The 144,179-nt window shown below is 40.0% G+C and overlaps 2 protein-coding genes and 1 pseudogene across 8 annotated transcripts; 2 read left to right on the top strand and 1 right to left on the bottom strand.

The window, feature by feature from the left end:
* Positions 1–82,101: 82,101 nt before the first annotated feature.
* On the top strand, positions 82,102–122,929 carry NAP1L1 (nucleosome assembly protein 1 like 1). Of its 7 annotated transcripts, none has more exons than XM_021922625.2 (16): positions 82,102–82,722; positions 93,254–93,290; positions 98,482–98,567; positions 100,004–100,106; positions 107,190–107,331; positions 107,588–107,668; positions 111,623–111,751; positions 112,709–112,780; positions 113,917–114,056; positions 114,479–114,624; positions 114,719–114,738; positions 117,211–117,333; positions 118,065–118,094; positions 118,600–118,650; positions 119,383–119,426; positions 120,132–122,929. In XM_021922625.2, the coding sequence occupies exons 1-15, from the start codon at positions 82,656–82,658 to the stop codon at positions 119,416–119,418; spliced, it is 1,263 nt and encodes a 420-aa protein (XP_021778317.1). In that variant the 5' UTR covers positions 82,102–82,655; the 3' UTR covers positions 119,419–119,426; positions 120,132–122,929. The 7 variants fall into 7 exon arrangements, with proteins under 7 accessions (XP_021778317.1, XP_021778316.1, XP_021778318.1 ...); XM_021922624.2 differs by having other exon boundaries at positions 119,383–119,454; XM_021922628.2 differs by having other exon boundaries at positions 82,673–83,094.
* On the bottom strand, positions 109,579–110,241 carry LOC103875860 (annotated as a pseudogene).
* A 1,839-nt stretch (positions 122,930–124,768) lies between the features above and the next one.
* Positions 124,769–140,087, top strand: PHLDA1 (pleckstrin homology like domain family A member 1). The gene is made up of 3 exons (XM_021922623.2): positions 124,769–126,641; positions 131,265–135,000; positions 135,410–140,087. The coding sequence occupies exon 2, from the start codon at positions 133,730–133,732 to the stop codon at positions 134,972–134,974; it is 1,245 nt and encodes a 414-aa protein (XP_021778315.2). The 5' UTR covers positions 124,769–126,641; positions 131,265–133,729; the 3' UTR covers positions 134,975–135,000; positions 135,410–140,087.
* The last annotated feature ends 4,092 nt before the right edge of the window (positions 140,088–144,179 follow it).

The following is a 144,179-nucleotide window of genomic DNA, read 5'->3' as shown; positions in this document are numbered from 1 at the left end:
CAGCCTCCCAAAGTGCTGGGATTACAGGCGTGAGCCATCACACCAGGCTAAAAATTGTGTGCACTTTGACCCAGCAATTCCACATTTAAGAGTTTGTCTTTAAGAAATAAGTGAATAAGCACATAACGATGTTTGTCAAAGTGCTTTTTAAAATAGAGGATTGGGCTGGGTGAAGTGGCTTATTCCTGTAATCCTAGCGCTTTGGGAGGCCAAGACAGAAGGATAACTTGAGGTCAGGAGTTCAAGACCAGCCTGGGCAATATGGTAAAACCCCGAGTCTACTAAAAATACAAAAATTAGCTGTGTATGGTGGTGCAGGCCTGTGGTCCCAGCTACCAGGGAGGCAGAGGTTGCAGTGAGTCAAGATTGCACCACTGCACTCCAGCCTGGGCTACAGAGACTCTATTTCTAAATAAATAAATAGATAAATAGATAAATAAATAAATAAATAGATGATTATTGGAGATTTTCCATAATTTCCCAAAGTGCATTGTTTAGAAAAGTAATTTATAAAAAAGTATTTTCTTTTTTTGTTTGGTCTTTGATTTATTAGTTTTATTCAGGAAATACATAGAATGTGAAGTTATTTTGGGGGAAGTTGAGCAAACTACAGAGGGCAGGCTTCATTTTAGAAACTGTTAAAAGCCAGAGTGGATGTTGGGAAAGCTCTTTTCTTTTCAAATAACATGTAACATTTTTGAGGGAGCTTTGTTGTTGTGTTAACTGGTTTGGGGTTTTTTGTTTTCTTTTGTTTTGTGTTCCAGACAGGGTCTTACTCTGTCACCCAGGCTAGAGGCCTAATCATGGCTCATTGCAGCCTCAACCTCATGGCCTCAAGTTATCCTTTTGCCTCAGCCTTTCAAGTTGCTGGGACTACAGGCACACACCATGACACCTGGCTAATTTTAAAAATTTTTTTAGAGACAGGGTCCCACTATGTTGCCCAGACTGGTCTTGAACTCCTGGCCTCAAGTGATCCTCCTGCCTCGGCCTCCAAAAGTGCTGGGGTTACAGGTGTGAGCCACCACACCTGGCTGTGCTTTAACAGTTGATAGTCTTCAGGGGGTAGTGGTGTACCAAGGGCCTCACAGTAGGGCAGTCTTCCTGAGGCAGTAAAAGAGTACATTTTCTGTACAGAGGATTTAATGGGAATAATAATTTGAATAATAAATTCAAAAAGTTGGTCTGTTTTTTATGATCACATGTCAACAATTCTGAACAACGTCAGTGATAAAAAAGCAAGGTTATGTAATAATCAGGAATGTCACTTTTTTCTTGAGTTTTTTTAAATTTTGAAATAAATAACAATGTTAAAAGAAGAATAAATTTCAGTTTTGGAAACATTTTAAATTAAATAAACTGTGTCATGCATTGAACTAAAATTTTTTTATACGGCATGAAGGTGTTAAAAACTGATCTGCTCCGGGTGTGAAATCCACTAGGTGTGCCACTGCCTGGGGGAAAACTTAATAAGACTCAAAGTGTTACTAAGATTTCTCTGTGACTTGTTGAAAATTGTTGGTGGGAAAGCAATTCATCACCGCATGTGTTAGTTCTTCAGGAACAGAATGTCAGGGCACATGAAAAGACAACAATCAACGCCTTCCTCTACTTGCACAATCTGTCACCAATAACCAGCAATGACGGCCGTCTACTATCATGAAAGGTAGTCATTGATTGTTAGTAATTCTCAAAACTTGTAAAAGTAACCAATGCTTCAGAGGCTAACCTGTAATTTTTTTTTTTTTTTTGGCACGCAGTTTCGCTCTTGTTGCCCAGGCTGGAGTGTAATGGTGCGATCTCAGCTCACCGCAACCTCCGCCTCCCGGGTTCAAGCGATTCTCCTGCCTCAGCCTCCCAAGTAGCTGGAATTACAGGCATGTACCACCATGCTTGGATAATTTTTTTTGTATTTTTAGTAGAGACGGGGTTTCTCCATGTTCTGCAGGCTGGTCTCAAACTCCCGACCTCAGGTGATCTGCCTGCCTCTGCCTCCCAAAGTGCTGCCATTACAGGCATGAGCCACCGCGTCCAGCCACCTGCAATGTTAAGAATAGCAAAAGTATTGAGAAAGACATCCAACATCTACCATTCTTGTAAGAGGACAGACTCATAGCAAACTGTTAAGGTAGTAATAAGCATCCTGAAAGAAGTATAGGTTTTGGAGGAGACTTGGATTTTGGTCATGGCCCTTCCAAAATTACTTGCTATTAATTTATTCAAAATATTTACCGATTCTCCACTGTGTAGGTGCTGGGAATACAATGATGCTCAAGACAGATACGGTCTCTGCCCCGAAGGAAGGGGACTCCCCACCCACTCCCCCAAAAAAGTAAACAGACAAATAAATGAAACACTTTTTAGTTGTTTTAGCACCATCAAGGAAACAAACAAATGGTTTCCCATTATCCTAGGATAAAGACCAAATTCTTAATATGGCCCTTACCATCCATTTCAACCACATCTTACACTTCTTCCTTGCTAGGTCTGTCTGTTCCAGCCATAGTCTTTTTTTTTTTTTTTTTTTTGAGACGGAGTCTCTCTCTGTCGCCAGGCTGGAGTGGTGCAGTGGCGTGATCTCGGCTCACTATAACCTCTGCTTCCCGGGTTCAAGCAATTCTGCCTCAGGCTCCCGAGTGGCTAGGATTACAGACACGTGCCACCATGCCCAGCTAATTTTTGTATTTTTAGTAGAGACAGGGTTTCACCATGTTGGCCAGGATGGTCTCGATCTCCTGACCTTGTGATCCGTCCGCCTTGGCCTCTCAAAGTGCTGGGCTTACAGGCATGAGCCACTGCACCCAGCCCGCAGCCTTCTTTTAGTTCCTCAAATGCACCAAAGCCTTTCTGTTTCAGTCCCTTGACATATGTTGGCCAGCTCCACCCCTACTTTGCCTCAGTTAATTCCTCATGTATCTTTCAGATCTCAGGACAAATATGTTTGCAGAGAGACTTCCTTGGTGTCTGCCTACCTACACACTCCCTGAGCATCCCCAACTTACATACAATCAATAGCCAGGCCAGTTACTCCCTAGAGCACCCTGGGTTGTTTCTTCATAACTCTCACTATAGGTTGTAATTAATAATTTGCCTGTATAATCATTTGTGTAATTTCTGTCTTCTCTCCCATCACGATATGTTGCTACTGGACCGTAGGTTTCATGGGGGGCAAAGTTTACTGCTTTACTTACACCATTGAATTCCCAGGTCTTGGCACAATAAATATTTATGGAATGAATGAATGGAGGTATGCATAAATGAAGACATAACCAGCCAAAAAAAAAAAAAAATCTACCACCAGGAATATGCCTCAGGAAAACTTTTTATGAGGAAAGTCTGGCTGTCCAAAGAATTTCCTCTTTCCTAGCTTCTCTTGTCTGACCTCACTGGGCAGATTGTTGTTGTTTCGAGTTTTTGTTTTTATAAGTTTCCTTTTTTTTTTTTTTAACTTTCTTTCACTTCTAAAATTAAATTTAGCTGAATTTTTTCTTTTTTTTTTAAATTTGGGTTTCAGCTTAATGGTATAGCTTTCCATTTCAAAGTTTTCATCTCGTTTCTCTAGCACTCAGCCTTTTAACAAAGTATAAATATTTATTTTGCTTTCATCAATTCAAATCTTAATTTGGAATATTTAGGTCTAGTCTTTACTCTTTTTTGAATTGCTGCTTTCAGTTTTTCAATATCCCTTTTCAAATCTAATTTTAAAATAAGCATCATTTATCTCATAATTTCTTTTTAATTTGTTAATGGCTTATTTTTAACTTAACTGACAGATTTAAGCATTGTTTAACCATGAAATTTCTCTTTTATTTGGAATTTTACCCTGTTTGCTCTCATCTCCTGCTCCCTCTCCCTCCCTCTGTTCGTCCCATTGTTTCCCTCTCACCCATCCTCCACTCCCACTTCCCCACCTGTATTTGCCACGTTCAGAAAGAGGGGAGTCAGGAATGTAAACACTGGAAGAGTTTGCTTTATGAACATAGAAGAATGAAAGCCATCCTTCCCTACCAGTTTTCCTAGCATCAGCCTATTGGGTCACTTAATCAGTATTCCTGATTTATTAAGGATGGTTCTCCACAGAACCTTATTATAGAAGATTGGGTGAACTCAATTCATTGTCTCCAGAGAAACAAGCCCCATTTTGCAGTTGGAATATTTGATTTGCTGGAACAATGCTGCTTGTTAATATCCCTTACCATCTGGCTCTTATATGAGAAATTTGGGGGAAAACTATGCCAGCTGCCTGCCCAGGAGAAGTTGAACCTTGGAAGGGATTCTCCAGGTAGAGGCTCTCCAAGCCTGATCTGGTGAGATGCTAACAAATCTCTCAATAAATATTTACAGGAAGTTTCAAAGCACAGAATCTGCAGCCAGTATCTTGGCTCCACGTTAAGCCAGCTTGGATTCATCATTCTCCCAAAGATGTGTTCCTTCCCCTCTTGGCAGGTGGACACCATGGGTTTCCTGTGCAGTGGCTGCTCTCTACTCTCTTTCTTGACTGTCTGTCTGTCTGCTTATAGGACATGGGGCTCTCCAGAGTGCTAAGGAAAGTCTTTATGCCAGGGACATTGGCTAAGTTACTGAGATATTTTGTTTATCCCTCCAGAGGACAGTTGGATGCCACTCTGGGGGATGAGAATCCCTACAAGATCACAACACCATTTCCATCCTCAAATCTAGCATTGGGCTCCTTTATAGGTTTCTACCAACATGGACTCTTTTCCTTGAGGAGATCTGCTCCACTCCGCATTACTTGGTTGGGTTAAATCCATTCCCACCCAGTTTCAGAGAAATAATCACTCTTATGGAGTAGACCTCAGATTCTCTGATCTCACTGTCTTGTTATTCTTAAGAACCCTCCTTTGAGAATCCTTCTTTGACCAACTCATCAACTAGTTCTGTTCCTGTATGGGTGATCTGGATCTGTGGATTCACCTTAGTTTCCTCAACTGTAATAATGGGGACAATAAGATCTACCTTTTAGGGTATGCCTGAGGACTGCATGATACATTTATATAAGGCAGTTGATGTATACACACCAGTGTCTGGCATACATGAGAGGTGGGTAATAAAAGTTAGATATTTTAACTGAATTTGTCTTCATCTTTCCTTTTAGAAATAGATCTTCATGAAATCCATGGGCCTATAGTTTCTGGCACAGGAAAATGTATTCAACACACCAAAATCTTCAATTTTTCCAGGAGGCTGAGCCCTCTCTCGTACTTAAAATAATTTGGTTGGATCTGGGCTGGCAAGATGGGGGAATAGGAAGAGCTCCAGTCTATAGCTCCCAGCAAGATCAACCCAAAAGGCAGGTGATTTCTGCATTTCCAACTGAAGTACACGGCTCATCTCATTGGGACTGGTCAGACAGTGGGTACAGCCCACTGAGGTAAGCCAAAGTAGAGTGGGGCATCGCCTCACCCAGGAAGCACAAGGGGTCAGGTAACTCCCTGCCCTAGCCAAGGGAAGCTGTGAGGGACTGCGCTGTGAGGAACGGTGCATTCCAATCCAGATACTATGCTTTTCCCATGTCTTTGCAACTAGCAGACCAGGAGATTCCCTTGGGTGCCTACACCATCAGGTCCCTGGGTTTCATGCACAAAACTGGGCAGCTATTTTGGCAGACACTGAGCTAGCTGCAGGGATTTTTTTTTTTCATACCCCAGTGGCACCTGTAATATCAGTGCGACAGAACCGATCACTCCCCTGGAAAGGGGGCTGAGGCCAGGGAGCCAAGTGGTCTAGCTCAGTGGCTCTCACCTGCATGGAGCCCAGCAAGCTAAGATTCACTGGCTTGAAATTCTCACTGCCAGTACAGCAGTAGGAAGTTGACCTGGGATGCTTGAGCTTGGTTGGGGGAGGGGCGTCTGCCATTATCAAGGCTTGACTAGGCGGTTTTCCCCTCACAGTGTAAACAAAGTTCGAACTGGGTGGAGCCCACCACAGCTCAGCAAAGCCGCTGTGGCCAGACTGCTTCTCTAGATTCCTACTCTCAGGGCAGGCCATCTCTGAAAGAAAGGCAGCAGCCCCAGTCAGGGGCTTATAGATAAAACTCCCATCTCCCTAGGACAGAGCACCTGGGGAAAGGGACAGCTGAAGGCACAGCTTCAGCAGACTTAAACCTTCCTGCCTGCTTGCTCTAAAAAGGGCAGCAGATCTCCCAGCACAGTGCTCGAGCTCTGCTAAGGGAAAGACTGTCTCCTTAAGTGGGTCCCTGACCTTTGTGCCTCCTGACCGGGAGACACCTCCCAGCAGGTGTTGACAGACACCTCATACAGGAGAGCTCTGGCTGGCATCTGGCAGGTGCCCCTCTGGAACAAAGCTTCCAGAGGAAGGAACAGGCTGCAGTCTTTGCTGTTCTGCAGCCTCCACTGGTGATACCCAGGCAGACAGTGTCTAGAATGGACCTCCAGCAAACGCCAGCACACCTGCAGCAGAAGGGCCTGACCAATAGAAGGAAAACTAACAAACAGAAAGGAACAGCATCAATATCAACAAAAAGGATGTCCACACAGAAACCCCATCCAAAGGTCACCAACATCAAAGACCAAAGTTAGATAAATCCAGGAAGATAAGGAAAAACCAGTGCAAAAAGGCTGAAATTTCCAAAAACCAGAATGTCTCTTCTCCTCCAAAGGATTACAACTCCTCTCCAGCAAGGGAACAAAAGTGGATGGAGAGTGAGTTTGATGAATTGACAGAAGTAGGCTTCAGAAGCCTCCTCCGAGCTAAAGGAGCATGTTCTAACCCAATGCAAGGAAGCTAAGAACCTTGACAAAAGGTTAGAGGCACTGCTAACTAGAATAACCAGTTTAGAGAGGAGCATAAATGACCTGATGAAGCTGAAAAACACAGCATGAGAACTTTGTGAAGCATACACAAGAATCAATAGCCAAATCCATCAAGTGGAAGAAAGGTTATCAGAGACTGAAGATCAACTTAATGAAATAAACTGTGAAGACAAGATTAGAGAAAAAGGAAAGAACAAAGCCTCCAAAATATATGGGACTATGTGAAAAGACCAAACCTACATTTGATTGGTGTACCTAAAAGTGACAGGGAGAATGGAACCAAGTTGGAAAACACTCTTCAGGATATTATCCAGGAGTACTTCCACAACCTAGCAAGACACACCAACATTCAAATTCAGGAAATACAGAGAACACCACAGAGGTACTCCTTGAGAAGAGCAACCCCAAGACACATAATCATCAGATTCACCAAGGTTGAAATGAAGGAAAAAATGTTAAGGACAGCCAGAGATAAAGGTTGGGTTACCCACCTTACCCAAGCTCATCAGACTAACAGTGGATCTCTCTGCAGAAACCCTACAAACCAAAAGAGAGTGGGCGCCAATATTCAACATTCTTAAAGAAAAGAATTTTCAACCCAGAATTTCCGATCCAGCCAAACTAAGCTTCATAAGCGAAGGAGAAATAAATCCTTTACAGACAAGCAAATGCTGAGAGATTTTGTCACCACCAGGCCTGTCTTACAGGAGCTCCTGAAGGAAGCACTAAATATGGAAAGGAAAAACCGGTACCAGTCACTGCAAAAACATACCAAATTGTAAAGAACATCAACACTGTGAAGAAACTGCATCAACTAATGGGCAAAATAACCAGCTAACATCATAATGACAGGATCGAATTCATACATAACAATATTAACCTTAAATGTAAAGGGGCTAAATGTCCCAATTAAAAGACACAGACTGGCAAATTGGATAAAAAGTCAAGACCAATCAGTGTGCTGTATTCAGGAGACCCATCTCATGTGTAAAGACACACATAGGCTAAAATAAAGGGATGGAGGCATATTTACCAAGCAAATGGAAAGAAAAAAAAAAAATCAGGGGTGGCAATCCTAGTGTCTGATAAAATAGACTTTAAGCCAACACAGGTCAAAAAACACAAAGAAGGGCATTACCTGATGGTAAAAGGATCAACACAACAGGAAGAGCTAACTATCCTAAATATACGTGCACCCAATACAGGAGCACCCAGATTCATAAAGCAAGTTCTTAGAGACCTACAAAGAGACTTAGACTCCCACAAAATAATAGTGGGAGAATTTAACACCCCACTGTCAATATTACACAGATCAATGATACAGAAAATTAACAAGAATATTCAGGACTTGAACTCAGCTCTGGACCAAACAGACCTAATAGACATCTACAGAACTCTCTACCCCAAATCAACAGAATATACATTCTTCTCACCACCACACCACACTTATTCTAAAATTGACCACATAATTGGAAGTAAAACACTCCTCAACAAATGCAAAAGAATGGAAATCATAATAAACAGTCTCTCAGACCAGAATGCAATCAAATTAGAACTCAGGATTAAGAAACTCACTCGAAACCACACAACTACACGGAAACTGAACAACCTGCTCCTGAATGACTACTGGGTAAATAACGAAATTAAGGCAGAAATAAAGAAGTTCTTTGACACCAATGAGAACAAAGACACTATGTACAAGAATCTCTGGGACACAGCTAAAGCAGTGTTTAGAGGGAAATTTATAGCATTAAGTGCCCACAGAAGAAAACGGGAAAGATCTAAAATTGACACCCTAATATCACAATTAAAAGAACTAGAGAAGCAAGAGCAAACAAATTCAAAAGGTAGCAGAAGACAAGAAATAACTAAGATCAGAGCAGAACTGAAGGAGATAGAGACATGAAAAGTCCTTCAAAAAAATCAATTAATCCAGGAGCTGGTTTTTTGAAAAGATAAACAAGATAGAGAGACCATTAACCAGACTAATAAAGAAGAAAAGAGACAAGAATCAAATAGACACAATAAAAAATGATAAAGGGGAGATAACCACTGATCCTGCAGAAATACAAACTACCATCAGAGAACACTATAAACACCTCTATGCAAATAAACTAGAAATTTTAGAAGAAATGGATAAATTCCTGGACACATTCACCCTCCCAAGACTAAACCAGGAAGAAGTTGAATCCCTGAACAGACCAATAACAAGTTCTGAAATTGAAGCAGTAATTAACAGCCTACCAACCAAAAGAAAGCCCAGGACCAGATGGATTCACAGCCAAATTCTACCAGAGGTACAAAGAGGAGTTGGTATCATTCCTTCTGAAACTATTCCAAACAACAGAAAAAGAGGGACTCCTCCCTAATTCATTTTATGAGGCCAGCATCATCCTGATACCAAAACCTGGCAGAGACACAACAACAAAAAAATAATTTCAGGCCAATATCTCTGATGAACATCGATGTGAAAATCCTCAATAAAATACTGGCAAACTGAATGCAGTAGCACATCAAAAAGCTTATCCACCATGATCAAGTCAGCTTCATCCCTGGAATGCAACTCTGGTTCAACATACACAAATCAATAAACATAATCCACCATATAAACAGAACCAATGACGGAAACCACATGATTATCTCAATATATGCAGAAAAGGCCTTCAATAAAATTTAACACCCCTTCATGCTGAAAACTCTCAATAAAGTTAGGTATTGATGGAACATATCTCAAAATAATAAGAGCTATTTATGACAAACCCACAGCCGATATCATACTGAATGGGCAAAAACCGGAAGCATTCCCTTTGAAAACTGGCACAAGACAAGGATGCCCTCTTCTACCACTCCTATTCAACATAGTATTGGAATTTCTGGCCAGGGCAATCAGGCAAGAGAAAGGAATAAACGATATTCAAATAGGAAGAGAGGAAGTCACATTGTCTCTTTTTGCAGATGACATGATTGTATAGTTAGAAAACCCCATTGTCTCAGCCCCAAATCTCCTTAAGCTGATAAGCAACTTCAGCAAAGTCTCAGGATACAATGTGCAAAAATCACAAACATTCCTATACACCAATAATAGACAGACAGAGAGCCAAATCATGAATGAAGTCCCATTCACATTAGCTACAAAGAGAATAAAATACCTAGGAATACAACTTACAAGGAATGTGAAGGACCTCTTTAACAAGAACTACAAATTACTGCTCAAGGAAATAAGAGAGGGCACAAACAAATGGAAAAACATTCCATGCTCATGGATAGGGAGAATCAATATTGTGAAAATGGCCATACTGCCCAAAGTAATTTATACATTCAATGCTATCCCTATCAAGCTACCATTGACTTTCTTCATAGAATTAGAAAAAACTACTTTAAATTTCAAATGGGGCCGTAAAAGAGCCCGTACAGCGAAGATGATCCTAAGCAAAAAGATCAAAGCTGGAGGCATCACGCTATCTGACTTCAAACTATACTACAAGGCTACAGTAACCAAAACAGCATGGTACTGGTACCAAAACAGATATATAGAAAAATGGAACAGAACAGAGGCCTCAGAAATAAAACCACACATCTACAATCATCTGATCTTTGACAAATCTGACAAAAACAAGCAATGAGGAAAGAATTCCATATTTAATAAATAGTGTTGGGAAAACTGGGTAGCCACATGCAGAAAACTGAAACTGGACCCCTTCCTTACACCTTATGCAAAAATTAACTCAAGATGGATTAAAGACTTAAATATAAGACCTAAAACCATAAAAACCCTAGAAGAAAACCTAGGAAATACTATTCAGGACATAGGCATGGGCAAAGACTTCATGACTAAAACACCAAAAGCAATGGCAACAAAAGCTAAAATTGACAAAGGGATCTAATTAAACTGAGGAGGTTCTGCACAGCAAAAGATTCTATCATTAGAGTAAACAGGCAACCTACAGAATGGGAGAAAATTTTTGCAATCTATCCATCTGACAGAGTTAATATTCAGAATCTACAAGGAACTTAAACAAATTTACAAGAGAAAAACAAACAACCCCACCAAAAAGTGGGCAAAGGATATGAACAGACACTTCTCAAAAGAAGACATTTATGCAGCCAACAAACATAAAAAAAAAAAAAACCTCATCATCACTGGTCATTAGAGAAATGCAAATCAAAACCACAATGAGATATCATCTCATGCCAGTTAGAATGGCAATTATTAAAAAGTCAGGAAACAACAGATGCTGGAGAGGATGTGGAGAAATAGGAATGCTTTTACACTGTTGGTGGGAGTGTAAATTATTTCAACCATTTTAGAAGACAGTGTGGCAATTCCTCAAGGATCTAGAACCAGAAATACCATTTGACCCAGCAATCCCATTACTGGGTATATACTCAAAGGATTATAAATCATTCTACTGTAAAGACACATGCACACGTATGTTTATTGCAGCACTGTTCACAATAGCAAAGACTTGGAACCAACCCAAATGTCCATCAGTGATAGACTGGATAAAGAAAATGTGGCACATATACACCATAAAATACTATGCAGCCATAAAAAGGATGAGTTCATGTCCTTCGCAGGGACATGGATGAAGCTGGAAACCATCATTCTCAGCAAATTAACACAGGAACAGAAAGTCAAACACTGCATGTTCTCACTCATAAATGAGAGCTGAACAATGAGAACACATGGACACAGGGAGGGGAACATCACACACCAGCCTGTCATGGGGTGGGAGGCTACGGGGGGGATAGCATGAGGAGAAATACCTAATGTAGATGACGGGTTGATGGATGCAGCAAACCACCATGGCATGTGTATACCTATGTAAGAAACCTGCACGTTCTGCACATGTATCCCCAAAACTTAAAGTATAATAAAATAATAATAATAATAATTTGATTAGATTAGTCTTGTATTTTATTTTTAAAATAATTGTGTTTTAATCTTAGTTTCAGTCAAAGAGAATTGTCCATTATTTCTCACTGCTTGATCCTGTGGGAAGCCACTGTCCCTGAGGCAATCCCAAATGTTATGGTGTGACTTACATTGTGATCACAGAGGCCCTAGCACACTTTCCATGAGAGAAATGAGTGATCTCCTATACCTTAGGCATATTTAGGTGTGAACAATAACTCACCATCTGCCTTACCCCGATAGATACCTGTAGTTCCTTCCTCAATCTAAAATCAGATTGGTCAGGACAAACATCCTTAATCTGACAGTTCTATTTTATCAGGGAATGTGAAATTTTAGAGTTTTATGGATATGAATTAGATGTACAGTTTTAGGGAACAAATCATAGGGAAGTGAATAGTTACTTATGTAGTATTAATTAAAAATCAGTCTCGGTGAATTTGAGTAGAGAGTAGGCCTGGGACAAAGAACCATTTGTAGAAGACTGAGATGGTTTGGGGATTATGGAGAAACCAAGGTGGTTATTACAGTGGTAATAATAGCTACATATGTCAAGACTTTACTAAGTGCCACTTCAATTTCTTCCTGGTTGGCTAAGCTAACAGTTTTCACATCTTGAGTTCAGGATATTACAAAATGATTCGATACTATCAACTATTACCTGAGCACAGGGAAGGAAACAGATTTAGGGACCCAATTCCTTGCTCTGAGCTGACCGAATATTTGAGAAGTCTCAGGCAGATGCATATTTGCAAAGGGGTCGCTTAAAATACAATGTCTTGGTCTGCACATATAGAATCACTGATTTATAATAAGTATGACATTGAGTGTAGTGGGGAAAGGAAAAATATTTTAGTAAATGGTCTGGTCAACTAAATATTCATGTGGAAGTAATAAATATTGACTCCTACATCATACCATATATAAAAATCATTTGAATTGGATTGCAGATGTAAATGTGAAAGGGCTGGGTGTGGGCCCACGCCTGTAACCCCAGCATTTCGGGAGGCTGAGACAGGTGTGTCCCTTGAGGTCAGGAGTTCAAGGCCAGCCTGGGCAACATGGTGAAACCCCATCTCTACTAAAAATACAAAAATTAGCCAGGTGTGGTGGTATACGCCTATAATCCCAGCTACTTGGGAGGCTGAGGCAGAGGTTGCAGTGAGCAGAGATTGTGCCACTGCACTGCAGCCTGGGTGACAGAGTGACAGAGTGGGACTCCATCTTTAAAAAAAAAAAAAAAGATTAAAAAAAAAGTAGTGAAAAATAAAACACCAAAGATTTTAGGGGGAAAAAAAACCAAAATATGATCATATCCTTGAGAAGAGCTGAGATTTTAAAAATATGACACAAAACTATTAATCATAAAGCAAAAAATTCATAAATTTGGTTTATTAAAATTATTAAATTCATTTCATTAAAAGATACCAATAAGAGAGTGAAGAGGCTGGTCATAGTGTGAGAGAAGATATTTGATACACATTTTTTTTTTTTTTTTTGAGACAGAGTTTCACTCTTTTTGCCCAGGCTGGAGTGCAATGGCATGATCTCAGCTCACTGCAACCTCCTCCCAGGTTCAATCAATTCTCCTGCCTCAGCCTCCCGAGTAGCTGGAATTACAGGCATGCGCCACCATACCTGGCTAATTTTTGTATTTTTAGTAAAGATGGGGTTTCTCCATGTTGGTCAGGCTGGTCTCCAACTCCTGACATCAGGTGATCTCCCCACCTCAGCCTCCCAAAATGCTGGAATTACAGCCGTGAGCCACCGTGCCCGGCCTTGATATTTGATATACTTATATCCAGCAAATTACTAGTAAAAAATGATGAAAAGATAGATAATCCAATAGAAAAATTGGCCACAAATTTGGATAGTAACTTCACAAAAGAAAATAATCGAGTGTTCAATAGACATAAGAAAAGACATCAGAGAAATGCATTTACACTGGGATGAAATACATCTCACCTGAATTGTTAACATCAAAAAGATAAGCAAAATGAAATGTTGGAGAGAATGTGGAGCAATTGATTTTCTAATAGGAGCATAAATGGATACAGTGGAAAACTATTTGGCAGAATCTACTAAAAGGTGAACATAAACATATTCTATGACCCTGCAGTTCTACTCCTAGGTATTAATAGAAATGCATGTGTGTGTGTGTATATATATGCATTAATGTGTGTATATATATATGCATTAAAAAACATGTTCAAGAATTTTTAGAGCAATACTAACTGTCATGTTACCACCACCCTGGATTCTTTCATTCTCCCAGAATAGAAATCAAGAGAAATCACCAAACATTACAGCAAAGGAAAGTTTATTTCAGCTTGTGCACAAGAGAGTCAGCACTGATAAGGGAAAAGGAATGGGCTGCTCCCCAGGGTGGTGTGTAGGTTAGTTCTATAGCGTCTTTCTATAAGTAGGGCTTCCATCAGGACATGTATAGAAGAGGTTTCTCTAGCATGTGTGCAGTGGCTCAGCATGCTTCTCCATACATTGTATGTAGCATTAACATTTTAAATTTCCACCTCTAGGCATGAATTTTAGCATTAAAATGAGGAAGGGGTAACTTTAGGTTGAAGTTTGAAGCCTAACTGCGCATGCAGGGCTCTGAGGAAGTCCCTAGCCCCCTGAAACAGGAGCTTGACATTAATAGCTTCTTGGGTCTTTTGTTACTGACTGGCTGAGAGTTAGATAAGCTAGAGCTTGAGTGAGGGGCTTCTGTCCTTTTCCTCCAGGTCATCTTAAAATAGGGAATCAACTAGCCTGCTCTCTCAATAGCAGCCAAAAGTTGAAAACAACCCAAATGTCAACCAACAGTAGAATGAATTGACAAATTGTAGTATATTCATACAGTATAATACTACCTGAGGATACACTGTCTACTGCTTCCTGCAGCAACATAGATGAATTGCATAAACTTACCATTGAGCAAAAGAAGCCCAGCAAACACAAAAACATATACTGGATGATTACACTTGTGCAAAGTTCCAAAATAGGCAAAAATATAATCTAGTGTGAGAAGTATGCATAATGCTTACCTTTGGAGGGAAGGTAATAACTGAAAGTATGCTCAAGGAAGACTTCTGGGCCATCGGTAAAATACTGTTTTTTCATCCAGGTGCTTGTTGCATAGGTATGTTTTTTTTGTAGAAAGTAATCAATCTGTACACTGGATTTCTGTGTGAATTTTGTGTATGTATGCTACACTTCAGTAAAAACTTTACTTAAAAAAAGACAAGGACCAATGAGCTTGATTGAAGCGGGTATTTGTCCTGTGGCCTCAGGAATGGAGAGAACGAAAATGTCTACAGACACATATTTTGAAAACAAAACAAAACACAAAGAAATTTACTAAACATCAACAAAGGTTATTACTGGATAATTGGATCAAGGGTAATTATTTTTTTCTGTTATCCAGCACTTTCCAAATCCTCTTCCAACAGTCTGGTATTAGTCCTGCCATCTGGGTATTGGGGGAAAGCAGAATCCTGAAGGATATTGTTTTATCCTCAAGGCTTTGAATAGAACTGTCTATGCTCATCACATCCTTCCTTCTTGCAAGCACAGATTTCATTCAAGGTCTCTCTACATGTCTTCTAAGGTTTCTTGGTAGACAGTTTAGGGATAACTTTATTTGAATTTATTTACCTTTGGAAAATTATAGGAAATAGATATTAAGCTCCAAGGAAGTAGTGTAGGAAATCATAAAAGCTTCCTGCAGGAGGTGACATTTAATCTGAGTGTCAAAGGGTGAGCAGCAATTTGTGATGTGTACTAAGAGGAGGGGGGATGAAGGATGGAAGGATTGTTGTAGACCAAGGAGACAGCACATGCAAGACATGAAAGAGAATGACATGTTTGTGGACCAGAAAAGAATTTGGTATCATTTAGGAAGAATGGAGGGACAGGAGATGGGAAAGGAGCCCCAGTGTTTGTAACTTTGTCCCATGCTATACACTGTGTTTGTAGATACAATATAAAAGATGCCAAACATTGTTCATTGCATCAGACCATAAAAATGTATAATACAAGTCTTAAAGTTTTAAATAGACTTTTAAAAATATGTTTTACAGCAACAGCTTAATTAAAAAGATCATGGTGCCTATGTCACCATACTGGAAGCCCAGAAATAATCAACTTGAAATAAACCAGTCTTTGTAGAATTATCTCAAATTTTAAATTATTTTAGTATATCAAAATCCAAGCATGGATATAACATGTGTTGTGCCAACTGCAGAGGACTCTCAAAACCTCTTCTCCTAAAAGTACAGAATACCTTGGTGCCAACATTACATCCCCACATGCAATGAATTTACAAGGAGATGAAGTTACATTCGAGGATATTGATATTATAAGGACAACTATCAATTTGATGTATAGCTGCAGACAATGTCTGTAGCCTGTCACAGAACAGCTCTGTGATTTGGCAAAGAACCACTTAAAATGCATAAATGCATTCTTTGTGCTAATGGAACAGATCTCTTTCACGGTTTCAAAGGAGAAGAGAGAAGGCACAGAGAGAGGCTGGTTCTTGTGCCACTTCTTATGGCTTCCACACCGAGACAACCCAATGAGAAAGACAGCTTGCTCTTTGAGCAGCACCAAACCAGAAATGAAGGTTCAGACCACTGCCCATTCTTCCTTCTCACTTCTAAGTTACACCATGAAAGTGGAGGCAATGAGGTGTGCATTCCAACACACGGGCCTGTGGTTGGCTCTGGGGATGAATTCAGCAGTATAGACTATGGCTGTGTTCAGTGGGTCACCACGCTCCCATAACTGACCACTAGTAGGCGTGAAAACTGAGGCAACCCAAGTTGCTGTGGTAGAACAGGTAGTTGCTGCTTTCAGATTCAGTTTCTAGCTAGAATGTCACAGCATGAATCACCTTGGAACAGATTCCTGATGGCACGAGAGCTATAGATTGAATGGTACAACACGTTGTGGCTTTCACTGGCTCTGACATTAGCAGAAACAGCTGAGTAATCAGACAAAAGGCAGTGCAAGAGGAAAATGGAAGATAATTAATACTGAGCAACTTCCCTGTTCTGGGCACAAACTAAGAGTCTTCACATGTGTTATGGAGACAGCGTAGTTCTTACGATTCTGCTTCTACCTCTTGCTAGCTGTGTACACTTGGACAAGCTCCTTAACCTCTGTGAACCACAGTTTCCTCATATCTACCTCCTAAGGCTGTGTTGGGAGAAAAAGAGAATCCAGGTTTACATGGCACATATATATAAGGTATATAGTACATAGAGTAGGTATACACAACTTAGTATATATAATATATACACATTACATACATACACACACTATATATGATATATATAGTACACAACCTAAAACCTATATATAAATATATACACACACATCATGTTGGTTTCTCCATAATTGTGTGAGCCAATTCATTAAAATAAATCTCTCTCTAGTATATAATACATGTATTTAATGAACAAGCTCCTTAACTATATATATAATATATATTTATTAGACAGGTTCCTCATATTATATTATATATTGTATATTATATTATTAAATATATATGTGTATATAGAGAGAGAGAGAGAAAGAGAGAGAGATGGAGAGAGATCTATTTTAAGAAACTGGCTCACACAATTGTGGAGGCTGGAAAATCCAAAATCTGCAGGGTAGGCTGACAGGCTGGAGACCTAGGGAAGAGTTGTTGCAGTTGTGAGTCCAAATGCAGTCTAGAAGCAGATGCCCTTCTTCCTCAAGCGACCACAGTCCTTTTCTACTAAGGCCTTTCCACTGATTAGATGAGGCCCACTGACATAATGGAGGGAATGGAGGGGGAATCTGTTTTACTCACAGTTTACTGATTGTGTGTGTGTGTGTGTGTGTGTGTGTGTGTGTGTGTGTGTGTGTGTGATGGAGTCTCACTCTGTCACCCAGGCTGGAGTGCAGTGATGTGATCTTGGCTCACTGCAGCCTCCGCCTCTCAGGTTCAAGCGATCCTCCCACCTCAGCCTCCCTAGTAGCTGAGGCTAAGGGAGCCCACCAGGCTGGCTAACTTTTTAATTTTTTGTAGAGATGGGATCTCACTTTGTTGCTCAGGCTTGTCTAGAACTCCTGGCCTCAACCAATCCTCTCACTTTGGCCTCCCTAAGTGCTGGGATTACAAACATGAGCCACTGTGCCTGGCCTAGATTCAGTATAATTTAAAAACCCACTGGGATTTGACACATAGAGCACTGTAAGTAATCCAAAGAGTGAAAGTTGTTGGTTCTTACTAGCTTTAGCTATAAAATAAGAAGCTGTTGGAACTGGAAACGTACTTTAGAAATCCTTAATTTATCTTTGTCTCCCATCATTTATTTCACAGACAAGGAAAGAGGAGCCCAAGGTTTAATCCAGAAAAGAGAATCAATCACTAGGCCAGAACCTGAACACAAATCTCCCGACACTAGTTCTTTGCCCCATGGTTGTTTTTTCTTCTTGATCTACAAATAGAAACATAATCCAGATGTTGTACATCATCACAAAATAAACTAGAAACCATTGCACACATGAGAGTACTGTTCATCTGGATAACATTCGGGCTACCTTGTAACATAGAATTGCCCAACATGCGGTTGCTGAGTTTACGGACAGAATAATCTGGGCTCACACTACAGTGCTCATTCCACACTTGAGCATCATAGAACAGTCCTTACCCAGTGTCCAAAGGCCTTCATTATCCGACTTTTGTTGTTTAATGCCAATTCTTGTTAGCTGCAGGCAAATTACCTACAGACCCAGCAAAGAAAGAAGCCCATTTGGCAACTATTCACCCTTGTCAGGTTTGAAACTGTTCTGGGAAGGCATTTTAATTAGGCAAGTGGGAGAGCTGCCACATTTAGAAGCAGCTCCTAAATGGAAGCAGAGAATTTCAGGACCAACTGAAGTTCTTGGTGCTTGTGTTGCTTTACCACTTAAAAGACAACCAGTGAATTCTTCTCTAGTACTCCTTTAGTACTGCAGGCTTTGTAAGATTCGGAACGGCTGAATGACTTCTTAAGGCTCATTCCTTAATTCTCATTGCACCTCTGAGTGCATGGTTTGCAGACAGAACACGAATCCTTTGATCATTGTCTGATTAACTCAAGCTATGTACCATATAAATGCTGACTGTTTTGATGATTGTATTCAGTTTTTCCAGAAGTGCTCATTTCAGTGAAGGCCTTTACAATTCATGAATATTAAGTGGGGTTTTTGTGTACAATTAAAGCAATAAATCAATCATCACTGCAATGTTCTATATTTATTATCTTCTTGCTTACAAAAAGACTGAGCAGTAACTCCCTCGAACTTCAGTGTCTCTATTTTATAGGGAGGAAAGAGCAACAGAGAAATATTATGTCACCCAGCTTGGGAAAGGCAAAGTAAGAACTCTAAGCCAGAACATAGATCATATTGTAGCAATCAATCAAAAAAAGAAATGACAGTTTTCATCTTCTGATTTGTGCTATACATTTTGGCAATATCCTTAGTATCTTGTGAGTGAGAATCTACTTAAAAGAAGTTGCCCAGCTGAGATATGAAGAAGTGGAACATGGCATGCTATAGAACGAAGTACATTGGACTAGAGATTGAGATTTGAGTGCCGCCCTCAGCTCCACAAATGACAACTGCTGTGACCTTGAGCAAGTCACCACATTTTGCTGGGCCTCCAGTTCCTCACCTACAAAATGATGTCTTAGCATCAGGAAACTTTCATCACAAGAAACATTTTGCAAAACCCCAATGTGTAAAACAGATAACAGATAAGAGAGCTCTGGCTGAAGAGGGGCCAAGGGGCCCAGGACCTAACTTTTTTTTTTTTTTTAGACAGAGTCTTGCTTGTTGCCCAGGCTGGAGTACAGTGGTGTGATCTTGGCTCACTGAAACCTCCACATCCTGTGTTCAGGTGATTCTCCTGCCTCGGCCTCCCGGGTAGCTGGGATTACAAGCACATGCCACCATGCCCAGCTAGTTTTTGTATTTTTAGTAGAGATCGGGTTTCGCCATGTTGGCCAAGCTGGTCTCGAACTCTCAACCTCAGGTGATCTACCCACCTTGGCCTCCCAAAGCGCTGGGATTACAGGAGTGAGCCACCGTGCCTGGCCTGGGTCTAACTTTTTGGTCTTGCTTTTACACCTGGAATCAATAGTTGCGAAGGCCCCTTTGTAAGCTTAGGGCACTGATCCACATTACTGTAAGTTCTCTCTCAATGTTTATGTTTTAACAGTTATTTCCTCTCTCCTCGGCTTTTCCAAAATGTGAGGCATATGGAAAATTCAGGCAACACCCTGTTACTTATTCATCACTTAAGCCATGTTTTGGCTCAGAAGATACCAAGCAAAGCTGAATATTACTGTATTTCAGAAAGAGGAGTATTTCTTCAGTGCTCATCTGGCGGGTCTTCATAAAAAAGGGTTAACAGCTGACAGCGAACGTCTATTTTCACTTCATTGCCTTATGGGAAGAGATAATCATGAGCAGGCCATTTGGGAAAGTGAGGAATATTATTTAAGAATCACGATCCACAGAACCTGTTCATGAGTGAGGAGAAGGGGACGAGGTAGGGAGAAAACATCCCTAGCACAACCTGATTCTCCCCTATTATAAACGAGGAAAGTAAAAAACAGGGTCACGCTGCATTCATGTCTAGGCTTGTTAGACTTACTACTTTTCTGGGCACAGTGGTAGACTTACTACCTTTCTGTAGTCCCAGTGACTCAGGAGGCTGAGGCAGGAGGATCCCTTGAGGCCAGGAGTTTGAGACTAGCCTGGGCAACATAGACGCCATCTCAGAAAAATAAAAAAGAATTACTACCTTCCTCACACTGAGGGATTCTCAGACATTATTACATGGAGAATGAGCTCACTTTGTGATGGTTCTCTAGAAATTTTGACTCACTACTCTCTGTCTCTCACCTAGAGATTGGGTCTCAGCTAAATCCCTTTTCCACCAGTCACCAAGGATGCCCATTCACTAAATCATGCATACATATTTTTTGCTCAGCGAGGCCAGATCTATTTGCTCTCATAGAAAAATAAAGCATTTTTGCTGCTTTCCTTCTGTTTCTGCCACCTTTTAGTCCATGGTGGCATCATGGAAGCTTAAAGTTTGAGAAGCCTACTCTGACAGCCCACGGACTTTCCTCACCCCAACTCCATCTATAATTACCACACTTCGGTCCAACTGCAGCTGCTCTGTGTGGCATCATGTTCTACAGGTAATCCGAAAACTAAAATCATGAAAGAAAAGTAGGGTTTGTGTTGTCAAATGGGATTTTTTTTCGACTTGCCTGATTTGCAACTCAATCAGCAGGTAAGGCTAAAATAAAATACACAACCCAGGCCAGGCATGGTGGTGCACGCCTGCAATCCTAGCACTTTGGGAGGCTGATCACTTGAGGTCAGGAGTTTGAGACCAGCCTGGTCAATATGGTGAAGTCCCATCTCTACTAAAAATACAAAAATTAACTGGGCACAGTGGTGAGCGCCTGTAATCCCAGCTACTCAGAAGGCTGAGGCAGGAGAATCGCTGGAACCTGGGAAGTGGAGGTTGCAGTGAGCCAAAATTGCACCACTGCACTCCAGCCTTGGTGACAGAGTGAGACTCAGTCTCTCTTTAAAAAAAAAAAAAAAAAAAAGTATATATATACACACACACACACACACACACACACACACACTCAATCCAGCAATCCAGCCACTAAACAATGGCAGATGCTTTGTCTATATTTCTAAAATGTTAAGCTTCATACAAACTATGTACTGGTGGTAGATTGCAAAAATGACCACAATTTTTTCCCATCTCTGTAAGCATACCTCTTTACAATGTGAATTTTAAGCTCCTCCCACCAAGAGGTAGATTCTATTTCACCATACCTTGCATCTGGGCTTGACTGTGTGACTTGATTTAGAAAGTGAGACTAGCAAATACAAAACAAGCAGAGACTTGCACATTATGCCTTGTTCTGTTTTGCTGTGGTTAGAACCTTGAGATCTCCGCGTGGAGGAGCCCAAACTGGCATGCTGAAAGATAAAAGGAGAAAGTATGAAGTATCCTTGCCAGCCAGCTCCTCACCAACAACCTGCCAATGGCCGAACGTGTGAGCAAGGCCATCCTAGACCATTCTGCTTCTAGTCAAATCTCCAGCTGACCACAGACAATGTAACCAAGCCCAGCAAAGAACAGGAAAGCAAACCTAGAGAAAAACTACACCACCAGCCTGCAGAATTATGAGTGAAATAAGTACTTGCTGTCTTAACCAGCTAAATTTGTTATGTTGCAATAGCTAACTGATATAGCACTCAATAAATAATATCAATTCAGATTTCTCAGAAGAGTATGAAAATGAAAAAGGAATTATGTATATTTAGAACAAAGCAAAGAAAAGTCTGCTAAATAGAGTAGAAACTGGCAGACATACGGCTGATTTTTCTTCTTCAATTAAAAAAAAATTTAAATAAAAAAGCAATAGAGGCCGGGCACAGTGGCTCACACCTGTAATCCCAGCACTTTGGGAGGCCGATGTGGGCAGATTACCTGAGGTCAGGAGTTCGAGACCAGCCTGACCAACATGGAGAATCCCCATCTCTACTGAAAATATACAATTAGCTGGGCATGGTGGTGCATGCCTGTAATCCCAGCTACTTGGGATTCTGAGGCAGGAGAATCGCTTGAAACCGGGAGGCGGATGTTGAGGCAAGCCAAGACTGCGCCATTGCACTCCAGCCTGGGCAACAAGAGGGAAACTCCGTGTCAAAAAATAAAATATAAAAAGCAATATAAACAAATTTGTAACTCAACTTTTTTTTTTTTGAGACAGGATCTCACTCTGCAGTGGTGTGAGCATGGCTCACTGCAGCCTCAACCTCCTGGGCTCAAGAAATCCTCCCACCTTAGCCTCCTGAGTAGCTAAGACTATAGGCAAGTTCCACCATGCTCAGCTAATTTTTTGATTTTTTTTTTTTTTTGCGGGGGGGTGGTGGTTGTTGTTGTAGACACAAGTTTTCACTATGTTGCCCAGGCTGGTCTCAAACTCCTGGACTCAAGCAATCCTCCCACCTCAGCCTCCCAAAGTACTGGGATTACAGGCATGAGCCACCACACCCAGCCTGTAACTCAACTTTTGATTCACCTGCCACTCTGACCTGTTCTATGAATCTGCTGAGTTCATACTGGGCCTCATTCAAAATAGTACTGACTCCTTCCCCCATCCAAGTGTGGGGAGGACTAACAAACCCCAAAAAGAATCCTGGGGTCCTTGAATGAGACAGGAAAGACAGAGCATTATTGCTGACACAGAAACAGCGTCAATGGTTTCTGCATCAATATGTAGCAACAGAGAAGCCTCTTTAGGAAACGGATGGGCTGGTTCCACAGCCAGGGATGGAAACTAGAGAAAGCAGTAGGTGGGTACAGGAAGTGCACGGAAGCATATGAGTATGTGAATTTCAGACATGTTCCTATTTTTAATGTTGGCTAGGCAATATCTGTATTTTTGTCTGTTCAAACGGTATACCTTCTCAGGAAGGAGGATAAAAACATCGGTGTATACATAAGGAAGATAAAAACGTAGGTATAGCATTTGCAGCACAAATTGCAAACTTTTTAAAGATTTAACTTTTCCAGCAACTTGTCTGCTAATACTTAATAGCCAAAGTATAGAATATAATAGTTTTGCTGAGATTAAAATATTTTACTCATTTGAAAAGACTTTCAAAGTCAAAAAAGCTTATAAAATAAATAAAATCTTTTTGTACATTTTAATAACTCAGGACTATGGTTTTTAGGGAAAAAAATTACTTTTTTTCACCCAAAATCAAATTTCAGTGTTAAATGTCCCTCTACGCAGTCTGCACTGATGAGTCCCAAACTCTGATTATCAGCGTTCCTAAGGCTCTTTTCAAAAATTCCTCTAGCGACCTCAGCCTCACTTATGGATGTTCTGATCCAGTGGAACATAGGAGTCTGTATTTTCTTTCTTTTCTTTTCTTCTTTTTTTAGACAGAGTTTCGCTCTTGTTGCCCAAACTGGAGTGCACTGGCGCAATCTCAGCTCACTGCAACCTCCAACTTCCCTCTGCCTCCCAGGTTCAAGTGATTCTTCTGCCTCAGCTTACTGAGTAGCTGGGATTACAGGTGCCTGCCACCATGCCCGGCTAATTTTTGTTGTTGTTGTTGTTAGTAGAGATGGGGTTTCACATGTTGGTTAGGCTGGTTTCGAACACCCGCCTAGGCCTCCCAAGGTGCTAGGATTACAGGTGTGTGCCACTACACCTGGCCAGGACTCTGTATTTTCAAAAAGGTGACTCTGTTGATGAACCAGTTTTGGAAATCACTGTCAGTAAAATGCCATCCATGAACATAGTTATCTGATTGTCTTTTCTGCAGTCATAATAGAGATTCATTTCAAAACATTTTTTTCCAACCTTACACAAATGCCTGCTCACTGTTAGCAACTAGACTATTTCTGAAACAAATATAGTGGTCTTTGATGAAAAATTAAAATCAGTACCTGTCACAGAAGGAGTTATTTGGAGCAAGTGTCTTTCTGGTGAATACTCGTACCGGTCACATTCATTTGAGTGCACCCATGTAGGTCAATTCCTAAGTGTAAATCTAACTACTAGGGGTGTCCAATCACCATTAACATTGAGCTCCCAGCCTCTGCCCCCCATCCAGCTCCTCTCGTTAGGAAAGGGGAGTGACTCTAACAGATTGATGAGCTTCAAAGAGGACACTGGCCATGTGCAGCCCCACTCCTTCCTTGCTGCTTCTTCTAGAAAGAAAGTTTCTGGCTGAAGCACATGCTCATTGTTCCTCTGTGCTCCCAGTTATTGTCTGGCCAGTGTGTCTCATCGTGCCAATATGTTTCATGTTGGAATTCGGTATTATAAAACCACTTCCCTGCAGATAGCCACATTTTTCTTGATCAGATTTAGGAATCCTCATGGAGCTACTTCAGCCTTTACAGGAGGTTGGCAAGGGAAGAGTGTGGGTATGGGACTCTCCTCAAATATACCAACATATCCCTGTGAAATCATTATTACTATCATTATTATTATTATTTGAGGTGGAGTCTCTCTCTGTCACCCAGGCTGGAGTGCAGCAGCACGATCTTGGCTCACTGCAACCTCTGCCTCCTGGGTTTAAGCGCTTCTCCTCCCCAGTTGCTGGGATTACAGGTGCGTGCCACCACATCCAGCTAATTTTTTGTATTTTTAGTAGAGACGGGGTTTACCATGTTGGACAGGCAGGTCTCAAACTCCTGACCTCAGATGATCTGTCCGCCTTGGCCTCCCAAAGTGCTGGGATTACAGGTGTGAGCCACTACACCTGGACAAAAGCTTTATTATTATTACTTCTATTTTAGAGATGAGTAAATTAAGATTCAACAGCTTGTGTTTCTTTTCCAAGACCACTCAAGCCATAAGAAGTGACCCTGAGTCTTGCACACAGTTCTGCTGACTGTAAATAATATTGATTCATTAATGGCAACAAATATACTAATATTAGATGTTAACAATGGGGGTTGGGTGCAGTATGTATGGGACCTAGCTATCTGTACAATTTTTTGAAAATCTAAAACTGCTCTAAAAATAAAGTTTATTTCTAAAAAGGCTACATGTGCAATAAATGGCATCATAAAAAAGAATACATGTTTCTGGGTACTAAATAATAATATTTATTATTTTAAAAATAACACAACTACAAGTTTGAGTATGTCTCCATTGTCTCATTTCCAGTTCTGGCAGAGTGCAAGGGTTACAAAGGTGCTAGAAGTAGACTTCGATTGGAGTCACAGCTCTGTGACTCGATGCGAGTTACTTAACCTCTCTGAGCCTCAGCTTCCTCACCTGTAAAAAGGGGCCAATACCTGACAAATGCAATGGTTGAATTAATAAAAAAAATAGGGGCTATGATAATAATAGTGTCCAGAATAATAAAAGTGCCTAGAACAGTGCTTGGCACAGACTCATTGCCTCATCCTCATTTGAATTCAGTGCATCTGGGATAGAACCAGGAGGCCACCTTTTACATGCTCTTCCAGGTGATTTTGATGGCTTAGGTATTATTAGTGAAGCCCCACCTCACCTGTAGGCATTGTAGTTGACCTGGCCGCCTGGACTATCAGAAGTTGGCTCACTGACTCTGCATTTCAAATCTCACCCTCTGCTGGAGATTTTCTTTCAAATTCCTCTGTAGGATTGTCATCTGGCACTGTTCTTTGTTCCAAGTAAAGATGCTGGTCAGTCTTGAGCTGAAGGAAATATCATATCGGCTCGGTTTGCTTCCTTATTCACCTTTCTCTGTTCTTCTTGAATTCTGATTCCTGAAAACTTCAAAAGAAAGAGGAATTCTTTCCACAGTACTGGAATTGCATTCTTGCAGCATATATTACAATTTTCAACTTTATGACCATATAACAAGAAACTCTTCTTGCCACTGAGCTTAAAAAAAGAAATTGTTAACAAATGCACAGAGAGCTATGCCATCACAGAATAAAATAATATACATTCCAAACACACCAATATGCTCCTGTCTTGAATTCCACCAACATTCTGTGGCCTTCCTCAACTCTAATGTGCTTAACAGTCTATAATTTCATAGACCCGTCAGCCATAATAACTAGACGCAGTTTATCTTTTCTTAGTGGTATCTTTCTTACCACACGTTGAATATATGAGTCTTGAGAGAATACATGGAGATATGAAAAGTGAAGTCAAAAAGAGGTTAAAAAGGAAAGAAATCTGTGCTTCAAGGGGAGAAAATTATTTTAGCTGCTTCTAAAAATATTTATCCTTCATATGGAGAGACACACAAAAAAATCTTCCTACTAGAATAGCATAAGTAAAAATAAATACAAAGGTAAGACACTGCTAGCTTTGAATGTGTCCCCCAAAGTTCATATATCAGAAACTTAATCCCCAATACATCAGTGTTGAGAGATGGAACATTTAAGAGATGATTAGGTCATGAGGATGCTGCCTTCATGAATAAATTAATGCCATTATCGCAGGAATGGGTTTGTTACTTTAAGAGAGGATCTGTTACAAACGTGGGTTATAAAAAGGGGGTTGTTATAAAAGTTTGGCCCTCTCTTGCTTGCTCTCACATGCTCCGTCACCATGTGGTACCTGTTACTGTGTTATGACGCAGCAAGAAGGTCCTCACCAGATGTACCCTCTCGTTCTTGGACTTCCAAGCCTCCAGAACTAGGAGCCAAATAAACTTCCATTGTTTATAAATTACCCAGTCTGTGGTATTCTGTTATAGCACCATAAAATGGACTAAGGCAAAAAGCAAAACAAAACAATAACACCAACAAAAAAAACGGGAAATACTAAGAAACCTAGAAAAAATATTTATTATACAGTGGATATGATAGGCTATGTACTGAGGGTATGTTGATGCATCTTCTCTTTAAAAGATTAATTGCAATAAAATAGATGGCTAAAAACGCCATTATTAAGTGCCTTCTACAACACAGATTTGGTCCATTGTCAAGTCCTATTTATTATGTGCTTGTGGTACATAATGTTGTTGTCCTTCTCCTCTAAGACCAGTGCCGTTCAAGGTTTTTGTGAATGTCTGTGTTTTTGTCTGCACAGCATCCATTTCTCATTTTTCTTGCGATAATACTCAAATTTTTTTAGGGTAAAAAAATTTTACCTTCATTCCCACTCCCTTCCCATTCTCCATCCATGTGTTATGAGTAAGTCACCTCCCCTTAGCTCCAAGGGTGGGCATGTGTCCCAGGCCTACTCAGTCAGGGTATCCCACTATTCTAGCCTATGGGTTGGTTCAGTGATGGGTTCATGACTCATTCAATGTCAATGAGACTCAATTATGAAACTCTTGTGAGAACCAATGGGAGAAGGTCTCTTTCTCCTAAATATCAAGTTTGGGCAATCCAGGTCTGACAATGACAGTGACCACGACATGGGGAGGGTCAGTCTGATGCCAAACTCCAACAGAAAATGGTAGAACTGAGAGAGAAAGAGGGAGAAAGAGAAACAAAGAGAAAGAGAGAAGGAGGGAGGGATTCTTGACATTTTCAAACTCATTTATCCAATGAGATTGAAGGCCCTTGGTGTTTTCAGTTTGTTAAAATCAATAAATTCCCTTTTCCCTTAAGCTTAAGTTGAGGTGTCTGTTACTTGCAATCAGAAAAGCCCTGACAATAGTTATCTGTTTTTAATATAAAACAATATTTTTAAGAAAAAATAATTATCTTTCTGACGGTATAAACATCTTGACAAAGGAATTCTTCCAACGTCTCAGAATTACATCAAAGGAAATTTCTCCTGAACCCATTTAAGGTTATAATAATGATTCGCATTATTGAGTGCTTACCATGAGCCAGCCGTGCTCAGTGCTGAAATTTAGAACCTCTCATTCTATCCTCACAACAGTGAATGGATGAGAAAATGAAGGCCAAGAGCCAGAATTTCAACCCAAGTCTGCTTCAGTTTAGAGTCCATGGCCTCAATTACGTCTCCTCCTGGACATATTATGCTGTATTCTAGAATCTGATATTATAAAAATTCATATTAGAAACATGCATAGTTAGGTGTCAGTTTAATGGCAACCTTTTAAAAAATTCAGGTCATTCACTCTAAAACATAAGCAGAAATATTTAAAAGGATTCACAGTCCTAGTGAATATTAATATTAACATCAAATAAGTTCAAATCTTAGCCCTTCCTCTCCTGTTCCTGACCCAGCTGCTGTCTTCTCAACATTGCTGACACAGTCCACCTTCCATCGGGTACTAAGCACCACTCACACAGGCCTGTTGTAGAGCAGGATGTCACAGCACACGGATTTTAGCTACCACAGTTTTTGAATTTCTTCAGCCATTCCTGCTCCTGAAATTCTCTTTAGTTATTTTGCTTCAGGGCCATACATACCAGCACCCTGGAACCTTCTTCTCAACTCTTCTTTAAATCACATGATTCCTAAGCCTCCCATCCTGTAGGCGATCCTGAGAAAATCAAAACTTCCCAATATTTGAATATGCAGTGTAGTTAAGACCTCCTGTTGCAGTCTTTTCCATTAAGAGTAACTCATGGGTTTATCAAAAATTCCATGATATTTTCCTTTTCTTTTTTCCTTTTTTTTTTTTTTTTGAGACAAAGTCCCACTCTGTCACCCAGGCTCGAGTGCAGTGGCACTATCTTGGCTCACTGCAACCTTTCTGCCTCCCAGGTTCAAGCGATTCTCCTGCCTCAGTCTCCTGAGCAGCTGTGACTGCAGGCGCTTACCACCACACCCAGCTAATTTTTTTATATTTAGTAGAGACAGGGTTTCACCATGTTGGTCAGGCTGGTCTCAAAATCCTGACCTCAAGTGATCCATCTGCCTTGCCCTTCCAAAGTGCTGGGATTTATAGGCATAAGCCACTGTGCCTGGCCTCCACGCTGTTTTCTTAACAAAGTAATCCTTCTGGTGGGTTTCTACCCTTAGCAATACAGAACTCAAGAAGAAACTTGAGATGATTTTTTAATATCTTACTTTCTAATTGTACTTGTTTAAGTAATGGTCTGAGAGTTTTCTTCCATTTTTCCCAGTTCCTATTACAATCTAGAACATAGAGTAAGAAGTTTATAATGGTTGTTAATGGAGTGTTCACCACATGACCAACTTTCTTCTTTCTCTGATGTTGTTATATAGACTTAATACCTTCATAAATTTCCCTCTGGGGTATGTAACTTGGAGGACAGCTACACTGAGTTCAACCTTATAATCTCTCCAAACTTCCAAGGGATTTTTAGGTTAGTGCCCCAAAGAGTGCTGAAAACTTGAGCAAATCTAGACATGATACATCCACAAAGAGTGAAGAATAAGCCTAACTCCATCTTCATAGGCTGTGGGTTTTCATTCCCACCACGTCTGAACACATAGCTGGGAGATGGGTGATACCTGGGCATCCATATTTTGTAAGGTTTCCCTTGAAAAGATTCTGATCATCACTAAATTTTCAAACAGCATTTTAGGGGTTCAAATGGTGACAAAAAAGGTGATACATACAAGTGTCTTTATTTCCCCGTGTGGGAAATGGACACTCGATAGTGTCTCCTATCTATTAAAACAGGGAAGCCTGAGGAGAAACCGGAATTCAACTGCCCAGTGCTTTGGGCACAGGAGAGAAAAGCATTTTTAGGTATCATCAATCATTCAAGAGTGAGAGGCCTTTACCCGACCAAAGGAATTCATTTTTTTTTTTTTTTTGTATCTTATCTTCAATTTTTTTCAGCATCTTTATTTTTATTTGTTAATTTTTTTTTTTTGGCCAGAGTCTTGCTCTGTCTCCCAGGCTGGAGTGCAGTGGCACAATCTTAGCTCGCTGCAACCTCTGCCTCCTGGGTTCAAGCAATTCTCCTGCCTCAGCTTCCGGAGTAGCTGGGATTACAGGCGCCCGCCACCACGCCCAGCTAACTTTTCTATTTTTTGTTAGTAGAGACAGGGTTTCACTATGTTGCCTCAGAATCTGAAGGAATGACAGATGAAAGTCTTCTCTCCCTTCCTGCAAGCTTTGCAAATCAGAAATGACATTCCTTTCCCGGAGTGTGATGCTTCTGTAAATGTGATTTTACTCTTTTTGAAAGCTATGGCTTCTTGATCCTATAGTGTATTGCGGGGGAGGTCAGGATCATCTGGGGAAACTTCTTCAAATGCATGTACACACACACACACACACACACACACACACACACCGCTCACTCCCTGGGCAGAATGCCAAGTCACACTGCCTAGACATCCTTCAGAAAAATACGTCCATCTGAACTCTCAGAGAATGCCGGGGGGAATCTCTGCTCTGTGCTATCACAGGCGGTGCTATGCGTGTGGGGAGGGGATTGATCCCACCACATCTGTAGAAAGATGCTGTATAATGAGGTTTCACTGTGCTTTCCTCACTTCTCCATTCTTCTGAGACCATGGCAGAAAGAACTTTATTACTTTCAGGCCAGTTTATTTGACTAGTATCCAAAATCTGTGCTTTATCATTGGTCATGGGAAAGCTGAAGAAAGGAAGAAGAATGTAAAGAGATAGTATGCATGGAGAGGATAATGATAATCTCGGAGCCAAGGATTTCCATCGTGGCTTTGTTGTTGTTTGTTTGTTTCTTTCTTTTTTTGCCAGCACGCCAGAGAGAACCTTCATTTACTTTTATAATCACCTCTTATGCTTTTTTGCCACGTGACTTTGGAGCAGGCGCTTTCTGGGTTGCAGCTTTTTGACCTTTCTTGAGCTTTGGGAGGAGGTGCTGCCTTCTGGCCTGTAGCTTTCTGCAGGAAGCTTCTGGACTGGAGCCTTATTGTCTGCTTTTGAACCCCAAGAAAGCAAATGCTTTGGGCAAGTAGGTTAACCTCTTTGTGTCCTACTTTTCTTTTCTCTCAATGGGGATAATAATATACAGGTGGTATTACAATGATGGTATTGCACACACACAAAAAAATAGTGCATTAAAAACAAGGTAAAAACTGCCAGCTGAAATTTTCTAAGTGCTTACTATGGACCAGGCACAGTTTCTAGCATTTGATACTTTCGAGTTCATTAACTCTGATAACAAAAAATGATTGAATATACATAAGGTTCTCACATCAGGGCAGGGCACATGGCAAGCCCTTTTTAATTGTGTGATTCTGAAAAACTACTAAATAATAATCTATATGATTAACCTTTTTTCCATTCTGATGGGCAGTTATCTCCTCATTTTCACTATTACAAATAGTGCTTTAGTGAACATCATTGTACGTATCTCCTCTGTGCATGTTTAAGAATTTCTGGGAGAAGAGAGCAGGGACATGGGAGAGTCTAGAAATAGAATCCTGTCATGCATTTAGCCTGTTTCCTTCATTCTGAAAAAAAAAAAAAAAAAAGTCAGTAGTATATGTTTCCTCACTTCTCAAGAGAGCTTTAAAACGTAACCAAATATTAGCCAGGTGTGGCAGCGTGCACTTTAATCCCTGCTACCTGGGAGGCTGAAGCAGGAGAATTGCTTGAACCTGGGAGGCGGAGGTTGCAGTGAGCTGAGATCACACCACTGCACTCCAGCCTGGGTGACAGAGCGAAACTCTGTCTCAAGAAAAAATAAAAATTAAAATAAATAAATAAAAGGTCACTTTTTTTTTTTCTTTAAACATTGGTTTGTAGATAGTATTTGAATTACAATGTGCTACACTAAACAGAGTGTACCAGCAGAATGGCTAATGGTGATTTACCTTTTAATTGTCAATTTGAATTAGAGGATAAATTTGGTTGAAAAAATTGAGCACGTAGACAACATTAATTTGGGAAGGTGTGATTATCAGTTTCTCTGCCTCTGTTTTTTGTTGGTTTTTGTTTGTTGTTACGTTGTTGTTTTTTTGTCTGTTTCTGCAGATTGACATTAATTGCTGGCCTTGTGACCAGATAACGTTTTCCAGTTTAAGATAAAGGGCAATACTTCAGGTGTTGTAACACATCCTAATGAGCTTCGCCAACTACTCTCCTACCACTCTTGTTCTGTGTTTGAAGAACAAAGAGTGCAGAGTTGAACAGGGCAGGTCCCAGCTCACCTGAATACCAGTGAGAATTAAATCTCAGCCCATGTCTCTGATTGCCGAGTGCCTCTGAATTTGCTGTGATTGTGTGGAACAGATTGTCCAAAGAGCTGGCCCTGGTCACAACATGCCTCACAAACTGAAACAGTGACAGCAGGGGTGATTGATAGAAATCCTTCTATGAGTAGCAGGTGCTACCCAGGTGAACCAAACCGTGGCCATTATTGTTTTGGGTCAGAATGCAATTAGTGTCAGAAACAAGAGCAGCCTTCTTAATTGTTCTGTGCTTCTTCTAAAGTAAGCATGCAATAGTTTGTAATATTTTAGTTTGCATTTCCCTGCCACTGGTGAAGTGGAGAATCTCTTCATACTGTTCTTTTGTATTTCTTCTTTATTGTGTGTTCATGCTCTTTGCCCATATATATGTTTTTATAAATTAATGGTTTATTTTTTTCAAATGTCATTTTCTTACTTCCCTATTTTAATTGCTTACTTTATTTCATTTTTTTCATGGACACCTCTAATATCATATGACTTTATTTCTTTAATTGCACTTACTATTATTTTACTTTTAATTTTTTTAATACAAAGTTGAGACGGGGAGGGGGGTTCTCATTATATTGCCCAGGCTGGTCAAGAACTCCTGGGCTCAAGTGACCCTCCCACCATTGTCTCCCAAAGTGCTGGCATTACAGGCATGCTCCACTGCACCCAGCCTATGATTTGAAATTACCTTATTATTTCTTACCGTATTTGCTGCTACTAATTTGTTTTTTCATTTATTTATTAGCAGGGATCTTGCCAGTTATGTTTTCCATTGTATTTGTAACAGCCTGGTTTATACAAGACACAAAGTATTTGATAAATTAATAAATTGCATTGTTGCTTTGATACCTATAAAATACGGTAGATACTTGTGATACATGGTACACAATCAAGTATCTAGGGGATTGTGTAGGCACCAACCCCCTACACAATCAAAAGTTCAAATATAACTTTTAAGCCAGGTGCGGTGGCTCACACCTGTAATCCCAGCACTTTGGGAGGCCGTGAGGGGCTGATCACTTGAGGCTAGGAGCTCCAGACCAGCTTGCCCAACATGGTGAAACCCCATCTCTACTAAAAAAAAAAAAATACAAAAATTAGGCAGGCATGGTGGCACACACCTGTAACCCCAGCTACTTGAGAGGCTGAGGTGGGAGAATCGCTTGCACCTAGGAGGCAAAAGTTGCAGTGAGCCAAGATCAAGCCACTGCACTACAGCCTGGGCAACACAATGAGACTCCATCTCAAAAAAAAAAAAAAAAAAGGAAAAAAAGCAAACATAACTTTTAAACTCCCCCAAAACTTAACTACTGATAGCCTACTGTTGACCAGAAGCCTTACTGATAACACATACAGTTAACACATATTTTGTATGTTATATGGATTATGTACTGTTATCTTACAATAAAGTAAGCTAGAGAAAATGTTATTAAGAAAATCATAAGGAAGAGAAAATACATTTACTATTCATTAAATGGAAGTGAATCATCGTAAAGGTCTTCTTCATCTTTGTTGTCTTCACCTTGAGTAGGCTGAGGAGGAAGAAAAAGGGTTGGTCTAGCTGTCTCAGGGATGGCAGTGGGGAAGAAAATCTGCATCTAAGTGGAACTGGGCAACTCAAACCCATGTTGTTCAAGGGTCAACTGTATACCAATACCTTGACATTAACAGATGGTGGATTATTGTGTGTTCTCCTCTAAATTAAACTTGAATGAAAATCTGTTACAAGTCCAGGTGTCAGTAGTTGAAAGAACCAAGGGAATTCTCTGGTGGGGGTTAGCAAAAACGTTTAGCTGAGTTGTAGGAGTTTCAAGACAGTAAGGTAGGAAGGTTTCCTGCTTCAACCAGATCAGCTCCTCCCTCATCAGCATTCCTTTTTTTCTTTTTTTGAGATGGAGTCTCTCTGTCGCCCAGGCTGGAGTACAATGGTGTGATCTTGGCTCACTACAAACTCCACCTCGTGGGTTCAAGCAATTCTCCTGCCTCAGCCTCCCCAGTAACTAGGATTACAGGTGCATGCCACCACACCCAGCTAATTTTTGCATTTGTAGTAGAGATGGGGTTTCCCCATGTTGGCCAGGCTGGTCTCAAACTCCTGACCTCAGGTGATTCACCTGCCTCGGCCTCCCAAAGGGCTAGGATTACAGGTGTGAGCCACTGAGCCCGGCCACTCATCAGCATTTCACAGAGACATCCTGCACAAACTTTTGTTTGAAGAAAGGTTCCATTGCTCAAAACAGGAAGTTGGTCATGTGGGAGAAATCACTGTTTTAGGGAATTTGGAGAAAAAGGTAATGGAAATGACTTTACCTTTTAAGTTATATTTTTCCCTTTAAACATCAGTGTGTTGTTATTATTAATGTTTTTATAATATAAAAATATAGGCCAGGCACAGTGGATCACACCTGTAATCCCAGCACTTTGGGAGGCTGAGGCGGGTGGATCACTTGAGGTCGGGAGTTCAAGACCAACCTGATCAACATGGTGAAACACTATCTCTACTAAAAATATAAAAATTAGCCGGGTATGATTGCAAGTGCCTGTAATCCCAGCTATTCAGTAGGCTGAGGCAGGAGAATCGCTTGAACCAGGGAGGTGAAGGTTGCAATGAGCCAAGTTTGTGCCATTGCACTGTAGCCAGGGCAACAGAGTGATATTCCATCTCTATTCCTAAGTGTTTTATACTTTTCTGCTGTTGTAAATTAGACTTTTTGTACGTTATTTCCAAATTTATTATTTCTTTAATTTTGGTACATTGACCTTTTATTGAGACACCATATTAAACTCCCTTAACCTCTCTCTCATTTGCTTTTATTGATTAATTTTACCTATAGACTTAGTTCTGTAGTTTCAACTCTATACTCTCAAAGTCAGTTTTGTTTCTTTCATCTTAATATTTCCCTTTTTCTGAGTTAATTAAATTGGCTAAAATTTCAAGTACAATTTTTCAATAATAGTATTGTTAGAGGAAATATTTGATTTTCTTCTAATTTAAATGGGAATTCTTGGAATGATTTACATTATGCGTTGGACTTATTGAAAGTTTCTGCTTTTACCCTTTTCCAGGTTTATTTCTAATCTTAGTTTACTAAGATGTGGTCAATGTAATTGCTGCTGAATTTTATCAAGTGATTTTTTTACCGTCTATTGAGATTATTATAAACTTTATTGATAGGCTAATGTAGTGAATTACAATGATACATTTTTTGAGTGATGAACTAATTCAATCAAACTCTAATTATAATGTTTTGTTATCTTAATACACTGCTGGATCAACTTTACAAATATTTTAATTAAGATAACTGTACATTATGGTCATAGCTGAGATAGCTTAAATGTTTGATTGCTTGTCTCTCTGGGTTTCTGGCTATCTCTCTATTTGGTTATTTGTCTGGATACTATGCCTGGTCTGGTTTTGATGTCAGAGTTACGTTTATTTCACAGAATGCATTAGAAATTTTTTTTTTTTTTTTTTGCCCTAAAAGAGTTTAAGTTGCATAAATATGGTCAATTTCTTGAAGGCCCAAAAGAAGTTTATTAAAGCTATATTGGTTTAGTGCCTTTTTTAGAGGTAGAGTTCTCTATTATTTATCTATTGCTGTGTTAGAAATTATCCCAAAATTCAATGGCCTAAAACAACAATAACCATTCATTATCTCATTGATTCTGTGAGTCAGGAAGTTGGGAGCAGCTCAGTTATGTGGTTCTGGCTTAAAGTTTCTCATGAGGTTGCAGTTAGATATTGGCTGGGGCCACAGCGATCAGAAAGCTTTATTGGGGCTGGTGGATCAAAATATCTCACTAACATGACTGCCAAGTCAGTGCTGGCTATTGGCCAGGAACCTCTGTTCCTTTTCTCATGGATCTCTCCACAGGACTGCTTAAGTGTCCTCACAGCATGGTGCCTGGCTTCCTCTAGACTGCAGGGAAGCCATCTTTTGGCTTCCCTGGGCCACACTGGAAGAAGAAGAATTGTCTTAGGCAACACATAAAATACACTAACACTAATGATAGCTGATGACTAAAAACAAACAAACAAACAAACAAAAAACAACAAAAAAAAACTCATGAAGTTTTAAGAAAGTTTATGAATTTGTGTTGGCCATATGCAAATCCTTTCTGGGCCACATGCGCCCATAGGCTGCAGATTGAACAAGCTTGCCCTAGAGTAAGCAGTTAAAAAGAGCATGATAAAAGACACAATGTCTTTGAATGACCCAGTCTTGGAAATCACACACTGTCACTCTTTTTCTTATTCTATTGCTTACTGGGCCAGCTCAGATTTAGCCCTGATTCAGAGAGGGGACTACAGGAGGCAAAAGTTTATTTGACAGCATCTTGTAGGCTGGCCCCCATAAGTGCTCAGTGCCTTTTCAATTATTTAATGATTATTGCTCTAGTCAGATTCTAGTTCTTCTTGAATCAATTTGGTATTTTATAGTCTTCAGGAAATTTACCCTATCATATAGTTAAATGTTCTATAAGTTTTTAGTGGAAAGTTTTTGTTTCTCCAAAGTTACAAACAAATTCTGCCCTCAGATCTTCTAGAATTTTTGTGGTTTTACAGTAATCAAATTTTTTGTCAAATACTTTAGATATTTGTCTGGGCAGGGTAGCTCACACCAATAATCCCAACACTTTGGGAGGCCAAAGTGGGAGGACAGCTTGAGGCCAGGAGTTTGAGACCAGCCTGGACAACGGAGCAACACTCCATCTCTACAAAAAATTTTAAAAATTAGCTGGGTGTGGTGGCACATGCATGTAGTCCCAGCTACTCCAGAGGCTGAGGCCAGAAGATCACTAGAGCCTGGGAGTTCAAGGCTGAAGTGAGCCACGATCACCACTGCACTCCAGCCTGGGTGACAGAATGAGACCGTGTCTCAAAACAACAACAACAAACTAAACTAAATTTCAGGCTATGAAGGGGAAGGGAGGTTGGACATGCCTCATCATACCCCCTTTTCTTTTGGAATTCGGGTTAACTGACCAGCATTACTGTTAAAATACAGAGCATAAGACTGATAAAACAGATGCTTTGGCAATAAAATAGCAAATTCCAACCAACTCTGATATAGCATCACATAACAGATAGCAGATCCTGAAGGCAATAACAATATTTTACCCCAAAATATATTTTCTTAACATACTTTGAAACGGCCCTGCAAACCTGTCTTTTGTGGGGAAGTTTGTGTCTGTGAAGAATCTCCTTCTGTTTCTAGGTCTTTCCCAGATCTAGGAGAGATTAAATGAGAATCTGACACCGTTATGTTCTGAAAAGAGATATGTACCGTCTATTCTCTCTAAGGCTGCTACCTGGAAGCTCCGTCGACAAAACAAGAACCTTGGCTTCCACAATACACCTTGTCTTTACTCAAGCATTCCCCACGCCCCAGTGTATAAAACCAAACTGTAACCTGAGCCATGGTCATTCATATTGGCTTCTTTAAATATTTTATGAAGTTTGGCTTTATGGTCAACACTTCTTTTATTGAAAGTTTCTTTGTTTTATTATCTAGGATTGTTGTTGAATTTTGTCACATTCCTTTTCATCATCCATGGAGATGATCATTTGATAGACAACAAATATTATTAGATTTTTCTAGAGTTGAGCCATCCATATATGCATAGGAGAAAAAAAACCTTCACAGTCATAACTTGCCATTGGATTCTGCTTATTAATAGTTTATTTAGTATTGATATTAATTGAAAGACTAGTCTATGGCTTTGTATCTTTTTTGTTTTTTTGAGACAGAGTCTCACACTGTTGTCCAGATGGAGTAGAGTAGTGTGATCATAGCTCATGGCAACCTCCAGCTCCTGGGCTCATGTAAGCATCCTGCCTCAGTCTTCCAAGTAGCTGGGATTACAGGCACACAAAACTGTGCCCAGCTAATCAAAAAAATTTTTTTGTAAAACAAGGTATGCCTAGATTGCCCAGGCTGGTCTTGAACTCCTGGGCTCAAGTGATCCTCCCACCTCGGCCTCTCAAAGTGCTAACAGGCATGAACCACCACACCTGGCCTTAGCGTTTGTAAATTTTGTAGTCTTTGTTGGTTATGTATTTTATATTCCCTTCATAAAAATAATTAGGAAACTGGCTCCAGAATAATTTAAATGAAACTGGAATTATCTGCATTTTAAAGATTTAGTAGAATTTCCCTGTGCAATAATGTGGTTTTGATACTTTCCTTGGGAAGAGAGAGGAGAAACTGTTAACTATTTTCATATTGGACTTTCTCATGTAATCTAATGAGTATGGGATGGTGTAAAATAAAAAGAAATAGGACAGACGTGGTGGTTCATGCCTGTAATTTTAGCACTTTGGGAGGCCAAAGCAGGTTGATTGTTTGAGCCCAGAAGTTCGAGACCAGCCTGGGTAACATAATGAGACCCCATCTCTACTTTTAAAAAAAATAATAATAAGAAAAAATATATATTTGGTCACTTTCCTTTCATTCCCTTGGCACACAGCTTGATATGCTCTGGATCTGTGTTCCCACCAAACATCATGTCGAATTGTAATTCTCAATGTTGGAGGTGAGCCTGGTGGGAGGTGATTGGATCATGGGACTAATTTCTCATCAATGAATGGTTTAGTTCCATTTGCTTGGTGCTGTTCTCAAGATAGTGAGTGAGTTCTCACAAGATCTGGTTGTTTAAAAGTGTATGGTACCTCCCCCTTCTCTTTTGCTCCTGCCCCTGTCATGTAAGACATGCCTGCTCCTGCTTTCCTTCCACCATGGTTGTAAGTTTTCTGAGGTCTCCCTGGAAGCTGAGCAGATGCCAGTATCATGCTTCCTATGCAGCCTATGGAATCATGAGCCAATTAAAAGTCTTGTCTTTTCCTCTTTTCTTTTTTTTTTTTTTTTTTTTTTTTTGAGACAGGGTCTCACTCTGTCACCCAGGTGGGAATGCAGGAGTGTGATCACAGCTCACAGCAGCCTCAACCTCCCAGGCTTAAGCAATCCTCACACCTCAGCCCCCTGAGTAGCTGGGACTACAGATGTGAGCCACCAAGCTTATCTAATTTTTGTATTTTTGGTAAAGATGGGGTTTCACCATGCTGCGCAGGCTGATCTCAAACTCCTGAGCTCCAGCAATCCACCCACCTCGGCCTCCTAAAGTGCTCAGATTATAGGCATGAGCCACCAAGCCCAGCCTAAATCTCTTTTCTTTATAAATTGCCAAGACTCAGGTATTTCTTTATAGCAATGCAAGAATGAGCTAATACAGAAATCCATAATCCTAAAACCACTGGGATCACTGAAGTGATAAATGTCTTTGTGCATGCTAATGAATGACTGGTAGCTGGGGGCTCCTGGATAGCCTCAGGATGGGGGCTGGTTGCCAGGGGGACTAACCATGTGGTTAGAGGGTTTGAACTTTTAGCCCCCCAAACCCCTACATCCAGTAGAAGAGAGGGATCGAGGATTGACTTAACCACCAATGGCCAATGACTTCATGAATCACGCCTACAGAATGAGGCCTCAGTAAAACCCCGAAATGACAGGGTTCAGAGAGAGCTTGCAGGTTGTGGAACCCAGGGAGGTGTTGGGAGGGTGGTGTGCTTGAAGAGGGAATGGAAACTGCATACCCTATCCACCCTATGTGGCCCTATGTGTCTCTCCCATCTGGCTGTTTCTGAGTTGTATCCTTTTATGGTAAACTGGTAATCCAGTAAGTAAACTTTTTCCTGAGTTCTTTGAGCTGTTGTAGCAATTTTTTTTTTTTTTTTTAGACAGCGTCTCACTCTGTTACCTAGTCTGGAGTTCAGTGGCGTGATCTTGGCTCACTGCAACCTCTGCTTCCTGGGTTCAAGCAATTCTCATGCCTCATCCTCCCAAGTAGCTGGAATTACAGGTAAGCACCACCATGCCTGGCTAATTTTTATATTTTTAGTTCAGACTGGGTTTCCCCATGTTGGCCAGGCTGCTCTCGAACTCCTGACCTCAGGTGATCCTCCACCTTGGCTTTTCAAAGTGCTGGGATTACAGGCGTGAGCCACTGTGCCTGACCAGTTCTAGCAAATTATTAAAACTGAAGTTGGCGGGGGGGTGGGGGTTGTGGGAACTTCCAATTAATAGCTGGTCAGTCAGAAGCAGAGCTGACTTGGAATTGGCATATGAAGTAGGGGCAGTCTTGCAGGACTGAGCCCTTCTTCTGAGGAGTTTGGGCTAAGCTCAGCGAGTAGTGTAAGATTTATTTGAATTGTGGGACACCTAGTTGGTGTCCAGACAGTTGGAGAATCAGTTGGTGTGGGAAAACAATGAAAACAACAATAGTAGCAATGTACATTTGATGTCAGCAGTGAAGTGGGTTGAGTGTTGAGAGTAAAGTATAGAGGAAACAGGAGTTTTCCTTTCAGGTGGGAAGCAATACAGCTAAGCATCAAAAACAAGTAATGTGGCTAGGAGCGGTGGCTCAGGCCCGTAATTCTAGCACTTTGGGAAGCCAAGGTGGGTGGATCACCTGTGGTCAGGAGTTCAAGACCAGCCTGGCTAACATGGTGAAACCCTGTCTCTACTAAAAATACAAAAATTAGCTGGGTATGGTGGCAGGCGCCTATAGTCCCAGCTACTTGGGAGGCTGAAGCAGTAGAATTGCTTGAACCTGGGAGGCAGAGATTGCAGTGAGCCGAGATTGCGTCACTGCACTCCAGCCTGGGTGACAGAGGGAGACTCCCTCTCAAAAACAAACAAAACAAACAAACACACAACAACACAAAAAACAAGTAATAACTTCATATCATGTTCCAGGTCTTGCGGGCCGCCCACACTTTCATTGATATCTGCATAGTCATTGCAACACCAACCAACCTGGAAAGGCAGAATCAATCAGAAGCATCTAAAATGCATTTTTCAACTGAGAAGAAACAATAGTATGAAAGATATCCAATGAAAGTTCCCCATGTTTCAAAGAAAACAATGAACATTGCTAGTTTTTTTAAATTGAAAACTATTTTTGATGGCTACTATTAAAATGTCAAAAAATAACAGATGTTGGCAAGGTTACAGGGAGAAAAGAGAATGCTTATATGCTGCTGGTGGGAATGTAAATTAGTTCAGCCACTGTGGAAAGCAGTCTGGAGATTTCTCAAAGAACTTAAAAGAGTACTACTATTCAACCCAGCAATTCCACTACTGGGTATATACCCAAAGGAATATAAATCGTTCTACCATAAAGACGCATGCACGTGTATGTTCATTGCCACGCTATTCACAATGGCACAGACATGAAGTCAACCTAGGTGCTCATCAGTGGTGGACTGGTTACAGAAAATGTGGTGTACATATACACCATGGAATACTACACAGCTATAAAAAATGAGCTCATGATCTTTGCAGAAACATAGATGGAGCTGGAGGCCATTATCTTAAGTGAATTAAAGCGGAAACAGAAAACCAAATACCACATGTTCTCATACCATAACTGGGAACTAACCATTGAATCCACATGGACACAAAGAAGGGAAGAATAGACCCTGGGGCCTGTTTGAGGGTGGAGGGTGAGAGGAGGGTGAAGACTGAAAAACTACCTATTGGGTATCATGCTGATTACTTGGGTGACCAAATCATCTGTATTCCAAACCCCTGCAACACACAATTTGCTCATAGGACAAATCTGCACACGTACCCCTTGAACCTAAAAGTTGGAAAGAAAAACTGTTTAAAAATAAAAATTAAACTATTCTTGGAAACAGATGGCAACCTGCCTTCATGACCCAAATTTACTGTATTATAAAAATTTTAACCAACCACAGAAATTAACATGAATCAGACAAAGCAAAAAAGGAATCAGGTTAGACTTGCTGTAGGTGAGAATTTGGCTAAAAAAGAAGAATATCAATTTTTGAATTATTTTTAATTTCAGCCTGCTACTATTGTATAAGTACCTTCCTTAACTTTTTAATCTCTAGGGCAAGCATATTTTCAATAATGGTTTTAAAAAAGATTGCCTTATTTATGACTTAATGAAATTATATATATATAAAATTAAAAAATAAATTTTATAAATATATTTTTTGTAGAGATGGGGTCGTGCTATGTTGCCCAAGCTAGTCTTGAACTCCTGGGCTCAAGCAATCCTCCTGCCTCAGCCTCCCAAAGCACTGGGATTACAGACATGAGCCACTGCACCCGGCCTCAAAAACTTAACTTTTAATTTCAGAACACTGACCCCATTTCTCTTGAGTCTGTGTTTTCCAGATGGCAATTACCAGCTTTTAGCTTAAATAAACTCTTTAAAACTAAATTTTAATGCTTTGAATTATTTCAGGTTGGCACAGGAACCAAATAAAGTTGGTTCACAAATATAATTGCATCACATTCTACTTGAAAACCTTCCAGGAAAGTCTTTGGTGATCTGGTCTCAGCCCATCCTCTATTTTCACTCCTGATAACTCTCCTTTGTACATCTTATTCAACCTCTTTTATGCCAACATAAGATGTTTGGTTGTGTGTCCACTGGTTTTTCTTTTGCCCTAAATCCTTTTCTATTTCTCAAAGTGATAAGCTATTTCTCATCCTTCAAGACCTAGCTCAAATCTTAATATCTATAAAAAGTCTTCTTGGCCAGGCACGGTGGCTCATGCCTGTAATCCCAGCACTTTGGGAGACTGAGGTAGGTGGATCACCTGAGGTCGGGAGTTCGAAGCAGCCTAACCAACATGGTGAAACACTATCTTTACTAAAAATACAAAAATTAGCTAGGTATGGTGGTGAGTGCCTGTAATCCCAGCTATTTGGGAAGCTGAGGCAGGAGAATCACTTGAACCCGGGATGCAGAGGTTGCGGTGAGCCAGGATCATGCCATTGCACTCCAGCCTGGGCAACAAGAGTAAAACTCCATCCAAAAAAAAAAAAAAAAAAAGTCTTCTTGAGCCCTAGTTGATCAGCTTCTATCTTTTTCCTTCCACAGTACAGTATTTAACTATATGTCTCTCCCTAGACTGAGACTTTCCCAGAGACTGTGAAAGCAATGGCATCATCATAGTCACCTTCTTGAAAACAATGTCAGTGCCTTATTCATCTTTATATTCTCATCTCTATTACTATTCCCTCATACTACTGCCCAGCAAAATGTCTGGCATAATACATCTTTAATGGATGAGTGAATGCTGAAGCAATATGATCCTTCATTGCTCCAAAGTGCAATCTAAAAAAAGGACATTAGTCTAAAGGCAAGAAACAAACCTGTATAATTTAAACAAAAAACTACATATAATATATGCAATTTAAAGCAAAACTTTTATTCAGAAAATAAAAATTAGAATCTAAAGTTACAATTCCAATGTAAATCATTGGAAATTTACATAGAAGCCAGTGCTGAATGTGGATGGGTCATCCAAATCTTCCTTCCATTATATGCTGAATCTTTGAAGACAGTGGACTGTTTTGGTCACATAGCTCGTTTTGACATCCATTACTGCTTTGTTTCACCCATAGTTTTCCTATGTATTTGAGTTGTTTCAATGGTCTCTTTTTTTGTAATTTATAGTCACAATACTTTGTTTAAACAAACACAACAAAACAACAACATTCATCCCAACATTGATAACAAATTACAATTTTTTTCTTTTGACATGGGGTCTCACTATGTTGCCCTGGTTGGAGTACAGTGGCTATACACAGGCACAATCGTAGTACACTGATGTCTTGAATTCCTGGGCTGAAGTCATCTTCCCACCTTAGCCTTCTGAATAGCTGGGACTACAGGCACACCGCCACTGCATCTAACACAAATTACAATTTTTAAAGGTGGTTGGGTGTCGTGGTTCATGCTTGTAATCCTAACACTTTGGGAGGCCTAGGCAGGTGGGTCACCTGAGGTCAGGAGTTCAAGACCAGCCTGGCCAACATGGTGAAACCTCATCTCTACTGAAAATACAAAAATTAGCCAGGCATGTAAACCCAGCTACTTGGGAGGCTGAGACAGGAGAAGTGCTTGAGCCCAGGAGGCAAAGGTTGTAGTGAGCTGAGATTGCACCACTGCACTCCAGCCTGGGCGACAGAGCAAGACTCTGTTTCAAATAAATAAATAAATAAAGCAGGTAGGTAGACATGAGAAAGGGCAGAAACTGAAGAGTAGAGGTAAGAAGATGGTTTGGGAATACCAGGTTTAGGTATTATTACCTGTGTGACATGTAAATACTGAACCCTCTCTAAACCTCAATATGTAAAATGAGAATATCAGAATCTATAATCATTATTGGCAGCATCAAATGAGATACACATGTAAATTTGTAGCTTCCCTGATCCAGAGTAAGCTTTCTGTTTTCTTATTAATTCCGAGTTAAAAGAATCATTACATTGTATTTTTAAAAATAGAGATATAGTTCGTAAGCATAATGCATTTGAAAAACAGTTAAAAATCATGGCCTCAGGTGGTGACTCACAACTGTAATCCCAGTACTTTGGGAGGCCAAGGCAGGAGTATCACTTGAGGCCAAGATTTCAAGACCAACATGAGCAACATAACAAGACCCCCCTTCTCTACCAAAAAAAAAAAAAGGAGGGGGTGCAGGTGCAGTGGCTCTCACCTGTAATCCTAGCACCTGGCACTTTGGGAGGCCAAGGCAGGTGGATCACTTGAGGTCAGGAGTTCGAAACCAGCCTGGCCAACATGGTAAAACCCTATCTCTACTAAAAATAACAAAAAAAATAGCTGGGCGTGGTGGCGGGTGCCTGTAATCCCAGCTACTCAGGAGGCTGAGGCAGGAGAATCACTTGAACCCTGGAGGCGGAGGTTGCAGGGTTGCAGTGAGCCAAGATCTCCATTGTACTCCAGCCTGGGTGACAGAGCAAGACTCCATCTCAAAAAAAAAAAAAAAAGAAAAAGAAAAAGAAAAAGAAAGAAGAAAAATCTTGATTTTTAGAGGTTGGAATAATAAACTAAATAAAAAATAATATAATATTTAAAAATTGACTATTTGATTAACATCTGGCTTTTGATTAACAAGGACAGAAACTTGATTTTGATTGCTCACATTGACATATAGGAGATGCTCAATAAGTCTTTTTCCAGTGCATGACTGCAGGCATGCATGATGAACAAAGGTTATTATCTTCAAGAAGATATTATTTAGGCCCTGCAGATGTCATAGTCTGGCTATGAATTTGTCTAGCGATCATAAGGTCTTGCCTTTGAATAACACTTGAAACCTATAAAGGTGTTTCCAATGATGACAAATATGTGAGGTAGATTTGAACAGTACTATTTTCTCATTTTGATGGACAGGGTAAAGAGGAACAGAGTGAAACAATGTCACACCTCTAAAAGATGACAGATCCAAAACTAGACAGAATAGTTTTCTGACTATTCCTTGTTTTTGTTTTTGTATTTTTACAAACTTGTCTGTATGTTATCTGAATGTCTACATGAATTCCTTACAAATTATCTTGTATAAATACAGCTATGGCCATAAAAGATGTTCAGAATATATTGTCTTGTAAATAGTTATTAGCAAAGACTATACAGCATGGCCTTATTTTTATTTAAATATATATAGAGATATACATTTAAATATATATATTGATCTCTGTATCTAAGACTTTGGAAGACTATACGCCAAAATACTAAAAATACAGCTATTTCTTTTTTATTTTTTTCTTTTTCAGACGGAGTCTCACTCTGCTGCTCATGCAGGAGTTCAGTGGGGCAATCTCAGCTCACTGCAAGCTCCGCCTCCCAGGTTCACGCTATTCTCCCGCCTCAACCTCCCGAGTAGCTGGGACTACAGGCACCCACCACCACGCCTGGCTAATTTTGGTTTTGTAGTTTTAGTAGAGGCGGGGTTTCACCATGTTAGCCAGGATGGTCTCGATCTCCTAACCTCGTGATCCGCCCGCCTCAGCCTCCCAAAGTGCTGGGATTACAGACGTGAGCCAGCACGCCTGGTCAATACTGGCTATTTCTGAATGGTGAAATTTCATGATTTAAAATTTTAATTTATGTGTATTTTCTTTCTTTCTTTCTTTCTTTTTTTTTTGAGATGGAGATTTTTGCTCTTGTAACCCAGGCTGGGGTGCAATGCACAATCTCTGCCCACTGCAATCTCTGCCTCCTGTGTTCAAGCGATTCTCCTGCGTTCAAGCAATTCTCCTGCCTCAGACTCCAGAGTAGCCAGGATTACAGGCGCATGCCACCATGCCCAGCTAATTTTTGTGTTTTAAGTAGAGATGGGGTTTCCCCATGTTGGCCAGGCTGCTCTTGAATTCCTGACCTTAGGTGATCCTCCCTCCTTGGCCTCCCAAAGTGCTGGGATTACAGGCATAAGCCACTGCGCCCAGCCTTAATTTATGTGTATTTCCTAATTTTTCTAAAGTGCTCATGCATTATGTAATTTTCATGAGAACAAGAAATGTTTAAAAGGTGATTTTTTTTTAATTAAAAAGATGACTCTTTAAAAATAGGCAAAAACTGGATGTAGTAGTGCATGCCTGTAATCCCAGCTACTCAACAGACTAAAGTGGGAGGATCACTTGATCCCAGGAGTTCAAGGCTGTAGTTGACTACCCTTGTGAATAGCCACTGCACTTCATTCTTGGCATAGTGAGACCCCATCTCTAAAAAACAAAATTATAGAGTCCAAATTGGACAGTACACAACACTGGGGGTATTGGAAAAATGTATAGGAGTAAAAAGTTTTCTTACTCTTAGAGAAAAGACCTCAGGTTGAAAAAAATTTGATAAAGATGAAAGATTGGCCAGGCACAGTGACTCAAACCTGTAATCTCAGCACTTTGGGAGGCTGAGGTGGGTAGATCACTTGAGCTCGGGAGTTTGAGACCAGCCCAGGCAACACGGCAAAACCCCAACTCTACAAAAAACACAAAAATTAGCTGAATGTGGTGCATGTGTATGTAGTCCCAACTACTTGGGAGGCTGAGGTGGGGTGATCACTTGAGCCCAGGAGGTGGAGGTTGCAGTGAGTCAAGATTGTGCCAATGCACTCCAGCCTCAGCAACAGAGCCAGTGCTTGTCTCAATAACTAAGAGAAGAAAGAAGGAAAGAAGGAAAGAAAGGAAGGAAAGGAAGTAAGTAAGGAGGGAGGGAGGGAGGTTGTAAAGAAAAGGACAAGTAAATACAGTTTGATAATATCAAGTGAAGAAGTGTTTGGATAGTCTGTTTATGATAATGATTACTATAATATTTTCAAAATATTTATACTTGTAACTATTTCTCCTTAAAATGTTATCACTTATAAGGAAATAGCCACAGATAGTAAATAAATAATAAACACACAAATTCACAAATTAAAAATAAAAAGTTACTGTAGACTTCAGATTTAAATATTTTGTAAAAATATTTATCCTGACTTTCCAGCATCAGCATATTTTCCAGTCATTGTAGTTTTGTTAAACAGAGGAAAAAGGAATTCTCAGAGATGACTGATTGTTCAGGGAAATGAATCCTGCCAGAAAAATGTTAAGAAGGAAATTGCTTGGCATCAAACTTTTAAGTAGCTTAAAATGCCACTATCTAGTCAAGCATTTTTATTATTATTATTGATCAGTTTCATCATATTCATAGGCATTATTTCATCCCTCCATGCAGTCACCTTAAATCTATCCTATGGAGAATCTTAAAACCTTTTATAATAAGGTGTGCAGCAGTAACACACAGAAATTAGTAAAACTGAGATTATTTTGTCTTCAAACAGTGTTTGAGCATCTGCTATACTGTGTTCCTCACTGAGGATGCAAAGAAATGGGAGGTGCAGTCCAGGTCCAAGAGAAGCGCTCAGATCCAGGGGAAGATACGGCAGGCAGGTAAAAAGATGGTTAACAATGGATGTGGTATCATCTAAGTGACATGTGAGCCAGTGGCTGAGGCACAGAGGAGAGAGGGTCTGGAAGCTGGATTTATGGATGAGAGAGACTTGGTTTGAGTTTCAAAGAAACAGTTGTAACAAAGTCACAGATTAAAAGGGAAACAGGTTGATGCTGTTCCCAGCGTGAGTAAAACGTTCCCACAGTGTGATTTCCAGCACTGTGAAGGGTGAGTTGTAAATTCAGGAACACTTTGTAATAGCAAATCTAATCACACAAGTTAAGTAACCTTATATGGTAACTTAAAAGACTTAAACCTCCCCTAGCTGGGAGTTTTGGATAGATATCTTTTTCTTTTCTATATTTCTAAAAACATTTTTGCAATATTTTTAGTTACACAAGCAATACCTACTCAACATAGGAAAAAAGTAAGCAAAAATAAGAAAATAAAAATCAGTGAAACTTTCAACTCTGAAGTTACCGCTCTTTTTATTTGCATAGATAATATTGCTAAATTGTTCTCCAAAATAGTTACATCAATGTATATTCTCACCATGGATATTATTTTTATGCAAAAATATGTAATTATTGTATTTTTTTTTTATTTTGAAAGGACAAATGTTTGTTAAGGCCATTTGGTTAATCCCAGAGTAGGTGTGATTAAAATCATGGTCTTTTGAATATATTAAAGTAGAAGTAATGATTCTGGGAACTGAATGGAGGAGAAAGTATAACTTTTGGTTATAAATTCTTATTTTCTTCCTAGACTCATGATTGGGAGAGATACCTTTGTAAGCAAATTGTTGATGGCTACAATAAGAATAAAATTTGCCAAAATTTTGGCTTTAAAATTATGCAAGGGCTGGCCAGGCATGGTGGCTCATGCCTGTAATCCCAGCACTTTCGGAGGCAAGGGTGAGTGGAGTTCCAGAGTTCAAGACCAGCCTGGGCAACATACCAAGACCTTGTCTCAAAAAAAAAAAAAAGTATGTGTGTGTGTGTGTGTGTATGTGTATATATATATATAAAAAATATTGAAGGTGAGTGGGAAGATTTGGAGATGAGAAGGAAGAAAAGGATGACAGTTGCATCTGAATAGGTTAGATTTCTTTTGGAGAGTTTGGGGCATTTATTTGTTTATTTATTTTTAGCTCAGAGACCAGAAGGACAATGAACAGAGATGGCTTAATGTCAGTTCTCAACTGTGCTTGAGTCATTGGGATAAAAGAAGAGAAAACTACAAGCTGATAAAAGTGATTTCATTATATTTGGTAAGATTCTCAGCAAGATCTGAGGGCCTACACTGATAGAACTAACATTTCTTGAAACTTTGGGATTTTGGCCTAAACAGAGCTGCTTGGTTCTTAGTGGCAAAGTAAAGCATAGAGTTAGTAGGCCACTGCCCCAGTACCAGGAGGACCAGTGAGGACCACACTGGGCCTAGCCCTTTGCTTTCTCCTTGGATGCCAAGACAATATGTTAGGGGTGGCAAATATGTGAGTCTCAGGGCACCAAACATGTTACTGCTGGAAAATATCCACGTTACTGGCGGCAAATCTGTTATCAGTCTGCAGCCACCTCAATTCTTGCCTGCTCAGAAGACAGAATTTGACTAAGGGACATAAGGCAGAAAAAAGAGACATGGGCAAGTTTCCAAGCAGGAGTGGAAGTTTATTTAAAAGGGCTTTAGAACAGGAAAGAAAGGAGAGTACTCTTGGAAGAGACCCAAGTGGGCGACTTGAAGAACAAGTGGGGTGTTTAACCTAACTAGTACTTTATAAGCGGGCCCCTTTCCCATGATTCTCCCCTTAGGGCGGGCTGCCCACATGAGCAGTGCCCTCCTTACCCTTGGGAGGTAAGCACGCTGTGTGTGTTTAGGAAGTTGTGCACATGCCCATCTGAGGCGTTCTTCCCTTTTCCAGTCGTGTGCGTCTGGAAGCTCATGCTCTGCCATTTTGTCTCAATGCACAGGCACAGGAAGTTGCTTCTCCCTGGTGCCTACATTCAATTAACACTTTATTTATTTATTTATTTATGTATTTATTTTTGAGATGGCATCTCACTCTGTCACCCAGGTTGGAGTGCAGTGGCACGATCTTGGCTCACTGCAACCTCCGCCTCCCAGGTTCAAGTGATTCTCCTGCCTTGGCTTCTCGAGTAGCTGGGATTACAGACACCCACACACCATGCCCAGCTAATTTTTGTATTTTTGGTAGAGATGGAATTTCTTCATGTTGGCCTTGAACTCCTGACTTCAGGTGATCCACCTGCGTTGGCCTCCCAAAGTGTTGGGATTACAGGTGTGAACCACTGCACCAGCCTCAATGAACACTTAATGCAACTGGTGTGGACCATCAGAAAATGGCCTCTCCCTGGCACTGGCTGCTAATTTATCACTTTTAGTGAGGCAATGTGATAATTACCAAACCATCACCTGACATTCCTCTTGAGTCAGGGAGAGCCCTCTCCTGCCCCACTCATGCCTAACTGCCTGTAACAAATTGGTGGAGGCCACACCAGACACTGACCTTGCCTTTCTCACTACACACACTGTCAGGAGGACCAGTGGTGAGGCTTCTGCACATGGCATCAAGTGGGAGACAGAGGAGGAGGGGCCGAATGGGCAGGCACTGTGCTGTGACCACAGTCAACAGCCCCCACTTGCCTTTGGGACCCCCAGAAATATCTCGGGGACAGTCTGAGTGGGACTGCTTTCTTGTTGGGTCAGGTGGGCAGGGATGTGGTGTAATCACCTAACAAGTTCTTCCCACTGCACAGAGAAAATCAATTCACTGAGACCAAGGCACTGCAGTAGAGAAGAAGAGGCTGGCCCATCCAAGAGAACTGGAGTTATCACTCAAGTCAGTCTCCCCCACCTCCAAGTCTCAAAGGTTAGGGTTTTTATGGACAATTTGGTGGGCAGGGGGCTAGGGAATGGATGATGCTGATGGGTTGGGGATGAAATCACAGTGATGTGGAAAACACTCCCTGTGTACTGAGTCCACCTCTGGGTGGGGCCACCGGACCAGTTGAATCGAGAGTCTGGGTGGGATCAGTCTGAAAAATATCTCAAAAACCAATCTTAGGTTTTACACTAATGATGTTACCAATAAAAGCAACAGAGAAAGTCACAAATCTTGCGATATCTGGCCGCATGATTCCTGAGCAGTAACAGATTATGGAAACTATACCTACTTTTTAGCAGAGTTCAGGCCCCTCCCATAATCCTATTCTTGTGATCTTTCATTAGTATAACTAAGGTGAGTGTTGGTCCCTGAGCAAGAAGAGTTAATTTTAGGGAGAGACTATTATCCTTGCTTTCAAACTAAACTATAAATTCCTACTAAAGTTAGCTTGGCCTATGCCCAGGAATAAGGAAAGCTTGAAGGTCAGGAGCAAGACGGAGTCAACTATGTCAGACTTCTCTTACTGTCATAATTTTGCAAAGGCAGTTTCAATGAGAAGGGAGAACAGATGGTTGGAGAAGGGCTCAGGCCACCGTATAGTGGCAAAATCCAGAATGACTTCGTTTTGTGGGGAGGCTGGTAAGGACTGCTCTTATGAGCTATGTGTGAATGTGACTGAAATCCATTGTGACTATGCTCAATTATTTTTGGGAAAATCCATTCTATAAATATTTATTTCTTCTCTTCCATTTGAAACCACTTTATTTTTCTCTCTTTCAACACAATCATTTTAAACAGTGGGGCACTTTTTATCACATGGTTCTATCATATTTGATTTTAGGATCTTGCTATTTTTGGACTTTTAGGCTATTTTGTGCTATCATTAATTATGATACAGTAAACATCCTCCTTAATACAGTTTTGAGCACAACTATTATTTTCTTAAAATAAAGACTCCAAGGGAGGTTCCAAGATGGCCAAATAAGAACAGCTCCAGTGTACAGCTCCCAGCGTGAGCAATGCAGAAGATGGGTGATTTCTGCATTTCCAATTGAGACACTGGGTTCATCTCACTGGGGCTTGTTGGATAGTGGGTGCAGCCCACAGAGCATGGTGGGGCATCGCCTCACCTGGGAAGCACCAGGGGCCAGCACCCTCCCAGTAGGGGCCAACTGACACCTCACACAGCCAGGTGCCCCTCTGAGATGAAGCTTCCAGAGGAAGGATCAGGCAGCAACATTTGCCGTTCTGCAATATTTGCTGTTCTGCAGCCTCCACTGATGATACCCAGGCAAACAGGGTTTGGAGTGGACCTCCAGCAAACTCCAACAGACTTGTAGCTGAGGGTCCTGACTGTTAGAAGGAAAACTAACAAAAAGAAAGGACATCCAAACCAAAACACCATCTGTTCGTCACCATCATCAAAGACTGAAGGTAGATAAAACCACAAAGATGGGGAGAAACCAGAGCAGAAAAGCTGAAAATTCTAAAGATCAGAGCACCTCTTCTCCTCCAAAGGAATGCAGCTCCTCACCAGCAATGGAACAAAGCTGGATGGAGAATGACTTTGACGAGTTAAGAGAAGAAGGCTTCAGACGGTAATAACAAACTTCTTCTAGCTAAAGGAGGATGTTTGAACCCATTGCAAAGAAGCTAAAAACCTTGAAAAAAGATTAGACGAATGGCTAACTAGAATAAACAGCATAAAGAAGACCTTAAATGACCTGATGAAGCTGAAAACCATGGCACAAGAACTACGTGATGCATGCACAAGCTTCAGTGGCCGATTTGATCAAGTGGAAGAAAGGGTATCAGTTATTGAAGATCAGATGAATGAAATGAAGCAAGAAGAGAAGTTTAGAGAAAAAAGAGTAAAAAGAAATGAACAAAGACTCCAAGAAATATGGGACTATGTGAAAAGACCAAATCTACATCTGATTGGTGTACCTGAAAGTGACGGGGAGAAGGGAACCAAGTTGGAAAACACTCTTCAGGATATTATCCAGGAGAACTTCCCCAACCTAGTGAGGCAGGCCAACATTCAAATTCAGGAAATACAGAAAATGCCACAAAGATACTCCTCGAGAAGAGCAACTCCAAGACACATAATTGTCAGATTCACCAAAGTTGAAATGAAGGAAAAAATGTAAGGGCAGCCAGAGAGAAAGGTCGGGTTACCCACAAACGGAAACCCATCAGACTAACAGTGGATCTCTTGGCAGAAACTCTACAAGCCAGAAGAGAGTGGGGGCCAATATTCAACATTCTTAAAAGAAGTTTCAACCCAGAATTTAATATCCAGACAAACTAAGCTTCATAAGCGAAGGAGAAATAAGATCCTTTACAGACAAACAAAGGCTGAGAGATTTTGTCGTCACCAGGCCTGCCTTACAAGAGCTCCTGAAGGAAGCACTAAACATGGAAAGGAACAACCGGTACCAGCCATTGCAAAAACATACCAAATTGTAAAGACCATCGATGCTAGGAAGAAACTGCAACTAACAAGCAAAATAACCAGCTAACATCATAATGACAGGATCAAATTCATACATAACAATATTAACCTTAAATGTAAATGGGCTAAATGCTCCAATTAAAAGACACAGACTGGCAAATTGGATAAAGAGTCAAGACCCATCAGTGTGCTGTATTCAATAGACCCATCTTATAGGCAAAAACACACATAGGCTCAAAATAAAGGGATGGAGGAAGATTTACCAAGCAAATGGAAAACAAAAAAGAGCAGGGGTTGCAATCCTAGTCTCTGATAAAGCAGACTTTAAACCAACAAAAATCAAGAGACAAAGAAGGCCATTACATAGTGGTAAAGGGATCAATTCAATAAGAGTGAAATATCCTAAATGTATGTGCACCCAATACAGGAGTTTCCAGATTCAAAAAGCAAGCCCTTAGAGACCTACAAAGAGACTTAGACTCCCACACAATAATAATGGGAGACTTTAACACCCCGCTGTCAACATTAGCCAGATCAATGAGACAGAAAGTTAACAAGGATATCCAGGACTTGAACTCAGCTCTGCACCAAGCAAACTTAATAGACATCTACAGAACTCTCCACCCCAAATCAACAGAATATACATTCTTCTCAGCACCACATTGCACTTATTCCAAAATTGACCACATAGTTGGAAGTAAAGCATTCCTCAGCAAATTTAAAAGAACAGAAATTATAACAAACTATCTCTCAGACCACAGTGCAATCAGCCTAGAACTCAGGATTAAGAAACTTACCCAAAACCGCTCAACTACATGGAAACTGAACAATCTGCTCCTGAATGACTACTGGGTACGTAATGAAATGAAGGCAGAAATAAAGATGTTCTTGAAACTAATGAGAACAAAGACACAACATACCAGAATCTCTGGGACACATTTAAAGAAGTGTGTAGAGGGAAATTTACAGCACTAAATGCCCACAAGAGAAAGCAGGAACGATCTAAAATTGACACTCTAACATCACATCACAATTAAAAGAACTAGAGAAGCAAGAACAAACACATTCAAAAGGTAGCAGAAGGCAAGAAATAACTAAGATCAGAGCAGAACTGAAGGAGATAGAGACACAAAAAACCCTTCAAGAAATCAATAAATCCAGGAGCTGGTTTTTTGAAAAGATCAACAAAATTGATAGACCGCTAGCAAGACTAATAAAGAAGAAAAGAGACAAGAATCAAATAGACACAATAAAAAATGATAAAGGGGATATCACCACCAATCCCACAGAAATACAAACTACCATCAGAGAATATTATAAATATTCTAGAAAATATAGAAGAAATGGGTAAATTCCTGGACACGTACACCCTCCCAAGACTAAACCAGGAAGAAGTAGAATCCCTGAATAGACAAATAACAGGCTCTGAGATTGAGGCAATAATTAATAGCCTACCAACCAAAAAAAGTCCAGGATCAGACGGATTCACAGCTGAATTCTACCAGAGATACAAAGAGGAGCTGGTACCATTCCTTCTGAAATTATTCCAATCAATGGAAAAAGAGGGACTCCTCCCTAACTCATTTTTGGAGGCCAGCATCATCCTGATACCAAAGCCTGGCAGAGACACACACACACAAAGAGAGAATTTTAGACAGATATCCCTGATGAACATCGATGCAAAAATCCTCAATAAAATACTGGCAAACTGAATCCAGCAGCACATCAAAAAGCTTATCCAACACGATCAAGTTGGCTTCATTCCTGGGATGCAAGGCTGGTTCAACCTATGCAAATCAATAAAAGTAATCCATCATATAAACAGAACCAAAGACAAAAACCACATGATTATCTCAATAGATGCAGAAAAGACGTTCAACAAAATTCAACAGCCCTTCATGCTAAAAACTCTCAATAACCTAGGTATTGATGGGACGTATCTTAAAATAGTAAGAGCTATTTATGACAAACCCACAGCCAATATCATACTGAATGGGCAAAAACTGGAAGCATTCCCTTTGAAAACTGGCACAAGACAGGGATGCCCTCTCTCACCACTCCTATTCAACATAGTGTTGGAAGTTCTTAAACTTTCAACTTAACTAAGAACTTAAACTAAAGAGCTTCTGCACAGCAAAAGAAACTACCATCAGAGTGAACAGGCAACCTATAGAATGGGAGAAAATTTTTACAATCTAGCCATCTGACAAAGGGTTAATATCCAGAATCTACAAAGAACTTAAACAAATTTACAAGAAAAAATCAAGAACCCCATCAAAAAGTGGGCAAAGGATATGAACAAACACTTTGCAAAACACGACATTTGTGCAGGCAACAGACACATGAAAAAATGCTCATCATCACTGGCCATCAGAGAAATGCAAATCAAAACCACAATGAGATACCATCTCACACCAGTTAGAATGGCGATCGTGAAAAAGTCAGGAAACAGCAGGTGCTGGAGAGGATGTGGAGAAATAGGAACACTTTTACACTGTTGGTGGAACTGTAAACTAGTTCAACCATTGTGGAAGACAGTGTGGCGATTCCTCAAGGATCTAGAACTAGAAATACCATTTGACCCAGCCATCCCATTACTGTGTATATATTCAAAGGATTATAAATCATGCTGCTATGAAGACACATGCACACGTATGTTTATTGCAGCACTGTTCACAATATCAAAGACTTGGAACCAACTCAAATGTCCATCAGTGATAGACTGGATTAAGAAAATGTGGCACATATACACCATGGAATACTATGCAGCCATAAAAAAGGATGAGTTTTTGTCCTTCGTAGGGACATGGATGCAGCTGGAAACCATCATTCTCAGCAAACTATCGCAAGAACAGAAAACCAAACACCGCATGTTCTCACTCATAGGTGGGAATTGAACAATGAGAACACTTGGACACAGGGTGGGGAACATCACACACCAGGGCCTGTTGTGAGGTGGCGGGAGTGGGGAGGGATAGCATTAGGAGATATACCTAATGTAAATGACGAGTTAATGGGTGCAGCACACCAACATGGCACATGTATACATATGTAACAAACCTGCACGTTGTGCACATGTACCCTAGAACTTAAAGTATAATAAAAATAAAATAAAATAAAGACTCCAGAGGGGGTCAAAGGATACAGTTTTCAAGTTTTTAATAGCACTACACCTTATCCTCCACAAGGTTGTGCCCATTTACACTCCCGCTAGGAGGGTAGAAGTGTTTGCCCACATCCATTTTAACAGTGGGCGTTGTTATATGAAACACTTTTGTGTGTGCGTGTGTGTATGTGAAATGGCTTGCTCTGTTACCCAGACTGGAGTGCAATGGTGCAATCATAGTGCACTGTAACCTGGAACTCCTGTGCATCTGAAATCCTCCCACCTCAGCTTTCCCAGGTAGCTGGGACTATAGGCATGCACCACCATGCTCAGCTAATAAAACATTTTTTTTAGGTGAATATTGGTGTCTTGATTTTTCACCTATGTTTGACAGTCATTAGTGAGGTTAGATATGCTTTCCTTTATTTGTTGGCCACTTGTATTTATTTTTTTAAGTCACTTTTTAAAACATTTACTGACATTTAATGTGTGGAGCACAAAAAGAGATAATAAACCTTAAATTAGAATATTAAGGCCAGGCACATTGGCTCACACCTGTAATCCCAGCACTTTGGGAGGCCAAGGCAGGTGGATCACTTGAGGTCAGGGCTCAAGTGATCTTCTCACCTCTGCCTCCCAAACTGCTGGGACTACAGGTATGAGCCACTGTGCCCAGCCCCCATGTGATATTTAAATGGCTTTTCTTTGTGTCTCTGGTGGTTAACTCCCATTTCCCCCTCTGCCCAGATCCTTTTAAGAACTGAAGTCTGCTTATCAAGTAAGTTTGAAGGACAGACTCTGCAAGTTTAGCCTGAGGCCCTCCCTGTCCTACTTCCAGGAATGTAATACTCATCCTCTTGCATACAGCTGATAAGCATGCATGCTTTGGGAAACTCCGAAACAGGATGCTTCCTGTCCCTCCCTTCTTTTATTTTATTTTATTGTTTTAAAGACAGTATCTTATTCTGTCCCTATCATAGCTCATTGTAACCTTGAACTCCCAGGCTCAAGGGATTCCCCACAACCTTAGTCTCCTGAGTAGCCAGGATTACAGGTATGCACCACACCTGGCTATGTTGAAAATTTTTTTGCTGGGACAGTCTCCTTATATTGCTCAGGCTGGTATTGAACTCCTGCACTCAAGTGATCCTCCGGTCTCAGCCTCCCAAAGTGTTGGGATTACAAAAGTGAGCCACCACCTCATACCCTTATCCCTCCCTTCTAAGAAAAAATACTAAAGCAAAATATTGCTGAGGTCTCAAAATACAAATAGTTCAGTTTTGAGATACATGAATTGCCCTAGTCACTCAGTAATGACTTTGGAAAAACACACAGGCTAATGTATCCTTTTCAGCAGATAACATTTCTAAGGCTGTCCACAGGGACACATTTATTTTTAGAGTCCTGTGGCTAGCACACTAGCCTAGGGCATGATTGATCTCTTCATTTCTGCTCTCTTTAGGGTTGAAGGAAATTGCTGCAGTTGAATCAACTGTGTCATGAACCAAACTCGTAACCACCAACACAAATGGTTTAGTGGTGCCTTGGGCTTTTATTTTGTGGGCAAAGTCATCATTTCTCTTTGGTTCCATTCAGAATCTGAAGGAAAAAACTCTTGTAGCCATGATGAATTTTGGGGGGAACATAAATTGCGAAGTGTTGATTCTCTGACTGAAAACCTTTTTAGGTGGTGATGTTTTCACTGCTGGATATAGCTGCTCCCATTTAGATATGCAAGTCTCTCATTCTTGGTCTAAGTGCTGGTGCCCTTATTAAAGAGTTGTCTGGGCCAGACACCGTGGCTCATGCCTGTAATCCCAGTACTTTGGGAGATTGAGGCGGGTGGATCACCTGAGGTCAGAAGTTCGAGACCAGCCTGGCCAATGTGGTGAAACCCCGTCTCTACTAAAAATACAAAAATTAGCCTGGCGTGGCGACAGGCGCCCGTAGTCCCAGCTACTCAGGAGGCCGAGGCAGGAGAACCCCTTGAACCCAGGAGGTGGAGGTTGCAGTGAGCCACGATTGTGCCACTACATTCCAGCCTGGGTGACAGGGCAAGACTCCATCTCAAAAAAAAAAAACCAAAAAAAAAGAGTTGTTCAATTGTGTTTCGTGGGAACCTGCAATTCATGGCAGCCAAGTTTCCAAATTGTTCGTTCTTTGCATTGCATCATTTCTTTTTTCTTTCTTATGTGGAATCTTGTTAGCATTAAATAAAATGATGTTTTAGCCAGGAAGACAGGAGAACAAAACCCTAATTCTGGCAGGAGCAGGACTTGAATTATTGGGCTAAGCATAAGGAAGGAATTATTCCAGAGACAGAGAAACATTAAACACCAGTTGTAAGCAGTAAATTTTATCATTGAGGTGATGCCAATGTATAATCACTGTTAACAGTCTATCATCCAAGTCTAAGGCTCCTTGGATGTTTTTTGCCATAGTTGGTTACTCTTTGCAGAATTTACACATTTTGAGGGCGTTTTCTTTTAACCAGCTTGGGAGGTAGGGGCTGGGAGAGTTGCTGATGAGAAAAACAAAGACATGAGGCAAAACCAAATGTGCAAATAAGTGCAATGGGAATGATTGGATAGACTCACCTCTCAAGAAGACAGAAGAGAAACTATTGAGAAGTGGTTCTGGTAGACAATGCTCAAATGGCACAGGAAGTACTTGACTTTTTTTTTTTTTTTTTTTTTTTTGAAACAAAGTCTTGCTCTATCACCCAGGCTGAAGTGCAGTGGTGCGATCTCAGTTCATTGTAACCTCCACTTCTCAGGTTTGAGTGATCCTCCTATCTCAACCTCCCAAGTAGCTGGGGCTACAGGTGCATATCACCATTTCCAGATGGTTCTTGTAGAGATGGGATCTCCCTATATTGCCCAGGCTGGTCTCGAACTCCTGGGCTCAAGTGATCTGCCCACCTCAGCTTCCCAAAGTGCTGTGATTACAGGCATGAGCCACTGTGCCCAGCCAGGAGTTACTTTAATGTGAACACTCCATAGGTATGCTGTGAGAAGTTATTAATTGACCTTGTGAGAAAAGCAGTGACTAATTCAGACTGTGCTTTGAAAATAATGGCTGGAAATCTTTTTGCTTCAAAGCAAGCAAAGCAAGAACACAGATTAATGAAAGAGTTTTGGCTATCTTGAAAACAGGAAAGAATAAATAATAAATAAATAAATAAATAAATAAATAAATAAATAAAAATAAATAAAAGAAAGAATAATAAATAAATAAAATGTTTTTAACAGTTGGTACCATACTTTTGTTTCTAGTATTCTTGAAAACACATTTCTCTGACTTAATTTTAGATTATAGAAGCATTTGGCCAGGCGTGGTGGCTCACACCTGTAATCCCAGCACTTTGGGAGGCCGAGGCGGGTGGATCATCCGAAGTCAGGAGTTTGAGACCAGCCTGGCCAACATGGCGAAACCTTGTCATGGTGAAAAATTACCCAGGTGTGGTGCTGCGTGCCTGTAATCTCAGCTACCTGGGAGGCTGAGGCGGGAGAATCACTGGAACCTGGGAGGTGGAGGCTGCAGTGAACCAAGATCCTGCCACGGCACTCCAGGTTGGGTGACAGAGTGAGACTCCGTCTCAAAAAAAAAAGCACTCACTAGTTAACCTTCCCAGGCATCTAACTCTCCTCCAGTTTAATCAATTAGTGATTATTAGATTATTAGAATTCCTGAATTTTTCTTAGATGAGATTGATTTTACCTTTGTTTCTGATGTTCAACTTTCACCACATTCTGATGATCTTGGCTCAGTGACCAATTACAAAGCCAAGAACATGTTCCGTCTATGAGATTTCTCTTTCTCTCTCTCTTTTCTTTTCTCCTTTCCTTTTCTCTTTCTCTCTCTCTCTTTTCTTTCTTTCTCTTTCTTTTTCTTTCTGTCTCTTTCTGTCTTTCTGTCTCCTCTCTCTCTTTCTTCCCTCCCTCCCTCCCTCCCTCCCTCCCTCCCTCCCTCCCTTCCTTCCTTCCTTCCTTCCTTCCTTCCTTCCTTCCTTCCTTCCTTCCTTCCCCTTCCTTTCCCTTCTTTCCCTTCCTTCCTTTCTTTTCTTTTAAGACAGGGTCTCACTGTGTTGCCCAGGCTGAGTGTAGCAGCACAAACACAGCTCACTGCACACTCAACCTCCCAGTCTTGAGTGATCCTCCCACCTCAGCTTCCCAAGTAGCTGGGACTACAGGGACTATATGTACATGCCACCACACCTGATTAACTCTTTTGTGGGTTTTTTTTTGTTTTTTTTTTTTTTTAGAGATGGGGTTTTGCCATGTTGCCTAGGCTGATCTTAACCTCCTGGCCTCAAGTCCTCAAGTGAACTGCCAGCTTTGGCCTCCCAAAGTGCTGGGATTATAGGCACAAGCCACCATGCCCAGTGAGATCTTTTTTTTTTTTTTTGTGATGGAGTCTCCCTCTGTCACCCAGACTGGAGTGCAGTGTGGTGCAATCTCAGCTAACTGCAACCTCTGCCTCCCAGATTCAAGTGATTCTCCTGCCTCAGACTCCTGAGTGGCTAGGATTATAGGCGTGGGCCACCAGGCCTGGCTAATTTTTGTATTTTTAGTAGAGACAGGGTTTTACCATGTTGGTTAGGCTGGTCTCGAACTCCTGACCTCATGATCTGCCCACCTTGGCCCCCCAAAGTTCTGGGATTGCAGGTATGAGCCACCATGCCTGGCATGCCCAGTGAGATTTTTAATTGTCCCTGGCTCTCTAGGTATTGGTCATTTGTACCTCACGTACCATGCTCAACCTGTTCATTACTGTAAGTCTTCATGACACCACCTGTTTTCTGCCTAGGTGGATCATAAAAAGGTGTTAGGGCCTTTTTATAGTTTAAAGTCAAGTCTTATTGCTCAGCTCATACTTTCCTACTTACCCCCTCTCTTCTCTGCTTGCTCAAAAGTAGTAACAACAAAACCCATAGGTACTTTTCATTTTCCTCTACTGAAACATTGAGCTTGTTCAAGTCTCCAAGTCTGCTCCCAGATTCAGCTCCAGGACCCCAGTGAGGCCTCTAAACGTCCGTCTAATTCAGTTTTTATACAAGGGGTATTTTTCTCCAGCCTGTCCGAGGTGAGGGTGTCCAATTCTTTAACTTTCAATAGAACGTATTAAGTCAGATAAAATCACAAACTTTTAACACAATTATCACTTGCAAGGGCTCACAAACCTTCCTTGTTCAATTCTGAAGAGCTAAATAAAAATGCCTTCAATATATAAGGAGCACTCAAACTATAAATAGGATCCATTCCCAAGTATACATTGGTTGTTTAAAATGCTAAACACGTTTTTCTTTAAACAAAGATTTATTGAGAGCCTAATGTGTGCTAGTCACTTTTTCCATCAAAACAATAGAATGAGTATTATTTGGGTTCCAGGGCCAGCTCATTAAAGCCGTTTTACCTAACATGGAATTAAACTATACCACAAATTGTGCAAGTTTTTATTTTATTTTATTTTATTTATTTTATTTTATTTTATTTTATTTTATTTTATTTTATTTTATTTTATTTTATTATTTTACTGAAGCAAGGTCTTGCTCTGTCACCCAGTCTGGAATGCAGTGGTGCTATCACAGTTAACTGCAGCATCAACCTCCAGGGCTCAAGTAGTCCTCCTACCTCAGCCTCCAGAGTAGCTGGGAATACAAGTGTGAGCTCCTACCACACTACCACCAACCCCCATGACAACTCTGCCTCCCACCCCTGGTGGCAAGTAATATCTTCGAGTCTTGGAAATAGCAGACCATGTGATAGGAAAGGAGGGAGAAGAAGGAGAAAGAATAGAACTTTCTCTCCCTGTTGTGGCAACTTACTAGCCCTAGGACCAATGATTAGTAAATACTTATTTGGGTCTAGGTGCTATTCTAAATGCTTTATATAAGCAGCTGTTTAAACATATTAAGCATATGTTTTGGTTTGTGTTGTCATTCATCTTCCTTCTGTACCCCTTCTCTACTCTTTGAGAGCCTCTCTGTAAGGTACAGGGCACACCTGTGGACCTGGGCACTCCCTCTGCCTCTTGCCCTGGCCAGTTCTACCCACCAAAGTGTTCCATGCTCTCAATGTCCTATTCTCCAACCTCTGCTCATCAAAATCCCCATTTCCTCAGTGTAGCTAATCTCAGGTGCTAGGAAGAAACTTTCCAGAGATGTATGTATGTATGTATGTATGTATGTATGTATGTATTTGGAGATGCAGTCTCACTCTGTCGCCCAGGCTGGAGTGCAATGGCACGTTTTCGGCTCACTGCAACCTCCGCCTCCTGGGTTCAAGTGATTCTCTTGCCTCAACCTCCGGAGTAGCTGGGATTCCAGGCACCCGCCACCATGCCTGGCTAATTTTTTTGTATTTATTTTTTAGTAGAGATGGGTTTCACCATGCTGGTCAGGCTGGTCTTGAGCTCCTGACCTCAGGTGATCTACCTGCCTCGGCCTTCCAAAGTGCTGGGATTATAAGCATCAGGCACTGTGCCCAGCTGAGATGCTTTTATTTTTAAAGAGGATACCTCAGAAATCAAATGCATTTCTTTTTTTTTCCTTTTTGAGACAGGGTCTCACTCTGTAGCACAGTGCAGTGACACAATCACAGCTCACTATAGCCTTGAACTCCTAAGCTCAAGCAATATTCTCGCCTCAGCCTCCCGAGTAGCTGGAGCTACAAGCATGTGCCACTATGCCCAGCTAAATTTTATTTTTAAAATTTTTTGTAGAGACGGGATCTCGCTATGTTGCCCAGGTTGATATTGAAATCCTGACCTCAGGCAATCCTCCCACGTCAGCCTCCCAGAGTATTGGGATTATAGGCAAGAGCCACTGCACCCAGCATCAAATGCATTTCTGGTGGCATTCAGGCAGATGGATCTGGCAGTGAAGGACTGGCAAGGGAGTCCTGGTTACTGGGTGGAAGGGTTGATCCTTCTTAAGAGTCAGTCCTGGCCAGGTGTGATGACATGGACCTGTAATTCCAGCTACTCAGAAGGCTGAGGCGGGAGGATCGCTTCAGCCTGGAAGGTCCAGGCTGCAGTGAGCTATGATTGCACTACTGCATGCCAGGCTGGGTGACAGAGCAAGACCTCATCTGTATAAAAAACCAGTCAGTCCTTGGAGGCCACACCTCAGAGCCATTTCTATTTTTATAGCCTCTTCCCTTCTCCACTTTGAACATAAAGGAAGCACAGGGGGAAAGTACCAGCAAAGGTAAATTAGCACCCTCAGCTTCTCAAATTCTGTAGAACACAGCAAGGCAGGCAGGGGCAGCGAAGACAGTGTTGTGAAGGAGATGGAGTCATCTTTGTGACCAGTTTCCTATTCTTGTTGTTAATGTGCTGACACCTGTATCTGCTGATTACTGACTGACCCATATGAAAATTAATTCACATTTACCCCATTTCAGGGGACCTATGGGAAAATAGAGTCTTTTTTTTTTTTTTTTTTTTTTGAGATAGGGTCTCACTCTGTCGCCCAGGCTGGAGTACAATGGTTACAATGGTGTAATGTCGGCTCACAGCAACCTCTGCCTCCTGGGTTCAAGCGATTCTCCTGCCTCAACCTCCTGAGTAGCTGGGACGACAGGCGTGCGCCACCATGCCCAGCTAATTTTTTATTTTTAGTTTCACCATGTTGGCTAGGCTGGTCTCAAACTCCTGGCCTCAAGTGATGCACCGGCCTCAGCCTCCCAAAGTGCTGGGATTACAGGTGCGAGCCGCCATGCCTGGCCAGAAAAGAAAGTCTTAAAATTAATTTCAACAAATTCTTAGTCCCTGATGGTATTTTTTTATATCAGCTTTTAATGATGACAATGGACTAAAGCTTTCAAAGGCAGGAACTGCTGGTTTATCTTCATCATCTTTTGAGTATAACTTTCTGATGTAAGAATTAATTATTTCACAAATCTTTGCTTGTCAATCTTAACTTCTACACAGGTTAAGACTCTATTAGTCTTTATCTTTTCCAAATTAATAACGTAGATGCCAAAAGAAAAGACATCTTTTTAACTCAATTTTCATTTTTATTATAGCAAAACTACTTTATATATTTAAGAGATGAATTTTTAAAATTATGGTCATACTGAAAGAAAAAAATGAGAGCAAGAATACTTATTAGGTGCTCCCTTATAAGTAAAAGGGATATTTATGCCTCTTATTTATTTTTTTTCTAATATACTTACTATGAAATTATATACAATGAGATATAAACGTATAATAGGATTGCCGACTGAATCACAAAGTTTGCTTCCAGAGGTTCTTTTTATTAACCAGTTCATTAAACCAAGCCTGTTTCCTGCACAGATCATGCTAACATTTATTTACCATTTGTGGCTCTTGTCACATTATGATCATTTCTGTTATGTATGTACTTTTTCTCTCCCCTGTTAGACTGTGGGCTACCTGAGGAGATTTCTGTTATGTTTCACCATATTCTATATCCCCAGAGAGTTCATACTCCTGGCATAAAATAGACCTCATAAATATAATAATCGTATGTTGAGTAAACAAATGATACCACTAAGCACCTGAGATAAGTTCACTGCGATAGCTGAACAATGAATTTGGCAAGGTTTCTAGGCAGTTAAGGATTAAGGAAAAACATATTGGTTTATGTAACTTTTCTTCTAACTAAAAACAGCATATGCGTAGAGACGGTTTTTCTTGAACTAAACTCAAAGACATTGAGTAACAGAAATGACCACATTTGTGGTTTCGCAGGACAACCAAATGGCTATTCAAATGAATTATTTTATAGACCCTCTGTAAAAGTTTGTTACATTTAACTAATAAGAATGTTGTCGCAGATAACAAATTATGTGGCCCAGGTGCGTTGATAGCAGTTAACCAAGACCATTTAGTGTTTAATTGCTTAAGCTTTGAGTAAGAAAGATCTGGGTTTGCATCCTGGCTGTACCATTTAGAAGCTGTGTGATATGGGCAATTGACTCACTCCCTCTGAGCCTGTTTCCATGTCTGTCAACTGTGACACTAATCCCTAATCATAAATGTATGGATTAACGAGATAATTTGTGTTATCCTCCTAACAATAAGTAAATGCTCAAGTATTATTCGCCAGCAATATGGAAACAAAACTAGAGGAATTTGAAAGGATCAATAATAACCATAATGATAAATCAGTTTTTTCCAATCTCAAGTCCTTAAATAAGCATTATGTGAGTGGTATCTCTCAGTCAATTCTTAACTAAATTTTTCTGGTCAGTATGGGAAATGAAGAAATTTTATGTTGATAGCTAAGGAGAGAGTATGCTTTAGATACCACGTAGTAGGGAGCAAATTTGTTCTACTAGGAAAGAAAAATATCCAGACTTATCTTTTGATCCAAACAGGATTTTCATTCAATCAGAAGTACAGGCAGCAAGAGTGCTTGGGGATATAATCAAACCCTTTTATCAAAACTTAAACAAGGCTGGGAGCAGTTGCTTACGCCTGTAATCCCAGCACTTTGGGAGGCCGAGGTAGTTGGATCACGAGGTGAGGAGCCAGCCAGTTCAAGACCAGCCAGTTTGAGATGAGCCTGGCCAACACGGTGAAACCCCATCTCTACTAAAATTACAAAAATTAGCAGGGCGTGGTGGTGCGCACCTGTAATCCCAGCTACTTGGGATGCTGAGGCAGAACTGCTTGAACCTGGGAGGCAGAGATTGCAATAGCTGAGATCTCGCCATTGCACTCTAGCATGGGCAACAGAGCAAGACTATCTCAGAAAAAAAAGAAAAAAAAAAACCTTAAATAACTACTTGATTGACGTTCCAAGTGTCACCTAACAAGAAAGAGCAGCAGAAAACTATGAAAACTATGTCATCCTGATGGACTGCCAGATGAGTCAAGTAAAAAAAATGCATCTCCCAAGGTGGTGAATAAATTGAAGTGCCTTTTAGATCTGCTTAAGGGCTCTGTTAAAATGTTGCAAACTTGGCTAGATACGGTGGCTCATGCCTGTAATCCCAGCACTTTGGGAGGCCAAGGTGGGTGAATCACCTGAAGTCAGGAGTTCGAGACCAGCCTGACCAACATGGTGAAACCCTGTCTCTACTAAAACACAACATTGGGCATGATGGTGCGTGTCTGTAATCCCAGCTATTTGGGAGGCTGAGGCAGGAGAATCACTTGAACCCTGGAGATGGAGGTTGCAGTGAGTCAAGATCACTCCATTGCACTCTAGCCTGGGCAACAAGAGCAAAACTCCATCTCAAAAAAAAAAAAAAAAAAAAAAAAAATGGCCAGGCGTGCAAGGGAATCCCCGGAACTTGGGAGGCTGAGGTGGGCGAATCACCTGAGGTCAGGAGTTCGAGACCAACCTGGCCAACATGGTGAAACCCCATCTCTACTAAAAATACAAAATTAGCCAGGCATGGTGGTACGCACCTGTAGTCTCAGCTACTCAAGAGGCTGAGGCAGGAGAATCGCCTGAACCTAGCAGGCGGAGGTTACAGTGAGCTGAGATTGTGCCACTGCACTCCAGCCTAGGCAACAGGAGTGAAACCCTGTCTCAGGAAAAAAAAAAAAATGCTGCAAACTACCTACAGAGTACAACTCTTCAAGTTTGGGAGTAATGACCAGCAAGACATTTGTCAGCAACTCTTCAATGGGTCTGATTGTTTCTTAGGACAACATTTATTATAAGAAACCACAGAGGCTTGGACAGTGGTTTCGAATTTGAATGGTGGTGGGGTGAGGGGCAGGTCTCAGACCCATCAGAAATGGAATAGCCTATCACAGTAGACCATTAGTGGAGGGGAGAATTTCAGAAAGTTGGAATCTTTTGGCAAATCTAAAGTAACATTTCATTTTCATGGAGGACTAGTCTTCATTATTCTATTCCTTCTGCAGATCGAGATGTCACAGACAGGAGTACAGGAAGACAGGATCAAAAACATCAGCCAATAGCAAAGGAACCATTTATTATTACACAACCTGATTGAATATATATATTTTTTTCTTTTTTAAAAATTCTTTTTCCTTTTCTTGTTTTTAAAAATACATGGGGTCTCATCATGTTGCCCAGGCTGGTCTTGGACTCCTGAGCTCAGGTAATCCTCCCTCCTCAATCTCCTAAAGTGCTGGGATTACATCACTCCCTGGGGCATGTCCTCATCCGCACTTTTGAAGACTGTTAGCCACAAAGCCAGGCTATATAGTGGGAAAAGCAGTGAGGACATGGAGAAGGCATTATCAACTGTTAAAACCCAAGCTTAGGAGCATACACATCATTTCTACTCATGCTCTGTTGGCAAGAGCTTAGTAATACAGCCACAGCTCAATGTTCAGAAGACTGGGGACCGTATTGCAGGAAGGCAGCCACATGCCCAGGAAGGAGAAGAGAATGAATTTTGGTGGGTAAATAATAGTCTCTGCCAAGGGGTATTCTCCTTCCTGGACTGACTGGGCTTTATCCCTAGGGCAGAAGGAATGATATATCTGCTTGGGGAGTTTGGGGGAAAAAATGGGCAAGAAAGCCCAGTCCCTTCTTGGATTTCCTTTTCTTCAAACTTGCCTGTCCAGGTCTGCATTCTGATTTGCTGTAGGGGAGGGAGAGGCATGTGCCTGCCCAGGAGGGCTTTGTTAGTCAGAGGTGAAGTTCACTGCAGATACAAAGACAAGTTCTCCAACCTTTCTTATCTGTAAGAAAGGTGATATTTTGATTTCCATGTCTGTCCCCTGAATCTCTTCTCCAATTGGTTTCAAACTCAGGCAGGAAAAATAGGTTTTATTTACCAGTTCCCTGGAACCCAACAAGTAAATAGAATCCTTCACCTTCTTTGCTCATGAAAGTATCCTACACTCATTGTAAAACTGTGTCTGAACCAGGTGAGGTGGCTCATGCCAACAATCCCATCATTTTGGGAAGCTGACATGTAAGGGTCGCTTGAGGCTGGGAGTTTGAGACTAGCCTGGGCAACATGGCAAAATCCATCTCTACAAAAAATTTAAAATATTAGCCAGGCTTGGTGGCTCAAGTCTGTAGTCCCAGCTACTTGGGAGGCTGAGGTGGAAGGATCACTTGATCCTGGGGGTCCAGGATGCAGTGAGCCCTGATCATGCCATTGCACTGAAGCCTAGGTTACAGAGTGAGACTCTGCTCAAAAAAAGAAAAACAAGGCTGAGGCAGTGGCTCACACCTGTAATCCCAGCACTTTGGGAGGCCGAGGCAGGTGGATCACCTGAGGTCCAAGACCAGCCTGGCCAACATGGTGAAACCCCATCTCTAGCAAAAATACAAAAATTAGCTGGGCATGGTGGCAGGTGCCTATAATCCCAGCTACTTGGGAAGCTGAGGCAGGAGAAATGCTTGAACCCAGGAGGCGGATGTTGCAGTGAGCCGAGATTGTGCCACTGCACTCCAGCCTGGGTGACAGTGAGGCTTGGTATCAAAAAAAAAAAAAAAGAAAAGAAAAGAAAAAAGAAAAACAAATTGTGTCTGAGCTAAGCTATAAATTATTATTATTATTTGAGATGAGGTCTGACTATGTTGCCGTGGCTGCTTTTTTAACTCTTGGGCTTAAGGGATCCTCATGCCTCAACCTCCTGAGAAGCTGGGACTATAGGCACATGCCACCTAAATCATTTTTGATATGTGAACCAAGTTTTACCTTGTAGATATGAAGAATTCTGCTTTGTATATAATTATGAACCTAGTTATTGCTTTTCCATAAAAATTATAGTTTTTGTTATTGGTGATTCTGATGAAATTTGTTAACTATCCCAGAAGTTTCAAAACATCCTAAGAGCAAACAATACCAAAAAAGAACACCTGAAGAGATAACATAATAATTATAATGGTAATAAAATACCACTGAAGTTGGAAAAATGGAATTAAAACACTTCTTTTTGCTTGTTTGCTTCTGAGACAAAGTCTTGCTCTGTAGCCCAGGCTGGAGTGCAGTGGTGTGATCTCGGCTCACTGCAACCTCCACAAGTGATGCTCCTGCCTCAGTCTCCGAGTAGCTGGGACTACAGGCACCTGCCACACACTTGGCTAATTTTTCTGTATTTTTAGTAGAGACGGGGTTTCACCATGTTGGCCAGGCTGGTCTTGAACTCCCAACCTCAGGTGATCCGTCTGCCTCAGCCTCCCAAAGTGCTAGGATTATAGGCGTGAACCACCGCACCCAGCCCTCTTATTTTCTTCTTAATTTACACCTTTTCCATGAATAGCTCTCCTTTCTGCATGCACACTAAAGATTTCTGAATCTGTGCTTGCCCCACAAGTAATTTTCTTGAACCATACAGTCAAATTCTAACTGCTGGACATTCTACAGCTAGCGAAAATGTAGCATGTCCAGAACAGAGCTCATTTTATACACTCTTTCTCCCAAATTGGAAGATTTCATATAAAAATATATTTTTCCAGTATCTCTTGAAAAATTGGAAAATGTGAGAATACTGTCCCCATGTAACAACAACTGAGGTTGGTAGCTGCCCCCTTTATTTATTTATTTATTTATTCGTGTATTATTTTTTTAGAGCCAGGGTCTTGCTCTCTCAGGCTAGAGTATAGTGGTGAGATCATAGCCGGGATTACAGGCGTCCACCACTCTGCCCTGCCCAGCTTCCCTCTTTAAACAAAGCCTGTGGTCTCCTGTTATTCATAATTCTTATTGCTCCCCACTGTCTTACACTTGGCTGACTTCACACAATACGTTTCTGGAATGGCCCCTATAGGTATTTGCGTCTGTAATCACCGATCTAGGCCATACTAGACCATCTGTTGAATTAATAAATTAATTAAAGTACAAATAGCATCTTTTCTGTGAAAGCTGGAATTTGGCCAGGCGCGGTGGCTCACGCCTGTAATCCCAACACTTTGGGAGGCCAAGGCGGGTAGATCACCTGAGGTCAGGAGTTTGAGGACCAGACTGGCCAATATGGTGAAACCCCATCTCTACTAAAAATACAAAATTAGGCAGGCATAGTGGTGGGTGCCTGTTTTCCAGCTACTGGGTAGGCTGAGGCAGGAGAATCGCATGAACTCAGGAGGCAGAGGTTGCAGTGAGCTGAGATTGCACCACTGCCCTCCACCCTAGGTGACCACCCTGGGTGACACCCTGTATCAAAGAACACAGAAAAGAAAACTGGAGTTCCCTGATGTCATTGAACCCTGGATCCGGCAGTTGCTAAACTGATTGCAACTTTGTGTAAGTTACTCAACCTCTCTGTACCTCAATTGCCTCATCTATAAAATAGAACAATACAGTAGTCTCCCTTTATCTGTGATTTCAGTTACTTGTGGTCAACTGCAGTCGGAAAATACTAAATAGAAAATTCCTGGCTGGGTGCGGTGGCTCAGGCCTATAATCCTAGCACTTTGGGAGTCCAAGGTGGGCAGATCACGAGGTCAGGAGCTCAAGACCAGCCTGACCAATGTGGTGAAACCCTGTCTCTACTAAAAATACAAAATTAGCCAGCATAGTTGGCACGCGCCTGTAATCCCAGCTACTAAGGAGGCTGAGGCAGGAGAATAGCTTGAACCCAGGAGGCTGAAGTTGCAGTGAGCCACGACTGCACCTAGGCAACAGAGTGAGACTCAGTCTCAAAAAAAAAGAAAAAAAAGAAAAGAAAATTCCAGAAAGAAACAACTCATAAATTTTAAATTGTGCATCATTCTGAATAGGATGACGAAATCTCATGCTTCCCCACCCTGTCCCACCCAAGATATAAATCATCCCTTTGTCCAGCATATCCCCACTGTGGAGTCTGCCCTCCCCACTAGGCTGTAGCTTAATTGTAGTAGATTGTTGCGGTATTGCAGTGCTTTTGTTCTAGTATCCCTATTTGACTTAAATATGGCCCCAAAGTGCAAGAATAGTGATGCAATTCAGATATGCCAAAGATAAGTTGTAAAATGAAAAGGTGAAAGTTTTCAAATTAACGAGTAAAAGAATCGTATGTTAAAAAAACGTTTGTTATAGTAAGAATGAATCTAAACGTGAAATTCTGAAGAAGGAAAAAAGAATTTGTGCTTGTTTTGCTGTCGCACCTCAAACTACAAAAGTTTATCACAATGCATAACTGCTTAGTTAAGATGGAGAAGGCATTAAATGTATGGGGTTGAAAACATGAATAGAAAACATGTTGTGCCAGAAAGTTTTGAGGCTGTATAAAGACTTCAGCATGGGATCCCCTGAAGCAAGTGACATTTAGCCATTTACTATAAGTAATGCATAGTGTTTTTGTTTGTTTGTTTGTTTGTTTTTTAGACAGTCTCGCTCTGTCGCCCAGGCTGGAGTGCAGTGGCGCTGTCTCGGCTCATTGCAACCTCTGCCTCCTGGGTTCAAGCCATTCTCCTGCTGCAGACTCCTGAGTAGCTGGGATTATAGGTGCGCACCAACACGACTGGCTGATTTTTGTATTTTTAGTTGAGACAGGGTTTCATCATGTTGGTCAGGCTGATCTCGAACTCCTGACCTTGTGATCCTCCCACCTTGGTCTCCCAAAGTGCTGGGATTACAGGTGTGAGCCTCCGTGCCCAGCTGTTATTATTGTTAATCCCTTACTCTAATGTATAAATTAATTTATCAGAGGTATGTACACATAGGAAAAAACAGTATATATAGGGTTCGGTACTATTCATTGGTTTTAGGCATTCACTGAAGGTCTTGGAAGATTTCCCCCGCAGACAAGGGGGGATTACTGTAGTAGTTACTTCACAGAGTTGTTATGAGAGTTAAATGAGATAAAGCATACAGGCAATTTAGAACAGTGCTCAACAGATAGTTAATGGTAGCTGTTCTTGTATTGCTATAAAGAAAAACCTGGCCAGGTGCCGTGTCTCATGCCTGTAATACCAGCACTTTGGGAGGCCGAAGCAGGCAGATCATGAGATCAAGAGATCAAGATCATCCTGGCCAACATGGTGAAACCCTATCTCTACTAAAAATCCAAACATACAAAAATTAGCCAGGCACGGTGGTGTGCACTGTAGTCCCAGCTACTCGGGAGGCTGAGGCAGGAGAATCGCTTGCACCCCAGAGGCGGAGGTTGCAGTGAGCTGAGATCGTGTCACTGCACTCCAGCTTGGCGACAGAGTGAGACTCCATCTCAAAAAAAAAAAAAAAAAAAAAAAAAAAACCACCTGAGGCTGGGTAATTTATAAAGAAAAGAGGTTTAATTGTCACATGGTTCTGCAGGCTGTACAGGAAGCATAATGTTGGCAGAGTGGAGTGGGGGAGGTACCACAGTTTATAACAACCAGACCTCATGAGAAATCATTCCTCACTCACTATGGTGAGGACGGCCTCAAGCCACGAAGGATTCTATCCCATGACCCAAACATTTTCCACCAGGCCCCGCCTCCAACACTGGGAATTATATTTCAACATGAGATTTGAGCAGGGACAAATATCCAAACTATATCACACTGCCTCTAGGCTTCCTCAGTGGGCAAAGCTAGGAAATATATTAGCCTATGTATATGTACATCTTTATTGTCCATCTATTTATCATCCATCTATCATCTATCTATCTATAAACATGACTTCATTCATACTTCTATCTCTGACCCTAATCTAGCACCACATGGTTCATTCTAGCCTTCTCTCCTTGCTTATTTGTGACTTGTTCCCTGGTAGCAAGAGACCTGGCTCCCATTATCTACAATTATTTAGTCATTTGCCAGACCCTGGTGTTAGGAGTTGAATTGTTATCCTAAAATTCATACATTGAGATTCTAACCCCCAGTACCTCATAATGTGACCTTATTTGGAGACAGCATCTTTACAGAGATAATCAAGTTAAAATGAGGTAATTAGGATGGGCCCTAATCTGATTGATGTCCTTATACAAAAGGAAAATTCAAAAAGACACACACATAGAGGGAGGCACAGGGAGAGGACAGCTATTTACAAGCCAGTGAAAGAGATCTGGAACAGATCCTTCCTCCACAGCCCTCAGAAGGGACCAACTCTGCCAACAACTTGATTTTGGATTTCCATCCTCCAGGACTATGAGAAAATACATCGTATTGCTTAAGCCACCCAGTTTGTTATGGTAGCCCTAGCAAACGAATAGAGGTATCTTAGGATACAGGGAAATTAGTTTCCAAATTGCTAATGCTTATTATCCCTTTGATAAATAAATTTATCAACTATAGTGCAATGCTTATGTGTAACTCTTTTTGCCTTTAGCTTTATAGTGTCCAGTCAAAATACTGTTTTCAAAAGTCAACTCCTTTTTCACTCACCCCCTTGTGAGATTATATGTTTATAACTCAGTTAGATTAATTTGTCACAGTCTGCGTTTTATCCTAGTATTTCCCCAACATCTGGTTGACTCTCTGAGAAACTGAATATAGCAAATGGATTTTGCTCAATGTATGTAGTCATATATGCACTACCTATAGAATATAGAACAATTCCATTATCTTTTAAAAATCCCCCTACAACCCCTTTGGAGTCAACTCTGCACCTCTTACCCAACCCTTGGCAATCACTGATGTTTTCTCTCTTCATAGTTTTGCCTTTTACATATGCTGTAGAAATGGAATTGTAATATATAGAGTTTTGAGTCTGACTTCTTTCACTTAGCAAAAATGCATTTGAGTTTCATCCATGTTGTTGAGTGAATTAATGCAGGACAGGTGAGCTCCAGAATTGAGGCTTAGCCCTGGAGGGTTCTTGGCTTTGCCCAGGAAAGAATTCAAGGGTGAGTGGCAGTGTTAAATAGCAACTTTTATTGAAGTGGCAGTGCACAGCAGCAGCAAATGTACTCCTCCTGCCAGAGCAGAGTTACCCCATAGGCAGTGTGCCCAGAGTAGCAGCACAGAGGCACTTCTACAGTCCTATTTATACCCACTTTTAATTATATGTAAATTAAGAGGTGGTTATGCAGAAGTTTCTAGAATGAGGGTGGTAACTTCCAGGTCATTGCCATGGAAAGGGGTGGTAACTTTCAGGTGTTGCCATGGCAATGGTAAACTGACAAGCACACTGGTGGGCATGTCTTATGGAGAGGCGCTTCCATCTTAGACTTGTTTTAGCTAGTCCTCAATTTGATCCCAATGTCCAGGCCCTACCTCTGGAGCCAAGTCCTGCCTCCTACCTCAGAATCAGTAGCTTTTTTCTTTTCATTTCCATCATATGAATGCGCCAGTTTGCTTATTCACTCACCTGCAGAGGGAGATCTTGGCTGTTTCCTGGTTTTGCCAATTAGAAATAAAGTTGTATATGTGTGTGTGTTTGTGTGTGTACATAAATTTTCAATTCATTTGGATAACTACTCAGTAGAAAGATTACTGTGTCATATAGTAAATGTATATTCAACTTTATTTCATTTATTATTTATTAAAATTTTTTGTTCATTTTTGTTGTTGTTGTTGTTTTGTTTTGTTTTGAGACGGAGTCTTGCTCTGTCACCCAGGCTGGAGTGCAATTGCATCATCTCAGCTCAGTGTGACTTCCACCTCCCAAGTTCAAGTGATTCTCTTGCCTCACAGCCTCCTGAGTAGCTGGGATTACAGGTGCGGGTCACCACGCCAGGCTAATTTTCTATTTTTAGTAGAGATGGGGTTTTGCCATGTTGGCCAAGCTGATCTGGAACTCCTGACCTCAGGTGATCTACCTGCCTTAGCCTCCCAAAGTGCTGGGATTACAGGCGTGAGCCACTGTGCCTGCCAGCCTATTTTTAAATTTTTTTGAGACAGGGTCATGCTCTGTCACCCAGGCTATAGAACAGTGGCACAACTGCTCACTGCAGCCTCGACCCCCCCCGCATACACAACCCCCACCCCGGCTCAAGTGAACATCCCATCTCAGTCTCCTGAGTAGCTGGGACTACCGGCATGCACCACCATGCCTGGCTAATTTTTAAATTTTTTGTAGAGACAAGATGTTGCTGTGTTGCCCAGGCTGGTCTGAAACTCCTAAGCTCAAGCGAAACTCCCACCTCAGCCTCCCACTTCAGCCTCCCACAGTGCTAGGATTACAGGCGTAAGCCACTAAAGAAACTGCCAAACAGTCTTCTGAAACGATTGAACTATTTTGCATTCCCACCAGCAGAGTTAAGAGTTCCTGTTGTTTTATGTCTTTGTCAGCATTTTGTACTGTTATATTTTTTAAAATTTAAGCAATTGTAATAGGTGTGTAAGAGTATCTCATTGTGGCTTTATTTTGCAACCGCTACATTTTAAAGATTCAATATTGCCATATTACATTCAATGTTCTGCTACATAATACTCCATGTTGTGCGTATACGACATTTCACTCTCAATTGTCCCAGTAATGGACTCTGATCATCTCCAAATTATACCATGTAATTTGTTTTATTTATTCATTATGATCTAAAATATATCAACATTTCTTTACTTTCTTTTTACCAGCAAATGGATGAGGGAAAATAATATCCTAACAAATACCCAAATAATATTCAAATGAAAACCCAGACAATGTCCAAACCATATCCAAAATCTTCTTGTGCAGATTAGATTGTCAAATTTGTCTACTATAGACTCTATGATAAATGTAGAATTGATGTAATTGACTTCAAAAAAGGATTATTTACATAAAATATTGTGACTTCCTGATTGTTTTCAATAGGTTCTTTATTTCCTTTCTCCATCCTTCCCTTCCTTTCTTCCTTGAATCTTTCCTTTCATTTCATTTTTTCAAGCAAATAAATATTTACTGAAAGCCCTTCACAGCCAGTCACTGTTTAAACCAAGGGTATGTAAAAAACAATAACACTGCCCTGCAGCAGTTAACAGTCTAGAGTAGTGCGTGTTGTGGGAGAAGGAAACATGGGCTCAGGAATGAATGAATACATATCTACATAAATACCCACATACAAGTGTTGTCCACAAACAGAAGGGTTTGCAGCCAGCTTTGTCTTGACGAGTCAGAGAACCTTCTCTGACTTGATTAGACTTACATTTTAGAGCAATAACTTTGGTAGATTGAAGTGGAATAACAGATTGGTATTAGGGAGACCAACTGTGAGGCTATTGCAAATGGTTTAGGGCAGAAATATTGAAGGCCCGCACAAAACAATGGCATATTTTCTTTTTTTTTTTTGAGATGGAGTTTTGCTGTTGTTGCCCAGGCTGGTGTGCAATGGCGCGATCTTGACTCACTGCAATCTCCGCCTCCCAGGTTCAATCAATTCTCCTGCCTCAGCTTCTCAAGTAGCTGGGATTACAGGCATGTGCCACCACGCCCAGCTACTTTTGTATTTTTGGTAGAGACAGGGTTTCTCCATGTTGGTCAGGCTGATCTCGAACTCCCGACCACAGGTGATCCCCGCCCCCTGCCTCGGACTCCCAAAGTGCTGGGATTACAGGCATGAGCCACTGCGCCCAGCCTAACAATGGCATATTTTCTACCTAAGTGGTCTATGTGTGAGAAACAAAATAAAATCTAGGAATGCAGAACATTATGTGACATATAAAAAAACAAAAAAACAAAAAACCCTGACCGTAACAAAAGGTCAACGTACACTGCAATAATCCTGTCCAGGAAAAAAAAGAACTAAAATTAAAAATAAATGAATGAATAAAAGGGCAACATAAAGGATCCTTGGGGTGATATAGCTGATCTGTATCTTCTTGGTGATAGATACACAAACCCACAAATGGTAATATTGTATAGAACTAAATCCATAAACACACAAATGGATACAAGTGAAACTGGGAAAATCTGAATAAGATGGTGGATTGTTACCATTATGGTAAACTGGGGAAAGTTTTCATGGATCTCTCTGTAGTTATTTCTCAAAACTTCATGTGAATCTATAATCATTTCAATAAAAAGTTCAGTTAAGTAATGACAGCAAAATAAAAATATTCTTAAACAAGGCAGGCACAGTGGCTCATGCCTGTAATCCCAACATTTTGGGAGGCTAAGGTGGGAGGACTGCTTGAGCACAGGAGTTGGAGACCAGCCTGGGCAACATAGTGAGAGCCCCAAAATAAAAATAAATAGTCAGGCATGGTAGTGTACATCTGTAGTCCCAGCTACGTGGGAGGCTGAAGTGGGAGGATTACTTGAGCCAGGGAGGTCAAGCTGTAGTTGCACCACTGCATGCCAGCCTGCGTGACAGAGTGAGACCTTGTCTCCAAAAAAAAAAAAAAAAGAAAACCAAAAAACAAAATACAGGTGCCGTGGCTCACTCCTGTAATCCCAGCACTTTGGGAGGCAAAGGAGGGAGGATCACCTGAGGTCAGGAGTTTGAGACTAGCCTGACCAACGTGGAGAAATCCCGTCTCTACTAAAAATACAAAATTAGCCAGGCGTGGTGGCGCATGCCTGTAATCCCAGCTATTTGGGAGGCTGAGGCAGGAGAATTGCTTGAACCCCGGAAGTGGAGGTTGCAGTGAGCCGAGATCGTGCCATTGCACTCCAGCCTGGGCAGCAAGAGCAAAACTATGTCTCAAAGAAAAAAAAAGATTTTTTTAAACAAAAAAACTATTAATCCTTTATTTTATTTTATTTTTTTGGATGTAGAGAGAAAAATTTAAGGCATCTTGTTCCTAATTTTCCACTTGGAATTTGATTACATTGCAGCTATAAATTAATTTGGGGAAAAGTAGGAAAAAATTAAAAAATCCAGATCTAACCAAGGTAACTGTTATTTAAATGTATCTTGTGCAGTTTTTAGATGATAATTATTATTAGTTCCTTTGGATGTTTTACCTACAGATTAATTCAGAGGGAAGAAAATAAATATTGAGTACTTAAAGGGCAAGTCATTGCTCTGGGAACTTACAGACATTTCTTTATTTTATGCTAATAAAGAGACAGGTTTTATTATAATTATTAATGCATTTTTCAGATAGGGAAACTTGAAGATCAGAGTGGGTAAGTACTTTCACAAGGTCACAAAGTGTTGGAGGGAGCCTATACCTGTCTGATGTTAAGGCCTATGCTTTTTTTCTACTACATAGGGGCTGAAATACAGACACAAGCACAGGTGAAATACCATCTTTGTCATCAGCTTTCTTGTTGATCTCTGTAGTTCTTATCCAATATTGAGAAACGTTGACTATAATATTTTTATGGTAATTGGTGTGGATTATTGCAGCTCAGGAAAATGTCTTTTAAAAGTTGTGACTAGATAGCTTTTAATAAAATATTTCACAAAAAGTGTCAGATACTATCAGAAGACTTTGGGGTACTTCCTTAAACCTTTAAATAAAACAAAAATAAAAACAAAACTTTGGTAAGAGGTTAAAAATGGTTACCTTTTATTGAGCATTCACTATATATGTCAGGCATTATGTTAAGCAACTTAAAGGTGTTATTTACAGTTTCACAGCTAAGCCAGGCACAGCGGCTCACACCTGTAATCCTAGCACTTTGGGAGGCCGAGGCAGGTGGATTGTCTAAGCTCAGGAGTTTGAGACCAGCCTGGGCATTGTGAAACCCTGTCTCTACTAATATACAAAAAATTAGCAGAATGTGGTGGCACACACCTGCAGTCTCAGCTACTTGGGAGGCTGAGGCACAAGAATTGCTTGAATATGGGAGGCAGAGGTTGCAGTAAACCAAGATTGTGCCACTGCACCTCAGCCTGGGTGACACAGTGAGACTCTGTCTCCAAAAGTTTCACAACTGGGCAAGGTGGCTCAGGCCTGTAATCCCAGCACTTTGGGAGGCTGAAGTGGGAGGATCTCTTGAGTTCAGGAGTTCAAGACCAGCCTGGGTAATACACCAAGACCACTCTTGATTAAAAAAAAAAAAATTTTTTTTCTTTTTTTTTAAGTTTCACAACAACCTTGTGAGAAATACAAGCTTATTTTCCTCATTTTACAGATGTGGAAAGTGAAACCTGGGATGGCTAAGTGACTTAGCCAATGTTACACAGCTATTAAGTGGTAGAAAAATAGGGACAAAACAGGCTGTTTGACTCCAGAGCCACACCTCTAAGCCTCTAGGCTACAATGCTATAAAAATCTACCAAATGAAAATCATGGGAGATAGAGAAAAAAGAAACTTTATTTTAGTATATACGCTGCCAAAGAGAGCATGAGAAAAGGAACCATAACAGAAAATTTGGCATTGCCCCAGATCAGTGACCAGGGTCACCATTTATTGCAATTAAATTAGATGAGTTAACTACATTGTGTGATTTGGGGGTATAAGAGGGGCCAATGTAAAAAGCTCAAAGGTGGCCGGGTGCAGTGGCTCACACCTGTAATCTCAGCACTTTGGGAGGCTGAGGCAGGCGGATCATTTGAGGTCAGGAGCTCGAAACTAGCCTGACCAACATGGTGAAACCCCATTTCTACTAAAAATACAAAAAAAATAGCTGGGCGTGGTTGTGCATGCCTGTAGTCACAGCTAATCAGGAGGCTGAGGCAGGACAATCGCTTGAAACCCGGAGGCAGAGGTTGCAGTGAGCCGAGATTGGTGCCACTGCACTCCAGCCTGGGCAACAGAAAGAGACTCCGTCTAAAAAAAAATAAAAAAGCTCAAAGGTATCTTCAAGTCAGTCACTTTCTATCCCTTTTCTCATTATATTTTCTTTATAGCTTTCACTTATCAATTATTTATTATTGATAAGTGAAATTGTTTTATTACTAATATTTTATTAGTAAAATTATTTTATTGCTAATCATTTGCCTCACCTCACTAGACCATAACTTCAATAAAATCAAGAACCTTGTCTTTCTTACTAAATGCTGTATTTCTACAGTCCAAAGTTGTGCCTGATATAAATATTTGTTGAATGAATGCATAAATGTCTGCCCTTCCCTGGACTTTAATTCAAAAGACTATATAAAAAAGGCATGCATTATTAGAAATTTTTTATTGTTTTAGTTTCTTAGATTGGCTAGGATACACTGAAAAAAGAAGAGGAAGCTGGAGAAAAGGGGGAAAGAGCATATCCACTGGTAATGATAACACCTAAGTTATAGGGGTTGGCAGGGAGTGGTGGTGAAACCTAAAAAATCAAGAGCCTTCATGGGTGAAGTGCCAAAAATTGGTGAGGCTTTCTGGTGTAGGATAAAAACCATCACAAAAGCTAACTTCTCAATTTTGTCTCAGAAATTCTGCTACCATAAAGATTTATGGAAAGAAAGTGAAAGTTATTTAGTTCATTTTAATATGCTAATTACCTTGCATTGTGCAAAGCTTTGATTAAAATGCAACACTCCTGAAATTCTCATTGAAATTAACGTGTCAAATTTATGTTCAAACTGAGCACTGATCTACATTGTTTATGTATAGTGGGTTCTTCCTGAAGATCCATTATTGATGCTATTACGCTCCTTGTTAGCATTACATCAGTGTTGAGAAGGGTGTATAGGAACAGGCTATGAGAACAACAAAGGAATTGTATATGAAAAACTAAAATGAATGAATAAACAGAGGCATCTGCAGTGTAGAGTGGGAAAGGCAATTAATTTCAATGAGGTTCTGGAGCGCCAAGGAAAACATCGTATCCCCTCAAATGGAAGATACAGTTGTTAAATGTGTGGATTACAACAGGGGATTCTAGGCAGTTTGAAGTTTCAAGAAATGTAAGATTTAGAGAACAGGTTCTCAAACTTTGTAGTCTTAGGATTCCTTTACACTCCTTTAAAAGTTGAGGACCCCAAAGAACTTTTATGTGCATTATTGATACTGATACTTATGTCAGAAATTAAAAGTGAGAAATTTTTAGAGTATTTCATTTAAAAACAATAAAGCAATCAAATATTAACAAAAATAATTTTTTATATGAAAAATAGGCCCGGTGAGGTGGCTCACACCTGTAATCTCAGCACTTTGGGAGGCTGAGCTGGGCGGATCACGAGGTCAGGAGATCGAGACCATCCTGCCTAACACGGTGAAACCCTGTTTCTACTAAAAATACGAAAAATTGGCCGGGCGCGGTGGCTCAAGCCTGTAATCCCAGCACTTTGGGAGGCCGAGACGGGTGGATCACGAGGTCAGGAGATCGAGACCATCCTGGCTAACACGGTGAAACCCCGTCTCTACTAAGAAATACAAAAAAACTAGCCGGGCGAGGTGGCGGGCACCTGTAGTCCCAGCTACTCGGGAGACTGAGGCCGGAGAATGGCGTGAACCCGGGAGGCGGAGCTTGCAGTGAGCTGAGATCCGGCCACTGCACTCTAGCCTGGGCTACAGAGTGAGACTCCGTCTCAAAAAAAAAGAAAAAAAAACAAAAAAACGAAAAATTAGCCAGGCATAGTGGCGGGTGCCTGTAGTCCCAGCTACTTGGGAGGCTGAGGCAGGAGAATGGCTTGAACCCAGGAGGCGGAGCTTGCAGCGAGCCGTGATCGTGCTACTGCACTCCAGCCTGGGCGACAGAGCGAGACTCCCTCTCAAAAAAAAAAAGAAAAGAAAAGAAAAAAGAAAAATAACTACTCCCTCTTGCCCCCAAATCGAGTTTTTGCAAATCTCTTTAACGTCTGGTTTAACCGCAGATGAGTGGATTCTCCTATCTGCTTCTATTTTCAGTCTGTTTCCTTATCACATGTCACATAGCCTCCGGAAAACCCCACTGTACACTTGTGAGAGAATGAGAATGCAAAAGACAGTCTTGACATTAATATGGAAATAGTTTTGACCTTCCTCTTGAAAGGGTCTGGGGACCCTCAGACCATATTCTGAGAACAACTTTTTGAGTTAATGTTAGTCAATTCATCATCACTTGAAAATTAGTTACGAGGTTTTACAAGCCTGAGGATTTAATGCGATTTACTTTTTCAGAAAGATGAAACAACAGACATACTGAATGTCCTCATTATAACGCATCCAGAGAATGCACAAATATGCCATTTTCATCCGTCAAAAGAACTGAAGGGACTGTACATCAGGTACAAGTATGTGGCGGGGGGATGGGGAGCTCAGGATGACGAGCACCCCCTAAAGGCACGGAGACCCGCTGGCATAGTTCGAAGCAAAACAGGCAGAAGAGGCCGCCGAAGTGGTCTAGAGGAAAAAACTGTTTTTCTTAGGCGGGGAGGGAAAATAGTTACCGGGGGCCGGCGAGTTGCAGGAATTAGGCCCTGACAGGGAGCGCCCGCCGTCTAGGCTGCGGCGACAGAGGGACGAGGCGACTAGCGCCCGCCCTCAGCATTCCCAGCACAACGCCGAAGGGGGCGGAGCGGGCCGGGCGCCGGGCACGCGGGCCAGGCCTTCCCCACAACTGATGGGGTTGAGATTTCCTTTCCGGCTCAGCGGGGAGAAAAGAGATGGTGGGGTGCTTAACAGAGAAGGTTAGACACCGGCGGGAACCAGAGGAGCCCAAGCGCGGCGCTGGGCCTCGGGGCTGCAGGAGTCCCAGGGTCTGCAGGAGTCCTCGGCTGCGGTATGGAGGTCGCCGGGGAAGAAGGACGGTTCAGTTGCTAGGCAACCCGGCCTGGACCCGCCTCTCGCTCGCGTTGCTGGGAGACTACAAGGCCGGGGGGAGGGCGGCGAGAGGGCCCTACGTGCTGACGCTAATTGTATATGAGCGCGAGCGGCGGGCTCTTGGGTCTTTTTTAGCGCCATCTGCTCGCGGCGCCGCCTCCTGCTCCTCCAGCCGCCGCTGCCGCCCTGAGTCACTGCCTGCGCAGCTCCGGCCGCCTGGCTCCCCATACTAGCCGCCGGTAACGGATGGGGGCCTGGAAGGGAAGGGGGAACGTAGTTTTCGCTGGGCGGCCTGCGCAGATGGGAGGGCCGGAGGGATAGAGGGACTGGGAGCGGGGAGTCGGGGCCGCCGGCCGCCCAGGGCCTCCGGGGTCGTCCTGTGAGGTCGGACAGGACCGCGGAGTCTGGACCCCGGAGCCTGAGAGGGGCCCTAGGGCCGACCAGCGCTTTTATCTGGGACGGCTGAGGCGACGTAGGGGTTGGCGCGGCCTGGCGGCGTGAGGTTCTCTGAGCTCCACCGTCTTCTCCGCGTGGACCGGAGCGAGGCCGCGGTGACGCCCGGGTGCCCTGAGAGTCGACTGCGCCGCGGGGACCGGGAGGCCCCCGGCGTACGGGCCGAGTGCAGAGCCGGCCGCCTTTTCGACACCCCCCTGCTTTTCCCTCAAAAATAATACCAGGAGGGAGGCCGCTGGGAGATGAAAGAACGGCGGAGGCTGCAAATTCCGACGGGAGGGAGGGGCTGTGGAGGGACGAGGCCCCGAGGCGGGGAGGGGGCGGGGGAGACTGCGGCGCTCCCGGGCTCTCCGCCCATTGGGGGCGGCCGCGCGGGGAGGGGAAACCCCCCGGCGGCTTCCCTCCACACGTGGTAATGGGCTTCGTGGCCACCGGCTGGGCCTGGTTGGAGACCCTTGCCCTCGGGCTATCCTTACTTTGAAAGTTGTAGAGACGGTGGAACGTGAAAAGGGAGAGTAAGCTAGTAAGCCCTGTCCCTGGGTTTCAAACTGCTTCTCTTTGGTCTTAATCTTTTTATTGGTACCAGAGATTGTGGATGTTAGCTGATGATGAGGAAGGGCCTCCACTGCTAGTATTTTAAAAAGTTAACGCGTATATAGCGCTTATGTTAACTGTTATTAGCAAAAGGTTGTTGTGTTTCCCAGGTACAGTTAGATGGGTGTCTTGATCAGGATTTTTTATTTGGGGAGTATTGACCCTAATCGATCTAAACCCCTAAACCAAGCTTGTCCAACCCGCGGCCCAGGACGGCTTTAAATGTGGCCCAACACAAATTCATAAGCTTTATTATTATTATTATTTTGAAAAAGCTCATCAACTAGTTAATGTATTTTACGTGTGGCCCAAGACAGTTCTAATGTGGCACAGGGAAGCCAAAAGATCGGACCACCCCTGCAAACGGTTCTTAGATGAAAATAAGAAGTTTGGCCCTTTGTGACTTTAATTGTTCTTGGCTTTCTTATAAATTAGTTCGTTTATTGAAATCACTAGAATAAGATACTTAAACTGTTTCCTTTTTAAGATGGGAGGTAGGATGGAATGAGGTGTTAGTATAAACTTAGCCAAGTTTGTAGCCTGCAACCTTGTCAATGAACCCCACTCCCCTAAAGATCTCGGGGATGGCAGTGTAGGGAGGCTGGGACTGAGGTCCTATCTTGGAAGGCTAGACTTTGAGAGTACAAAAAGGATGAACCAGGCACAGGATGTCCTCAAGGAGCCCCTGTTTTAGACGGTCACTGATCAGTTCTGAAACAACTACATTTTAAAAATATCACTGCTAACATTTTAAGGTATCTCACTGCTGCAATTAAAAATTTACACTGCTTCCCTGGTTTCAGAAGAGCTGTAAAATGAAATTTGGCCTTTTGAAAATAGGTGGATTCAAAACATCTTTGGAAACGGGTATCTGGGTCCTCTTTTTTTGGTCAGCTTAAATTAATACTCACTTTGGAGTTAATGGAATTAACTCACTTAAATTAATATTTACTTTGGAAGCAATACACATGACCTGTGATTGAATAAGGGAAAAACCTTTTACGTATGGGTTACCATTTAAAAATCAAAGGGAAATAAATGACATTTACAGTTATTTTCAAGGCACTCTGGTGTTTCAAGCTTGTTCGAATTGCCCAAGTTTAAATAAATGGCCTAAATCTATAGTTTAGTTCTAAGAATACTATCCTTTGGAGAATATGTGGAACTAAACCCTAGTAGGTGGACTTGGACATCTTCTATCATAAAACCTGACTTTCATAGATTCTCCTTCCAAGTCAACATTATGTTAATTAATAGAAATTTAAAAGTTTTCAGTATACCGATTTGAATATTTTTCTAAATTTTATCTGCTAGAAAGTACCTATTTTCATATTAGGCCCATTGATTTGCAGAATTATAAAGCTAATACCGAATATGGTAAATTACTGCACTTGGCCTTTAATGAGATTTTTGTAAAGAATACCTGTACCATGACGAATGTAATCCAAAGTGCCATCTCTTTTTATTCAGCTTGCTCCTGTTGGCTCCCGGTAACTGAGTTGATTCTAAGTTGCTGAAAATATGTTAAAAACTAAGGGTCTTTTTGTAGAAGGGGCTACAGAAGCAGTATCTGTTGGACTTAAAAGGTCTGAAGATGTCAAAATACAGTATTTTATTTGTTTACTTCTTGGTTGTAAATTTGAAACGAAGGATTAGAATGAAACCTCATCAATATCAAAATATTAATGATCAATGTATTCAGATCTTCAAGTTTAATCAAACCTGTAATTACTTGTGTTCTCAGTTTATTCTTTGGGTAACTATCTGGCACCTGTATGGACATGTATCTCATGAGCAAAAGAGGCAAATTTGTTGCTTAGATGTGAAATGTCAAATTGTGATGAGAGCTGTGAAGGAAGAAAAAGGTAAAGGGGGCATAGGGTAATACAACGTTTGCACGAAGGAACCTGTTATAATTGATGATTTTAAATTCCGTTTCAAACTGATTTCATCTAAATAAGTTTTTGGGCAGTATAGGGGTTAGAAGGAGACTTGTTACTTTACACCTATCCATATGTAAGTTGTTTAGCTCAATGACTGCAGAACATTAGAGTACATTACTGGGCTTGCCATAGAAATTGACTTCTATACCTTTGGTTACCAACTCTGCCTTTTACTTCCTGCATATTTGTATACATTTTTACTTATTCAGAAGTTTTGTACATTTTGATTTTTATTGGGAAACAGGGTTATATGTATTTTTTCCTTGTGGAGACAGGCTTTTGCTGTGTTGCCCTGACTGGTCTTAAATGCCTCAAGTCAAGTGATCTTGTCTTGGCCTCCCAAAGTGCTGAGTTTACAGGTGTGAGCCACCACACCTGTCTAGAGTTACAATTTTGGTCTTGGAATTACTTCCTGAAGAGGGTACAGAAGGGCATAACAGGGGTAAATAATGTGGTAGGCAACACTTACTGATTGATTATTCAGGTATTGTTTTAAATTCTGTGTGTATTATTAGCTCATTTAATGCACTTAGAGATAGGTAGCATCAACATTTTAACAAGGAAATAGGTATGGAGTGGTTAAATAACCCGTCCATGGTTATGTACGTGAGCAATGATAACTTATGATGAGATAATTTTTGTCCTGGTTTTGAAAGAATGTTGACTTACACTGTTCTACTGTAAATCAGCATGAATAAAGAATTTATTTCTTGAAGTTATAGAGGCTGAGAAATCCAAGATCGAGGGGCCCCATGTGGTGAGCACCTTACTTGTGGGGACTCTGAAGGTTCCCAAGGCAGTGCAGGGTATCACATGGGGAGGGGGCTGAGTGTGCTAACTGGGTAGCTCGGATCTCCAGTTCCCCTGGTGGGAAACTGTGTAATTTATAAAGAAATACATTAATCCACTAATGGATTAATTCATTTGTGAGGGTGGAACCCTCATGATCCAATCACTTCTTAAAGACCCCACCTCTCAGTGCTGCCACATAGGGGATTAAATTTCAATATGAGTTTTAGAGGGGACAGATACTCAAACCATAGCAGCATGGAATTCAAAAGCACTCCACCTTGTATCTCGCTGTGCTCTAGGGAAAAGCTGTATAGCAGTTATGGTCATTAAGTCTTCTAACATAGAATTTGTTTACATATACAGTCATGCATGGTTAATAATGGGGATATGTTCTGGAGAAATGCATCATTAGGCCGTTTCATCCTTTTATGAATGTCATAGAATGTATTTACACAAACCTAGATGGTACAGCCTACTACACACCTAGGCTATATGGTATAGCCTGTTTGTTGTTCCTAGGCTACAAACCTGTGTAGCATGTTGCTGTGTTGAATACCATAGGCAGTTTTAACTTTTTAAAAAATAAGTTAGAGTGTACTCTAACCACCAAAAGCATAGTAAATACATAAACCAATAAGTCATTTATTGCCCTTATCAAGTATTATGTACTGTACATAATTGTAAGTGCCATACTTTTATATGAATCAGCTCCATTATAATCTTATGGGACCACCGTTGTATATGCAGTCCTGGGTTGACTAAAATGTTATGTGACTGCAGTTGGGTAATGGTTTCTTAGCCTTATGTCAGCTCTATGTATCTAGTTCAGTCAGTTGCCTCCCCACTTCGGTGGAAGATTTTCTTTGTTTTTGGTTCAGTTTAGGAAGGAAGATTTGCTTTCGGGAGACCAGGCGTGGTGGCTCACACTTGTAATCACAGCACTTTGGGAGGCCAAGGCGGGAGCACAGGATTTCCAGACCAGTCTAGGCAACATAGTGAGACACTCTGTCTTTACAAAAAAAATTTTTAAAAATTAGCTGAGTGTGGTGGTGCATGCATACCTGTAGTCCCAGCTACTCAGGAGGCTGAGGTGAGAGAGTGAGAGGATCACTTGAGCCTGTGAGGTCAAGGCTGCAGTGAGCTGTATCACGCCTAGGCAACAGAGCAAGGCCTTGTCTCCAAAAAAAAAAAAAAAGAAAAAAAGAAAAAATGCCTTCAAGCATGTTTTTAGGGTCAGTTATGTCTTTTGAGATCTTATATACACCATATATGTATGAACCTTTTATTATAAAGTGACCTTTTTATCTCTTAATGTTTTTCCTTGAAGTCTATTTTTTTCCTGACAATACATACTACCTTGGTTAGTGTTTTATTCTGAAACTGTCTTTTACTTTTTTTTTTTAAGGAGATATGTTGAAGTGCAGCGGCATGATCATAGCTCACTGTAACCTCAAACTCCTGGGTTCAAGTGATCTTCCTGCCTCAGTCTTCCAAGTAGCTAGGACTACAACAGGCATTTTATTTTTTTGTAGAGATGATCTATATTGCCCAGGCTGGCCTTGAACTCCTGGCCTCAAGCGATCCTCCTGACCCAGCCTTCCAAAGTGCTGAGACTATAAATGTGAGCTACTGCACACGGCCTCACCTTCGTTCTTAAAAGATGTTTTGGTTGGGGATAGTATTCTAAGAGCCTTAGTTATTTTCAACATATAGAGGATTCTGTTGTCTTTTGGTGTCTTATTGAAGAGAAGACAGCTGTCAGTCTTTTTGTGGCTTTGAAGTTAATCTACCTTTTCTGTGTGTGCTTTTGAGATGAATTTGTTTTTGCTATCTTGCCTTTTTACTGATATATCCTGAGCTGGATAAATAAACCATATATATATATATATATATAAAATAAAGAACCCATATATATATGGGTTCTTTATTTTATGGTTTTGATTTGTAGGGCTACCTGAATCTGTGGATTAGTGTCTTTCATCACTTAAGGAAATGGAAAATTCTTGCATATTAACGTCTTCAAATATTCCATCCTCCTGCTCTTGGAACTTGTATGAAGTCTTTATTAGGCTTTTTTGGATCCTAAAATGTCTTTTCTTTTCAGTATTTTCAGTCCTTCAGATTCTGTGGCTCTACCATATTTTGAAAGTTTTCTTCTAAGCTTCATTTCAGGTCACTTAATTCTTCAGCTGTTTATCTTACTCTTAAGCCAGCCCATTTAGTTTGATTCCAGTTATTTTTATTTCTGGAAGTTCTAGTTTTACAAATTTGTTATATCACCTTTAATAGATGACTTCCTTGCAGACAGTGTATTTTCAAACTTAGATCAAAGACAGCTAGGCTTACTATGCTTATAGGTATATATTTGTTTGTAGTCTGTATGACAGTATTTAAGTCTTTGTGTAGGATTGATTTCTGTTTTATTTTGTTTCTCCTGTTGGCTGTGAAAGTTACTTGTATGAATTTTTTAAGGTCTAGAAGGAAGCTTTCATTTATATTTGGATGTGCAGGTGTCTAAATATACCAGGGACAGGTCATTTTAAGTACATAGGTTGGGGTTTGGAGGGCAATACAGATGAGGTAAATTGGTGCTGTTTGTCCATTAGAATGAATTTATTCTTGAGGATATAGCATTTTGGGGTTCCTGCTTAATTTGGGAGAGTTGCCATAAAGATACCCATCTTGGACAGGCCCAGAATTTTAACTTTGGTTAAAACCAAAGTTCACATTGCTGATAATTGGCAGTTGACCTTAGTGTGCAAGTGCCTTCCTTCTGCTTCCTGTTTTGCCTTCAGTTTTGGACTGGTAATTCCTTACTATCTTGTTAGTATTTCGGTGCTTTTAAGATTTTTAACAAAATGTTTTTGTTTAAAAAGTCTCCACTTTTAATTATTTTTCTTTTTCTTTTTTTTTATTTGAGACAGGGTCTCGCTCTCACCCAGGCTGGAGTGCAGTGTTGTGATCTTGGCTCACTGAAGCCTCCTCCTCCTGGGTTCAAGCAATTCTGCCTCAGCCTCCCAAGTAGCTGGGACTACAGGTGTGCGCAATCATGCCTGGCTAATTTTTTGTGTTTTAGTAGAGACTGGGTTTCACTATGTTGCCCAGGCTGGTCTTGAACTCCTAAGCTCAGGCAATTTGCCTGCCTTGGCCTTTCAAAGTGCTAGGATTACAGGTATGAGCCACTGCGTCCAGCCGTATTTTTCATTGGTAGAATTGATCTGCATAATCTAGTTTGTTGCTTTCAGGAATGAAAGTTTTTCACAGAGATCTTGGAATGCAATTTAATGTCTAACAACTAAGATTCTCACTGATTTTATTTAATGTCAACTACAGAAAAAAATTAACACAGGTATTAACCTAAACTTGTGTTTGTCAGTGTGGTCTACCTGAGAACCACCTCTCAGAAGCTGAGTTTTTTGTTTAGACTGCAGATTTTTGGGTCCTACTCCCTCAGATATTTTTCTACTTTATATAGGTGATGAAATAGAGCCAGAAGTTGTTTGCCTTAGTTTGTGGATTGCTACAAAGTTGATGTCAGCCCAAATGATCTGATTACAACTGACTAGAAAATTAGGTCTATCTTACAACCAAGAAATACAATGTAGCCAGAATGGGCAGGTTAGAGCAGCCTTCTCTGGAGGAGTAAATGCCTCCTGTTAATATTCTTTAAATGTTCTGTCTTGGATCCTCTTTACTAAAGATAAAGTTTCATTTTAAGAATTTAAACTATAAATATAATGCTGCAAATGGACATTGAGGTTAACAGTGTAGCCATTCTTCTGTGAGCACATTAAAATGTTATAAAAATTAAATTTGGAAGTTTTGGGTTTTGTTTCTATTTTTGACAATTGCTGGGTTTACTAGACACTATATATTAAACCCAGAAAATTTCAGAATACATTTGTGTATTGGAAATTATTATATAAATCTGTGTATTGGAAAACCAAATGCAGTCATGCACCACATAAATACTTAGCCATTACATTAAAGTTGCCTACTGTGTTCAGTACAGTCACATGCTGTATAGATTTGTAGCCTGGGAGCAATAGTCTGTATCATAGCCTAGGTGTGTAGTAGGCTATACCATCTCGGTTTGTGTAAGTATACTCTGATGTTTGAACAACAATAAAATCACTTAAAGACACATTTCTCAGAACATATAATCCACACATGACCATAATAGTGAATGGGAAATTAGTTCTCATTACCCCCAGTCCCTTCTTTCTCGTTAGGTTACTCTGGTTGGGTTTTTGGTGTATGTTTTTAAAAAGGTTTTATTTATATTAAAGCATGTGCATATATGAGTGGAGATTTTATATATATATATATATATATTTTTTTTTTTTTCCCCCCCGTATCCAAATGGGATTTTGGCATACATTCTCTACCTTGCTTTGGTGTTCCTTCATATCAACTCAGATACGTTTCATTTGTGACTGCAAAGCATTCCATTTATGCACATTCCATTATAGTACTAAGTTTATAATAAGCTTTGTGTGCTACCCCAAAGAAGACAACACTGTGATTGGCAAGATCAGATTTAATTCTTGTAATCATGAATCTTGTCAGTTGGGAGAGACAGACCATAGGTCACCCTAATTTATAATTACAAACTGAGACATCTTATGGTGGAAAGAAAGCTTTACAGGAGTGTGTGTACAACCAAGAAATCTTACTTAACCAGAATCTGCAGGTTGGAGAAAGCATCTCTGGGGAGTGAAACTTTGAACTGAGAGCGAAAGGATGTGCAAGACTTGTTCCCAGCTGTGGAAGAACCTTCTAGGTGAACATGGAAAGCAAAGGCATTAGATTCTTTGTAATTTTTTCATGGTAGATCTCATAAGTGAATAAATCTGGAGATGGACATATTTTGTTTTTTTAATTTTTATTTTTTAAGAGACAGCGTCTCATTGTGTTGCCAAGGTTGACTTGAACTCCTGTCCTCAAGCGGTCCTTCTACCTTGGTCTCCCAAAGTGCTGGGATTGCAGGTGTGAGCCACGGTGCTTGGCTGAGATGGACATGTTCAAGACTTTTGATATTCCTATTGTCAGATTGCTCTCCAGAAAGAACAATAGCCAGAAATAAGGATGCATGTGCACCACAAGTTTCTTGGTATTAAAAGGAAATTATTGATGATGTGATAGACAAACTGGAATCCTACTTGCATTTCTTTGATGTCAGAGATTCAATGTTTTTCTTATTTTTGATTAGTATTCATAATTGCTAAACACTTTGTAAATGCTGAATCATTACCCAGCATCACTAGAAAAATTCATCAGTACTATTAGGAATTATTTACAACAAATACAAAATATTTACAAAGTTAAATACATTAGGAAGAAAAATTTTCTTTATAATTACTCTAAAGGGTAAGTACTAGGTCAGTAATACTGTTTCCCCCAAATATTAGCACTTAACTGCTAAAATCAGGATCTTTTCCATTTGCAACTCTTTGTTCATAGGCATAATACGTTGCTGTGAAAGTAAACACATGCAGGATTTTGTGGATTAAATATGTACTAAGATTTTTTTTTTTACCAGATAGCTTGATTCTACTTATTTATTATCACTTTTTTAGAGATAGGGTCTTGCTGTGTTTCCCAGGCAGGCCTTGAACTCCTGTGCTCAAATGATCTTGCCTCTTGGGCTGCTGGGACTACAGGCTCGTGCCACTGTGCCTGGCTAAGAAGATAAACTTGATTTTAATGTGGATTCTATCAAAACTTGGTTTAGTTTTTTTTGTAATTTGTAGATTACCTGTGGCATTCTACCATTGTTTGCTGCCTGAATATAGCACATCTACTTTTAAGATTTTTCTAAAAGCAGTATTCTCCAGGTTCATACTAATCTTTTAGTGAGAAGGAACTTAGGATGCCCTCTGGTCAGTCTTAACAGTAAACTTACTCAGGTCTGGTAACCACAAGTCTTGACAATGTCCCCAGCATATCTAGGGGAAGCTGGAGGTTGGTGGTTATCAGTTATCTAACATGAGGTACATGTACATTTGAAGAGATAGGGAAGGCTTACCTGACATTAAGATTGGGACCCACAGCTTTTGAAATAGTCTAAATGGCTATTTGATCCAAGGATTAAATCTTCTTTAAAAAGAGATCTAGGGGGCATAGTGAGTACAGTAGCCGACAGGTTTTGGTTTTCTTAAACATGAATTACATAAAAATGAATATTGCTAAATACAAAATGGATTTGTTTAAGATGCTAAGTAGTCTAAAAATTTAAGCAGAAATTGACCTTTCTTGGTTGTTGAAAGAATTTGAATGAAGATCCTTTGTACTGTTCCTTTCCTATGAGTCTAGCAAATGTTAGTTTTTTTTTTTTAACCAATGGTGTTATTATCATAGTCTATATACAACAGATTCTAAAAGCTTAGTGGTAACTTTTCTTGTTTTAAATAATATCCTTTGAAAAATTACTTTTGGTACTAGTAAGGAAGAATTTGCATGTTCCGTGAGTTTTTCTTCTTAACACTGATGGTATTTTAAAGGAAATAGACATTTCTTGGGATAGTTTTCAGCATGGTATTGATTTAAAGGGTTTTGGTTTTTTTTTTTAAATAAATCATACACTTTTTTTTAACATTGATGTTTCTCTCCATAGATATTTGGAGTTCTTACAACATGGCAGACATTGACAAGTAAGTGGCAGAAAGTTGGTTCTTTTTCCGAGATTTGGCATCACTTTGTACTCTATTATTAACAGCAAGTAGCATGAATTATATATTATGAAAATGTAGTTACTAATGCTTACTACCTACTTTTACAAAAGGGTAGTGCAGTGTATTCAAGATAAAATATAGAATATATGATCATTAGTATATTTATGATCATATATTCAAAACCATCATATATACTGAACCATTTGTCACTGTTTTTAAGAAAGTGCAGAGCATGATAATGGATTATAAATACTTGCAGAATTCATTTTTATTGTATATATTTCCCAAAGATTTTACTGCTTGCATTGTAATGTACCAAACACCCAAAATATGTATAAAATGTATTTATATGTAGAGCTTAAGGAATATTAAGACAAGTTAAAAATAGAACATTACTATCAGAAGCCTTGTGTGCCCCTTCTCATTTGCACCATTCCCTTGCAGACATATAAGTGCTATCCAGGCTTTTGCTAATTCCTTTCTTTGCTTTCCTTCAGAGCTTTACCACCTATAAATTCTCAACCAGTGTTTAATTTTGAAAATCTGAATAGTGATCACCAAATTAGCTGTGTAAAGCAACATTGCCACTTTGCCACTTAATTGAAGGCTCTAAGATAGGATAACAAGGAAAAAAGACTATCTGGGTCATAGTCTGGCCTCAAGTTTTCTGAGGCTTTATAAAGACTTATGGAGAAGTATTGGGCAAGGTCATGTGTCCTGGGAAGCATAGGTTTAATCAGTTTGGCATGTGGCAGAATTCTAATGTGGATGGATGTTTTACAGAAACAGGGTCAGGAAGAATGGGATGAGGTGCACAGGATTTGTTGTGTGTAATTTTACAGTAGCCCGTGTTAAAATAGAGCACTTGGGAGTGAGGGGTTGCTAAATGATTTTCCATAGCTGTTGTAGGCATCAGCAAATGATAGTGGGAGGGCTGGAAACTTCAGTACAAGGTCAACACATAGAAGTACAAATAAGAATTTGGGCCATTCTTATGCATTCTGTCTTCAGCATTAAACAAATCAGAAGAGTGGAAACAGCATTTTTAGTGATAGTAGTTCTCAAAATGATCGTCTCCTGTGTCACACTTCTAATTTGGATTGCTTAACCTTGGTGACATAGCTGTCATTTTATCTACTGAGTTTTCACCTTGTTTCTCCTCTTGGGTTTGTTGTTTGCCAAATCTCCCATTGCTTTCTTAGTGTGTTAGTACCTTCTTGGAATAGTACAAGGGAGGTAAATTATTTTAAGACATGTCATGACACAAAATGACTATTCTACCTTTATGCCGGATAGTTTGGGTGTAGGATAGTAAGATGGGAATCATTTTTCTTCAGAATTTTGAAGGCATTGCTCCATTGTCAACTTGCTTCCAGTGTTGCTGTGTTGAAGTTCAGAGTCATTGTAATTAACTATTTGTGTATGATAATTAAGAAATAGATACAGTTACAGTTTATATACATTTCTTTCTGGAAGCTACTATGGCTTCAGAGTTCTGAAATTTTCACATTATTTTTTTTTTCTTTTAACATTACATGTTCAGTGGTGGACCCTTGCAGTGCAGCAATTCAGGGGCTTTTAGTTTCAGGGATATTCTTGATTTAACTTTGTGATTGCTTCATTTATTTTTTCTCTTTCTGGAGCTACTATTAGGTGTTGTGTGTTGGATTGGTCTTCTCATGATCTTTTGTCCTATTTTCCATCTTTGTCTCTTTGCTCTTCTTTCTGGGCAGAACTGAAGACTTTCAGCTCGTGTTGAATTTTAAGATTTCTGTTGTTTTAGTTTCCAAGACCTGCTTTATTCTTCCTGGTTTTTTTTGTTGTTGTTGTTTTGTTTTTTAAAATAGCATCCTGTCCTTGTTTCACTGATGATAATCTTGTTTGTCTGGATATTTCTTCCATCTTTATAGTCCATTTGCTCTTACATTTTCTTTCCCTCATTTGGTCTCAATCTAAGACGCTTTCCTAAAATATAAATCAATACTTGGTTGGCTGCTCATTAAGATTGGGTTGGGTGGGGTGCAGGGACAATTCAGAGATGATTAAAAAAGAAAATTGATTGGAAAATTTGAGTGTTGAAGGGGGAGGCTCGTTAATTTGGGATTTCAGTGTAGGGTCACCAGAGTGGGCATTTGTTAGAAACCCCAGTGTTAGAATGGTTTTTTTTTTTTTTTTTTTTTCCTCTGGGCTAGTCAGATTAATCATTGAACAGTGTCTGGGTAAAGATCTGGCCTCTGGTGTTTCTCTAAATGTAGAGGAGGCTCTACATTTAGCATTCTAATGTGTACATAGTCCTATATCTTTGATACTGTTAACTGTGTCTGTTGTCTTCCAGTCCAAGTTCTGAATTTTACCCTTTCCGAGAGGAAACTGAATATGTCTGCTAGTGTAGAAGAGAAGATGTAATGATTTAACTGCTTATCAGTTTTTACTTTCTTGTTTTAGTCACCTTCTCTCCTGCCCCACCCCTTGCCCTAGTTCTAGAAATGTACCTGGTACCACCAGTTCTTATCCTTTTGAAGACTGTGATTGGGCTGCTTCTCAGCTTTCCCCACTGCTAATCTTAGATTTCAGTTCTCTCAATGAAATTATCACCTGTCTGGTTTCCAGCTTCCAAAATGTTGCTGCCCTTGTTTCTTTGATTTCAGTGTTAGTCTGCTAACAAAACAAAACAAAAAAACCCTTTATCATAATTTTAGTGTAGATTTTAGGGATTAAGATCAGATGAGTTTGTGGTATCTGCCATCTTAACTTTGAAATTCTCATTTTAAACTTTAAAAAGAGCAAATTGGTTGTGACAGCTTGATTTCCCTCTTCCTTATTATTTAATTTTGGATGCTTGTTAGTCCTGGGAGGGTGGAAGTCAGAAGGGATTCTTGTTCTTGAAAACCAGAGTCAGTAAACCTTCCTCTGTAAAATACTTGGTGGTAAACATTTTCAGCATTTTGGGCCACATGATTCTCTTAACTGCAGTTGGCCCTCTGTGTCTGTGGTTTCAGTTTGCATCTATGAATTCAACCAACTGCAGATAGAAAATATTAGGGTAAAAAACAATAAAATATAATAGCACAATAATAAATGCAAATAAACAGTAGAACATAACTATTGTTTGTTTTGTTTTTAATAGAGAATTCTCACTGTGTTGTTCAGGCTGGTCTTGAACTCCTGGCCTTCAGTGATCCTCTTGCTTTGGCTCCCAGAATGTTGGGATTGTAGGCATGAGCCACTTTGTCTGGCCCAGCATAATACAACTATTTACATAATGTTTACATTGTATGTAGTATTATTACAAGTAATCTAGAGGTGATTTAAAGTATGCAGGAGGATGTGCATAGGTTAGTTGCAGTTACTGTGCCATTTTATATAAGGGACTTGAACATCCCAGGATTTTGGTAGGGAAGTTTCCTGGAACCAGTCTACCATAGAATCTGAGGGATGACTGTACTCAACTCTGCTGATGTAGTGTGAAAGCAGATAATACATACATGTAGTACATCTGTGTTCCAATAAAATTTTATCTACAATAGTAGGGTGGGCTGGGTTTGGCCACATGGACATAGTTTGTGGACAGCTGTTTTAAAGCCTTTGCATATAGATGTTCAATAAATGATTAAAGACACTAGAGGAGGAGTTGCTCCAATTATCTGTAACCAGTGGCCCTTAAGTGTGTATACTTATGAAACACTTAAAGTTTATACTAAATCAAAGTTCTTCCAGAAATAGACTGGGCGTGGTAGCTCATGCCTGTAATCCCAGGATTTTGGAAGGTCGACGTGGGAGGATCACCTGAGGCCAGCCCAGCCAACGTGGTGTAACCGTGTCTCTACTAAAAATACAAAAATTAGCCATGTGCAGTGGCGTACTCCTGTAGTCCCAGCTATTCAGGAAGTTGAGGCGCAAGAATTGCTTGAGCTTGGGGGACAGAGGTTGCGGTGAGCCGAGATTGTGCCACTGCGCTCCATCCAGCCTGGGTGGAGCGAGACTCTGTCTCAAAAAAGAAAAAAAAAAGCTTTCAGAAATAATATGTATCATTTCTGAAGACTGAATTCTTTCCCTCAGTTGACAGGAACTTAAATTATGCTGGCAGAGTACAGTTGATTTTTTTCTGTAGTTGTATGAAAATTAAGTCATCATTTGTCCCTATGGAAAATTAATTTTTCAAATGCTGTTTAAACACAAAAGCAACTGTGTTTCTAATCCAAATGTTAAAAAAAAAAATTCACACAGGAATTGTACGATGACCTTTTATATTGACTTTGGAATCCTTATTTTCCTTTCTAATGCTAGATGTAATCTCATTTTCAAAAATTTGATTTTTGGTGATTTTTTTTTTTTTTAAGATGAAATGAGAAGGATGCTATCTAACTGCTTTTTAACTTTCTCTTTGAATGGTGCTGTCATCTTGGCTTTGTTCTAAACAAGAGCTAGACTCTGAAGTCTTCACTTTATTCTTTCTTAACCTCCACTATGAAGTAAAGAAAAGGAAAGTCCAAAGATAGTATAGGCTGGTATAGTTGCTCCACAGCCATAAGGGATCCAGGATTCTTCTGTTTTTCCTTACTCCTTTTTCTTTAGCTGGTGGCTTTCATTCCCTAGGATGCCTCCTAGTCCACTGTGGCTGCTGGAGCTCGAGCCACCACATTAATATTCTAAGTGGGAGGGGGAGAAGGGATTAAGATAAAGGCTTCCCAGCTGTCTGCTTTCCTGTTAAGGATACTTCCTCAAAGAAATACAGCACTTCTGTTTTTCTATCTTGCTGCCAAAATAGTCTAGCTGAAGGTAGGCTAGGAAATGTAGACTTTTAGGTTGGTGTGTTGCCATCTCATATAAAATGAGGATGTTGTTACTAAAAAGAAAAAGTAAAATCAGTAGATACTGCGTTGAATGCACATACTTGTTGACATCACATTCCCCAAAAACATACAAAACCAATTTCATAAAGCTTGAAAAGTATAAACTTCACATTTGACCAGATGCTTTTAATGAAAGTTTAAACACTTCCAGTTTGTACTTGTTTACATCTGAAGTTAGAAAATGGAATTACCTTTTGAATTTCCTATTTCATGTCTTTGAAAGAGATACTAATTTTGAAAATGAATTTTAAGTTTTTCTGTAATTTTTTTTGGTAATTGGTACATTTGAACCTTGGTGTGATACTATGATATTATAGCAAAGAACAGTCTGAACTTGATCAAGATTTGGATGATGTTGAAGAAGTAGAAGAAGAGGAAACTGGTGAAGAAACAAAAATCAAAGGTATTACTTTAAATTACTTCAGGAGCCAATGATTGCTGGCACATGTCTACTAGAGGGTAGTTATAAGTACCAGTCTGTTTTTTTGGACCCTTCTCATTGTCCCATTTTATCTACTGGTCCATACCTCTAGAAACTTTGTGTGTGTGTGTGTGTGTGTGTGTGTGTGTGTGTATTTGTTCGAGAGAGAGAAAGGAGAGGTTAGGTATAGATACAGTGACTCAAAAGTCATTGTTTGCATCCTGCACTGTTGGAGCGACTTGGTGTACCTGTGTCAAACAGCTGCCCATGAGTTCTGTCTGAACTTAAAAATGTTACAGGTTGTGATGTGGTGCTTATAACAGTATGTTTAGTGTTTAATTTTGTAGAGAACATGTAGTGTGTGTCTTCTTAAAAATCCACTCCTTCAAGCAGAAAAGCCATTTATTAAATGTAGGTAATATTCACAATTTATTTTAGCAGATACTTTTTAAAAGGAGTGGTGGTGGGGGCTTGTACTGCTTAGGGTATGTCCTGTAGATCTGGGCCAAGAATATTAAGGTACCTGATGACTCAGCTTTTCATTTTTAAGCCAGATGGAAGTTAATTGTGAAAAGACTTCAGAACTTGTATTAATAGCTTCAGCTTTCATTTTGTAACATTTTCTTAACAGATACAGAACTGTATCCTCATTGACCAATATTGATATTTAAAAATCTATATTGGTTATCCTGGGTGTACATCATCCAATAATTGAATTATTATCAGAAGTAAATTGACCTCCAAAAACGTAATTGGGAAAATTAAGTTTATGGCATTTTGTGTAATAACTGTATTGATGATGAAGAGAAGATTAGTAGCGTAATTTGTTTTGTAAAAATCTAGTGTATATTTGGATTATGTTTTTAAAAAGCCATTTATAACCACATTTTGTTTGGCTTCAGTTGCAACTGTTGACTGTCTCAACTATTAACTTTATTCATACACATAGAAATACATTACACAAGCATCAAACATAAACATTCAGATCACTCACTTCACCTTTCTCCTGGGCTTAAAACTGTCAATATATTTGCAGTTTTTCTGATATGTGTTGTCTGCATTCAAAGGACTGTCAAGAGTCATAGATAGGCATCTGAATGAAGCTTTAAGCTTCCTAAAATGCAAGGTGGGTGAAACACAAGATACCAGGAAGAGGAAGGATATTGTTCATAGTAGTTGTGGCAATGACCTTGAGAAATGCCTTGACTAGGGATAGATTAGGAATCTGAATTATTCCTGAACATTGGGTTTTCCTAGAGTGTATTCTCTTTAGCTTGCCCTGCCCGTCTCTACTCATTAGATACACCAGCAATTTATGGGCCAGTTAGGAAAGCTTCATGAGATTGGATTGTCCTATTAAAAAAGCATAATACATTTTCATAAAATCCTTCTTTCGATGCCCTTTTTTTTTTTTAAAGCACGTCAGCTAACTGTTCAGATGATGCAAAATCCTCAGATTCTTGCAGCCCTTCAAGAAAGACTTGATGGTCTGGTAGAAACACCAACAGGATACATTGAAAGGTACAAGTTCTCCTTTTCCATGGTCCTTATTTATCTTTCTATAATCAATCAACGTTGCAGGCGTATCTGTTTTTAAGACCATCTAGGATTTAGGTATGCAGTAGTGGAAACCTGTTGTCTGTTAGTATCCAGTATAGGATTATTGGAAGTTTAAAATTGTGCTTAGTACCACCTGTTTACATTGGTCTTTTAAAGTTTATTGTGGTTCAAGTTTATAGGAAGTATACTGATCTTAAGCATTTCAGAGATTTGTTTAGAGGTATGTTAGAAATGCACAGAATTAGAAGAAATACAGATTTCTTATTTCACTGGTGACATAAATCATTACTAATAGCATGAATATCTTATGCAGCTTACACGTTAAAAAAACTTTTTTGTGATTTTAAGATCCATTCAGGTTACTCTCTATATGTTAATTATAGTTAGTAGCTTCTGAATGTTGCCTAGTTCTGTGTGGTGTGTGTTCGCTGTGTTTTATTATCTGCTTTTCCTACAATGGACTCCTTTATCAACACAAATTCAATTACGTAGCCTGTAAAGGAACTGTGTGAGAATTTCTTTGAGATATGTACTCAGCAGTGGGAGTGCCACTTACATAGAGTATGCAAGCCTTTAAGCATTATGCTTCTAGCATGATTTCCAGAAATACTGTACCCAGTGCAAGAAGATGGATTCATCTTCATGTCTGCCAACAATTGGCACCATCCAGCTTTGTAGTGTTTTTGTTTATATTTTTAAATCAGTCTAAGAGGTACAGACTCATTTTGTCTTATTTGTGTTTTATGATTTCAAATGAGTTTTTAGCTTTTCTTCATAATGCTTGAACCTTTTTGGTTGCCCATTGGTACCCTTTTTCCATTTTCCTGTTGGGATTGCAATTTTTTTTTTTTTTTTACTGCTTTGCAAAAGTCTTTGTATTCCAGATATTATTCCCTTATCAGTTTTTAGACATTCTAAATAATGTGTCATTTCTACGAATTTAGCCATGGAGTCCTCTGGTAAACAGTTAAGTTTTATTTTAGTAAAATATTTTGCCCTAGGGCTTGTGCTTTTGAAACTGTTTAAGAAGTCCCTCCTGGATTCTGCTACGTTTCCTATTGAATAGTTTTACCTTTTACATTTAGGTCTTAAATCCCTCTAGAGTCTACGTTTCTATTTGGTGTATATAAACTTCCAGTTCCTTTTTTTTCTGCCTCATTTTTTAATGAGCAAGGTTTATTTATTTGTTTATTTTGGGTCTTCCTCCAGTGACATGAGCTAGTTTTTTTTTCACTATTCACTAATCAATCCATTCTTCCCCCATTTAGGTGTACCACCTACCGTCATTGCACACCTGTGTTTGTCTTTGAGCAGCACTCTTCTGTTTTATTGGTCTTTGTCTCTTGTCATTGTAACACTTAATTACTATGACTTTATAGTTGTCTTAATATTTGGCAGGGCAGGTTGCATCCTTTCACACTTTCCCCCAAACACAATCATCCACATTTTTGACAGTTATGTTTATCAGGGTTGTCAACAAGCAAAAAAAATATTAAAACTCTGATAGGAATTGTATTGCATTTATAGATTTACAGAATTATATCTTTTAATATTGTCTCATCCACATACTTCTAATTATTCAGGTCACATTCTGTGTCTTTAGTTTCAAAGTTATCTTCATAGAGTCTGTTGGTTAAGCTAATTTCTGTGTATTTTGTGTGGCTGTTGTGAATAGCATTTTTTTAATTGTATTTTCTGTTTGGCTGTTCTTGATTTACAGAGGATTGCTGTTGTTTTTTTTTAAGTTGCCCTTGTATCTGGTAACTTTGCTAAATTTATTGTAGTAATGTGTTCTGTTTTGCCCCCTTAGTCACAAGATTTTATCTGCAAATAATGGCAGTTTTAGCTCTGTTCTTCCACATTACATTATACCACGTATTTTTCTTTGCAACATTACCAGGACTTTCACTACTGTGTAAACATTAGTATTAAAAAAGGACATCTTTGTCTTATTTCTGTTCATATTGGGAATGAATATAAAATCTCTATTAAATTCAGGCCTATTTACTGTTTTTTAATCTGACCTTTGTTTTTTTCTATCAATTAAGATGCTCTATTGAACTTTTTCCTTCAATATATTAAGTAAATAGATGTTTTGGAAATACTTATTTTGGATATCAAACTAGCCTTGCATTCCTGTAGTAAATTGAATCATGATGTGTTATTGATACATTGTTGAGTAATTGAATTTTACAGTTCTTACTTGTTAGTGAAATGAGCTTGTGTTGTGTGCATGCATGTAGGTATGTGCATAAAGAAACTTTCAGGAAGTGGTAATACTTAACTGGTTTTTGGAGTCAAATTTCAATTGCCTACTCTAATGAATGGCTGCTTTTTTTTTAATTTTTCCTATTTCCTGAAACAACTTGTATAAGATAGGAATTAGCTGTTCTTAGGGTAGAACTCTTCTAAAAATTTAGTTTGTACCTTTGGAGTTTGGGAAGTAGAGGTCCTGGGAAGTTTTGGAGAATTTTTTTTTTTTTTTTTTTTTTGGTTTGACATACTAATTTATTCAAGTTCTCTCATCAGTTTTGGAGTTTCATATTTTAAACATGTACACATTTAGGTTTAAAATTGATTAGTACATAGTTGACAATAGTTTTAAAAATCTGGTTTTCATATTCTGTATTTTGCATCTTAATTCTGCTAGTTGTCTTGATCTTATTAATTTTTTAGAATATTAATTTTGCTTTTGATTTTCCTTTTTTCCATACTGTCTTTCGTTATTGTGGCTGTCTGATTTCTGGCATTAATGTTATTTCTTTTTTAGGTTTGCTTTATGGTACTCTCTCTTTCCAGTTTTTTAAATTGAATGCTTAATTCATTTGATTTTATTTTTTAATTTGTGTTTTTTATGGCCTTAATACTCTTACTTTTGTAAATGTTGAGTGTGAAGATCTGTATGCTGAAATTAATAGCTCAAGCTTATTGTATTGTTCACAGCTTCTCTTTATTTCTGCTTATTGGTTGTCTGTTTGACCTGACAGTTTTTTCTGTCATTTGTAGATTGAAATATTTTGAAGCCATATTAGGTGTATAATATTTGTGATGAACATTTCTTCTCTTGTTTCATTTTACTGATATGTGTCTTCTTTTGTATTTTATAATTTTTTGGGGGGGGCCATAATTTTTATTTGTCTGATATTACGATAACGACCCCCAGCTTTTATGACAAGGCCTCACTCAGTGATCCACACTGGAGTGCAGTGGCACACTCATGGCTCACTGTGATCCTCCCATCCCAACCTCACAAGTAGCTGGGACCCACAGGTACATACCATCGTGCCTGGCTATTATTTTTGTAGAGATGGGGTCTCCCTGTGTTGCCCAGACTGGTCTCGAACTCTTGGGTTCAGTTTGATGTTCCAAAGTCCTGGGAATACAGGCATAAGCCATCACCCACAGCCTTTTTTTTTTTTTAAGACTTTTAACCTAGTATGTCTTTTTTCATCTTTTCATCTTTGTTTCTTCCTCTAGATCAATGTTTGCTTCTTTTATTTTTTGGATATAGTGTCTCGCTTTGTCTCCAGGCTGGAGTGCCATAGCACAATGATGGCTCACTGCAGCCTTAGCCTTGGGCTCAAGCGATTCTCCTGCCTCAGCCTCCCAAGTAGCTGGGACTATAGGCACGCACCACCATGCCTGGCTAATTTTTTTATTTTTGTAGAGATGGGGTTTCACCATGTTGCCAAGCTGGTCTCAAACTTCTGAGTTAAAGCGATTCAGCCACCTGGGCTTCCCAGAGTGCTGGGATTACAGGCATGAGCCACCACACTCGGCCTCAATGTTTGCTTCTTTATTATTAGTAAGGCTGACTTTGCATTTCTTAAAAGTTATATTGTTTTTGGATTTATTGCTGCCATCTTTCTCTTTTTTAATTTATTTTACTTTGGGTCTTCTTTTCGGCTTCCCATTCGTCTTCTGCTGGTTCCAAAGTTAATGCATTGATTTTTGTTACTATGGTAGTGGCTTATAACCTAGTATCTAAGTTTATTTACCCCTATTGATATCTTAAATTTACCAATATTTATATTGTTTATAAACGTGCTTTCTCTGGCCCTCTATTTTTCCCTTCAAGGCAAGAAATTTACCAAGATATTTGACTGCACCCATACCTTACATAGAATCTGCTGGATTTTTTTTAAATTTCCTCCAAAGTTGCTTTTAGTAATATATAGTGAGTATCTGTGGCAAACCTGAAGCCTGGTGTACCTGATACAATTTTTGTCTTGCTTTTGTATCTGAATAATAGTTTGGCTATGAAGTAGTAAATTCAGAGTTCTTAAAAACTACAATTTATTTTTTCTTTATTTCAGCGTTTCTTTTAATGCCTGTTGTTAGTCTGATTCCTTTTTCTTTGTAGGTTATTCTTTTTCATTGGATACCTTTAGAATTTTCTTGTCTTTGATATTCATAAATCTCATTAACATGTCTAGGAAGCAGAGTAAGGATTTTTATATTGCTTTAATTCTGAGAAATGTATCATTCTCATATGTTAAGATTTTGTACCCCTTCTCTGTTTGTCAGCTGTTGCTACTTCTGTCATCCATATCTCAGAGCTTTTCTATTTTCCATCTGTCTTTCATGCTGCCTTCTGGTAGAACTTTTCAACATCATGGACTTTATCTTCAGTTTAATCTATCCTGTTTCTCTTATTTGTTGCCTATTTTAGTTATTGTATTTTTCATACTTAACATTCCCTCTCTGTTTTAGATTTCTTGGTCTTGTTGCATGTTGTTAATCTTCCTCATCTCTAAGTATATTTACATTCTTGTTTAAATTCTCTAATTATGCTGCTTCAGATGATAATCATTTCACTCTTTCATAGAAATTGTACCCTTGAAGTGTCTAGTTATTCTTCAAGCTCTGGCACATTAGGCAATACCAGTTACCCTAATAATGAATATTTGGGGAGAAATGAAGGTTTGTGACAAGGAGAAGGGCACAGGGTGAGCCTAAGTAGTGCAGCACTAGTTGCCTTAGACTGAAAGTTTGCTGCCAGTCCAGGCAATTTTTATGGTGTGCTTTGTAGGGGTGGGGGACTAGTCTTCTTTGGTTGTCAATTCATTATTCCTAGATTGGAGCAAATACATGTTTGAGGGCTTTGAACCAGTGCAGCTTTCATCAGCCCTGGCATTCGGCTCTTGTGAAGGGTGAAGATGACAGACAATGATTGTTGCAAGGCAGGAGCAGAACTTAAAAAGTTTTCTTGCGGAATTGCTATCTTCCAGCCTGTCCGCATGGCTACCTACTGTGGCCATTCTCTCCCGAAGTTGTTGGTCACCCTGTACCAGTTAAACACAACCTCCAGTCTTACCTGAAATTGCTTATGGTGTGTGTGTGCCTCAGTAGTTGCTTCATCCTTGTTCTAAAGTTTCTGGGATTAGCTTTTTGGGGGAGCAAGAAAAGCCAGAAGCCCATGCTGGTTCACCACCTTGGCAGAGTAGTGCTTTTTACTTAAAATTAGCAGAAATAGAAAGTTGATATCTTCAAGAGTTTGTTTTTTATTTCTAATAATACTAAATAAACTAGTGACTAAGTGAATTATTTGATTCACAAAAGTTTGTGGCAGGAAATTTTAACCTGGATTTTGTATCTGTTGCATAGATTCCCTGAAGTTAGGTACATTTTAAGTGTGAACATTTATTATTAGAGAGGTTTAATCATTCTTTAGGAGACTCAAAACCTAGTGTGTATAACCTGTTAAAAATCAGTGCCCCCATTCACAGTAGCAGACATGGAATCAACATAAATGCTCATCAATGACAGATCTGATACAGAAAATGTATACATCACATAATACTATGCAGCCATACAAAGAACGAGATCATGTCTTTTGTGAGAACGTGGATGGAGCTAGAGGCTATTATCCTTAGCAAACTAACACATGAACAGAGAACCAAATACCGCACATTCTTACTTATAAGTAGGAGCTAAATGATGAGAACTCATGAACACAAAGAAGGAAACAACAGACACTGGGGTTACTTGAGGGTGGAGTGTGGGAGGAGGGAGAGGAGCAGAAAATTAAGTGTTGGGTACTGGGCTTAATACCTGGGTGATAAAATAATCTGTACAGCAAACCTTCACATATACCCATATTTTAGGGTATACATATATATAGGGTATACACATATATTTTAGGTTGAACCTAAAATAAAAATTAAAATAGTGCTTCACAGTGCATTGTATGGTGTATGTATTTTATCTCATCAAAGCTGTTATTTATTTTTGAGACAGGGTCTCATTCTGTCAGCCAGGCTGGAGTGCAGTGGTGGTGCAATCTTGTTCAATTCGGCCTCGACATCCCAGGCTCAGGTGATCCTCTCATCTTAGCCTTCCAAGTAGCTGGGACCACAGGCATGCACCACCACACCCAGCTAATTTTTGTATTTTTTGTAGAGACAGGGTTTTGCCGTGTTGCCCAGGCTGGTCTTGAACTTTTGGGCTCAAACAGTCCACCCGCCTTGGCTTCCCAAGGTGCTGGGACTACAGTTGTGAGCCATAGCACCTGGCCTAAAGCTGTTATTTTAAAAATACTTGTCTGCTCTTTATAGTATGTTACACTCTTATTTAATAATGTGATTACTAATTCCTAATGAAATATGGAGACTAAAATAAAATAATGGTGTGTGGAATCTTGTCCTTTTTCCTGATATACATATGCTCCCCTCCTTTTCCTAATAACTAGTATAGGTGAGATATATGTAAAAGAAAAATCTAAGTAATCATTATTCTCAGAATTAAAATGATTAGTCCATGACTTCAGCAATGACAAGTCCAGCACTTAACTTGGGTAAAGATTTAGGGTTGACAATATGATGTACATTTTATCAATTTACCTAGTTACATTTCTACTTTTGAAATACAGCCAGTGGGTCAGTATATTTATATGTATTTGATTTTTATTTACTTTGACTCTACCTTTTGCTTCAGATAAAAAACCTATCATTCACTAACTCCAATGCTTCAGTTTCAGTATGACAAAAGAAGTGTGACTTCCGTTTTAGTGTGATGCTATGTAACTGATTTCTAACCTTTCAGCCTGCCTAGGGTAGTTAAAAGACGAGTGAATGCTCTCAAAAACCTGCAAGTTAAATGTGCACAGATAGAAGCCAAATTCTATGAGGAAGTTCACGATCTTGAAAGGAAGTATGCTGTTCTCTATCAGCCTCTGTTTGATAAGGTAATGCTTTCTCCTACTTTGTTTAATTTAACATTCTAGAAGATGAAGTCTGGAAATATAAGCAGACTTGGAAGAGGTTAGTCTTTAGAACTCTCATTGAAATTGTTATTAGAGGCACCTGGAGGAACTATCAATAATAGTTAAAGTTGTGGTATGCATTTGTTAAATTTATAAGACTTCTTAGTGAGAAACCACTGGTTTTACCTTGGATGCCAGTGATTTTATACAGCCTTTTTTTTTTTTTAAATCATTTTAGCGATTTGAGATTATTAATGCAATTTATGAACCTACGGAAGAAGAATGTGAATGGAAACCAGATGAAGAAGATGAGATTTCGGTTAGTACCAACTTTATTTTAGTATGTTTTATAGATGGTAAAATCTTAGGACTTACCAGAAATGTTAGCATGTAATGATGGAGTACAATATTATATAACTAGTTGTATTTTTTTCATTTTTTAATTTTACATCTTACATTTTTCTAATACTTTATATTTAAAAAACAGTCATTCAAGATTGTAATTTGCATGGCAATAAGCAGTGGTTTCATGGATTCTAAGTTTCTTAAAAGTGTCCACAGCATTAAAACTACAAGTCTTCTATCCAATTTGCAGCACCTGACTTAAAGTTTAAATTCATCTAATGCATCATTAAAACTGTCATTTTCTCTTGTGAGAAGACATATTTCAATTGCTATTTCCAGGACTATATATTGAGCATGGGTGTACATTATTTTTAATTGGTTAGCAGAATTTTACTCATGTGATTTATGGCCAGAATAAGAACCTCTAGCATCTCTGAATGGCCTTCCACTCAGAATGATGATGATAAATGTCTAAGATGTATCTGGTGTGCCCCCACTTGGCATTACCAAACATGTTTCCAAATAATCTTAGAAAATATGATTCTTGGCCGGGCGCGGTGGCTCAAGCCTGTAATCCCAGCACTTTGGGAGGCCGAGACGGGCGGATCACGAGGTCAGGAGATCGAGACCATCCTGGCTAACACGGTGAAACCCCGTCTCTACTAAAAAAAAAAAAACTAGCCGGGCGAGGTGGCGGGCGCCTGTAGTCCCAGCTACTCAGGAGGCTGAGGCAGGAGAATGGCGTGAAACCGGGAGGCAGAGCTTGCAGTGAGCTGAGATCCGGCCACTGCACTCCAGCCTGGGCGACAGAGCGAGACTCCGTCTCAAAAAAAAAAAAAAAAAAAAAAAAAAAGAAAATATGATTCTTTAAACATATATGCAAACCATATCTTTAAACATAAACATACCACACAGTGTGCACCATCAGTTCCTTAACCATTTTCCAATTGTTCATTTATAACATTTGCAATTTTTTATTATAAATCATATTGTGAAGAATACTTTCATCCATAAGTTTTATTGCAAGGCTTATTGTTTCCTCTAATGTCTTCTAATGTCAAAGAAGTAGCTTATTGGTTCAAACAGTACACATACATGGTTTTAGGGCTTTTAGTATACTTTACCAAATAATCTCCAGAATAGCTCGAACACCTCCTACCAACAGTATGTTATTGTGCCCATAGGGTGGACTTCATAACAACGAAGCAGATTCTGCCACAAATCTATTAGATTCTCACCCATCTCAAAACTATCACTTCAAAGAAGAAAGGAGACATATTATTGGTGAGGGAGCCAAATTCAATTTCTTTTAAAAAATCACTCAGCTTTAGGTCAATAAAATAATCAACAAAAATGTTCCCCACAAAAAGTCTGCTGGGTTTTTTCAAAAAATAAAAAGAGAAAGAGAAAGGCTAGGCACAGTGGCTCATGCCTGTAATCCCAGCACTTTGGGAGGCCGAGGGGGCCAGTCATGAGGTCAGGAGTTTGAGACCAGCCTGGGGAACACGGTGAAACCCTGTCTCTACTAAAAATACAAATTATTAGCTGGGCGTGGAGGCAGGCGCCTGTAATCCCACCTACTCAGGAGGCTGAGGCAGGAGAATCACTTGAACCCGGGAGGCAGAGGTTGCAGTGAGCCAAGATCACGCCACTGCACTACGGCCCAGGCAACAGTGCGAGACTCCGTCTCAAAAAAAAAAAAAAGTCAGTACCAAATGACCAAAATTTTTTATTTGACTAAATTGTATTCATGCATGAACATGATAGTCTCCCCTGTTTATTTGACTTTGGCAATAAAAACAAGCAGTCTTGTACAGAACAGTGAAAATGCCAAGGATGAGGGAGGGCAGTCTACAGTTTTACTGCAGAAAATATATATATATGTTTATAAAGGCCTCTCTCCCTTTGGCCATATCAACTCTAAGTTCAGGCCATTAACTACAGACAAATTTTCAAATTCACTTCTCCAAGATCTTCGATGCTGTCATCATGTACTTCTGGCCATTTTTCCTGAATGACATCAGTTGTGTCATCTGTAAAGTCTCCTTGAATGATAATTTCATCCTCCCCTGTTACTGGAGAATTTTTGAGCAATAAATCTTTGTGTGTTTTAAGATCAATTTCAAAAGTTACAAGGCCACACACACTTGTCACATATTTCTTTGCTCTGGGAATTTTGGCTATAGTAATCTTTTGTGGTATGGTCTTTGTTTTTTGTTTTATTTGACCCCTTCCACCTCTCTTCTGTTTTTTCTTCTCCTCTTCTTCCCCTGCTGTTCCTTGACCCTGACTAATTCCAGCTTCTTGTTTGGGTGAATTTTCTACAGTAAGTTTTGCAAATTCATTTGGAAAATTCTTCTCTAATCATTGTCTACATTTAGCAACATCAGGCATATATTCATAGTACTCTGTTGGTAATGAACAAACTCCACAATAAAATACTCGAAGTGGGTAATCGGCATCTAACTTGGCACTGTTCCTTGGGTCTCCTTTGCAGTCAGCCCTGCTGGATTCAGAAATGTCAGCAGCCATTTCACAAACCCAGGTGGTCTCACAGGCCCCGCCCACTCCACTCCCGCTGCTATTGCCAGCTGAACCGACAAATGCAACTGTCTCCCCGGTCAGGGCTGCCCTAGAGCATCAGTTGTATTTCTATACCTAGGAATATTTTTCCTTTTTGTAAGAATGAGAATACAGATCAGCTGTTATTCAAGCTGGCACCACCATCTGTACTCGGAAAGTCATTATTTCCTTACATTTTATAGTTTTTTTTGTTTAAGAGACAGGGACTTGCTGTGTTGCCCAGGCTGGAGTGCACTGGCATGATCTTGGCTCACTGCAGCTCACTTCTGGGCCCAAGCTATTCTCCCACCTCAGCCTCCCAAGTTGCTAGGACTATCTGAAGCTACCATGCCTAGCTTAATCTCTACATTTTTTTGTGGAGGCAGAGTCTTCTCGCCCAGGCTAGTTTTGGACTCCTAGCTTCAAGCAACTTTGCACCTTAGCCTCCCAAACTGTTGGGATTATGGGCTTGAACCATTGAGCCACTGTGCCCAGCCTATTTTTATAGTTTTTTTGAGTCTCACGCTGGTGCCCAGGCTGGAGTGCAGTCTCGGCTCATTGTAACCTCCACCTCCTGGGTTCAAGCAATTCTCCTGCCTCCTCCTCCCAGTAACTGGATGACAGGCATGTGCCACCATGCCTGACTAATTTTTTGTACTTTTAGTAGAGGTGGGGTTTGGCCATGTTGGCCAGACTGGTCTCCAACTCCTAATGTTAAGTGATCCACACGCCTCAGCCTCCCAGAGTGCTGGGATTACAGGTGTGAGCCACCATGCCTGGCTAACAGTTTTTAGTTTGTAGATTCATTATATACTTTTTTTTTAACTTCATGATAGGCTGAGGATTGTTGCCATTTTCAAGTGAAGACATGGAGGCTTCTAAGTGACCTGCCCACAATGAATAATGGCAGAGCTGTGACACATTCAGTGCTGTGTTAAGTGATCCAACTCTCTAGCATTGCTGTTTTATGTTGTTTGGTAAAGAGAATATAATGTTTTGATTAATAACACCATGGGGTGAGGCATTGGACCAAGTTAGTATTTCTGTTGCTTTTCTTGTTTACTATGCTTAAGTCTTCATTTTTAATTAGTTTAAAAAAATTTTTTTTTTTTTTTTTTTTTTTTAAACTAAAATGGTTTTTCCTACAGATCTTGGTCACTTTAGTGGCTCTCTTTGGAGGGGTGTGGTAGCAGTAATTTTGATGGGATTAATTAAGGTTTGTTACGGACAACGGCAGTGTTTACACAGATAGACTAGAACTTTGAAGGTAATATCTGGTGACTGTGCGTTTTGGTTTTTATACCTTTGTTACTTAATCAAGAGGTCTAATCTATGTATTACATAATGTTTGCTGTCACTTATCAAGGAGGAGTTGAAAGAAAAGGCCAAGATCGAAGATGAGAAAAAGGATGAAGAAAAAGAAGACCCCAAAGGAATTCCTGAATTTTGGTTAACTGTTTTTAAGAATGTTGACTTGCTCAGTGATATGGTTCAGGTAATTTTATTCATAAACGTGCCAGTTTACTTTGAAGGGTAAACTTTTGAAGTTTAAATGGCTGTGATGACTGTTCTCTTCAGTGTTGATCTTTCTAGAATGATTGCTTACTTTTTAAACAGTTAATATCTGTAGAAGGGAAATTATAGCTTTGAGTAATGTCATCAAATAAATTACAGTTTATTTTAAAAAATGAGATGATGAAATGGTCCCATTGATAATTGCTCATTATCGGCTGGTGTTTTCTCATTACCCTGTGCCTTCTGTCTTTACATACTTAGTATGGAAGTATGATGGGAAAGTTATTCTTACAGCTGCAATTATACAATTCCCTTAACTCTTCCAGGAGAAATTTGCATTTTAAAAGAATGCTATAAAGATGTTAAACTCATTCACAGTGGTTACGTTGTCTGGCAAACCATAATAGTTGTCACCTTTGGGAAACTTTGCTTCAAGCATTTCTTGAGTGAGCCCCTACCCCTACCGTCTACATTGTAGTAGTACATGTTGCCCTGTCTTGTCGTCGTTGGAAGTTACATGGAGAAAAAGAAATGATTTCCACATAATTACTACTTAATTACAATTCTACTTTAGCAAAGTGGAAAAGGAACGACCAGGAGGAAGGAGACAAGCAGCTGGAAAAGGCAGCAGTTATAATCAGGAAACATTTTTAAAGCAGATATGCCTTATTTAGACTTGATTTTGAATTTTTCAGCCTATATAATGATTTAGTTGTCTACTTGGACACTTTTTCTCTACCAGTGGCAGTAGAACTACAGTATAAATTAGCTTTAGTGTATAAGCCATAACCTGGAGAGTAAGTCTTAAGGTTCGTAATTGCTGTACAAAACTACTTTAAAATATATTATGTCTCAGTCAGCTAGTGTCTGTGTAGTAATAGAAGACAATCCTCAAATGCCATGTTACTCATTTTTATTATTATTTTTTAATTTGAAGGAACATGATGAACCTATTCTGAAACACTTGAAAGATATTAAAGTGAAGTTCTCAGATGCTGGCCAGCCTATGGTAAGAGAACTTTGAAATATTTATAATTTTGTAACATGCTTACAGGTAGATAGAAACTTACAGGTAGATAAATAGAAACTTTTAAAAAGATAACATTCAAGGGTAAGGTTGGTGCTCTTGGTTGTAGTGAATAAATATTTGGATGCTGCTAATTGTGAGGCAGTATTTTTTCCTTTTCCTCCTTCTGAACATAAACTGTGTTTGAAACACAGATAATCCTTGTTCTTGGATAAGTGGATAAAAATAATGCCAAGGGAACGTGAATAAGTACTTTTTCTGCATTAATGAACTTGGGAATTACATGAAACTGATGTTAGAGGACACCCACCCCTTAATAAGGAAAGATCAGCGAACAACCTGTCCACCAAACCACCAGTGTTAATGTCAACTATAGGCAAAACTACTAAGAATATAGGCTGTAGATGCTTAAGGTTGGGCTTTTTCTGTGTCAAGTTCACGTTTAGTATGCTATTTAAAAGCCTGATTCCTCCGGTAGTTGGGGAGTAAGGGAGACAACATGGTCACTTTATTCAGGTGTGCCTAGCCTGTTGTGTAAACATGTTAATTATTTAGTAGTTGTAAATTGAAACTAAGCTTTATTCAGTTCAATTTGTACCTCATTTTGATTTTAACATAATTTTTTTGATTTTAGCATAATTTGGGGCTTATCTGACAGTCTGTCCCATTCTTAAATATTTCAGGGCTGGGCGCGGTGGCTCACGCCTGTAATCCCAGCACTTTGGGAGGCCAAGGCAGGTGGATCACTTGAGGTCAGGAGTTCAAGACCAGCCTGTCCAACCTGGTGAAACCCTGTCTGTACTAAAAATACAAAAATTAACTGGGTGTGGTGGCACACACCTGTAATCCCAGATAATTGGGAGGATGGGGCACAAGAATTACTTGAATCTAGAAGGCACAGGTTGCAGTGAGCTGAAATTGTGCCACTGCACTCCGGCCTGGGCAACAATGCAAGACTCTTTCTCAAAAAGAAAAAGATTGTATTTCAGAGTAGAAAAAAAATTACCATTTAGAATATTATACATGTTTATTAAAAAACACAGATTAAGCTGTATTTACTAAAGTATTGAAATGTATGAGGTAGGTATTTAACTGATTTTTATGCTTCCTCTCCTCAGAGTTTTGTCTTAGAATTTCACTTTGAACCCAATGAATATTTTACAAATGAAGTGCTGACAAAGACATATAGGATGAGGTCAGAACCAGATGATTCTGATCCCTTTTCTTTTGATGGACCAGAAATTATGGGTTGTACAGGGTGAGTTTAATATTACTACCTTAACAAAATGTTTTTTTTCTGTTTTTGTTATACTTGATTTGTATACTCGGTTATTTTCAGTTTCATATATGTACATAGTCTGTCTCTGAACATTTTGGTAATATGTTTTCTGAAAAGTGCTTATCAATTTTCCTGTAATTCTCCTTGGGCCCATGACTGTCTCACATATATTTCTGCAAAGGAATGCTTCTTTAAATTATACTATGAGTTTATGCTAGTTGTAAATATGTTTTTTTAAATATTTGATTAGAAATAAAATTTTTCCCTTTATACTGCTATAGAAAACATTTGAAGCAATTCACCCTTCTAAAATTTGAAATCTAAATAGAACATTTACTTCTAGAAGTTCAGCAGTTGAAAGATTGTCAATTGTAATAGATTTTTCTTCTTTGTTTTGCAAGGTGCCAGATAGATTGGAAAAAAGGAAAGAATGTCACTTTGAAAACCATTAAGAAGAAGCAGAAACACAAGGGACGTGGGACAGTTCGTACTGTGACTAAAACAGTTTCCAATGACTCTTTCTTTAATTTTTTTGCCCCTCCTGAAGGTAAATAATGTTTTAGCGTGAGTATTAGTGGTTATTTTATAATAAGCGTTGTTTAGCTTCTTATTCATTGTAATTTCTTTTCTGAATTTTGCAGTTCCTGAGAGTGGAGATCTGGTAAGTTGAATTGTTATTTATTTATTGAATTGTTAACTATATTTGAAATTAAAGCACCGAATTTCAAGTGGAGAGTGGGATGGTTGTTACATTGAGTTCTGAGGCCTACAATGCATGGGGCAGACATTTTGGATTTGAAAAGTAATTCCATTCAGAATGGTATCAGTGCCTTTACTGAGAAACACTGAGATAAAAAGCTTAAGGTTTTCTTTTCTTTTGAAACTTACAAAGCTGTGAGAGATTTAACTTTTTTTTTTTTTTTTTTTGAGACATAGTCTTGCTCTGTCGCCCAGGCTCTGGAGTGCAGTGGCCGGATCTCAGCTCACTGCAAGCTCCGCCTCCCGAGTTTACACCATTCTCCTGCCTCAGTTTCCCAAGTAGCTGGGACTACAGGCGCCCGCCACCTCGCCCGGCTAGTTTTTTGTATTTTTTAGTGGAGATGGAGTTTCACCGTGTTAGCCAGGATGGTCTTGATCTGCTGACCTCGTGATCCGCCCATCTCGGCCTCCCAAAGTGCTGGGACTACAGGCTTGGGTCACTGCACCCCGCTGAGATTTAACTTTTCAAAACTATTGTCTTCCTTAGTAAAACCAGAATGTATTAAGTCATTTATACTGTTATATTCCTAACTACATTATGGTTAGAATGCATTCCTGAATTTGTTACCCCAATGTAAATATGATTTCATATTGTGACTATGTATGTTCATATATATGGCGTATGGCAGAGAACCATGAAATGTTCCTGCCATATAGCCTGAACTGAGGAACAACCTTAAAGAAAGTCTATACACGCAAGGTATGGCAGGTATGTTTTGAATTTGGTTTTCTTTTGGGCATGTTTTTGAATTTAAATTAACTGAGATAGTTTAAATAGTTTGTCCATATATGGAATTAGAAATTAACCTTAACTGAATACTTTTGAATTGGAATACTCTTGGCAAAGGCTTAGAACAAATCTGTAAAAGGCAAAAGTAAGTATTTCTGGCTTGGCTTATAGGACAAAAAAAGAGAACATAAAGCAGTGTTGAGTTTCAGGTGAGAAAAACTACTTTAGTAAGATAGAGCATCACACTATTTTCGTATCAGTGGATGTGTTGGAGTTTGTATTCAAGTTCTATTTTTTTTTTTGTTACTAAATATTGATGATGACAAAACAGTCTAGTTAAGGATAGAAAACCTCCACCTGTGGTTTGAATTCCTCCCCACCCCCTTTTTGGACTTTTTTATTTATTAGATTATGTTGTTGACTCAAACATTCATGGAATTCACAGAGGGCGTGCTCATTGTTTAGTATCATAGAACTTAAAGTGAGATTATTTATTTATTTTTTATTATTATTGAGATGGAATATGGCTCTGTCGTCCAGGCTGGAGTGCAGTGGCGTAATCTCCACTCACCGGAACCTCTGTCTCCTGGGTTCAGGCAGTTCTCCTGTCTCAGCCTCCCGAGTAGCTGGGATTACAGGCGCGCACCACTGAACCTGCTAATTTTTTGTATTTTTAGTAGAGATGGGGTTTCACTATGTTGGCCAGGCTAGTCTTGAACTCCTGACCTCAGGTAATCCGCCTGCCTTGGCCTCCCAAAGTGCTAGGATTACAGGCGCTAGCCACCACGCCCTGCCAAAGTGGAATTATTTTAATTGTAAATAATGCCAGACCCACTTTTACCCTGTGCTTTGCCATTAAATAGAAATCCTAAGCCAGGTACAGCTTCAGGCACCTGTAGTCCCAGCGGCTCTGGTGGCAGAGGTGGAAGGATCACATGAGACCAGCCTGGGCAACATAGCGAGACCCTGTCTCTAATAAAGCAAAGTGCTAGGGGCAAAGGAAAATTGCAGACATATGTAACAATTGCTTTTGTGTATTTCTGTTTAAACCAGCAAAAACTAAGTAAACAGTTCTAATTTTTATTCTTCACAATTTCTTAGTATGCATACTGGCCTGCTAGCTTATTTTCTTTTTGTTAAAAACTTGGAAAAGTTATTAAGGAAATTTAAAAATGACAAATTGTTTGTTAACATGGTGTGAGAAAAATCATGGAAAGTAAAGAGTAAAGTTGAGCATTTCTTCCCTTCATCATGTACTTTAAACTGAAGAGGTTTTTGTTTTTTGTTTTTTGTTTTTTCCGGTTGCCCAGGCTAGAGTGCAGTGGTGCGATCACAGCTCATTTCGGCCTCAAGCTGCTGGGCTCCAGCAATCCTCCCACCTCAGCCTCTCAAGTAGCTGAGACTGCAGGCATGTGCCACCCTGCCCAGCTAATTGTTTATTTTTTGTAGAGATGTGGGGGTCTCACTGTGTTGCCTAGGCTGCTCTCGAACTTCTGGGCTCAAGTGATCCTCCTACTTTGGCCTCCTGAAGTGTTGGGACTACCGGTGTGAGCCATAACACCCAGCCTCTAAGAGTCTTACATTGCCGCGTTAAGTAACACAGTTATTCCTAAATTTTCTGCTTTTGTTTTCCTTTAAAAATAGGATGATGATGCTGAAGCTATCCTTGCTGCAGATTTCGAAATTGGTCACTTTTTACGTGAGCGTATAATCCCGAGATCAGTGTTATATTTTACTGGAGAAGCTATTGAAGATGATGATGATGATGTAAGTGAATTTGAATCCTGCAGAGAAATAATTGGGTGAGGGTATAGTGGTCAGAATTGGTAATAGATGAGTTTAGTTTTTAAGAAACAGGACATAATATAATTCAAAATTAGGCTAATTACTGATGTTCTGGATATAGCTTTTCTGGGTTTTAAGTATGTCTCCTTAGGATTTTTGGATTCATTTAGCTTTTGATTCTCTGCTAATAAGATTGTTCTGAGTTTGTGAAACTTTTTTATGTTTGGTTAGTGCTATAGATGTATTGTGCCCTTACCTTGACTTCAGAGAACTAGGACTTTTCTTAGTGCACAAGAAAACATTTACTGGGAGGCATAGAATTTCTATTCAAGGTAGTATTGAGTGATGATTAGGTTAAGATTAGGCTGCATATAGATGTTTTGGATATGTTTATTGCTAAACGGCCATTGTTAGAGTAGGCTTTAGGTCCTTTTCGTACAGTGCATTCCACACTTAAGTGTGGGTGAGTAATATTTACAGTAATACTTGTCTGATCACCCATTTTATCCACATGATTGTACTCTGTTCTTTACAATTTTGGCAGTGAGCTGAGTGATTATTGCAGCCACTATGTGTTAATTTATAATCAGCCTCTTGATAGGGAAGTAGGTTTTCTCTTTTAAGACACTAGTTTTACAGTGATGAATGTTACTAATGCTACTCTGAAATGTGTGTTATATTCACTCAACACTTATGCTGTTTTTCCTTTTCAGTATGATGAAGAAGGTGAAGAAGCGGATGAGGTAATGTTTACCAAATGAGCAAATAATTCTCTGTGGTTAACACATTGAAAAGCAAATTGAATGACTTATGTATTCCTTTGCTATAATCATTCTGTGATTTGGGATAAAAACATTTTGGAAAACATGATTTTAGAATTCTACAGCCAAACAATGTATGTATAAGGTTTCAATAAATAAATTGCAAAACTCAGCAACATTTTTTTATTTCAAATAATTTTGTTCTGCTGCAGGGTTATCAGCTCTTTGAAGAAGTCAAAAGCTGCAGTAAACTTTTCCAACGTTGGCTGCAGTAACTATTTTCAATAAAAGCTGTCTGGATGTCTCAAGTTGTGTTGGGAAATTTTTCATATTAGAAGCTTTCAGATTAAATTGTATTATCGTCAAACTCTGTAATCATGAAAATCTGTTGACCCGTAGAGTAACTTGTATTAAATTTTCCCTACATTATGAGCCAATTTGCCTACTATGTACATACTTCATGGATGCATTTTGAACTTTAATATAGGAAGGGGAAGAAGAAGGAGATGAGGAAAATGATCCAGACTATGACCCAAAGGTGAGCAAAATTAGTGCTGCTTTCTATTAAATTTAAGACAGCTAAAGTAAGAGTTGGTGTTTCTGAATATCAAGTTTCTCTCCGTTAAAGTCTTTAATCAGTAAAGCCTACTGACTGGATAACTTTCTTTTTTCAGTCCCACTGGCATTTTGAACAGTACACATAATTTCAGTGGACCTTTTTCTAGGAAACGTTGTTTTTTGTTTGGACTTTGTACTTTTTATAGTTTCAGGTACAGTGAACCCTAGGATTCTATTTTAATGGGATAAATTATAACAGTTCTTAAGCATTAGAAAATAAACAAAGGTTTTTAAAAGATCTGGTGCTAGGAGTGTTCGGGAACTGGGGAGCAGTGCAGTTTGTTAGATCCTTCCAACTACTCTTACTCAGTCACTGAGAGTCCTAGTCTATTATTCCTTAAAATTTGTTATATTAGGATTAGCAAAAGCAAAGCTGATTGGTAATATAACTAACATAAATTGCTTGGTAACTTTATTTTTTAAGATTATGGTTTAGTGTGTGTCATTTTATGGAATTAATTCTACAGTGTAAAGTTTGAGCTTGATTTTAGCATTTCAGTGACTTGCTAATAAAATAATTTACCATCATTGTCCTATACCATTTCTTTTGACAACAGTGAGCTACTGTTATAATTAAGGCAGTAATTACTATTGAGAAATTCACTGAAGCAGGTAGAAGAAGATAGATTGACTTCTTGTTTTCCTTTAACAGAAGGATCAAAACCCAGCAGAGTGCAAGCAGCAGTGAAGCAGGATGTATGTGGCCTTGAGGATAACCTGCACTGTAATAGCCTAAACACAACTCTTATTTACTTACAGCCTTATGTTTTTGTATTTTCTTGGTAGACTAGGTAATTTTTTTTTAAAGGACAGGAAACTGATATTTTAAAGACCAATTTGTTCTACCTAGCATTTTAGCTAGTTTTTCTGCCAGATATGTTGAATGCACAAATTCTGTCACGCATGTTCATTCATTGCTACATAATTTGGTTCTTCTGGAATATTTTTATGTAGCTCTTGGAGTACAGCTATGAAAATTAACAACTGTTAAAGGAAATACCTTTTTTTTTTTTTTTTTCCATGATTTTTTCCTTGAAGAACCAAAGTATTTTTTCAGCTGGTTGTTGAATAGGGTTAAGTCCGCTTGGATTAGCTGTGCCTTTCATTACTTTGTTACAGAAATGCAGTGACTTATACTAAGATAATGTATTGTTTAAAAAAAAATTGGCAAGACAACGATATGGTTAAGAATTTCCAGTATGACCACACCCAATAACTGTATTAGATTGTTAGTGGATTATTGTGTTTTAGGTGACATAGTTAACTGTAAAGTAACCTGACTCAGTGTAGTTACTGGTACCACAGTGAGGTGAATAAAACGGGATTTTCAGAAGTTAGCCTGAATTTACCTGTACTTTTAAATTTAACCTCTATTAACTAAGCATCTTTTCTTTGTGGTAGGGTCTACCTTCTGCTTCCCTGGAAAGGATGAATTTACATCATTTGACAAGCCTATTTTCAAGTTATTTGTTGTTTGTTTGCTTGTTTCTGTTTTTGCAGCCTAAAATAAAAATTTCAAATACAATTTTAGTTCTTACAAGATAATGTCTTAATTTTGTACCAATTCAGGTAGAAGCAGAGACCTTCCTTGAATTAAGGGTTATACTCAGTTTTTACCACATTATTGAAGAAAAGGGTAACAGCTTTGGCATGAGATACTATACTAATAAGCAAGTGTAAAAAGAGAAAAAAGAAAATCAGTGATTTGATGCTTTTTTTTTTTTTTAATTCATTTTCTTTGGGTTAGAGCTAGAGAGAAGGCCCCAAGCTTCTGTGGTTTCTTCTAATTCTTACTGCTTAAAGTATGAATATGTCACTTAAACCCATGCTTCTGTTTACTGTGTATTAAAATGGGTAGTACTGTTTACCTAACTACCTCATGGATGTGTTAAGGCATATTGAGTTAAATCTCATATAATGTTTCTCAATCTTGTTAAAAGCTCAAAATTTTGGGCCTATTTGTAACGCCAGTGTGACACTCAGCATTTTGTTCACACCACGCTTTGATAACTAAACTGGAAAACAAAGGTTAAGTACCTCTGTTCTGGATCTGGGCAGTCAGCACTCTTTTAGATCTTTGCGTGGCTCCTATTTTTATAGAAGTGGATGGATGCACTATTTCACAAGGTCCAAGATTTTTTTTCAGATATTTTTGATGACTGTATTGTAGTAAATACTACAGGGATAGCACTATAGTATTGTCATGAGACTTAAAGTGGAAATAAGACTATTTTTGACAAAAGATGCCATTAAATTTCAGACTGTAGAGCCACATTTATAATACCTCAGGCTAATTACTGTTAATTTGGGGGTTGAACTTTTGATGACAGCGAGGGTGGATTATTGGATTGTCATTAGAGGAAGGTCTAGATTTCCTGCTCTTAATAAAATTACATTGAATTCATTTTTAGAGGTAGTGAAAACTTCCTTTTTGAGATGTTAGTGTTAAGGTCTTGGAATGTGAACACATTGTTTGTAGTGCTATCCATTCCTCTCCTGAGATTTTAACTTACTACTGGAAATCCTTAACCAATTGTAATAGCTTTTTTCTCTTTATTTTCAAAATGATTTCCTTTGCTTTGATTAGACACTATGTGCTTTTTTTTTTTTTAACCTATAGTTCATCGAAATGCAGCTTTTTCTGAACTTTAAAGATAGAATCCCATTTTTAATGAACTGAAGTAGCAAAATCATCTTTTTCATTCTTTAGGAAATAGCTATTGCCAAAGTGAAGGTGTAGATAATACCTAGTCTTGTTACATAATGGGGATGTGGTTTGCAGAAGAATTTTCTTAAGGGATGTCAGTGTTTATGCCATTTTTCCAGTTCCAAAATGATTCCATTCCATTCTAGAAATTTGAAGTATGTAACTTGAAATCCTTAATAAAATTTGGATTTAATTTTATAAAATGTACTGGTGATATTTTGGGTGTTTTTTTTTTTAATGAATATATATACTTTTTTTTGAAGAGTGGAGAGTAGTGATGTCTAGAGTGAGCTATTTTGTGCTGAGGCCACTGTGTTCTGTAAATCCATAATTTTAAGAGCAATCTCACAATCCCTGCTAAGTGGAGTTTATTATTTGAAGACTAAAATGGAATTCCATAGTTCCCGATAGATTATATTCTGAGTTACTATTCTGAGTTATCTACAAACATTTTTGAGACACTTGAAGATTTGTCTTTACACTAGTTTCCAGCAGCCCATGCAGACTGCCAAGTAAGTCTCATTTTTTTTCCTGTTAGAAATGGTGAAGTATCATATAGTCACTTAACAAAGAACACTGATTAGAAAAAATTTTAGCGTTGTTTGCTTTATGGTCACTCAAATATGGTAAGTGTTCCACATATTCCACAAATTGATTAGTTGATAGTTTAACATGGATGTCTGAAAGCCACATATATAATTTCTTAGGATTCTTAAATTAGCAAATCTAGCTTACTGAAGCAGTATTAGCATCACTATTTTAGGTTGCAAAAATACTTTAATTGTGTGGAATTGGCTAATAGAGTGGTACTTAAGAAAAATGGGATTCTACCTCTATTTCTGTTTCGGCACACTTAAACATGAAAGGATATATTAACTTTCATAGAAATATTTTTGTTGTGTGAATAGGTTAATGATATGGTAAGGCCCCTAAGATAACTGAATTAACTGTTTATTGTAATTGTAGGCCATTCCCATTATTAAAAATAAAGACAAAACTTTGAGTAACTGAAAATCTTATCGTGCTATGTAGAAACATTGAACTAATATTCAAATAGTTGAATGCTTTGGTTTCAGGGATTGGTCTAAAATTTGCGTCCTTTTTCATGGGTTAGTCTTATAAAGATTTAAGCCTTTATATTTTTGACTTTAAATCAAAACAAATGTTATTTTAAATGTACAGAATAGATTGATAGTGCAGAAGAGCGTAAGTTCTTCATAGGAGCTTTAGAAAAGAGAAATATATGCCAATTCAGTTTTTTTTTTAATCTTCTGCACTGTACATATACACTTGGTAATTATGAGCTCAATTTTGTTTTTGGAAATAGTGTTCATAATTTAGGTAATTTGCTACTTAAAGCACTAAGTCTCTGATACCTGAAAAGTAAATGTAAATGGTGATGGTGAAATAATACTGCAATTAACTTAATAGATGTATACTGCTGATTTTTGTATGCTGGATTAAAACTCCAGATATTAAAATATAACCTGGATAAAAAAGTTCTTGGACTGATTGAGGATCACTTACATGACTTTACATAAATGGAAACATCCTTGTTGGTATATGATATTATTTTACTCAAGGATAAATGTTTATTCATAAGAAATTTTGATTGATGTATTACATTTTCAAAAATACAGTGTGCTTTGTATCTTGTGTTTCTTCCTTTTGACCTCATGTTGTCAGGTTTTCCAGTTTACAAAAATTAAGCTATTTACTAAAATCTTAGTACAGATAGTTCCTGACTTATAATGGTTTGACTTAAGACTTTATATTAAACGCATCTTCAACTTACGATATTTTTGACTTACAGTGGGTATATTGAGGCCTGACCACATCATCCTCAACAGTCTGAATAAAAGAATAAATGGGGTATTTAGAAATAATAGATTGCTGACGGGAAATAAGTCAGTCTCGTTGTTTAATTTTTGTATGGGAAATTGGGCGTTTTAAGTTTTGTGGATCCTAGAACAAATTGAGTTTTATTATTTTGAAACTCAGGATAAAATATTGCATAAAATAAAAGCATTGCTTTTTAGTTTCTTACATGTTTTATTTATTTTTATTTTTGAGATAGAGTCTCGCTCTGTTGCCCAGGCTGCAGTGCAGTGGCATAATCTCGGCTCACTGCAGCCGCTGCCTCCCGGGTTCAAGCCTCCCAAGTAGTTGGGATTACAGGCGTGCGCCACTGAGCCCAGCTGATTTTTGTATTTTTAGTAGAGATGGGGTTTCACCACTTTGGCCAGGCTGGTCTCGAACTCCTGACCTCCTGTGATCTTCCCACCTCAGTCTCTCAAAGTGCTGGGATTATAAGCGTGAGCCACCACGCCCAGCCAGTTTCTTACATGTTTTAAATTTAAAGCCGAAAAGAAGGAACTGGGAATGTGTGATAAACATGTGAGTGCCAGAAGTTCGACAGCAACTTGGAGATCAACAGCCCAGCGTATTTAACCTGCATTTGTACTGTTTCAGCTCTGCTTGGCTACCTTTTCTTTTACTTCTGCCACTGGACTTTTTTGTGCATGTGTTTTACTAGTTCAGCATAGAATCTCCTTTTCATTCATACCTACTCTGTTTCTATAAGTCTGAACTGTTCCATACCAGTTCAAAATGTACTCTAGAAATACTTGCTCATTAATGAGTTTCCTCATTTCCAGCACTGGGCTTGGAAAATGTAAGTGTACAGTAAAGTTTTGTATGTGTAGGTCTGTTAGGATTTATCTAGACCTATTCCATGTACCAACCATAATCCCGTATGGGACTGTGTAGCAAGTCAAATGATTGGTTCTCAGTAGTTCAGTCTCCTAAGGTCTTTTGTAGTTGTTACATTCGTGCAGATTGAGAAAACCAATGAAACAAAGCTGGATTGTGTATACAGTTGGCCCTTTAATAATGCAGGGACTAGGGGCCCCAGCGTCCCTCAATTGAATCTGTGTATAAACTGTTTCCCCAAAAACTTGATTGATAGCCTACTGTAGAAACCTTACCAATAAGACATTTAACACCCACTTTGTATGTTATGTGTATTATATACTGTAAAAAGTTAGCTAGAGAAAATGTTAAGGAATCGAAAATATGTTATCATGGCCAGGTGCAGTGGCTTATGCCTGTAATCCCAACACTTAGGGAGGCTGAGGTGTGCCAGTCACTTGAGGTTAGGAGTTCGAGACCAGCCTGACCAACATGACGAAACCCTGTCTCTACTAAAAATACAAAACTTAGCTGTACATGGTGGTGGTGCGCACCTGTAGTCTGAGATACTTCGGAGGTTGAGGCACAAGAATTGACTGAACTTGGGAGGTTGGAGGTTGCAGTGAGCTGAGATGGTGCCACTGCACTCTAGCCTGGGCAACAGAATCTGTATCTCTGTGTGTGTGTGTGTGTGTGTACTCTCAGGTGGAACTGGATTATAAAGGTCTCAATCCTCATTGCCTTCATGAGTAGCTGAGGAGGGGAGTCTTGCTGTCTGAGGGGTGGTAGAGACAGAAGTAAACCTGTGTGTAAGTGGACCCTTTTAGTTCAAGTTTGATATTCAAGAGTCAGCTGTTCAGGGGAAGGCATATCAATAGTTGCAGTTACCTAGTACTGCATAACAAAACCTCCAAAACTTATTACATATTGTAATAAATCACATATTGTATGCCTCCTTTAAGGAAAAAAAGTAAACTTTTTCCCATCATTTTGGAATCTTTTACTTGAATTATAGCTGGACGATTGAGATTTCCAGATAAATACATAAGTGAACTCACTCAGACAAAAATGTCAAGCTTGATTGGTAAAGGAACCTCAAGTGGTATGTATAAGGTGACCATTAAGTACACATGTTTACAAAAGTTGGGTATAATGTAACTAGACTGAGAGGTTTTGAGAAAAAAAACTTCATTGCTATTCCATGTATAGTTTAAACTAGTGAGATTTCAGTTGACAGTATTAATCAGCAATTTTGGGAGAACTAAATGTTCATTTAACATTAAGATAATAAAAATAATGCCTTAATCATACTTGATTGAAGATATTCCCTTTTTATGAGTAAGGATAGAAGTTAAGTAACTTTAACAAGAACACAATTGATTTGTGTTGGAGCCAGCATTTGGATGAACACTGCACTGCCTTGTAGATATTTCTATCACACAACTAGTGGTTAAATAAGCATGTTCTTTAGGCTAGAGCTTTCAGAATATGAAATATTTTAGAGACCCGAGTTAATCTACATTTAAACAACATTCAGATATTTTTTCCTTTTTCTCTCCCCTGCCCTGAAGAGTTTGTATTTATTATAATGTTGTATAACACAGCCCCAATACAATGTGGCTTATATAGGTTTTTCTGTTAGGCTTAGACATAGACTCTGGGACTGATATGGGAGCTTCATGGTTCTCAGACTGACTTTCATTATTTTTGTTGCAAGTTGGTTTATTATCAAGTGACTGCTGGGGCTCTATACATCTTGTACCAGGTTCAAGGTACAAGATGAGCTGAAGGAGGCTAAAGGCTACTGGCATCCAACCTCTCCTGTAAAAAGAAGAACCTATGGTTTATGTTCACAGTGCCAAAAGTAGGGTAGTAAATAAAGGAGAGCTGGGTGTGAATGCCAGGAGAGGTTAGGATGACAGCCACATTGGCCACATATGTTGAAATAAGTTGATTTAGAAAAGGATTATTTGATCAAGGATATCCTGGAACATAAGGCAAATGACTGCATTTCAGAAATAAGTGAACAGGGCTGAGAAAAGTAATTTTCTTTAAATACGGCCCAAAAGGATTAATTATGATTGGAGTCCTACTTTGCCCAAGGCTTTTTATTTCATTTTGCATGATAACCTTTCTCAGAACCATGCATGCACAAATGAGGTTGAGACAATGCCTTAATAGTAAATGAAATCTCATTAGAAATAAAAACTATTATGTGTTTTCTGGTTTCTGACCTGTTTAAGGGGTGCTCATTGTTACTCAACAGTGATTTACTTAAATCAGATAGTTATAAATTGTGATGGGGGTTTCTAATGGGATTTGCTTTTTCTGGTAGGTTTAGTGGCAACGTACAAGCTTGCCATAAACGTTTCCTGGGTTTTATCTTTTGTAAAAGTGTTATTCCACCTTTCTGAGTCTGGCTACCCCACAGAATTCTTTTATCGCTTTTACTCTTAGATTACCTTGTCTGTAATGAAACCTACCCTCTCTGAAGCCTGAGTTCCTCTTCTAAGGTAACACCACTACCACCTTTTTTCTTTATTCTCATATTTTTTGGGAGAATTGTCTACACTCACTGCTATATGTCCTCTATCACCTAAGAAAGGTATTTGCCCATTACTGGATATATATATATTTTTTTCTTACAGAGATAATAGTGATCAAATTGAACAGCCTATGACCTCAGGCTGTGTGTTCTGTGGCAATGGAAAAATGATAGCAAAAGAGGGAAATATCCTTGGAATCTAGTTCCTTAAATGGAAGTATTTGCCCAAGTGACTGTCAATTAGATATTTGAGTTGCAAACAACGGGTGCATTTACCTGGTTTCAGAGTAGAAACAGACTTAGGAAAGGTGATAGGTGTTCTTGGGCTCTTAAGAGGGGACCGAGGATTGCTATTCAGCCAGAGCAATGCTTCCACTGTTAGTTACTGGGGTATCTTGTCACCCCAAAGACCCAGAGCCAGAATATCAACACTTTTGAGTGATTGCAGTTTTGTGACAATGTAATACTGGGTCTCAGCCTCCTTCATTGGATTACCTTCCTCTCTGCTCCACTTCATTCAGTTCCATATTTTCGTTTGTCATTTCAAAGCTAATATTACCATAACAAGTTTACAAATCATCAGACTCCCTGGTTACTTGTTAATAATATTCAATAAGATAGCCTGCTTGCCCGTTTTGAATAATAACAATACATTTCCAGACAAAACATTAGTCATTTCCCCTCATAAGTGCTGTCAATCAGCTCTCCGTTAGGTACAATGGTGAAAACACTTATCCAGGATCTTAGATACTTAGGGAAGTAGACATGTGCTTTGGGAGGCCGAGGTGGGTGGATCACAAGGTTAGGAGATCAAGACCATCCTGGCTAACACGGTGAAACCCCGTTTTGTAATTTTTGTAAAAATACAAAAAAATTAGCTGGGTGTGGTGGTGGGTGCCTGTAGTCCTAGCTACTCTGGCTGAGGCGGGAGAATGGCGTGAACCCGGGAGGCGGAGCTTGCAGTGAGCCAAGATAGTACCACTGCACTCCAGCCTGGGCGACAGAGCGAGACTCCGTCTCAAAAAAAAAAAAAAAAAAAAGATGTGAAAATCTGGTAACTACTCATCAGAGTTTGAAGTGATTAGAAAGGAATTAACTCAGCCAGAAGAAATCTAAGAGGTAGGAGTTGAACTGGGCTTTGAAGAATGAAAGCTTACAGAGGATTCGGGAAAGCAAATTGGAGGCAGTGAGGACAAGTTGAGCCAAAAGAGAGTCGAAATAAGGCAAGCAGGACCCATTCTGTGGAGGACTTGCCATGCAAGGGTAAGGAATTGGAATGTTACATACAATGGGAGGTGAATAGAAGTTTTCTGTCATAATTTAGGAGTAAAACTGAAGACCGTGTGTATGAGAGTATGGATCAGGTGGTTGGGCCACCCAAAAACTTAGATGAGAAATGAGAACTGAGTTAGGCTGCTGGCAGAACAGAAAGGATGGAGACAGCTGATGGACGGTGCTTGGATCCACAAGTAGGTTGTACTACGGTTAAAAAAAACAGCACAAAGCACTCTTATAAAGCACTTTAAGCTGTTACACAGATTGATCACTAGGAGGCATCCGTTCATCAACTAGTAAGGCGAAAAGGAAGGCAGCTCTGGACACCCACCTAAGAAGTCTGGATAGTTCCGTGTTAATGTTTAACCTTTTCAACTCAAGGACTTCTGAAAACTAGAATCTAGAATATTTCTTCTGAATAGTACTTCAAAGATTAAATAAGGCCGAGAAGTCTAAACTGCACTCTGAATGTGGGACTATTTGATTATTTATTTTGAGACAGAGTCTCGCTCTGTTGCCTAGGCTGGAGTGCAGTGGCACGATCTTGGCTCACTGTAACCTTCACCTCCCTGATTCAAGCAATTCCCTTGCCTCAGCCTCCCGAGTAGCTGGGATTACAGGCGCATTTTTTTGCGTTTTTAGCAGAGATGGGGTTTCACTATGTTGGCCAGACGTCTCGAACATCTGACCTCAGGCAATCTGCCTGCCTCAGCCTCCCGAAGTGCTGGGATTGCAGGCGTGAACCACTACGCCCAGCCTTCTTTATCTTTTATACACTGATGAGGGCAATGTGACATGTTCATAATTTACTGGGTTTTAACTATTTTTTGAAAGATGTTTGACTTTTGGACTATCCAAATCTTTAATAATGATCATTGTCAGGAGTTTCTACTGTATATTGCAAATTAGTTTACATATCAGAATTTTGTAATCATTATGAATTAAACACTTCATAACTTTCCAAGTTCTGTTACATGTCTTTAAGCTAGTCTTGATTAATGGACTTTTAATCAAGTGTTTGACTATGTAACTGCCAAGTAAGAAACTTACCAACTCAGTTCCATTACTGTGTTTGTCATGCTTCTAAATACTCTTACTAGAAAACAGTAGGATGCTAGTTTATATAAATACCTCTCACAATATTAAATTGCATGTTGCTTGGGAAAAGATTTGTGGGATTTATTTTATATGATGTCTGGACTATGAAAGCATTTAAGATTCAGAGAGGCCTAGCATGTAGTTATCCATTTAAAAATTATAGCAGAGATATATTTGTAGGGCACATTTCAAGTCCTTACATTTCAAATTTTAGGATGCATCATGAAAAATCTGTCAGAAGCATTTGAAAAAATTGATATTCTTTTAATGATGGGTATGGACTTCTGACTCAAGTCAAGATTTCTACCTATGTTGAGCATCTACTTTGTATCAGTACTTTTTCTAGGTGATTGGGACACATCAGAAATAATGGTCCTTGCCCTCTTGAATAGCTTGCATACTATTCTAGTAGGAAGGGGAACAGAAATAAGCAATAGGTACAATAAATTATTGAGTAGCATGTTAGAATATATGCTATGGGAAAAATTAAGGGGAATTGGGTGGCTACCATTTGAGAGTGATCAGGATAGGCCTGTTGAGCCAAGACTTGAAGAAAGTGATGACCCTGGGTGCTATGCTGAAAATAGATAATAAGGATAGAATCAGGGAGACAAGTTAGGAGGCCATTGTAGTAATCCAGCGGGGGGATATGATGGTGATTTGGATCAGGGTGGTAATTAAGGAAGTAGACAGAATCCAGATGTAGTTGAAGGCATAACCAATGGGATTTCCTGCCTAAATGTGTAGATTGAATATTGGGAAAGAAAAAAATCAGAAGGCAGGCATGCTTCTATGCCCTTGAAGGCCTGGGGCAAGAGTACAATGGAGATACCATATGTTTAAATATTTAAAAGTTCTGTTTAATGAAAATATGCCCAATGTGCCTGTCTTGACAAACTTTCATTAGAACTGGGAAGCCAGGTTTGTATTTATGCCAGAACATAACTTGGGGACAGAGCTGACCCTCAGCCCATGTCCCACCTTCCTTTTCTTCCCACTCCGGCTCTGAACTGTATGGCAAGGGGCCTCCTGCATATTTACTTGGATGCCATAACAAGTATATTCAAACCGTGCCATCCCCCTAACACATCAGTGCATGCAATGATGATGTAATGCATTTCCTGGAACAGCCGGGGCTATTCTGGGCAGGGTATTTGGGGTCCTGAGTACCTAGAGTGTAGTGCAGAATGAGTATGCCCTCTAGATGACATGTCATTTTGACTCTAAAGCGCTCAATCGTAAAGCTCAGGGCCTTGGTAAGGGCCTTTCCTGGCCTGGTGTAAGGGCAGTACTGATTTAGGGTTTTTAGTTCGAGCATCTGTACAGAGGATTGCTGTCAACTGAGAAAGGGGGCTGCAGATAGAATAGGTTAGGGTGAGGAAGATAGTTTGGGAGCTCATTCACATGTTTTATCTTAGATTACACAGGCAGTACTGTAGAGAAGTGTAAATGGAGAATTTTCAACTTATAGTAGCACTCACTGGCCTAGAATATATAAAAACCGAGGGCTGTTTTTCACTGTAGTTAATTCTAACCTATAAACTGGAGCAGTTCCATGTAGGAATTTGTTATAACCTATTGTGTATGAATTATAGATGACTCTGACCTATCCGGAGTGTTGTTTTTCAGTTTTGTTTTGTTTTTTTCCTATGACCTAAAATCCCCTCAGACTTAAGCCTCTAGTGAACTACTCAGTAAATGGCTTTACTAGTAAGTGTTCCCTTGCCTGGTATGTCTATTATTTTTTAACTTCAGTGGTTTATTCTTCAGCAGTAAGCAGTTGGATATAAGTTGGGGGTATAAATTTGGGACTCTGGCATATGAATGTTATTAAAAGTGATGAGACTGGATATCAACAAGGGAATGAGTGTAGATAAAGAAGAGAGCCAAAGACTAAGACTTGGGGCATCCCAACATTAAAAGGTTGGAGAGAAGAGAAAGAACCTCGTAGAGGAGATACCAGAGATGTAAAGGAAAACTGAGTGATGTCCTTGAAGCCAAGTGATAAACTTTATCCAAGAGAAAAAAATGAACTGTCCAATGTTGCTGATAGACAACTTGATATTGCCAACTGTAAAATGTACTTTGAATTAGCCATTTCGAATTTGTTTACCAAAGCAATGATTTTGTTGGCTAGTTTTCTAAACTTCAGTAACTTTTAAGTGACTTGTAGGTTTTCATTGCATACACAGCTGAATTTTTTTTTTTTTTTAAACAGGGTCTTGCTGTCGCCCAGGCTTGTTATAGTGGTGCGATCCTAGTTCCTGCAACCTTGAACTTCTGGGCTCAAACAGTCCTCCACCTCAGCCTCCCAAGTAGTTGGGACTACAGGCGCATGCCACCACACCTGGCTAATTTTTGTTTACTTTTGTAGAGGGAGGCCTTGCCATGTAGCCCAGGTTGGTTTCAAACTCCTGGGCTCAAGGGATCCTCTTGCCTCAGCCTCCTAGAGTGTGTATTACAGGTATGTGCCACCATGCCTGGCCCAAAGCTTTTTTTTTTTTAAGTTCTGTAATGCATTTTCTGTGAATTTATTGTCTTAAAAAATTGGCAAATATGGCCATTTTGACATATTTGCCAAATATTAGCATATGGAAACTATGCTCTTAATTTGTTAAGTCACCAACTGTTGGTGATGACTGTTAAAATAACAAGAGCACAGCTGTCACCAATCCTTACACTATTGGATCCTTACACTATTGTTATTTTCAATAATGCCCCATAGTCAGACGTAGACTTAACGACTGAGCTGCTCACAAAATTACTAAATCATTGTGAAATACATAACTGGAAATTCTGGGCTTTAAAGTCTCCAGTTATAATTAAATGGGTGATTTTGAAAATTGTGGTGGCTGTTCAGACATTTTCAAATGAGACTAGAACGCATTTGTTTCAGACCGATAAGCTGCAGAAGGTTAGATAACACCAAATACATTTGGGTTTCTCCTTAGAAAATGATTTGGGCCTCCAGATTACATCTCATTTTTTTTTACCCTATCAAGTTTGTTTTTCCATATGAAATGTCTTTTCCAACTACACCTGCCCTTGGAGACTGTGAATAACAGACTTAAAGGAAGTATTCTTTCCAGATGAGCTGAAGAATGTCATCCTCTTAAAAGAATGAACAGCTGGTCATGTAGAAATTCTCTGGAATGCTCACTTGTCCTACAAAGGCAGGGGGCAGAAAGCATGTTTGTAGTTTTTTTGTTATTGGTATACATGATTGTAAATCTTTGAGACATAATTTTACTAGAAATCCACATAATTTTAATAATTGCCTTTCTCCTGGAAAGATGGCTAATCAGTTAACAATGTGAAGGTTAGAAAGCTGGCCAAGCATAATTTAGTGGGATTCAGGATTGCTGGCTGGATTGTCCCGTTTGATCAGACCATGTTTCTTAGATGAAGATTCAGGACGCCCTCGTGTATAAAAGTTATCCTTTCTTCTGATTAGGTTGGTATTAAGTTCGAATTTCTTACCATGACACACAAAGGATTCGACTCTTGCTTAGCTGTCTAAGCTCCTCTCACTTTCTCTTCCCCTCTTGAATTCTTTGCTCTTGCCACACAACTACCAGATGAGCTAATCTATCTGTTCCAATGTGGGCACAGTAGCAGCCCTTCCTCTTACCTTGGCCCACTCTGACTTGTCCAGCCCTGGTTTAAGTCTTCGTGAGGGTCCGCACATAGTTGGGGCTGTTTACTAAACGGATGAATTTCCCTACCAGGAGGCTAGGTCTCCGTTATGCTTTAATTCCCAGGAAGCGGCTTCTATAGGCATTGTTTAAATGTAAGGACTAGGAGGGAGCTGGGGTATTGCATTCCCCAGGTCACAGATAAATGAGATTCCAAAACCAACATCTGGCTAGGCGCTTGGAAAGAGGGACCCGCGAGGTCGACCAGGCGTTTAGAACTGTGCCTTGCAGTGTGGGATCTCAGTACCGGATATTACCCCGGTTTGTAGAGAGTTACTGTTTAAGAGACGATGAACACCGTAAGGACGGGTCAAGAAGAAAGCCGAAGACGGGTTAGCGCCTCCGGTCGGGGTAGAGAAAAGGCAGGCGAAATGCGACCTGACGTGGGTCCGCCTTTCTCCACCCGTGGCAAACCCGACAGTCGCACCATTGCTTTAACAGTCGCCCTCTTTCCAAGAAGAGCTAATTAGTGACCGTGAGCGAATATGCCTGGGAAGACGATGTCCTCTCGGCCTCTGTGCGCTCACTTGTTTACCTAGGCGTCCGGGGGAAGCACACTCGCGGGACTCGCGAGCCTCGGCCCTGGCCTCCCGGCTCACCCAGGCTACGACGCTGGTTCTGCCGGCTCTCGGAGCCAAGCGCGAATCCCCAGGGCTAATTCCCAAGAACGGAGAGAGAGCACAGCCTGGAGGCTGCCCCCGCCTCCGCGCCCCTGTCCTCACTTTCTGAGGCTGTTAGCAGAAAGCCCCGCGGGCCGGGAGAGGCGGGACGCGGGGGATGGCTTCGCAGCGCCCTGTGAGCGTCGGCATTAGTCGTCAGGCAGCCAGGACTCCTTGGGCGATCGCCCTGGGTGGAGGAGAGGAGTTTCCGGGGCTCGGGTCCGGGTCGCCTTCCAGGGGAACAAGCGCGGAAGCAAGTGGGCGGCGAGAGGCGGAGCGAGGGACGCGGGGGGCGTGGACGCAGCCGGCTTTGGAAAGGCCCCAAGTTAATGAGGCGTGCGCCGGTTGCCGAGCGCCTTTCGGAGCTGGGCTTTCCCCCGTGGTGCGGGCGCCAGGAGCCGCCTTTTCCGCTGGGTGTCACTCGGGGGTGGGGAAGATGGCCCATTCAAAAGCGCCGCGAGGGGGCCCGGCCAGTGCCCTTCAGTGAGCGCTCGCAAGAGGACGGCAGAGGCCCGGCAGCTCGCGGCTCTGGGACCTTGTGGCGCATCAGGACGCGGCTGTCCCTCTGTCGGGACCCACAGCCGCCGCCGCAGCTCTGCCTCCTGCGTGTTAGCCTCCTCTGCGCGCTCCGCGCAGGCGGCCGTGGGAGCCGCTGGGGCGAGGACGGCGCGCGGTTGCTGCTGCTGCCCCCGGCCCGCGTGGCTGGAAACGGAGAGGCCGAGCCAAGCGGCGGCCCCTCTTATGCTGGGAGGATGCTGGAGAGCAGCGGCTGCAAAGCGCTGAAGGAGGGCGTGCTGGAGAAGCGCAGCGACGGGTTGTTGCAGCTCTGGAAGAAAAAGTGCTGCATCCTCACCGAGGAGGGGCTGCTGCTCATCCCCCCCAAGCAGCTGCAACACCAGCAGCAGCAGCAGCAGCAGCAGCAGCAGCAACAACAACAGCCCGGGCAGGGGCCGGCCGAGCCGTCCCTACCCAGTGGCCCCGCTGTCGCCAGCCTCGAGCCGCCGGTCAAGCTCAAGGAACTGCACTTCTCCAACATGAAGACCGTGGACTGTGTAGAGCGCAAGGGCAAGTACATGTACTTCACTGTGGTGATGGCAGAGGGCAAGGAAATCGACTTTCGGTGCCCGCAAGACCAGGGCTGGAACGCCGAGATCACGCTGCAGATGGTGCAGTACAAGAATCGTCAGGCCATCCTGGCGGTCAAGTCCACGCGGCAGAAGCAGCAGCACCTGGTCCAGCAGCAGCCCCCCTCGCAGCCGCAGCCGCAGCCGCAGCCGCAGCTCCAGCCCCAACCCCAACCCCAACCCCAGCCTCAGCCTCAGCCTCAGCCTCAGCCGCAACCCCAGCCCCAGTCACAACCCCAGCCTCAGCCCCAACCCAAGCCTCAGCCCCAGCAGCTCCACCCGTATCCGCATCCACATCCACATCCACATCCACATCCACACTCTCATCCGCACTCGCACCCACACCCTCACCCGCACCCGCACCCGCACCAAATACCACACCCGCACCCACAGCCGCACTCGCAGCCGCACGGACACCGGCTTCTCCGCAGCACCTCCAACTCTGCCTGAAGGGGGCAGCTCCCGGGCCAGACAAGGTAAGGTCCCGGCCCTCGCGCTCCAGAGGAGTGGGTCTCGGGAGTGTGTTGGGAGGAGTAGGAATCTCGCTCACAGGTTCGGCTCCTGTATGGAGAAATCAGAACTCATTCCGAGTTTCTGGGGCGATGGAAGGAACAGAAACAAACTGGAGCCAGGAGGCCCTGGGCAGAGAGGGAAGGCTGGGGAGGCCCGGGCCAGGCAGGGGGCCTCGCAGACCGCGCCCGCGCCCATCACGACCGTCCCTGTCCGGTGGTGCGCCCCCCAGCCACACTTGACTGTGTGTTTGGGCACTTGAGGGAAACACCGCGGTGCCTTTCTGAGCCCGCTTTGTCAGCCGAACTGGCCCGAACAGAACTTGTCTGGGAGGGTTCCTAGCCACCTACTTCACTCGGTGTCATTTCTTTCCAGGTTTTGAGGACTTGAGGAAGTGGGACGAGCACATTTCTATTGTCTTCACTTGGATCAAAAGCAAAACAGTCTCTCCGCGCCGCACCAGATCAAGTAGTTTGGACATCACCCTACTGAAAACTTGTGATTCGTCTTAGTTTTCTGCATACTTTTCATCACGATGCAGGAAACGATTTCGACTCAAGAAGACTTTTATTTATGAACCTTTGAAAGGATCGTCTAGTATGGTGAATTTTCTAGGAGCGATGATGTACTGTAATTTTATTCTAATGTATTTTGATTTATGATTATTTATTAGTTTTTTTTTTAAATGCTTGTTCTAAGACATTTCTGAATGTAGGCCGTTTTCCAAAAAGGAAACTTTATTTTCAAAAACCTATTCCATAGTAAGTCCTAGTCTTGGAAAATAAAAAAGGGCGGTGGAGGGGAAAACATTAAGAATCTAGTCATTATTCCTGGAGTACTTTCAGAAGGTATGACACTTTCATTGTTATGCCAAGTGATTGAAATTAAAACTCCGATACTACTATTTTTGAGGATTTTTGTTTTTGTTTTTGCTTAGACATATAGTTTGTCTAGAAGTTTAAAAAAGCTAAAAGTTCAAAATGGTGTAATTATGAATATCTAATGCTCAAGATAGTTTCTAAAAGGAAATCAGTAGTAGGGATACCTGATTTTAAAATATTTAAAACATAACCTAACTGATGATGGTAGGATGATTGTATCTTGAATATGTGGTAGGGCCACATCTACTGTAGGAAAACCTCTTATCATCTGTGTGTAAAGGGCTTAACAAGGAGAAGAGGTCTTTTGATTGATTTATGAGTATAAATGCATTTGCTGTTTCATTTCAAAAATGTTGTGGAGGAAAATAGTATATTTAACTTGTATAAGAGAATATTTGTGCTCCTGTCCAGGCTGCAGGACCTTTCTCCGAGAGCTTTGCACACTTGAACCACATTTTCTGATCCCTTTACTTTGTTTTAGAAGCACACTGAAAAATCTCGTTGTTTAAAGTACAATTTGTAAATATTTCAAAGGTCTAGGCGTCATAACTTTTTGTTTTCATACTGAAAATGATGTTGATCAGAGAAACCAACTGTTTTGCTTTTCATTGCTCTGTGAGAAATTTGAGAATTCTGTTTTGTTGTTACGTTAGCTAAATCAGAAATCGAAAAGGAAAAGACTGGATAAACACAGGATTTTCAGTAAGAAAACAACCCCAGTCTTGTCTTAGAAGCCACTTGTTGAGGAGTCTGTGGGGGGAAAAAAGAGGATGTGCTTTTAAAGGTAGAACAAACCTTCTTCTGTGTTAAATCAAAAGGATGTTCAAAATCCACCAGGGCAGATGCTACTTAAGTTTAAATGGAGCCATAGATGATACAAAGTCCTCTTGGGGCTGAAAATCACTTCCTATCTGCATGGCTTTACTAACTGGTTTCTGTTTTCCATTATCTTTTTCACAGAAAGTCTTGGTCAGTATTTTTCCAGCATTTAAATTGAAACGGTCAGTATCAGACCACTGCTAGGTTATGTAGTCAAGAAATAAAAATAGAATTACATGCTACAGATGTCTTTATTCTCCTTCCATCTAGAAAGGAGTTCCAAGGTCAAAGTACTTTTTAGTGCAATAGTTAAATGACATTTTGAGATCATAACTCTTATCCAAAAAGTTGCAGGGAAAATTAAATAGTTTTCCCCTATTAAGCAAATGGCAAACAAAACTTAAGTGGACTCCCACTTCCAGTGATTATTTAGGTTGCAGTTGTGAAAATATGCTGCCAACATTTAAAAACTCATTTCATATGTATATATGTATATACATATATGAATATGCATGTACATATACATATATGAGAACATGTATGTACACATATATGCACATATATGAATATGTATATATGTATATGTGTGTATATATGTATATGAAATGAGAGCCGGATCTAAAGATTTCTTAAATCAAGTTTGGTTCAGCTTCCTTAGAAGTACGGCTGTACTTTTTGAGGAGTGCCTCATAGTTCTATACTTTTAATGCATGCGAATCATAACAACTCCAAATGAACCACAATTTTTTTCCCAGTGGAGGATTTTTCTTTTAAATTCTTGTACTAAAAATTAAAAAATCCATACCAAATACTTTACAAATTAAGATTGGTGTAGGTTTTAAAAAAGGCATTTGTATGTTGTTAGCTTACATATGGGGCTAGGTAATTTCATTGCTTAAAAAAATATGCCCAGGCTCCCTCTTGGTGGCTGGATTTCCTTTTTTTCCCCCCATGGTGGCCATGGTTCTTAATAGGGCCACCAGAATCATGGTTTCTTTTCTTTTCTTTTTTTTTTTTTTTTGAGATGGAGTCTCACTCTGTCACGCAGGCTAGAGTGCAGTGACACGATCTCGGCTCACTGCAACTTCTGCCTCCTGGGTTCAAGCAATTCTCCTGTCTCAGCCTTCTGAATAGCTGGGACTACAGGCGCATGCCACTATGTCCAGCTAATTTTTGTATTTTTAGTAGAGATGGGGTTTCACCATATTGGTCAGGCTGGTCTCGAACTCCTGACCTCAGGTGATCCACCTGCCTTGGCCTCCCAAAGTGCTAGGATTTACAGGCGTGAGCCACCATGCCCTGCCCCAGAATAACGGTTTCTTGACTTTCCATAGCCCTTGTTCCTTAGTCTTTTGTGACATTTATGTTGACCTTTATCACTTTCTATTCTGAACCCCTCTTAGCATTTAATGTGAAATCTAAGAAATCAGAGAGAAGTAGAATGGCTTTTATTGTTTTGACACCTTTGAAATTATTATTAATAATTTTTCCAGAGCAAAAAAGCAAACACGCTCAGTAAGTCTAACCAAAACAAAATATAAATGTACATCATTTAATGTCTCAGTGCCTCTATCTACCTGTAAGAAAATGATACAAACCACCTAAGGTATTTTGAAGCCTGACAAATCAACTTCATGGAAAAAGGTAAAAAATGCATTTTTCAACCCAAGGAAAAGATGACCAAAAGGGCAGATCCAATAGAAGACCCACTCCTTAAATAAACATAAAATGTAAAAAGTTGGAAAATTAGGAGTAATGTTCCATCTGGAAACTGAACTTTTTATCCTTGAACTTGTGTTGGCACCAAGCCTCATACACAGTGAGCTCAATAACTGTCTGTTGGGACAAAGGAAGGAAGGACAAAATGTGTAACTCCCCAGCATCTGGGAGATGCTGTCTCTTGCCTCGCTGAGAGTTCCTTTTATTTGCTCTCATGTCATTCCCTGAGAACAATGAATTCTGGGACAGGCTAAACATCATGACAAAATTTCTTAAACAGACTTTCTGAGTGGAAATCCATTTAGATCTGTGTATGCTCTATGGGGAGTGCTGACGTCAGAGAGTACACGTCTATAAGGGGCCCTTTTAAAATGAACATTTTCCTCATTGGGATTCTCTAATCATGTAGAAATCAAACCATCTTTATAATTTCACTTCAGATGTTTATGGTTTTGTGTTTTTGTCTCCAATGATGGTAAAAACAAAAAACACACATTACTTAAAGGAGTTTCCCTCACATGTAAACACTGTTAGGAAGTCTGGATTAAGTTGAAAGTCTTGTTTTAACTATTCTTTTCTCTCATATACCAAACACTCTGTATTTCTCTTAAAGAAGCTCTTTAAGAGAAAGCTCTAATTTTAAATCTGACAGTAAAGTTTGCTGCAAGTGTATGAGTTCAAACACATCCCTTGTTTTCTGTCCCTAGGGGAAAAGTCATCTGGTGTTAGCTTGGCTCCTGTGTTAATATTATATTCAGTAGCAGGCTTAGAAGAGTGGTCTAAGACTTGAACCTGGAGCAGTTTTATAGCACAGAATCCTATGAAGATAGGACTGTGAGCATTTGTTTTCTTTTTTTGTGTGTCAAACTAATTGGCTTTTGCTTTAGCAATAAAATGTCCTCAACAGAATAAATTTTAAATGTGAAAATTATAGATCTTGGTATTGAATCCATCAGTGATTCAAGAGATACACCTATTTGCCTAAAACAACATAAGATGTATTAGTTACGGAATTACGTGTTGGATAGGTTCTTAAGACCTGTTTCCTGAATTCTTGACACAGTTTTCAAGGGTGGCTTTTTGACTTGCATGGTTGGGCAGATAATCCAGATTTACCTAAGATTGGGTAAAAAAATGATCTGTGACTTTGCTGGCAGGGCATTTGCTAAATGGAGTACAGGATCTAACAGGGTTTTCTTAGAAAGGGCAATATTGTCCAATGAAGGAAGCAGAAGGACTCTGGGTTAGAAGCATCTGCACAAAAGCTGGTGAGACCTACTCTCCACTGCTCTGCAGCTGGTCAGCTGATGGCAGGCTGAGCAGTGGGGAAGCAGGTTTTAACAATAGGTAGTCCTTCCAGGTCACTGTATATTGAGAAGAAACATAAAACTATTTTCTGTTACATTCCGAGGTCAGCCTTCTTCTTAACGTTTTATAGTATACAAACGCCAGCTTCTGGAAAGCAAGTGTCATCATGTACCAAATGCTTTATACACCATCACATTCATGAATTTTTTAGCATGGTCAGAACTTGTGTAAATATGTCTCTTAGATGATTTTGGGGAGATGTGATTTATTTTTCATATTTTCAAAATGCATTCCATTTCAAATAAAGTATCTATTGAGACAACCGACCTGTGGACCTTTTGAAGGCCTTATTCAACTGGCACATGCACTGTGTGTTCCTGTGAAACAGAGATCCTGAATTGCCTGGGCATTCTGGGGGGAAAAAAAAAGACGATTTTTGAGGTTGGGAATTCAATTTTTAAAAAATTCACTGGGAATTTGGAATATGAAAATTCACTCAGGTCTGTTGGTGAAAAAATTAGCTTTCAGAATGCTAATGAACCTTAGTGGAATTTTCCATAGTTTCCCAGAGGACCAGAAACAGTCCCTAGTGAATCAGCTCAACAGCAATTCCCTCTTGAGTCCCAGAGGTAGTCTAGTTCTCTTATGTCTCTTGGGAGGGTAAAGCTTTGTCTCTGAGTCATCCTTCAAACAGGTATTCATAAACCTTCCTATTTTGTGTTGAAAGCAGAAGAAGGACTTGATTCTTTAAAGAAAAACAGCATAACTTTATTCTTACAATCTCCACTGGCATCTAAAGGCCTTTAAATCTCGAAAGACGGTAAATTAGGAAACTTGAAGTCTTTTTTTTTTTTTTTATCCCTTAGGATAGTCTTGCATTGACAGCTTTACTACTCTAGTTTTTTTGTTTGTTTGTTTGTTTAAAGAAAAAGTGTGAGAAGACAAATTACTGTCATGCTAAGGGAACTTCAGGGACACTGTGCGAAATAAATGTATATAGTAGGTGGTAGCCCAGGATTGGTAAGAGCCAGGATTTGAGAGTCATAGTACACGGGTTCAAGTCCCAGTTTCACAATTATTAGCTGTGTAGATCTTGAATTACTTAAACTCTTGGAAACTCAATTTCCTTTTCTGTAAAATGAAGTTTATAAAGGTACTTATTTTAGGGTGGTTGAGGAGATTTAATAAGTTAGGATACATAAAAGTACTTAGAGCAGTGCCTGGCATCACTGTGAAAGGAAGCTCCTTGCATTAGGGCAGATAAACAGGTGGGGAATCATTATAGCCATATGAATATATAATATATGGTATTCTGAAGCTAGGCATTGTATTTTCTGAGATCTCAGCACTTATTTATTTATTTATTTAAAACAGAGTCTTGCTTTGTTGCCCAGGCTGGAGTACAGTAGCGCCATCTTGGCTCACTGCAGTCTCCACCTCCAGGGTTCAATTCTCCCACATCAGCCTCCTGAGTAGCTGGGATTACAGGCGTATGCCACCACAATGGCTAATTTTTGTATTTATAGTAGAGACAGGGTTTCACCATGTCGCCCAATCTGGTCTTGAACTCCTGACCACAAGTGATCCAGCTGCCTTGGCATCCCAAAGTGCTGGGATTACAGGCGTGAGCCACCATGCCTGGCCTCAGCACTTCTTTTTCAACGGTAAGAACAGTATGGTTGACCACATCCTTGTATTCAACTTTGAAAAAAGAGAAAAATACATTATAGAAATACTATTTAAAATTTTGTTATTATTATTATTATTATTGTTTCTTTGGAAAAGGAGTTTCTCTCTGTAGCCCAGACTCTGAGATGCAGTGGCACAATCTCGACTCACTGCAACCTCCGCCTCCCGGGTTCAAGCTGTTCTCCTGCCTCAGCCTCCTGAGTAGTTGGAATTACAGGCATGCACCACTATGCCTGGCTAATTTTTATATTTTTAGTAGAGACGGGGTTTCACCATATTGGCCAGGCTGATCTTGATCTCCTGACCTCAGGTGATCCGCCTGCCTCAGCCTCCCAAAATGCTGGTTTTACAAGTGTGAACCACCACACCTGGCCAATTTTTATTATTATTTAGAGACATGATCTTGCTCTATTGCCCAGACTGGAGTTCAGTGGTGTGATCATAGCTCACTGCAGCCTGGAACTCCTGGGCTCAAGCATCCTCCCACCTCAACCTCCCAAAGTCCCAGGATTACAGGCATCAGCCACCATGCCTGCAAACACTACCATTTTAATGACAATTTTCATATGCTTATTACTTTCCAGTCTTGGTCCACATGCTCATGCATTTTAAGTTACTTATAAATTAGTCTATCAAAAAAGTCATATAGGTAGCTGTGGTGCTCTGCCCAGATTGCCACTTCAGGACAGAGAGGGCATTCAGTCACCATATGTGGAAGTGTTGGTGACTATCATGTTCGCAGCAAGTCCTTTCCCTGGGGACCCACCTTGTCCTAGAACATACCCCCTCCTTGGGGGTAGCCCACATCCAGTGATGGGTCTATGGGGAGTGGATGAAGGTCAGGCCAACTGTAAAGGATCATCCCAGCTGCAGAGCTGCCTGTGGAATTGGCAGAGGCCTATCACAACCAGTGTGCATTGTATTCCAACTCTCACTCTGCTCAATTCTGTTTCCCTTGCTTCCTCACAGGTGAGGTTCCCAAAAACACTCCTTGGGGTGGGAACACTCGCTCTCCCCCAATCTCCTGCCATCAAATCTCAGAGTCTCAGAACCTGTATCTCAAGGAATCCTGTCTATGACCATGTCTGTTTCTGTATGTGAATATATGTATGTTCCCACCACCAGGTTCTAGAGGAAGGCTGGTGGTGTCGGGAGGGGAATAAACAGCATAATGGTGAAGCATAGGCTTTAGGGTAGTGGCTCTCAACCTAGAGAAATTTTGTCCCTCAGAAGACATTTAGCAACGTTTGGAGTGATTTTTGGTTATCACAAGTGGTGAGCAGAGGCCAAGGATGCTGCTAAATATCCTACTATGCACAGGAGAGCCCCACCCACAACAAAGAATTACCCCGCCCAAAATGTCAACCATACCAAGGTTGAGAAACCCTGCTTTGGAATCAGATAGTCTCATTCTTATTAGCTGAGTTGCTTTGGGCAAGTAATTTAATTTATTTTAGCCTCTGTTTTCAGCATGTGTAATGCAGAAAATGATAGTACCTGTCTCATGGAGTTATGAAACCAAAATTAGTTAGTTCACATAAAGGACTGTGGCTGTTCCTGTCACAAAGTAAGCATTCAATAAGTGGTAACTATCATCCTTATTATTATTGTTTAAAGTCATAATGTTAATGACAGCATAATATGCCATTTAGTTGGTGTATTATTACACTTATTTGCCTGTGGCCATCTGGTGATTTTCTGTTGTTATGCCGTTAACAATACAGCTGCAATAAACATCATCATGCATACATTATATTGAATAAAAAGCATGAACTGGGATTCTAGTTCTGACTCTTAGTCTTCGGACATTAGCAGCTCATTAAATCTCTATGAACCTTAGTCTGCTCATTTGTAAGTGGGAATAATAGCCCTGCCTGAGAGAAGCTATTATGAAGATACTATGAAGTGGCAGAAAATCTGCATGAGTTCAAGTCCCAGAGGCACCACTTAGCCACTTTACTTACAGTAAAGCATCATGAAAAATGCAAACATTATTATCTGGATTCCATTTTAAGGGGAATTAGATATTATATATTCATATACATATGTATATTTCAATCAAAATAATCTGGTTTTAAGAAATAGGATGGGCTGGGCATGGTGGCTCATGACTGTAATCCCAGCACTTTGGGAGGCCAAGGCAAGAGGATCATTTGAGGCCAGGAGTTCAAGACCAGCGTGGGCAGCATAGCAAGAACCCCATCTCTAATTTTCTTTTTTAAGATTCTGACAAAGGGTTATTAAAAAATGCAAACCATTCAAAAAAAGAGAAATAAAAATTTTAAAAAGAAAAGGAAACAGGATGTTACTGTAACTAAAAAAATAGTATCAAGTAATTTCTAGTTTTTTATAGAATTTGACCCAAATTTATATTTATGGTAAAGTGGAAGGAATCATGTCAACTTATTGACGGAGGAAAACGTGAATAATGAACTCATTGACCATATGAATCTATTCAGCAAAATATTCTTACTTGCTTTTCTCTCAAAGACCTGGTGGGAAGCCCTCACCAGCTACATAGAAAGGCCATAATCAGATGTCATGGTGCTAGTGTTCCAGAGCTCTAGCCTTACTCGCCTACAAAGTAAGTCTGTTTATCAAAGATGGCAGCAGTGGGGGCCAGAACACTGGAAATTTAGATGATATGGGATAGACTGTTGCTGTGGGCAAATCCAATTGGTTTGAGGATTGTTCAGATTCTGATTTTATCTTGAAGGACCTGGGGATAA

Source organism: Papio anubis, chromosome 9, assembly GCF_008728515.1.
Source record: "Papio anubis isolate 15944 chromosome 9, Panubis1.0, whole genome shotgun sequence".
Lineage (NCBI taxonomy): Eukaryota > Metazoa > Chordata > Mammalia > Primates > Cercopithecidae > Papio > Papio anubis.
Note: the sequence above shows the minus strand (reverse complement) of the source record. Positions and strands in the feature narration are given on the sequence as shown.

Bases quoted from the DNA above. Each gene is read 5' to 3' on its own strand.
- PHLDA1 (XM_021922623.2), top strand. From the start codon at position 133,730: ATGAGGCGTGCGCCGGTTGCCGAGCGCCTTTCGGAGCTGGGCTTTCCC.
- NAP1L1 (XM_021922625.2), top strand. From the start codon at position 82,656: ATGGGGTTGAGATTTCCTTTCCGGCTCAGCGGGGAGAAAAGAGATGGT. The intron at 100,107-107,189 runs GTACAAGTTCTC...CTAACCTTTCAG, and splicing joins CCAACAGGATACATTGAAAG to CCTGCCTAGGGTAGTTAAAA. The intron at 112,781-113,916 runs GTAAGAGAACTT...TCCTCTCCTCAG, and splicing joins CAGATGCTGGCCAGCCTATG to AGTTTTGTCTTAGAATTTCA.